Source organism: Lycorma delicatula, chromosome 12 (genome assembly GCF_047948215.1).
Source record: "Lycorma delicatula isolate Av1 chromosome 12, ASM4794821v1, whole genome shotgun sequence".
Taxonomy (NCBI): Eukaryota; Metazoa; Arthropoda; class Insecta; order Hemiptera; family Fulgoridae; genus Lycorma; species Lycorma delicatula.
Window position 1 is genome coordinate 25616267 of NC_134466.1, and position 132195 is coordinate 25748461.

General features: G+C 30.5%; 3 protein-coding genes across 3 annotated transcripts; all 3 read right to left on the bottom strand.

The window, feature by feature from the left end:
• Positions 1-11548: 11548 nt before the first annotated feature.
• LOC142333373 (uncharacterized) lies at positions 11549-11899 on the bottom strand. The gene has a single exon (XM_075380394.1). The coding sequence runs from the start codon at positions 11897-11899 to the stop codon at positions 11549-11551; it is 351 nt and encodes a 116-aa protein (XP_075236509.1).
• A 188-nt stretch (positions 11900-12087) lies between these two features.
• Positions 12088-12408, bottom strand: LOC142333374 (uncharacterized). The gene has a single exon (XM_075380395.1). The coding sequence runs from the start codon at positions 12406-12408 to the stop codon at positions 12088-12090; it is 321 nt and encodes a 106-aa protein (XP_075236510.1).
• Positions 12409-15590: 3182 nt separating this feature from the next.
• Ctl1 (choline transporter-like protein 1) lies at positions 15591-97129 on the bottom strand. The gene is made up of 15 exons (XM_075380104.1): positions 96949-97129; positions 95350-95464; positions 87832-87977; positions 77359-77493; positions 74535-74648; positions 63234-63400; positions 60051-60140; positions 55455-55594; positions 45263-45449; positions 34608-34751; positions 30554-30701; positions 26378-26518; positions 20123-20282; positions 16935-17156; positions 15591-15911 (listed from the first exon to the last, which is right to left on the bottom strand). Exons 2-15 carry the CDS (start codon positions 95461-95463, stop codon positions 15753-15755), a joined length of 2067 nt encoding a protein of 688 aa, XP_075236219.1. The 5' UTR covers position 95464; positions 96949-97129; the 3' UTR covers positions 15591-15752.
• Positions 97130-132195: the final 35066 nt, after the last annotated feature.

Below are 132195 nucleotides of genomic sequence, written 5' to 3' on the forward strand. Positions count from 1 at the left end.
ACTCTACATGGATGTTTAAACACCGAAATTACAGGTCAATCACACAAACTTAACAACACACATACATTTTTCAACACATTTACCATAATGTCGTGGTATCCACAACCAAAACTACGAATTACACATACTTTGCCTGCCATAACTAACATACATTATTATAGAGTGGGTTCATCTTTAAATAGTGTTCGTGAAGGTGGAGGTATATTTGGAAAAATGCAAAAAGCCAAAGAAGATGAATACTTCTATAAAAAAACAAAAGATGATATAGAAAGAATGGCAGAGCATAAAGAAGATCAAATACAACTTGTTAAGGAACACATTTCAAAACACGCAGACGATATTGAACATTACAAAAAAATGCTTGAAGATTTGAAAGCAGAATTAAAAAAGACTAAAAAAAAGTGAACAAAATCATTATGGACAAACGTGAAAGGATTTTTGAATTTAGTTTGTTGATGTTATTTGTTAAACAGATCATTCAATAATTATTAAATATTTAATGAAAATGTCATGTTTTTGTATTTTTTCCAGAAAATTCTTCATAAAAGTGACAATATTTGTAACCAGTACATTGTATAAACAATACAAATACAATTTAGTAAAATACATATTTTATTTTTTTTCCTTATATTCTTACATCTTTTATGGAACATTAAGATAACCAGAATCAAAAATGTAAATAAATAAAACCAACTGGTAAATTACATTGCTGCATTATCTTTGGAAAAAATGATTAAAGAGGTTTTATTAAGTAAGGTTTTATCAGAATAATTCACTTACCTCTGAAATATTGTCAGGTAACTAATATATTCAAATTTCTCCTTTAGGATAGTGTTATAGGAATAATACAAAAAATGTTTTTTCTGATGAAAAAATGAATTAAGAGAAAAAAATAATTGTTAAAACCCATATTTAAAATATAAACAAATGAAATAGTTCAAATTTAGAAGGCTTCAATGAAAATGATTTGACATAAATATACATGTTGAACAAAATGTAGAAAGTAGGGCTTTTTTTAAATTACTATTAATAGATGACTGCTACACTATTTGCACCTGACACATACATTTTCTTAAATTCTGTGCATTGTAATAAAACGCACATAAATTTGAGCAGATAAACTTAGAAAATGAGATACAAGTGAAGTCTTATAGTTATAAAACTGTTTTATTTACAACCATGAACTAAGGAAAAAGCTAAATCTGTCAAAATTTACATTGCTCAACTTTTTTTCTGTTGCTTTGTAGTAACAAAGCAACTTTGTCACATCAAAGTGACATTGATGTGGAAAAAATCTTTAAAATTACTTTGATCTAATAGATTTAGAAAAAACAGTCCATTTATATAGTACATCACTATCTAAAACTTGTTTACCTTCCTGAAGTTCAAAATTATTTGCAAAGATTATGCGTATTCAAAATTCAATCTTGAGATGTTATTTTCACAGTGCTGATGTAATTATACAAAGTGTTGCTTTAGTTTTTGACTAATTTATTTTGTAAATATCAGTTGTTAATAACAATATAAAATTATTGTATTGGGAAGTAGCATAATAATCTATTTTAATGTTTTAGAGCCTTAGCATTTGGAAATCACTATTATGACAGATGTCAAAACTGACCTAAAGGCCAGTCTGTTAAGTCAGTCAATACATTGACATAATATTGCTAAAAGAAAAATCTTTTTATTTAAAATTGTGAAAAAATGTTTTAAATCGATTATTTTTAGAATAAGTGACCATTCTATTTAGCAAAGATTGTGCATTCTGAAATATTAACACAAGATAAAACTTATTTAATTCTCTAGATATGGATCTACATGTATTCATATTTAAAGACGTCAATGATTTTGTTTTTTTTGAGGGGATCCTCAAGAGATGATTTTATGCTTTAGATTTATAATAGATTTATTTATAATAATGGTTTACGACTGAATGAGAAAAAATTTAATTCTGTTTGAATTGTTATCAATGTTAAGAATGTTATGAATCTGAGTAGAGCAAGTAAATTGTTCTAAATTTAGGTATAGTCTACATTAACATATGTAATATACATATATAATGTAATTAACATGTATAATAGCTTTGTATCAGTATAGTCCAATGCACATTTATAATGGCTTACCTACAAGCTATGTAATTCTGCAAACAAAACAAGTTGGGACATGTCAACTATATTATACCCAATTCTTTTATCTTTGTAATGTTAATATTTTGTATTCTGGAACTTCTTTTTTTTTAAATGTATGTAAAAAATTCATTAGATTTAATGTTGTCTGAAAGAATAACAATTACAATTCAAGGAGAAAAATTAAAAGCTTTTGACTATGACCTTGTTGTGTTAGTGCGATTTCTGCTATGAGGGCTTGTCATACCCCTCATGTAAAAGTGCTGCTACTGCTGTGAGAGTTATATAAAACCTCACATCAGCTAATATAAACAGATTGGGTATGTATAGAGATATATCAAAATGCGTAAAAACCTCCAAAGAATCTAAAAATGGCCTTAGCTGTAGGAAAGCATGATATTGGTAAACTTTACAACCAACTAAATCAGAGATAATCTTACTTATTCCCTATGAACAGCTTATTTATTCAATAATGTTCTCATGCAGTTAAAAAGTAGGGTTATAAACAATGTTTTCAAAATTTATTTTGTTGATGAAAGAGACAACATAATTTTAGTTTATAACATTTGTAATAGGTCAAAATGTATGTTTTCTGTGCGGTTGAGTTATTGGTAAAGTAAATACAAAATATTATGATGATCATAGGCTTATATAAATGGTATACTGAATTTTGTTTATTTTTTAAATATCAATTGTTTTGTTAACTACATTGCTACAAGTTTGTTTTCATATTGCTTACTAATATGTTTTAGATTACTTTTATCTATTTTTTGTTGTTGTTGAACTGTGATCGAGCCAGATTGGGACATGTCCCCACCGGTTGGAGGGGATTTTGATGCTTATTGGGTTTTGGTGAGCGAGGTCCCCTCAGACAGCAGCGGGACCGATAGTGCAGCAGAAATTGATGGAAAGACGCAGAGAAACTGAGACGAAAGGCTTGGCGGCAGGGACAGGCTGTCACTTCACCAGCTTTAGTTGCTGCGGGTTTTGCAGGTGGTAGCATGGCCTTGAGGAGGACTTCCCGCATCTCCCAGTATGGTCTGATGATATGGAAGTGGGGCAGGGGTTCTCGAAGATAACTGGGAAATGGAGATTGCACCTTTCTCCATCGGTTGTAGAGGAAAGAAGTCCAAGGTTGCTGGTAGGTGTGGGGTGTCATTCCAGGATGTCTCTGACAGTGGGAGATGGAGGGGAAAAGGAGTGTAGATGGTGCAAAGAGCCTTACACTCCAGAAGAGATGTTTTATTAATAACATGACTTTTTTGTTTAACCACGTTAGAAAGTTCAGCTTGCTTGTGCGGCAGCATACGAACAAAAAAATAGAAATCAAAGAGTGTTCCGAATGTATGAATGCCTCTGTTTGTTTAATGAAGATGTTCTTGATGAAGATAATCATAGAGCCTCAGAAGGAATAATCAACTAAGCCTGGTATGGTGGAAGAGGCCACCCAGACATATTCCATTGTCACTGACATGGCTCCACAGACTCCAACTGCGAAGACATAGTTTCACAGACTCCAGCCGCGGGTCTTGACCGGACTGCGCCCTGGTCAGGTGTGCATCTCTATCGAATAATTGATGTTGCTGAAGAGGACCTTCCTTTGGAGCTGGCCTGAGAATGTTTTCCAATCTTCAGTCCTGGTGGAAAACACTGCTGGGGTAGAAGAGGTAATGGATTTGAATGGATAATTGATCTAGCGGATGAAGTCGACCACCCAAATCACACTTTGGTATTTAGTAAAGCACCATGGATTGGGAGCTAAATCATTCAGGTAAATTGATGGCGAACCAAGCCCTTGTTGTACAGTCATCTGTTCGAGAACTGTAAGCTCGGCTCGGATGTAAGCTAGGCTCAGATGTAAGCTATTTGAAGCATAGGTCATGGAGTTTTGCATTAACAACCTGAGATGTATATGCATTATTGTGGTAAAATAGCACTTTCCTTTTGGCTAGATGTAGAAGTACAGCCTGAATAGCACACTTCAATTGATTCATTCAGTAATACTCCCTGATGGCAATGTTTGCTTGAGATATGGAATTTTGTAGCATATGAAAAATGCTACTGCTGACCAGGAACCCCAGATGGAAGGCTGAGATGCTACCACTGTGTTGTGGAGATCAATTTTTCCCAGTTGTCTACTAGAACCACCACATCAAGAGAATCCCAAATAAAACACACCCAAGACTTTCCTGCAAGTGGAACACCATTTTTGCTTTCTTTGGTACACTTTCACCTGTGTTCCCATCCACTATTTTGTTTGGTCTCTGGCACATAATTTCATCTACTGTTGTAAATCATCAGAGAAACTGAGCGAACAAAAATTTAAATAAGTCTAAACATCCTTGAAAAATACTGATTAGACTAATAACAATTACACCACCCAAGAATTTTCTTTGGATGCAAATATTGGGTCACCCAATATTTTCAAAATACCTTCTGTCAGTGATCATTTAATATATCCTGAGTGTTCATTTTAAATGGATTTATGACATTAAAATCAACTTAAACCTTTAAAATAAGTACTCTTTCTATCAGCTTTTTACCCATTTTTCAGCAAATATCATATTTGCTCATTAGATCGCCATGAACAGGCGATAATCAATCAGACAGGCGATATCCAATTACACACACTTGTCTAAAACTTTGCGGCATGTCATTTACAAGATGATCATACTATCATATTTATTTGGTTATACTTATGACATCTCTGTCTGGCCCAGAACTTTCTGAACAACCTGGTAAAATGTTTCAATGAGGTAATTCATTTCAAACATTCTGTTTAGTTGATAATCCAGAATCAGTTTTCTTGATTTGTAGGCAGCTGCATTCCATGATCTGTGAAATTACACCAAGATCCTGGGCAACTTAGATAAACTATCCATGATCAAGACGTCTACTCTGTAAATAAATCATCTATTTTTTATGATTGTTCTTTATTATTTGTATTATTGGATAAAGATATGATTTTGGTAGATTTTTGATGCTCCATAACCATTCTTGGTTATCTGGTAAGAGGTTGTCAATGAATTGATTTAGGAATTCTGCTTCTTGTTTGAAGCAGAGTGACAGCTAGCATAGTGACTGGAGAACCTATCATGTAAAACTGCCCCTCCTAATCCTTCTCTAATTGTAGCTTATATTGATGGCTTGATGCCAAAAAAATCAGATTAGTATAGAGAATCAGTGTTAAAATGTAATGGATTTGGCTGGAATATTAACTTCCTGGAGAGTAAGTCTAATGCTAGCCATCTTGTTACACCCAACACCTTTTGAAAGGTTGAGTGGGTTGTGTTATAAGGTGAATGTAAGGTCAATCAGTATACCCAACATAATATGCTCTGATACCAAACTAATGCAGGATGCATCAGTGAAAATGACATTCTCAAAATTACTCTTAATTTCACTAATACAAATTTATGAATATATTCAAAACTAACTCAAAAATATTTATATTAATAAAATGATATATTTTTATAACAAACATATTTGAATAATAAAATCTGGATACATGACAGTGTTCTATTTATTAAATATTTGGTGCTATATTATAATACAGGGTTTGATAGAATATACTGTGCAAAAATTATTTTGACAAAAAAACAAAGATAAAACTGACAGTTATACAAAGATATTTTATAATGTGACTTCCAAATAAAATTTAATTATGATTGAACAGTTTATTTAAAACACCTTTTTCCAAAGTTTTGATTGCAGTATCAGTATAATGCCAATTTTTGTAAATTGCTTCATAACATATAGTATAACCTTGTTCAGAAGGAACCAGATGTGATCCAGATAAATGTAAGTTTGCATAATCCAGGAAATTGTTATAACCTACAAAGATCATAAAGTGCGATGCGATGCATAAAATATAAAAACTTATTTCAAATACTGCTCCCATACTATTTACTCTTTACATAGCCAATACGCCAGTGATGTACAACAATAATTTTGGTATGCTGGTGACTGGGGCATATCTACCAGACATGAATCTTTTGACACCACAGAGGATCTCATATCTGACCTGTCAAAATTAACAAAAGGTACTTTGAAAATGGTGAAAAGTACGTAATGACTTTCTTTTGCTTCAACAATAGGCTAGCAGGTAGAGAGCATGGGATATTTTTTCACGGAAGGAGAGTTACTCATGACAGACAACCAATATTCCTGGATATAAATTTTGATTGATTTTTAAAGCACAATTTACAAAAACTACTGAAAAAATAAGAACAAGAAACAGAATAATACAAAAGCTGTTTGGTTGTACTCAACAAAAAAATGTAGCAACTCTCATTAATCTTAGGAGAATATTTAGCTGGTTATATAGTGTCATTATTAGCCTTATTTCTGAAGTAATTAGAACAACCACATTATGGTTGTCAGTGTTGACTGATATACCGAAATCTAGATCTACTAGTCCACTCACGACATTCCTGACCAGAACACCATATAGTTATAGATTGTGAGAGAAGATCAGGAAAAGAGTTTTGTGTCACAAAAAAGTACTCTGCCACAAAAAAGTGATACCTGGAAGCTGATATGATGTGGGTGGCTTTGAACAAACTGAGGATGGAGCATAGTATTGTGAAGCTTCAAGGCAGACTATAAAACACAAAAGAAGACTTACAATTTTATCTTTTAGATTTTTCATATTAGTATATGAGTGTATTTCTTTGTGTAATATGTAATTTGTTATATTTAATGACCTACTTAATCAAACTTTACCGAATGTATATATTGACAAAACCATACATTAAACATAAAAAAAATAGGGATCTGGTCTACAACACAAGCTCTGTCACATTTTTTTGAATGGAGATATGTGAATTCAATACTATGTGGTTTTACAGCTTATAGTTGTATAATATAAACATTACACATGCATCTAACTTATGGGTCAATAATGAACAGTATTTAATTTTCTGATAAATAAATGTGAAAAATTTTAACTTCCCAATTTGAAAAAAAAAATTAAGTTTATTTTACAGCATGGGGAATATTGTAAAAACTTGATGAACAAAACATGATGAAATAAAGGTAACATGAAGTGCGGTAAAAAAGTAAGTAATGTTATTACAAAAAATATTCTGATGCTGAATCATTTTGGCTAATCAGATGTACGCAGAATGTACATCTGCATACATCAAACCAAACAAATTAAAATTGTATGCATCTTTCATATTCCGTGTGTTTGCCATATTGTTTTTTCAATAAAAATTTATATCTTGTGAACAAATTGAGATATTTTATGATATACAAGGGGTATGTATACCTTGTAGAATTTTCATGACAGTATGATGGTTATGCTGACAATCTTTTAGGAGTATCAGGTTTTGATGAGTATGCTCCTCAAGGACAAACTGTCAACAGTATTACATAATTGTATACTAATGACGTCATTTCATTCACAATAAAACATGTAACATTTTATATAATATAATACAATTAAATAAAACTAATATATATAAGCTATTAATGATTAAAAAACTTACTTACTTCATAGATGACATTTTGGAATTTTCAAAGGTAAAATTTATTGTACATTTTTATTAAAAATCACAAAACAATAGAGAGGGAAAAAGAAGCAAGATAGGGTATTTGTCACATGAATTTTTTTTTAGTTTGATGCTCTGAATCAGTTTCTTAAATTTGATAAACACTCCCTGGATCCCAGCATATGAACAGTGTTTCACCATATTCAATAAATAGTGTTATAATGTAAATTTTTTTTTGACATGAATTTTATGAGCTAACTTCAAACAAGTAAATAATTTAAATTTATAAATATTATTAAATTATAACAAAGAATGATAGACAATTTGTTTAACTAAGATCTAAAATAACTTTTTTATAAAAATTACTATTCATTAATCAACTGAGAAATCAGCTTCATCAAGAAGGCTGAAAGTAGATACTTGGCACTTGAGAAAATTTTCTATGTTTTTTTGAAGAAATTTTAGCCTTCTGTCAAGTTGCCAACAAGATAAATGATTATTTATTTAATCCCTCTTAGGTAAATAAAAGTCTACACCCAATAACATAACTATAAATATATGTAAGTTTTTTGGAGTGTGTGAAAAAATGTGTTAAGCCTGACCATGATTAGAACCTGTGGAGGAACAAAGAGAAATGTTTGGTTCAATTTTTCAACAACTTTTATACTTTTAGCTTTATCTTCAGTAGTAGAAGAATAACTTGTAATATTAGGGACAGTCCTGAATTTTCCTGGCTTCATCGGCAAAGTTACTCAACCAATTTGAGTACAGGGATGACAAAAAATAAAAAATGCATTTTTTCCCCCACTCCTTGATGGGGTTTGAATAACACTAATCATCAGAAACTATCTTAGGAACTTAATTATTACATAATATCCAGTTTACCATAAGAGCTGCATCTCCCTGCCTTCTAGTGACCAAAATTAAAAGTTATCAATGTACTGTGCCAAATTTCATTCAAATCAGTCCATCCAGATAGCGATATCATGCAAAAAAAATAGGCTTAACATGCATGCATATATTTTCCAGTATTTTTCAATGCTTCCAATTGTGTTTTTCTGTTAGAGGGGATCATAAAATTTCAAGATTTCCAAAAACCCTGATGTGTAAAATTTGATCAGATCAAAATATTTCTTTTACATAACCGATATCCTAAATGAACCAATTATTTACAAGGTGTACCAATGTTTATAAACATTTAATCTATAATATTTTAAAATAACAATTCCAGAAACAGGAATAATACTTTATTACAATGAACACTGACTCCAGACATGCCTGAACACATTTTAACATGTTTGAAAATAAACACTGAAGCATCAAAAGGAGTAATCACATTTATCAATTCAGTTACATCATTTTCCAGTTTATCTAGAGTTCTTATAAACAGATCCTTTCATTGATCCCCTATAAATAAAATCTGTAGGTGTAAGATATGAGGATATCTGCAAAAAACTTTTAATATTGTCATAGCACTGTTGTCTTTAAATTTAATGACAATAACGGATAGTACACTAAGAATTCCTTTTTCATCTAATTGGCCAATGAAAGGATAACTGATTTCATTACAATAATGCGACATTTCACTGACAATATAAAAAAAGTTAAATCATAAGTTTTTGATTGAGATCCAGATGTTTTTGTTTAGGTGCATAGTTACAATTGGGGCATCCAAATTGTATCGCTTTTACATTACAACTATATATAGTTGAGAAAGTAAAAAATTTAACTTTTACATCTTTTCATACAAAAAAAAAAGGATTTACTAAATTAGTGGGAAAATTAAATAGTAAATAGGCAGATTTTTTAAATAAAAATCTTCCATGACATTATATCAAATGCCATTTTGGAAGTAAGTTGGTTCATATTAATATCATATAATTACTGAATAAAATACAATCAATTATAAAATTAGTTCTGTTGTAATTTACTTCTAAACTGACAATAAATGTAACAAACAGGCAAACAAACAAAGAAACATTTCTTTAAAATATATATATATATATTATCATTTTGGCACAGACATGAAAAAAGAAAAACTAAACAAAACATATTAATAACTAACTGATAATAAAAACATTCAAAATATAAGTATAAACTGTATACCCATTTCCAAATACTACATCTACTAACTATGAAATAATTAATACTATTATTATTATTACTTACAGACTAAACACATTAAATAGCTTGATAAAAAAGTATATAATATATTGAATGATATTTGTTCTTCGACTGGCAATAAAATATAGTACATAATTTTGAAAGAACGTTATGATGTAAATATTTTAATTTGAAAATTTATTGGCTCTCCCTCAATATTGCACCAAAGTATTTTTTGAGGTCATTTGCACTACTACTATGCCTAGGAAGACATAAAAAAAAAAAATAAGTTAAAAATATGCAATAAATAGATATAGTTTTTTCAGGTTTTAGGGAAGGAGGAATTTGAAGCAAAATTAAAAAAAAAAAAAATGGTAAAATAAGCAAGTACTGCATAGTCAATATGTATGCAGTATGTACACATATACTAAGCATTAATATAAAGTAAGGTTATGTTTACAAAATGTTGAGAAAATTGATCCCAAAAAACTATCTACCCCATTCCCTGAAGATACTGACCTCAAAATTTTAGCAAAAAATTGCCCCATATACAAACATATTCAAACAAACCAACACAAATACATACATACATAATTACCACTTTTTTTTTGTTTTTCAGCGTAGGTCCAGAGCTGCGATGTCAGGAAAGTAAAAATTAGTAATATTAGATCTTTCAGAGAATTTAATTGTTAGAAAAAAGTCAGTAAAGAATTAGAAAACTTTATCCAGTATTGTACCCCATTACATTAAAAAAAAAATTAAACCAAATTAAGTAAAATTTATTTAATTTTAAATTAAAACTGTAAATATTACTACTATTTGGCTTTAACAAATAAATCAAACAATATTTAGTACCAGGAAGCTAATAAAATGAAATAAAATATTAAATATAAATTATTAATGATTATAATCATTATTATTATAATGATTAATAGTCGTGAAAATAGTTTAATTTTGCTGACTGAGTACAGAAAACAAATTTGACCCGCAATAGTGAAAAACATCAAAATGTTTAGTAAATGAATTTTGATCAAATTTGACACCTTGATCAAATGAAGTTTTTAAATTAAACATTATGTAGTATGATAAGTATAACTGCTGAAAAGAAATCAAAATTTTTAGTAAAAAAAAAAAAAATATGTTCCATTATGAACTGATTCCTTATATAATATCATTACATAATCATATATCAATCATATATTTATATAATATTACATTTTAGATTTAAAAAACTTTTTAAATTCTTAAGTTAGATCTCAGAGGACCCCTTTTTTAAAAAAAATGTTATGTTGTTAGTAAATAGGCAATATGGAATAAGATCCACAGTTTAAGTTCCTTATTAATTTATTTAAGCTTGAGATAACATAAAACGTTTAATTACAGTTTAAAATACATATGTTAAGTTTAATCACAATCCATTTAGGTTACGTTTAAAATACATTCGTTTAAGTATAAGTATTAATACTACGTTTACAGTTACACATCTGTGTTGAGCCGCTGTCATTAGTTGACTGACTGATAATGAGAGGGAGACTCTCCCCACTATTTAATACACAAGACTTTAACTAAACTATATTATTTGACTAAAACTACAGAAATTACATTTTATTAAATATTGCATTCAAAACGTTAACATGCCCCCCTGTTGAAGGTGCAGGCTTTAAGATACAACAGTAAGTTGGCAAAGTTTAACTAGGGGTTGTTTTATTAATCCTCTAGAAGTTTTCACTGTGGCTATGCGAGCCTTGCAATCAGCTCCCTCATGCAAATTAATGCGGCCCAACTCCCAATGAAGAGGTGGCCTAAAGTCTTCTTTAATGAGTACTAACGCACCTGGCTTTGGTGATGGATATCTTTGGCACATTTATGGCATTGTTGAAGGGTAGACAAATACTCATTTGACCAATGTTTCCAAAGATTTTGATACATTTGGTTGGTACGCTGCCAGTTTGTTAATCTATTAATATAGAGTGGAGTATAATCTGGTACTGGAAAAGAGCATAGGGGTTTACCAACAAGGAAATGAGCAGGTGTTAACAAACTTAGATCATTAGAATCGCTGGAAAGAGGAATAAGAGGTCTAGAGTTAACACATGCTTCTACCGTAACTAATAAAGTTTTTAATTCATCGTACAGCAAAATATGGTTTTCCAGCACTTGTTTAAGATGTCCCATGACTGATTTTAATCCTGCCTCCCACAGCCCTCCAAAATGGGGTGCACAGGGTGGAATGAAATGCCAGTTGATACACAAAATGAATTCAACTGATGTATTTGATGCGAATAGATGTTGCAATTCTTTCAGTTCATTTTTCACTCCAACCAAATTGGTTCCATTGTCACAATAAAGGTTTAAAGGAGATGTCACAATAAAGGAGAACGAGAAATGGGATCAGCTGGATTATCCTGTGATTTTACGTGTTTCCATGTACAGTTAGGTGTCAATTCTTGAATTTTAGACACTTGATTACCGACATATATTTGCCAAGTTTTAGGAGGAGTATTTAACCAGTGACATACTGTAGTAGAATCAGTCCACAGAGTGATGTTGTTAATATTGAGTAAATCTAAAGCTTTAAGTGTATTTTGAAGTAGTTGAGCCAATATTAGTGCTCCACAGAGTTCTAGACAACATAACGAAGTTAATTTTAGTGGAGCTACACGCGATTTGGAGCATATCAACATCACGTCTACTTCACCATTTTCTGCTACAGTTCTCGTATACAGGCAGGCTCCATAAGCTCTTTCTGATGCATCAGAAAATCCATGTATTTCGAAGGCTTGATCAGTTTCCAATCGATATTCATCTATTGACGATCAGTTGATTTAGGATCTGCAGTGATTCCCTGTATTCATTCCATTTTAGCTCCAAAGCACCAGGAACTTGTTGATCCCATCCTAAGTCTATTATGAGCCACATTTCTTGCATTAGAAGCTTAGCAGTAATTACTATTGGTGTTATTATGCCAAGTGGATCAAATAGTCGAGATATATCTGACAAAATAACATGCTTAGTGACAACATTTGGAGGATCCCGTAGGTTTACTTTAAATCAAAACATATCTGTTGATGGTTGCCAATATATTCCCAGAGTCATAATTGCTTTGTAATGTAGGTAAATCCTTTCCTAGTTTAAATTGGCCGTCTCTCAGAATATTGAAAAACATGCTTGCACCCAGAAGTACGTCAATTCATTTAGATTGAAAGAACCCGTCATTAGTTATGTTTAAGTTTAAGTTGAAGGAGGAAGTCGGCAAATCGTTAACAATTTTTCTTAAAACCAACAGAGATATATCTTCCTCGTAATCGTTTAATCTTGATTTAATTGTAGCGTTTACAAAGGCATTTGTTGACATTCCCGTATATCTGATTCCGGTGACTGATGCAAGGGTTTTTTATTTTTTTTTTTTCATTGTTTGAGACCTAAAGTTGAAACTAGTGATTGACTACCGCTGTCTAAAGTGCATGACAAGGGTAAGCAATGCCTTGAGAGTCCTTAATAAGGATAATGGTGGTAGCAAGAATAACTTCATCAAAACCATTGGAAAAAGGCGGATACAGACTGTTGCGGAGTGGAAGACTCTTTAACATCAACGTCTTAGGTAACTAATTTGTTGAAGCTTGAGAAGTTTTTTCAATGTGAAGAATACTGTGATGACGCTTATTGCAAAGTTTGCTACAATGAGGACTCTTACATTGCAGAGTCTTGTGTCCTGACTTTAGACAATTTATACGTAGCTTGAGTTTGCGAATCTTTAAATATCTTTGAGACGAGTTAAGATTAGTGAGCTGTTTACAGGTAAAAGTTGTATGATTGTCATTACAGATTGCACATTTAGATTTGGAAATGTCGGTATTGCTAACATGACATGATATATTATTTACATTTCGATTAAGATGCGGTTTAGACTGGGAATTTTTATAGGACAGGCCTTTGGTGTTTATTGTTCAATTTTCTTTCCGGACTTTTGGGATCATTATTTGTTTATATAGGAATTGCATTAAATTTTCCAAAGAATACGGTTCGGATTCACAGTCAGAAGACTTATTATCTTCGTCATCATTATCGCTTAGTATATTCTTAGCATGAGACGTTCCAGCAATCTCTAGTTTCAGGGTATAATTTATTTGTAATTAAAAATACTAAAAGCATACTCCATTGATTGGTTGGTTTAACTGAATTTTTTAAGGCAGTCAAATGTTCTTTTTTTTACAAACGTTCAGTCTATACAAAAATCTTGAATTCTGTTAGAGTAAAATGATTTTTATTGTATAGTGTTCATAAAAGACTATCCTGAATAAAATCTATATTTTTTCAGCATAATTGTATGTAATATTTTTATTTTATTGTTGCCTATATTTGTTTGTTCTATTCATACTAGTAAAAATTTACAAAAGTAAATTTACCCATATAACCATTAGGAAGAAGATTGCATTGTTTATTTATTCAAAAAGCTTCTGCATAAAAGAAAGCCACTGTGTTGTGTAGTTAAATAAAGTTTCCAGTTACTGTCCAGGGAATGTTTTTGGAGGCAAATATAGAACAAACCTTCCAGATGTGAAACTTTTAATATCAAGGATGGAAAATTTTAGAATCTTACTCAGTAGAGAAGGGTAAAACAGTGCAAGACAACTGATTAGTGAATAATCAATTGAAGCAATTCACAATGTGTTTATTTGATCGTCAGGTAAATCAGTGTGACAAGTTTCATGGCAGTTACCAGTGATGAAGTGTTATGGAAACACCCAAAGCTTCATGCATACAAAGCTCAAGTTTTACATCAAATAAAATCTAATGATCATAGTAAACACGATAATTTCACTGATTTCTTTTTTAACAAAATCTATAAGAATAACTAGTGTTTTTATTGTATAATTTTACTGATGAGGCAAAATTTCACATAACGGGAAGTCAATAAACATAATATGCATACTTGGGGATCAGAAAAATCACATACAATTAGGGAGCATACCAGGGAAAACTCTAAACTTAATGTTTGATGTGGTTTATTGTATGATGAGATAATTGGAACTTTTTCTTTAATAAAACAATAAATATAAAGGGTTTTTAGATATGCTAATTAATTTATAAATTTCCCCAGTGAGAAGAGAAAGAGAGCCAAATGTCGTCAAACAGAATAAGTGTCACCGATTTTCTTTGTAGCAGAATGTTGATGAAAGTTTTGACTTTGGTTTGCAAAATCACTTTAATGATGTTATTGCAAGGATAAAAAAATAAAAATGTGTGTAATTTTGCTGAAATTTGTCAGTGCATCAGTGCAAGCATCAGCACTGACCATTCCATATACATGATAATGGAACTATTCTTTATTACTCGAATAAAAAAGTTCAGCAAGTTGTGACCAGTGCCCAGTAGCTGGGGATTATGTTGATAAGTAGTGTAAGTATATTAAGATTTAATAAATAATTTTTCTAGTCATTTGTCTCTTGAATTATTGAACAACCCTTGCATATAAACATTAACAAACCAATAAACATTCTCAATGAGTAACCATGGCAGGATAATACAAGCAAATGTAGATGCTACAACTTTATGTTATTGTGCTATTTAAAGTATTGTAGAACTTTTTGAATTGCTTTTATAAATGCAGTTACACTTACATATTATTTTAAGACATGATAACTATTATTCTTAGTAATTAAGCTCTAATTATTATAACTATATCTAGTTGCCGTAGTCGAACATTTACAAAGATCAATCAATAATTACTCAAAATCTTAAAATACTATATAATAATTAATTATGGAATAACAGCAAACCATATAATAGCAGCTTTTAATATAATAATAATTCGTAAAACTCAAAAAAAAAATATATAAAATAAAAATATATAAATAGGAACAAATACAAAATCAGTCGTCATATATAAAATGATGTAATTTGACAAATGATTAAATTAATCATAGACTGGAATGGCAGTAAACATATAAGCTATGTTTAAAAAATAAATAAGTAAAAAAAGTTAAATACTTGAATGCTATTAATTCACTAATTACTAAAATCTAAATTAAGTATTCATAGGCGAAAGTTCTGGAGCATTTTGATTTGTTGAAACATTACTGTTATTTGATCTAATATTGGCAAATATATTTTGTCTCCAACAATTACCATCAGAGTTCATATTTCGATCCTCACAAATACATAAAAATAATGTATCGATGACAATCTGCAATTAAACAAAATAAAACATTAATTTAAATAATATACATACATGTTCACTATGACACTTAATAAAACAAATTCTTAAAGGAATGCATATATATATATATATATATATATATATATATAGTATTATTAAAATATGGGAACCCATAAATAACTTTTCACACATTATAAAAAAAAAATGCAACTTCATCAAAGAAATCTATTTTTCAGTATTAGACCACTACAACTCAAGCTCAGGGAGGGAAACTTAAAAATGAGATGAACCCTAATCGCTTCTATTAGCTAAACTAATGAAATAGATCAACTATTTTTCAAAATGATCGAACTTTTTAAAAATTTTTCTTTTCATTGTTTACAGCAAATATTTAAAGAGATTCTATTTTTCAGATTTTAAAACACAGGTTATTCGTAACTGTATAGAGAAAAAAAATTTGAAGATATTAAGAAATGAAGGGAGAAAGCTTGTTGACGTGTGCCACTGATTGTTTAAACCAGATTGTTCTAACTGTACATCTACACTTAGAGGTTTTTTATTTAATTTCTGTACCTTACATAATAAAAAATCTCATTTAATTTTAAGAAAAAAAAACATGAAGAGATAAGAGGGAAAAATGATACAAATCTACCGACAAATGTGTAATTAACAGTATTAAATGGGGAATTCTACATATTTATGACTGCACATAGTAGTCAATGACGATAAAGTTTTTATACCTAACTGGCACTGGTTATTTATTCTTACATAGTAGGAAATTTAATGATACGTGAAAAAAAAGATCAACTACTATGCCCTAAGACATAAAAAAGAATTTGGTTAGATATGCAATAAATAAAGATAGTTTTTCAATTTTTGTGGTAGGGGGAAAATTTGGGTGCAAATTTTTTTTCTAAATGGTATGCACAGCTCTAGAATTATGGCGCCAGGAAAGTAAAATGAATGCTCCTTTAATAATGCATAAATATCTGCTATAACAATAAGAAATCAATTATGAAAGAAAAACATTTAATAATACATAATACTTACATCATATAAAGATATAACAGAATGAGCTATAAAGTAAGCAAAAATACATATGACAAGTGTCGGTGCTGAATAAAAATGTAGATCGGTATTGTTTTTCAGAAGTAATAATCCAACAGAACCTGTTATAGCTGTAACGATAACTTTACCGAGAAACAATACAAAGTCACCAACACTATTGATTGTTGCTAATTGTAGAGCATTCGTTGCCAATATGTGGAATGCCTAAAACAAAAAATAAAAATTTTAATAATTTATAATAAATATAATATTATATTAGACAGATGATATGGCACTATTTGCTTCATCTCCAGAAATATTATACGAATTGGAAAAATAAGGCTGGGCACCTGGTTTCGTAATTAATGAAAAAAAAACTGTCCTCAACAGTGAAGTTAAGGAATGAATAAAACTAGATTGGGCAAATGAAACAATCTATTTATGACAACTGGTGAGCTTTATGGCCAGAACAAGAAAGGAGACCTAAAGAATAGCAACTGCTAGGGAAAAATGGAAGGAGCTCTTTTGTACACTTCTTTATGTGGCCATTGTTTTGTACAATGTTATATATGAGGCAGAAATGTATATTTTTATAGTAGCTGTTGACAAGGGTTAAGCTGAAAAGGAAGGAACTCTTTTTCAAAATGGGACTCCAATAACTTTAAAAAAAATGACAGCATCGATAAATAAAGCTGGAGAAAAAGATGAAAATTGGTGATGTACAAAATCTTCTGTTGATCTGTGTTTACTGGATTATATTGATTTATATTATATTAAAGCAAATTTTATGTAACCTAAATTAAAAAAAAAAAAAAAATCTGATGTGGACACCACATGACTTCCTTGTACACCTATTAAATTTACATATACACATATTTTGCTGCACGTCATTTAAACTTATTTCATTTGAAAGTGAGATACGATCCTCCAATTCTTTAATAAAATGGATAGTTACACAACTGCATTATGGCATCACATATTTTTATGGTGTCCGTATCAAAATTCTATATTAGTTTATATATTAATTTTGTTTCACGTTGCTCAAGTAGTTATATGGTGTTGTGAGAATGTGTTGGATCCATAATCATGCACACATGGGTTCGAATCTGACTTCATATACATATATATTTTTTAACTATTTTTTTTTTAATTTAAATATATTGATTTATTAATAATTATTAACCTCTGCAAAAATTATTGAATTAAAATGAAAAGTACGTAAAATGTTATTTCACTAACTTCTGATTTTTTCATATTTTTTTTTTATTGTTATTAAATTATTTATTGTAATTTTTTTACAATCAGAGGTTAATAAATCAATATATTTAAATTAAAAAAAAAAAAATGAAGTCAGATTCAAATTGATGTGTCTTCCTCTTGTAAGATCCAAATATTTTGTTAATTAAAATTTTACTTGGCTATAATTCTGGAACCAATGAAAATAAGTATCATTTATGATAATGTCATTGAAAAGCTCTCAATGAGGGCTTATTACTGCAGTTAAGAAAAAGTCCAAAATCCAAATTGTTTTGGAATTGGGCTTTTTTGGACACTTTTGATCCAGTCGATTGCAATCAAACGGGAAGATGCACAACTAGATGTTACAACAGTACTAAATCCAAAATTTCAACATCCTACGGCTAATCGTTTTTGAGTTATGCGAGATGCATATGTATGTATAGACGTCATGCCTAAACTAGTCAAAATGGATTCAGGCATGGTGAAAATGGATATTCTGTTGAAAACTGAAATTTTTCGCAGTCAAAATACTATCTTTTCTTCATACAAGGAAATAAAAATATAAATTTTTTAAAATTTTAGATGTAAATCCTGGAATAGCATAATTATTTATTACTAATAACTTGTATTGCTGGATTATAAAATTTGAAAGAACATATAGTTTTCTAATTGGATACATTTTTCTACAGTTGTTTTATAATAAATAATATTGATTCAATTTTCTTATTCTAAGTAAGATACCGAATCCATGGTAACCATATCTTCTCACTCCCTTGACTGACTGAAATCAAAATTAAATATTAATCATCTAATTATATAAGAATGTGATTTTGAGTCTAGAAAAAACAAAAAAGAAAAAAAATGGGTTTTTTGCTTCATTAGACCAAACACCATTAGAAAGTAACTTAATTACTTAAATTAAATTACATGAAAATATTTACTGCCCCTTTCAGTAAAGTTTAGAGATATGGGACCTACAACTTCCTATACAACCTGCTCACTGGGTGATTGTGACTAAATTTAAGTCACATAAAAGCCCCATATACATAATCACTATTCAAAATTTCATTCAAATCAATCCATACATAACCTTTCTAATTGTGAAAATAATGGAAATAGTTTGCATAAACATATGTACTAAAATGCTTTATTTGCGAGTTACAGCTAGTGAAAGAATTTGCTCAGATTTCAGCTACCCTTGTGAAATGAGATCATACTGAAATTTTTTGACATTAATGACGAATTTCTTAACAGAAACTAAATGTCAGACTTAATGATTTTTTTATGGTTGTTGACTTGAAAAACTGAAAAAAATAGATCCCAGAAACATATCTGCAGAAGTTTTTTTGATATCTGTGGTAAAAACAATAAGGTTTGACATACATTGTTAAATGTAATGAGTTAAACTGTGTGGTGCGAGAGGTAGCGTCTCAGCCTTTCATCTGGAAGTCCTGGGTTCGAATCCTTGTAGGCATGACATTTTTCATTTCGTACCCCACGCACGAATTTCTTGTGGCAATAAGAAAAAAAAAATTCCATAATAAATTTATGTTTGACATACTTTGTTAAATGGGTAATAAACACATAATTACTTTTAAACAAAACTTATACAGAATTTAATTCTGAACAAAATGGTTGTAAGATAAGTTGAATAAAACAAAGAAAGTTAGAAAAATTTGAATTTTATCCAGAAAATTACATTACTACATTTGTTAGAAAAGTACTTATTTTAATGTAAACAAAAATCAAATTCTTTTTGGAATGTGAAAAATTTGTAAAAACAAAATTTACTGTTAAAAATTAAAAAAAAACCTCAAAATTACACAATTGCAAAATAAAAATTACTTAAATAATAATCTTTTTATTAATGACAGAAATACAATAATTATTTGAAAAACTACTATTTCAAAGTTGGCAATATTAAAAAGAGAAAAAAAATATATATTACATACCCTTCCAGCTGCTGGACAAAAATTCATTCCTTGCAGAGCAACGATTGTATATGCGTTATGATTAATATATCGAATAAATCTTTCTAAACACCAAAAACAACAGATACAATACTTTAAACCACACCTAGCACATGTGGAAAACTCTTCGTACTTCTTCAATCTAATAATAAAATTTAAAAAATGTACAATAAATAATTATATAATAAATCCAATTATAAAGCAACATTTAACCCTAGTTATTCATTTTTATTATTCAATGAATTTTTTTTTACTTTAAACTTACATAGATTGCAACATAAAAAAAAGTTAATCATTCCGATAACCTACTTACTCAAAAAGGTATTTTTTCAAATGCTTCTTTTCCCATCAATTTGCTGCAACATCTCTTCATTTGTCACTTTATCCACCCATCTGATTTTTAACATTCACCTACTGCACTACATTTTAACAGCTTCTAATCTTTTCTTCTTAGGTACTCTGATCATTCAAGTTTCACTTCCATATAAAGCTATGAGCTCCAAACAAATACTTTCAAAAATGCTTTCCTGATGTTTAAATTAATTTTTGATGTACGGAAATTCTATTTCTGACCAAAAGCTCGTTTCACTGTGCTATTTGGCATTTTATATCAATTCTGCTTCGTTTATCTTTAGTAATTCTACTTCCCAAATAACAAAATCCCTCTACCTCTATAGTCTTTTCTCATCCTATTTTTATATTCAGTGGTCCACCTACTTTATTTCTACTACATTACATTACTTCTGTTTTGTTCTTGTTTATTTTCATGTGGTACTGCATAGGAATTTTTCTATGCCATTCATTGTTTCTTCTAAATCTTTTTTACTCTCAACTAGAATTACAATAAATTGTAGCATCTTAATCTTTTTACCTTGCACTGTTACTCTGGATTTAAACTGTTCTTTACCATCATTAACTGCTAGTTGTAAAGATTAAAAAGTTACGGGGATAGGAATCATCCTTGTCAGACTCCCTTTTTTATTACTGTTTCATTTTTATGCTCTTCCGATTATTACTACTGTAGTTTGGTTCGTGTAAATGTTAGCAATTGTTCTTTTATCTCTATACTTGAACCCTAAATTCATTAAAATGCTGAATATTTTATTCCAGTCTATGATATCAAATGCCTTTTTAAATCTATAAATGCCATGTATGTTGGTTTGTTTTTCTTTAATCTTCCTTCTACTATTAATCTGAGCACTAAATTTGCTTCACTTGTCCCTATACTTTTCCTGAAACCAAATTGGTTTCTCCTAACACTTCTTCCACTCTCTTCTCAATTCTTCTGTACAGAATTCTAGTTAAGATTTTTGATGCATGACTAGTTAAACTAATTGTTCTGTATTCTTCACATTCATCTGCCCCTACTTTCTTTGGTATCATGACTATAACACTTTTTTTGAAGTCTGATGGAACTTCCCCTTTTTCATAAATATTACACACCAGTTTGTATAATCTATCTATCGCTTCCTCACCTGCACTGCGCAGTAATTCTGCAGATATCCCATCTATCCCAGGAGAGTCTCTCCTATTCAAATTCTTTAATGCTCTATTAAATTCACATCTCAGTACTGTATCTCCCTTTTCATCCTCTTCAACCTCCTCTTCTTCCTCTATAACACCAATTTCTAATTCATTTCCTTTGTATAACTCTTCAATATATTCCACCCAGCTATCGACCTTTTCTTTCGTATTATAAATTGGTGTACCATCTTTATTTAACATATTATTAATTTTTAACTTATATACCACAAAATTCTCCTTAACTTTCCTGTATGCTCCATCTATTTTACGAGTTCATTTCTTTTTCCACTTCTGAACACTTTTCTTTATCCACTCTTCTTTCCTAATTTCCACTTCCTTTTTACAGTATTTCTTAATTGTACAGATCCTTTTTTACCTTCTTTATCACTAGCATTCTTATATGCATTTTTTTATATGCATTTCTATGCTCATCCATCAGCTACAATACATCCTCTGCATTCCAGGTTTTATTACTAGTTCTCTTTGATCTACCTAAGTTCACTTCTGCTGATTTAAAAATTTCCTTTTTAACATCTTCCCATTCTTCTTCTATATTTTCTACTTTATATTTTTTACTCAGAACTATTGCGATATCCTCTCAAAAATCTTCTTTACCTCCTCTTACTCAAGCTTCTATAAATTTCACCAATTCATCTGGCACCTTTTCTTCAGGTTTTTAAACCCCAATCTACATTTCATTATCACTAAATTATGGTTGCTATCAATGTCTGCTCCTGGATATAGTTTGCAGTCGATGAGTTGATTTCTAAATCTTTGCTTAATCATGATATAATCTACCTGATACCTTGCAGTATCACCCGGCTTATTCCATACGTATATATTCTATGTAATTTTCAAATGGTGTTGGCAGTTACTACATTATACTTCATGAAAAACTCAATAAGTCATTCTCCTCTTTCATTTCTTTTGCCCAGCGCATATTTACCCACAATATTTCCTTCCTTGCCTTTTCCAATGGTTATATTCCAATTTTCAACTATTATTAAATTTCCATCCCCTTTTATGTGTTTTAACTGCTTTGTCAATTTCTTTGTATACACACTCCACTTCGTAATCATCTTGGGCACTAGTAGGCATATAGACGTTAAAAATCGTTGTTGGTTTACGCTTTGATTTTATCCTGATTATAATGATGCTATCGCTACGCTTTTTGAAATTCTTCCCTATCTTCTTGTTTATTACAAAACCTAATCCTGCCTGCCCTTTATTTGATGCTGAGTTAATTATTCTAAACTCACATGACCAAAGGTTGTTTTCCTTTTCCCACCTAACCTCACTAATTCCTACTACATCTACATTTAACCTACCAATTTCTCTCTTTAAATTTTCTAATCTACCAACCTGTTTTAGACTTCTAACATTCCATGCTCAGACTCGTACAATGTTATTTTTTAATTTTCTGATGATCCCTTCCTTAGCAGTCCTCTCTCTTTTTTCCATTTAGCCTACAGAACTATCATAAGGTACTACTTCAGAGGATGAATGGGTTTGATATGTATGAATGTAAATGAAGTGTAGTCTTGTAGTCTCAGGTCGACCATTCCTGAGATGTGTGGTTAATTGAAACCCAACTACCAAAGAACATCGGTATCCAAACTCTACTATTCAAGTATATATAAAAGTAACTGCCTTTACCAGGACTTGAACCTCAGAACTCTTGACTTCAAAATCAGCTGATTTGCAATGATGAGTTAACCACTAGACCAGTCTGGTGGGTTTCCTTAGCAGCCCTGACCTGGAGATCTGAACAGGGGACTAGTTTACCTCTGGAATATTTTATCCAGGAGGTAGCTACATCTTTGTTACATATTTTCTTGGAAAAAAAAACAGCTGTAATTTTCCATTACTTTCAGCTGCACAATACTCAGAAGAGTGAATGATGTTGATATGTCCATTTAAATTTAAGTCTTCCTGACCTATGCCCTTAACAGCTATTGAAACAACTGCTGCCCTCTTTCAGGAATCAATCCTTAGTCTGACTCTCAATAGATACCACTCCAATGTGGTTGCACCTATTCTGTATCACTGAGCACTCAAGCCCCCTCACCATCAGCAAGGTCTCATGATTTACAGAAGGGGGATCAAAACATAAGTCATATTATTTCTGTCTAATTATAAAGGTTGTCCTGAGAGATGTTGGCATTAGGGAATGACTCAAAATATAAACAAAAAATTTCATTGCACAACTGCCCTATCTTGCTTTGTATTTTTCTTTTCAATAAAAATTTATATTTCAAGAACAGATGAGATATTTTAATGAAATTTGGTGTACATGTACTCAACATGTTCTAAAAAAATAAATAAGTTTGAAAAATTTATTATTTTTTGATGACCATTTCAATTTGTGGTACCAGATAGCAAATAAGTGAATTATTACAAATTAAACAAACTCGCACCATTACAGGGATAAAAAAACTGCATAATAATGACATCCAGACTTTATATGAGCAAGTCATAAAGTGAAATTTAGAAAAATCAATATATTTATTTGAACTTACATAAATGATATATACATTATTTTTTAACATAATCCTCTCCTAGTTCTACACACTTAGTTCATATTTTAACAAGCTTGTGAATTCATTCCTGGAAGAAAGTCTTCGGTCTGGTGTGAGAAAATTTTTCACTGCTTCTATGGCCTCTTCATCAGATTGATAATGATTCCCTTGCAATTCTTCTTTTAATGGGCTGACAAGATGAAAATCGCTTGGAGCCAGGTCTGGACTGTGTGGAGGGTGGTCCAGCAGCTCAAAACCGAGATCTTGAAGGCAAAGGACTGTTTTATTGGCCGAATGAGGTCGAGTGTTATACTGAAGCAAAATCGTGCTGAGAAAGAGTTTGCCACATCTTTTGGATTTGATATTTTTCTTCAGAAAATGCAGCAGTTGTCATTGTTTACTGATTGACTTTTAGGTGTGAAGTAAACCAAAAGTGAACCTTCCATATCCCAAAATATTGTCATCATCACCTTTCCTGCAGACATCTGAGTTTTTAACTTTTTTCTGGAAGATAACTTTTTGCTGGATAGAAGACTTTTTTGTGGGAGATGAAATACGTTATCAAATTAAACTTTGTTGCTCAGTTTCAAAGTGATGGACCCATGTCTCATCAACGGTTATTATTCGCTTAAGGAATGATTTTCCTTCATCTTCGTAATATTTCAAAAGCTTCTGGAAAATTTTCAAATGATTTTTTCCTTTGTGGATGCTGGTCAATTGACATGGAACCCAGCGAGCACAGACTTTTGGAAAGTTTAAAAAATCATGGATGATTGAAAATGCTGAGCCACGGCTTATATTCAACTTACTTGCACTGTCATCAACTGTAATTTGTTGATTACCAAGAATGATTTATTTAACCGCTTCAATATTGCTGTTAGTCTTTGAAGTGGAAGGCCTACCTTGCCACTGTTCATCTCAGGGAGAAATCCTACCATTTCTAAAGCAATCAATCCATTTGTAGATCTTGTTTCCACTCAAACAACTCTCCATATTGTTGCTGCATTCAACGAATAATCTCTGCTGGTTTCACCCCTTCTGAACTGAGGAAAACATAACACTGCTTGCATTTCTTCCTTGGTGCAATCAGACAAAGGAGCACTCACTTCAAACAGACTTTTAAACACAATCACAAATAGCTGACAATGAAACAATACTTTCAATGAACAGCTGAAAGCAGTTATGAGTTATAGTAGAACAATTATTGCTGCCAAACATGTGATTGGGAGGGAAATCAAAATTTCCCTTTACTTTTTGATTTACCCTTGCAATTCATCATTAGTTCATATTATGAATATAGCAGATTATGATGATGCTTATAAAGCTATGGTAAAAGAAATTTTTAAATCATAAATTTCCAAAATGTTAAAACTATAGTAGAAGAGATTTTTTAATTGTAAATTTCAAAAGTATTAATTATGTTTTGATTTGACTTAATATTCATAGAAGTCACTATTATTTTAATGAAAAATAAATTTTATTTTAAACAGATCACGTTTTTCTACTTTATCATATTTATTTTGATTTATAAAAATTACAATTTTTAAACATTTTTTCTTTTTGCAATTCCTCCACCTCTACACTTTTATTTTCCTGTAGAAGAAGAAGGACAATTTAATTATGTATATTTATTATTATCCATATTGTATAATAGTATTTTATTAATTATATGTTTATAATTGTACTTTATGTCTAATAAAAAAAAGAAAAACCCTGAAAATGACACATTTAAAAATTTAACTGGACGATGGGCAATATAACATTATAAGAGAAAAGCTGAATTTTGAAAATTGGTCTACGAGTTCAAAAGTTAAAAACGTTTAAAAACTTTAATAGTAGCAGACCAATCTGACCTAATTAAGTTGAATAATTTTTATTGAATAAAAGAACACGGACCTAAACTAAATTTATAAGGTTGCTAAACCTAGTGAAATCTGGAACTAAGTCTAGAATGTGTACCTGGTATTGATTTTTTTTTTTTTGTGTATTCATCCTGGTAATACACAATCCCCATTTGAAATTACTATGAGAAGATCTGTTTTAAGTTTGAAAAATCATCTGATGAAACGGTGATAACTACAAAAGCATTTATAAGATAAAAAAATTAAATAACAGTAATGCGTATAAAAATATATAATAATAAATCATATCTACATAAAAATAAAAGTTTAACTTTTAGTAAATGAATACTTACTTGTAGTATGTATATGTGAGTATTAAACGTGGTAGTTTGAATATAGTAATTAATAATGAGCCAAGAGCTGCGGAACCCAAATGATAACATAATAAATGACGAAATGAAGTAAACACTGGTGATTTTATAGTTTTCTTCCAGCTAAATTAAATTAAAAAAAGAATAAAATAATCTAAAACAAATCAACAGAACAATTTATGTGATAAAAGATAATGATGCTTATTAATACAATTATGAAAACTATGGTGAGAAGTAAGCTTAGCTTATAAATACATAAAATATTTAGAAAAAAGGATAGCCTATAATTTTCCTGGTGAAGTCAAGAAAGTTGCGATCTGGGTACCAAGACCTTTGTCCTGAACAGGCTACTACTTAGGAGGAAAATTAAGTAGAATATTAAAGGATGTAATTATGTGAGTAAAGAATTATGTTAAAAATTATTCTCTCGAGTAAAATTTTGAGATACAAGATCCATGGTGATTACATCTCCACATTTTAACCCAAGTCAAATGGCATCAATGATCTGTATTCAGAAGCAATCTTATAAAATTTCATAAAATTCAGTTAATCCCATCAAAGATATAAGCAAAACAATAACCTGTAAAAAAAAGCAAAAAGTTTAAAGCTTGATATCCTCCACCTCTGAATGAAATCACCCGAATACATAACCAAAGTGATATACTAATGTAATAAAATCATCTAATATACAAGATTGATTTTGAGTCCAGAAACAATAAAAAAAACAAAAAAGGGTGTTGATTGTTTTGTCCCCATCCTTTTAGAAGGGTCTGAATAAGATTAAATATCAGAAAACATGTTAGCTACCTAATGAGCATTATTAAATTATGTGAAAAAATGTATATACTCTTTGAATAAAATGTTGACGTATGGGTCCATAACTCCCTGTCCCCTTGATTAAAATTAAATCACATCAATGACATCCCCAAACACAGAAATCATTGTGCCAAATTTCATCCAAATCAGTCCATCCAGTCTGAAGATATCAAGCAACAAAACAACCCAACATACATACATTCTTCCAGAATTTTTCAATGGTAAAATTGTGCTTTTTGTAGACAGAGGATCATGAAACATCCAGATGTGCAAAAACACCAACATGTAAAGTTTGACCCATTACTCTAATGCTCCTTACACAGCATAGCTATCATACAGTATTACTACTATATAGCCAGCTGAAAAATTATTACGATTGCTTTGCAAACAATTTGCTTGTATTTAATGTGAAAAAACATGTTTCATGATATACGATTCTCATGCTGATAATATTTGCAGCAAATAAAGTAGTTTTTCCTTATATTGGGCTATATTTTATTTTATTAAATCATCAAATAAAGAAAGTAATAAAATAAAATTTTTAATATTGTAATTGTAAATAAAGACTGGGACATCAATGACTAATTACTTACAGATAAACTATATTTTATTGATCTGGAAAATGTTATTTAAAGTAAGAAATATCAGATTTCTATTGTACAAGGGTAAATCAAATATAAATGGGATTTTTGTTCCTGAGCACCTACGGTTGGTGGGACTGGGCCCACGCTTCTAGTATGCTGGGGGGGGGGGTCATTAGGAGTGGGGAGAGCTGGCCATTTGACAGTCCCAACCAATTTGTCAGTAATGCTTACAGTGTCAGAGCAACATGTGCACTCTTTCACTGTGTAACACGTAATTATAAAATTTCTTGCTTGTGACAGAGTTCAAGCAATGGAGATTTTCCGGAGATTGACTGCACAGTTTGGGGACCAAACATTGTCAAGGATTCATGTGTTTGCCTGGCATAAAGAGTTCAAAGAAGGGCGAGAACAAGTGGAAAATCAGGAACACGATCGCCGTCCTCAAACCAGCATTACAGATGAAAATATTTGCACGGTTTGAAACATTCTTGAAGACGATCGACAAGTGAGAGTTCTGAAATTGCAGTAAAAGTTGGAATAAGTTATGGGAGCTGTCAAGCAATCATCACAAATGACCTACAGTTCTGTAAAGTATGTGTTAGACAGGTCCCTCGCCTTTTGACCACAGATCAGAAGTTGAGATGTTTGGAGGACTGTCAGAGGCTTATAGCAAGGTTTGTGACAGAAGGTGATGCATTTTTGAGTTGGATTGTTACCTGCGATGAAATGCAGGTCCACCACTACACTTCCCAGTTGAAACAAGTCAGTATGAAGTGGTGGAGGAAAGGGGAGGCAACCCCAGTGAAAGCCAATACTTGACAGTCAGCTGGAAAGGTTCTTTCGACCGGTTTTTCTGACTGGCGAGGCATTTTGCTCATTGATTTTTTCATGAGCACGCACAATCAATGCTGTTTACTACTGCGAGTTGTTGAATGGGGTGAGGGCTGCATATTGCAGCAAAAGATGAGATCAGCTGATTTGAGAGGCCATCCTCCTCCATGACAATGCCAGGCCCCATACTGCAGCTCTAGAAGAAATGCACTGGACTCAACTTGATCATCCTCCCTACAGCCCAGACCTATCACCCTGCAATTTTCATTTGTTTTGGGTGCTTAAAGAAGCTCTATGAGGCAACGATTTGAAGATGATGAGAGTGTGGAGGGATTCATGCACAATTGGCTTCTGAAGCAACCAGCTTAATTCTACAATGCTGCGATAAAAAACCTTCCTTCCCACTGCGAAAAATGCATTTCTAAAGCAGGAAACTATGTAGAGAAATAAATAATATTTGCCTTTTATTTTTCAATAAATAAATTTTTAAAAAAATCCTGTTTAAAATTGATTTACCCTCGTATATGATATACACTATTATATATATGAGGGGTAGATAAAATGTAATGCACACTGGAATATAACAGGAGAACAAATGTAACACAAAGAGCAGTCGATGCTGCCATATTATAGCTACATTCCCTTACATTCCAAACACATAGACAACATCCTTTCATTTCCTGTCAGTTGTCACTGTTATCAAGTCGAGTACGCCTGTTAATTAACCTGTCTACAGCAGTATATATTGATTGAATTTTTAACAGTGGAAAAAGTAAATGCTAGAGACACATCATCATCATCTAAACACTGTTTATGGTGATGAAACTGATGATTGAAGTACTGTAAGCGGATGGACAATAAAACTTTGTACATTAAAAGATGGTAAACTGAATACTGAGGATAAATCTAACAGCTTCTCATTTTCACAGTTTCTGTGACCAATGAGAAGCAACAAAAGGAGGTAATGAGTCTATTCAAAATGGTCGTCGCGTCATACAACACACTGATACCCAGGGAGACATATCGGAAGAACAAGTAGGACACATTAATACACAACTGGGCTACTGTAAAATCTGTTCACGGTGGGGACCACACAAACTTATAGAAAAGAACAAACAACAAGAAAAGAAATGTTAACAGCTTTTGAAATGTTATCGTGACAGGAGATGAAACTTGGATGCATCATTACAATCAGAAAAAAAATGGCAGAGGATAGAATACTAGCACTATGGTTCGCCACAATCAGAAATATTTAAAACATAATCCTCTGAAAAAAAAGATTCTTTTGACAGAGTTTTGGGATTCCATACACATATACATGACTGACTACCTGGAAGCCAGGTCGATTGTAAATTCTGGATCATATATAGACATTAGATACTTCAGGAGACATATGTTGTGTTGAAAATCCACTGAGCTGATAATTCTGTAACATGATAATGCTCGGCTACAAACATCATGTGCAACCACCTAGCTTTTGAGAAGTTGAAATTTCAATCTATTTCATACCCTTCATAATCACCAGATTTGGTGTCCTGCAATTTTCATTACTTATTTTTGTAATTAAAGAGGGTTATTGAAGAAAATCATTTCACCAAGGATGACGAACTGGATGAAGAGTGATGTTATGGATTAAGGAAAGACCACCAGCATTTTTAGTGATGGAATGAGAAAACTAGTTCACCAATGGGAGAAGTGTGTATTTGTAAACGTGGAAAAATAAATGAAAATTTTTGTAGCGAATACAATGTACTTTTATACCACATTTATTTCATTGAAAAGCTCTTTTCATTCGCAAGTTAAGAGTGATTATGCACTACATTTTAACCATCCCTTATATAATAAATATTTCAAAATAGAAAAAATACTACGCATTAAGTATTAAGAATTTAATACTAATAAACTTTCATACGCAAGAAAAACTTACCCTCTAAAGTACCAATGAGCAACAGCACCAGATATAACCATCTGTTGACAGGATAGAGTAAATTCAGATGTCCATACCAGACTGATCAGATACACCCACCACATATAACGAACCCATGTAGCATCAGCGTATATAACAAATGTGAATGCTAAAAAAAAAAAAATTATTTTTATAAAAAGAACCAAGATCGGTATTATTTTTTATTTTTTTAATAAGTTGGCTGCAGTATTTTTTGTGTTACAAATTGCTACCATGTGGTATTTGAGTATAACTCCTGTATCCTGTATGACTCCTGTATCTTGTAAGCTTTTACCTCTTCTAACATTATGTCATTCATGGATAGAACTATATTACTTAACAGAGTTAAGAAATATTTGAAATGTCTATCTCATTTAGCGTCCAATTATATCAATCATATGTATAAGGTATAGCATCAAAGTGACTGGTGATCCTTCAGTAACCTCGCTAAGGAATTTTTATTCTAATTTTCACCGATACTAGGAGACAATGCTGTACTTAAAAAAAAATGAATATATAAGTTACAATATAATAAGTTATAATATATAAGTAATAATATATAAGTTAAAATGAATTTTATAAGTTACTTCTACTTCGAGTAATTGCTCTGAAAATTAAAATAAAGAATTAACCCCTTTTATAGATAATTTGAAAAAAAGAATGAATAATAAATGTTGTATATAAAAATATAATTAAGAATTTAAAAAAAATTTATGAAAGAAAAATTTATTTAAAAACGATTGTGCAAATATAAAAATATTTTTAAAAATGTTAACTTAAAAAAAGAAATCAACTGCTTAAGACTACAAATACTAAAATATTTTATAATTTTATATGAAAATCTATTTTGAAATTATTGTATATGTACTGTTAAAAAAAAAAATGATGATTATTTTTTTTAATAAAACAAAGTTGCAAAAATATGTAATCCTTAAATTATTAAATTTGTAACAAAAAATTACAATAATATAGAAAATAAACCTATGAAATTGGCAATGCACTGTTTTATGAAATACTTAATACTTAAGATAAGAGTAACCAAATTTTTTTAGCATACAAAAATAATAACATTGATAAACATAATTTCTGTTTCCTAACATGTGATACATGATTTTAATGTTTTTTGATGCTGATAATGAATATGAACTTAGAATTTTGCTATCACCCACAATTTTTGAAAAAAATTACAATTTTAATTAAAGGACCTTATTTTTTAATTTTTCCAACATATAGTTAGCATTTTAAGCTTATATATTGCATTTTGTTAGCTCATTTTTTATTGTTTAACTTTGTTAACACAATTTAAAAACTATAAATAAACAATACTGGACAAAGAATTAAATCATATCACAGTTACATATGGTATATGTACCTATGGTTTGGCGTGAACCAAAGGACCATGTACTGATTGTTACTTTTGTTTAATAAGTGTGTCTGGCATTTCTAAAAAAATCTAAACATACTGTAAAATATCCTTCATTGCAATCTGCAATCAGGCCTTTACCTCACAGTGAAATTATTCTAGTTCCTGAGCCACCTGTGAATGTATATTTCAAAAGCAGCGATGAAGAATCAGACAGTACTGAAGAAGACAACAATGATTTTCATTTTGAATTATCTTCCAATAAGCAACTTCTTATATCACAAGATGAATTAAATGACTTGGTTACGGATTTAAATTTATCAAAAAATCAAGTTGAATTGTTTGGATCAAGACTGCAAGGTTGGAATTTACTTTAAAAAAATACAAAAATTTCAGGCTTTCGAAGCCGACAAAAAGAACTTTCTTAGTACTTTATTGATGAAAATAATATGGTTTATTTTACAAATATTGATAAGCTTATGTTACACAGGATGAGTTCATAAACCTGAGGACTGGTGCCTTTTCATAGATTCGTCCAAGTATAGTTTAAAAGTGGTTCTGTTACACATGGTAACAATCGCTTATGATATTAATTTGAAAGAGACAAATGATGTGATGAAAGACGTTCTTGAAAATATAAATGATAAAAAACATAGCTGGAACACATGTCGTGATTTGAAAGTTACAGCTATTTTGTTAGGTATGCAGTTTGGCTATACTAAGTACAAGTGTTTTCTTTGCGAATGGGACAGCAGCGCTAGGGATAAACATTATGTTACCAAAGAGTAGAAGAAAAAAGACAACAACTCCAAATGGGAAAAATATTATTTATGAGCCCTTAGTTAAACCCCAAAAAATATTTTTACCCTCTCTCCATATCAAGCTAGGACTAATAAAAAATTTTGTAAAAGCAATGAAGAAGGATAATCCTAGATTTTTATACATCAGGCAGAAATTTCCGAATGTAAGTGAAGGAAAAATTAAAGAAGGAATATTTATTGATACTCAAATAAGAGAGTTGATCAAAGATGTATTTAACTCGATGTTAAATAATGTAGAAAGTAGAGCTTCGGCTCTTGCATTTAAAGACACTTGCAAAAATGTTCTTGGCAAACAAAAATCCGACAATTATCACAATACTATTAATCAACTTCTTACTTTATATAAAGCTATGGGATGTAAAGTTTCTTTGAAAATACATTTCTTCCACTCACAACTATTTTTTTTCCCAGACAACCTAGAAGACATAAGTGACGAACATGGTGAACGCTTCCTGCAAGGCATTTCGGTGACGGAAAGCCACTATCAAGGGAAATGGAATACTAACAAGCTAGCTGATTACTGTTGGACATTAATTCAGGATGTGCCTGAGGCTATTAAAGAAAAACATCAGTTAAATTATTCTAACACAGGTATGGCCATGAAAAATTATAAATTTTACAGATTTTAACTATATTTTCCCCTTAATTTTTTTTGAAGCTAATTTATTTAAAACTAAGGGTAATAGAAAAATTGTATTTACAGATATGTAATGTACGCAAAAAAGCAATTCAGGAAATGGTATCACACTTACAGAAACATTAAAAATTTTTTTTGTCTATCAGTGCAATTTGAAAGTTTTTAATCTATGAAAATCATACAAATATTTTAATACAAAAATTAGTAAATTGTTAAAATAAATTTTAAGAATTCAAGACATTTATGAGAAAATAAATTATATTTTGTGTGATAGTGACTGAAACAAAATAAGCAATATCCTGGTTGTCTAGCACATTTTTGGAGTATGTGTCATACGAGTATGTATATATTTTAATTTTGTGAAATGACTAATAATGCGTAAAATTTATTATCAAAAGTTGTACAGAATTTAATTCTCTTTGTAATTTAATCACTCTGTACATCATCCCAAAAATTACAATCACAAAACTAAATAAAGTTATTCCTTATGTTACCTATGTGAAGTATAATTAATTATATGATCAATTAAAATATTTACTTATATAGTGGACATAAGGACCCTGTACTGCACACTATGAATTTTATATTCAAATGATGTGGTACTGGCCACCCGGGTCCAGTAACACTTAATCCTTTTAATATCAGAGTTTAATCTTTACAACTACTCAGTATAACAAAAATAAATAAAGAGTATAGAAAAAAATACATCTGCCACACTGAAGGGAAATCAAGGGAAGAATAGGATGCCTCACTATAAATGCTCATACAGGACAAATGTAACTGGTCAGATTTCATATAAAACCAATAAATTTACCCCTTAATTTGGATCCCAATAATTTCAGTCTGGCTTAATTTTACCGACATGCAGAAATCATTATGAAATCTTTCAGCAATTGATACTTGCTACCGAAGCGTTTCTAAACCTAACATTATATAAAATTTCTTCTTTATTTCCACCAGTAGAGTATGTCCTGAAAGTTCATCATTATATTCTTTATGAATGATTCTGTAAATTATTTCAACAGAAAAAAATAATTGTCAACTGATTATGTTTTTTAAACAATAAAAATGGTGATCTACTTTAATGTTTTAAGTAATAAACTTTTTTTAAATGGGTTTTGAGTTTTTCTTATTTTCCAATATATTTTCAAAACCACATAACATAGTTTTGTAGTTGTAATTATGAATGAATGAATAAATAAATAAAATACTTACTTTTATGGTGTGAAACAGATACATTAGACAACAGATTATATTCATATGAACCATATGTACTATTTACATGATGGCTAGGAACAGTTGATAGTATTTCAACAGGACTTGAAGAATATGGAAAAATCAACTTTGTACCAGGATAATCTAAACAGGTATAAAAAAACACTAGTTTAATTTACTATATTCAAGTATATATTGATAGAAATAATACTATAATACATTTTCATTTACAGAATACGCCCAATATGGCAACCATTTGCCTCCGGGTGTGCCTGAACACATTTTGACATGTTTGAAAATATACACCGAAGCACTAAAGAAATAGTCGTATAAATTATGATACTTTTCATTTCATCCACGTTATGAAGTTCATTTTTGTAAACAGCTCCTTTCAATGGTTCCAATAAATAAAAATCTATAGGATCTGGTAATCTTGGAAGCTGGAGGTACTTAAAATTAGTTTATCCCTGAAAACTTCACACAGCAAATTTAGAAAAAACACTGGCAGTGTGCACTGTTGCTCCACTTTGTTGAAAATATGCTCCGGCAATTTTTTCCTTACTTAGTCATAGCCAATGAAAGGACAAACAATCTCATTCCAATAGTGTTCTGGAAAACTTAATGATTATCCACTTATGTGATAGTACACAAAACTCCAAATTTATTCATTGTGTAATGGTTGTTCCAAGATCTAATGATAATTATTCACAACCACATCACAGTGTTTTGGATGATGACATGGACTGATAAATGAAACCACTTTTCATTTAAAAATATATTATAAAAATGTCTTCTTTTTTATTTATAAAATCTAGAAATGAATGGCAATATTCAAAACATTCAGGAAAAATCAATATTGTGCAACTGATGCAGTTACACTTCTAGCAACTATTAGGTAAAAAAAATAAATGACTGAAATTTAGGTTTTAACCATGACAAAGATAGTTTACTACTAAATGCTACATATATTATTTTTATAATATATGTTGCTTAGTGTGTTGCAATTAACAATTACAAACAAAACCATTCTTATAAATACACCAAATTAATAACAAGCTCAATTTAAACACACTAATCCACATAAGTACTTTTAAAATCTATTAATTCATCATCAGTTACTTAAATAATATCTCAGGTAATGCATTACCTTTGTCATTAGTTAAAACTGATAATAGTCATGATGATTACAACTAAACCAACAATCGATACAAGTATTCAATTTAAACAATTTATCATTTTTAGAGGCTCATTTATAAAAAAGTGATTAAATTTATATCTTTTTGTTTGTAAATTTAATTTTTTTCTATATCATTTTATATACTCGTATTTTTTATTGTATGTTCATGAATAATGAGAGGATCAGCAACATTTAAAAAATTCTTTTTTTTTATTTTTATATGTTCTTAAATGTTGTAAAGTCTCTCCATTAGTTTTACCGTATATGTGTATTTCTTTACCATTCATAAAAATTTATTTTATACATGGCAACATCATTAAATTTATCTTGAGATGTAATTTTAGTGCGATTCAAACATTTTGTAAAAAATTGACTAGTATAGAAGATATGGCATAATTTTCACTTTTGTAAATTATAACTATTTTATTTGTATTTTTATTAATATTGTTTTAAGTATGTACAAGACATGTATTGTTTTGATATAAAAAATAAAAACAATTTCTTTTGAAAAATTTTATATTTACCTGAAAACCTGAATTTTAATCTACAATTCTAGATAGTTTCCGTTTATATTAAGGCACTTGACATATCGTGTGATCAGCTTCTGCATTCCAGCTTCATAGAAATCTACTGCCCGAGAAATAACCCCCTTGCTAAATTGCTGTTTCGACATCATTTTTGTGGTGCTGGCTGAGGTGCTGTTTTATAAGCAGGAACAAGTGGTAGTCACTGGGTGCCAGGGCAGAACTGTAGGTGGGTGATTAATTTGTTCTCAGCCAAATGACACAATGAGATCTTGAATGAAATAAGCTGCATGCGGCTGAGAATTGTTGTGAAGCAGCATGATTCCGGTACTGAGCATGCCACCCATATATTCTGTTTTGGACTGCACAAAGCAGTTTAGTCAAGGCCTCACAATGTCATTTCACCCTGAGGGAAAAAGCAATGGCCCCTATTTATCCCAAAACACAGTGCACATGATTTTGTGAGCCGATTTGTTTGCTTGAATTTCACTTTCTTGGGAAATGTTGAATGTCTTCATTCCACTGACTGTTGTTTTGAGACAACAGTCTCAAAACTGGTGTAACGTGAGACACTGTCTTGACATCAGTAACAATTTGGCTTGAAAACGGATGGCCTTCATTGCTGTACCATGGAGGAAATTCAAATCACTGTCTGATGTTTTTGTGAACTTCCCATTTTTAGTACCCGGCATGAGCACAACTTCTGATAGTTTAAGCATTCTAACACAATTTCATACAAAATACTTAGTGAAAGTAAAGGAAATTCATTAAATGGTGATGAAATCATAAATCGTCTATTCTCACAAACTTTTCCATTAACTCTCTGCACCAGGTCATTAATAATGACTGACGGTTGCCCACTCCATAATTCATGTACGTTTGTATCACCGACTTTAAATGCCCTAACCCATTTTCTCACCATTGCATTGGACACAGCATTATCCCTGTACACTTCACAAATCTGTTGATGAATTTCAGCCCAGCTTTTGTATCTCTTGTTTTTAAGAAATGAATTACAGCATGTATTTCACAACTGGCAGCACTGTCTACAGCCTTAGGCATTTTAAACAGGCAGAGGAAACTGTAAACAAAGAATAACAATCACGTAATGGCGTCTGCAGCAAGCCAATAGATTTAGTTACTCAGTGAACATTCGTGAAACAGCGACAGCCATGTTGCCAAGGACATACATCAAAACGGTACTTACTTAAAAACCATACCTCATATTTCAAGAATTTATGTTTCTTGATTTCTTTTCATATGATATTAATTACGTACTTATTATTTTTTTCCTTTAAATATATTTTTTAATGTTTTGTTATTAACTAATATTTTCTAAATAAAATTATTAAATCCATTTTTTATAGGTTCAAATTTTTTTTTTGCATCTGCTTTGGATTTCAAAGGTGTCACCTCAAAAGTCACACCATATTAGAAGTGTATATATTGTCTTCCAAACAAATAAATGTAATGAAGAAATTAGTCTGAATTTTAATAACTGGTCTGCAATTGTATTTTTTTATATTTTTGTTTATAATTAATGTTATTAGCAAATATTATTTTCTGAACATTATTTGACGAATAACTGTAACTTCGCATTGTGATTTAGTATGTTTTTACTTGTGAGAAAAGTAATGTACTGCATGTTGGTAAAATAACACTTTATTTTTGAAAAAAATTTGTTAATATAATACTGGGGTATATAAAAGAGAATTTCAAGGTTTTAATTTGCTATAATATGTTGGATGAGATTGTCCAATGTTGATTTAAGACTAGTTTTAGTTTTAGTTTTAGTTTTAGTTGTGTGCATGGTCATAAACTGATTCACTATCTTCCTGCATGACAGCACCACTAGCAAAGATGGTGACTACTGAGTTTTGTACTTTGCTACATGTGAATCTGAAGTTAGAGTTCAACCTTTCTTCTGTAGAAAGTTTAATTGTGATCCTCTTGATTAACTACATTCATTGATGGCTCAATCAATCTGAAATAACTGGATGTCTGTGTAAAGGGAAGATATGCAATGACCGAGTGTCTGAAGAAGATGTAGAACATCTCAGGGAGTCTTTCCTGAGCAGTCTTAAAAAAAACTGATAGGAAGACTAGTCATGAACTAGTGATGCCAATGATGACATTATGAAATGTTTTAAGGAAACACTTACATATGCATCCATACAGTTTACAGAAATTACAGGCATTGGAGTTTAACAATTACAATGTTTCTGCAGACTTGGCGATTAAAATGTTGTAGTATGAAGATCTCACTTCATGCCACAACATGATATCAATCATAATAAGTGATTGTGACTTTCTTGATCTCACTGCATTTAATAATGAGTCAACATTTCATCTTAGTGGAAAAGATTACACCAATAATGTCCATATTGGGAGTCAGAAAATCTACATGAACTCTTACAATGAGAAAGGGGCACCCTGAACTTAAACATCTTCTGTGTGACATCTTGATATCAAGTTTACCAGACGTTCTTTTTTGCTGAAGCAAGCATAACTGGAGTTGCTTATTTGGATATGAAGCATACATGGCTCTTTACTCAACTGTAATCAAATTTTATTTAACAACCAGATGGTGTATCTCCTCATTGGCATAACTACATATGGAATCGGTTGAATGACTTTTTCCCCAACCACTGCTGTCAGTTTAACAGACAGTTTATTATATATTACTTTGGCTTTCAAGGTCACCCAATCTGACCCTGTGTGATTTTTTCCTTTGGGGTTTTATAAAGGATTTGTGTATGCGGTTTTAATACCTACTGAGCAACCCAATTTGAGGCACAGGATTGAAGCAGCTGTTGCTTTCATTACTTCAGACATGAAGGTTAAAGTATGGGATGAACTCTCCTATCGGTTAGATGTGTGGTGTGTGAAAAAAGGTGCTCACATTGAACAATTGCAGTAAAAAACTGTAAGAATTACTCTTACAGTCAAGTCAAAGTTAAGAGATATTAAGTAGCTTTAAAATCCTGATATTCTTTTTTGTATACCCTGTGTACTGGCAAATTATTGCAATTAAAAACCTATTTAATTTATATTATTAAAATAGGTAATCATTAAGTAATAATAATTAGATGGGTAAGGTTTCTGATTTTTCCTCTTTATCAATAAATATGTTTCATGTGGCTAAATAAATCTTTAATTATTAATTACACCAAAATAATCAAAATACCAACATTTAGGTTAAAAAAAACTTATTCAAATATAATACACAGTCTTACTAATATGAGTTAATTTGGATTAAATACTGCTCAGAGTAATAAAAAAAGAAAAAATTGTATTATTAAAAAGTAATAAAGGTAAAATTATATTAAGCTGTGCAACAGAAAGAAATATCTTGTTATTCAATTTTTAACAAAACTGCATTTCAAGCCGCTCTATGTAACCACACTTTGTTGGCTACATTAGAAAAAGTGCCACCTTAATCATGTCAACCCCGTAGGGGAAGACACACGCCTAGTGACGTTCTGGTTGCCACACCACCCCCTCCCCTGTTGGGCTTTAATGGGAGTCGTCTATCGTCCTCTGACCTTTTTACATCTCATAGTAATAAGCCTGGCCTCGTTGGGATGCCACCGATGCAAATGCCTCAGTGATTTAATAACTCAGCTTATTGCCTTTGCTGTAGGCCTCATTGTCACCTTAATCAATACAATTGAGAGCAACTAATTTAGCATGACTGGTGCTTGAAATGCATTGCACAGATGCCCATAACTCAAAAATTAAAAGAGAGCCAAATGAAAAAAAGCCATAAAAGTTAATTTTATTCTCTATAAAACTTTAAAATTTTTTTTCATATATTCACACACTTCACAGCTACACATTTCTCCTAATGGTTAACCAGTTTTCTCATTCCCATTTATAAAAACTTTTAATGCCACCTATATTAATATAAAATACAGTTGGATTTTCAATCACAAACATTAAAGATTAAAAAAATTGGTATTTTAAGTATGGGTCACAATCAGCCTCCTTATATTTGGGATTTAAAATTTTATTTATTGAAGCAGTTAATTATTTTAACAAGTTGGTTTGACTTGGTGTAATGTTATTAAACAAGACTAAAAAAATTTATAGTTCACTAAAGAAAAAGATATATTGGTACTATGATGCCGTTATGATGGGGTTGAAAATCAGGCTGAAGCAAGGATAAATAGACAAATTTCAATTTTTTTAGTAGGTAGTTTTTTGAAATATTAGACAAAAAGTGTTTAAAAATGATGTTCAATATTCCCTTGGCAAAAAAAATTTGACCATGTTAATAAGACCATAATAATTTGACCATTATACTTCATTGTATAAAAGCTCGATTTTCTATAACAACAAAAGTTAAAAAATTAAAAATGGTTAAAACTACACCCTTTACTTATGTAATTTTTCTCCAAAATTTAATGCCATCAATGTTCTTCCATGTATAGAAATTTTTGGAATCATTTTTGAAAAGTTTATGTCGAGTCAATTTGAAGATATTAATCAAAATACAAATAAACACACTTATGTATACACATCTGTAAATCTCTACAACTTTTATTTTTTGCTTTCTGGATTAACAGTCTTGGGGCATTAACATTGGCAAAAATCCAGATATTTAAAATTTTGATAGATTGCAATACTTTTCCTTACATATGCTTCTGCAGGACCAAGAAATAAAAAATAAATTCTCTCTGAAAAAAAAAAACTTCACTATCACAGTAATTAAATAAAACTGCACTAAGAAAGAATACTTTTACATCTAAGCAGGTTAATGATTTATAATCTGAATTCTAGTTTCTTGCAAATTTATTACTACTTAATTATTAATGATGTCAAGAATGATGACAATGCATTTTGTTACTCAAGTAATCGTGACAATGCTAATTAAATGGATAGAATTCCCATTAATGGTAAAAATAATATTCACACTACCCTCAGAGCAAAATTTATAGATGTTTTATTAGATGACAAATTCTGCTGGGATAATTGAATTTAATAAATCTGCAAGAAAATCAAACCATATTGTTTTGTTTAGAAGCAGCTTAATCAAAACACAATGTTTATCATCAGTTTATTCCTGTCTCAAAAAGTCAGAATGAATCAAAAATATAAAAATGGGTTGTAGAATTGTTTGATAATCACAGATATAAATCATATAGTTTGATATTTAAAAAATTAAAAATCATAAATTATCATCTATCTGTATGTTTATATTTATGAATGTGCAATTTTTGCTAAAAAATGTAACATTTAATTTAACAGTTTTCATGTAACTCAACATAAAATGTTGACTTACAAAAAAAATACCTTACTATACTTCTATTGTCATTTTTAATAAATTACTGAATCATTTAAAGATGTACCAAATAATTTACTTAACATAATACAAATTAAAAAACCAATCCTGAATCTTCAGCATCCAATTAAAATTGTACATAAATATGTGCTTAAAATATGTCATTAACACCTTCTGAATTGCGAATTTTTTTGTAGTTATTTTTTATAATCAATATCTCCATTAACATTATTTATGTGCTTACACTTTAAATAATTATTATGTACGTTTAATCAAATCTTTTTTTTAATTTTATAATTAATTGGGTATTCTGTGAAACTGGTCTGGTCAAATATTTACTATAACTTGCATCTACCCAATCAGGTAAATGTTGGACATGCTCCTTTTTATTTTTATACATAGAATAGTATTATATACTTATCCTTCACATAATATGTTCATTTGTTTATAAATTTTTAGAAAATTACAAGATTGAGTAAGAAGCAAACAGTTAAAAAATAAACTTAACACACACACACACACACAAACACAAACACATATATATAACTAATGAAGTAAAGTAATAATAGTTTCTATGTTTAATACTGCCTACCTTTATTAGTTTCATTTTTTATCACTTTTTGACACATTTCAGAACCACTCCATAATCAAAACTTATTGTAATGGTATTTTTAAATATCTGGTCATTTTTTATAAAGCGTTTAGTCAATGCCCCTCTCTATATTTGATGTCATGCTTTATCTGGCCTTCTTATTTATTTGTTATTAACGGTTGTAATTATCTGTTAATTTTATTTATCTATTTCCAGTTTTCAGTAAATTGAGGTTTTTTATAAGGACATCTGCTTGATTATTGACCTGTTCATTTATGATTGTTTTGTTTTTCAAATACCAGAAAATAACGGGTATAAAAAAAATCATAAAAATTAATAAAAAAAAAATAATAATAATAAAATGAAATTAAAACAACAAATGATAAAGAAACCTTTAAATGGAGTAAATTAACATTTACTGGGAAAGAAATTTACCCAATTAAACCATTCTTTAGTAAATCTTCTATACATATAAAAATGAATGTTTGTTTGTTTACCACTTATATATTCCTGTACCATTCATCTGACTGCAATGAAACTTTGGTGAGTTGTTCTGTGCACACCCGTGAAGGTTTCTGAATTTGTTTGGACCTGCTAGATGGTGCTGGGGGTCGAGATATTTCAAAAAATTCTATTTATAGTCTGATTTGGCACATATTTAGAATATATATTAGCTTATGTGAAAAGAAATATTTTTTGTAAAAAATTGACCTGCTAGGTGACACTGGGATCAAGATACTTTGAAAAATTGAATTTATGGTCCGATTTGGTTAGTGAAAAGATTAGTTATGTGAAAAGAAAATCCTTTGCAAGAACTATACCCAGTAGGTGGCACCAGTGTCGAGATATTTACAAAACAAACAAATATACAAGGTGTGTTCAAAAAGTAACGGGAATTTTGTTTATTGGTCTAAATTAATGTCATCCCCTTTAAAACAGTCCCCATTAGATATTAAACACTTATACCAGCACTTTTTCCACTCCCTGAAACACTTCTGGAACTCAATCTTTGGAATAGTGTTTAGCTCTTTCAGCTATTTGTTTTTAATCTCATTTATGCTTGCAAAATGACAGCCCTTTAAGGTTCTCTTTATTTTTGGGAACAGAAAAAAGTCACATGGGATCATGTCTGGCGAATATGGTGGCTGGGGTATCATTACAGTGTTGTTTTTGGCTAAAAATTGACGAACAAGCAATGAAATGTGAACATTTTTTCAGATTGCTTCACACAAATGTCGTTGAACTTGTAGGTAATACTCCTTATTGATTGTTTGACCTTGGGGCAAAAATTTATGATACACTATGCCATTAAAATCAAAGAACATGGTGAGTATAACCTTCATGTTCGACCATACTTGTTAAGCATTTTCGGTCTAGGTGATCCAGAATGCCTCCACTGGGATGACTGAGACTTAGTTTCAACATTATATCCGTAAACCCATGTTTCATCACCTGTTATGACAAGTTTGAGTAGTTCTGCATTGTTGTTGACTTCATTTAGCAATTCCTGAGCAACTTCCATTCTCCACTGTTTTTGTTCGAAATTCAACGATTTTGCAGCCACATGTTTCATACCCAAAAGATCCGAAAAAATTTCATGGCATGAGCCAATGATGATGATCCCAACATCATCATCGTCTTCTCTGATTGTGATTAGGTAATCATTTATAATAATTTGTTTACTTTTTTCCACGTTTTCATCAGTTGTTGATGTACTGGGGCATCCGGGGTGCTCGTCATCTTCAATGTCTTTACGACCTTCTTAGAAACGCTTATACCAGTCGTAAACCCTTGCTTTACTCATAGCAGACTCACCAAAAGCATTATTTAATATTTTTAAAAAACTGCTACACTTTATTCCATTCTTATAGCAAAATTTAATACAAATTCTTTGATCCATTATTTATAAAAATAAAAAATCACTGATAGTACCAAAACACATGTTATCTACTTTTGACACCTGACAACAGACTAAACATCCAATATGGTTAAAAATAAACAGATACTTTCCAGACATGTTTACCAATATAACAAAAAAAATCCTGAGAATCGGACTAATACAACCCACAAAATTTCAAAATTCTCGTTACTTTTTGAACACACCTTATAAAACAGACCTTCTTCTTCTATATATATAAAAGACAATGTTCATATGTGTGTTCGCTATAGACTAAAAATGTGTTTGGAGTGGTGTGTGTATGTGTTTGGAGAGTGGTTTGAATTAAATCCGATAGGTAGTGCTGTTGCTTTGCTAGTTGGATTTATTTATATTCTAACTTTTATAAAGTGAAAGGTTAAATTTTGTGAAGTTCCTTAATGTTCAGTATTTAATGTTTTATCATACTTTCAACTGTGTTCATTTAATCTATATATATATATATATATATATATATATATACTCAAATCTAGCAATAGCGAAGCATTGCCAGGTCTGCTAGTATAATGTAAAAATGGCTCTAAATATAAATAATACACTAAAAAAGATTTTTAATGGTAACATAGAAGGAAAAGATATATACAACAGTAATGATATACAAAATAATATGTAAATGCAATGCAACATGGGACAAACGGGAAGTTATGCACCGCATTTAATAAAAGAAGGGTATACTCCAATGAAATGGAAAATGTGTTAAAGAAAAAACAATTTTTTTTAAAAATCTAGAAATCTTTAAATTAAAAAGTAACAATAAAACAATTAGGTCAACAATAAAGCAGATGTCCTTTTCATGAACCTCAATTTATTGAAAACAGGAAATAGGTAAATAAAATTAAAAGGTAAGTATAACCATTAATAACAAATAAACAAGAAAAAAGCCAAATAAGGCATGACATCAAATATAGGGACAGGCACTGACTAAAAGCTATTTAAAAATTAACAGAGATTTGAAAATACCAGTACAATAAGTTTTGACAATGGAGTTCCGAAATGCATCAACAACCAATATAAAAAATGAAGCTAAGAAAGGTAGGCAGTATTAAACATAGAAACTATAGTGATCTTAGCAGAAAAGATATTGTAAATATTATCTTAACAACAACTATTTTAAAGTAATAATAATAGTTTAGATATCATACTGGCTGTAGCAAGGCAAACAACAACAATAACCCAGAAGATATAGAAGGCTAATAACTCAATAAAACAGATGACTGGTAGCAAATAAAGGCTGGGTACTTCACTAAGACAATCAGCTACCTCTTTAAAAAGAGCCGAAAGAAAATCAACACGTCTCCTCATTGAATGAACCAAGAGTAAAATGATTAACTAAAAATAATAAAAATAGAACAAAAAATAATAAATAAACATAAAATAAAATCATATTTAAAATAAATAAAAAATAAATAACAGAAAATTTTTTTTAAATAGAAAGGAATATAATTAATCCTTAAAATGCCCGTTTTAATGAGATCATATATAAGAGACTGCAATAAATTGCCATGTCTAATTACAATGAATCATTGAAAACAATTTCATTCTCTGTTGTTATTTGTTAACATTTCCTAAATTTTCATGTACGGGTCAACAATCCATTTGAACTGTCCCAAAAAAACATAAGCTGGTTGCTTGACCAATAAAAAAAATTGAAACTTACCCAGTTTGTTTCCTACATGTTTCAGGATCTTAAAACTATTTTTTTTTTTAATTTTTTATGTAAGATGTTTACCTGTGACAGCCATTTTTGTTAGATGCACACACCTACTTTTGTGATTGTAAGGGTTTACAGAAAAAATCATAACTAAAAAACTATTGGTCCTGGAAGGATGAAACAAAAAGCAATTTAATCACATTTTCTAAAGGTAAAATATTGGTCCAGTGCTTTATTTATCTATCTCTCTTCTTTTTATGAGAAAATTACCAATTAAGTTGAACATAAAAACAGTAAAATCACTTTTGGTAATTTTTTTCAAGAGGCAGGGATGGAATACACAGTTTGAATTTTTTTTATATGTAGTTTTACCATAAGTAATATTAATGATGATATATTTACCCATAAATTTTTATGAATTTTTGAAAATTAATTTTTTTTTTAAATTCAAATATTGTTTTCAAATAATTCTGGTGGGGCTGGTGATAAAAATCTCAAATTGGCACAACTTAAAGCATTTTTGTAAATGTTTATGGCAAATAAGAGTGTTTCTTGTTTACTGCAGTAATAAAAAAGTTATAAACTCTCAAATATCACGAGAAACCTGTAAAAGTGATACCATTTTGACTCAGTAAATAAGTGCTCCAAGGGGGTTTCTTGTCTTCCTTGTACTTTACATTTTTTTTAATTCAGTCCCTATGTTTTTGAAGTTGATGTTTTCAATATTTTTAAAATTATTAATGATAGGTTGTAATTTATGATAACTTAACCAATACCAGTAACCTAATACAATTTTGATTCAAAAATGTTTGTAAAACTTACTCAAACTGAGATTTCAATGAGTAGCCTACATCTTTTCTCAAAATTTCATTTTGATTTTTATACTGGTTTTTTTTGTACGCACACCAAAGAAAAAAATTTGTACGCATACCAATGGCAAAATTTTAATTATTCTTCAATGAAATAGCCTGTTTTTGTAACAATGAAAGTTTATTATTTAGTGTGGTTAACCAAAAGCTGTGATATGATATATTTTCTGATAATTCTCTTGAAATTGCGTGAGAATGACCCTGTCACTGTAGTTAGTTTAAGTGGTGTCAACTTTCTCAGGTCTTTAAAGATTGGTACCTACACTTTGTCTTGTTGAGACTATTGAAATGAAATGATATATGTGGTCCAGCTGGGTGGAAAAATGAACCTGCACATCGTCATTTTTGAGGCTAATATTTACCACTTCTCCTATCCACCACTGATCGTCATACACACAAGCAATAGAGTCTTTTTCCTAAAGTGAAAGTGGTACAATAGTTGACTTCACAGTCCTTGGAGTCTGAAGTAAAGTAACATCTTACAATGCCTTCTGACACAAGAAGATACATGCAGTAGCTTCTAGTATCTTAATTTTTAATAAATTTTGATGAAGGTGATGCACTCAAAATGCCACAAGCATCATCCAATTGTTCAATATTGTGATGTAGGGCAATATATTGCTCTTGGTCTCCGCATTCATATAGTTCTTTGCTTTGCCGAGAAAAAATAATTTTGAACAGTTAACACAAAGAGACTTTCCGGGAACTAAATTTAAATTTGGAAAAATGTGTTCTTCAAGAGCTTACTCTAATGTTATTTGTCTTAAGTTTTTCTTAACTGTTTTTTTATGAGTTCTTAAAGGGTCACAACAGAACTGTCCATACAGGTGATGGCTGAATTTTAACAAAACCTTTTTATTCATGATATTACAAACACTACTGACAACTGAATAATAACACATAAAAAAATAAGTTGTTGGTTTGCATCACTGTATTCACAAATTTTAGTGAGTTTTTTTGGCACTGTGTCATACACTGTTTTATGGCATTCACATAAATTCCTATGGAACAATGTTCTTCCATTGTTTTATGTGAAAGTACTTGAAAATAATGTAAAAATTTAACTGATTTTAAAATTTGCAAATATAATATTATTAAGTAAAAATTTTTAATTTAATAAACAGTTCCAAACACAGGATGAAATTTGAGACACTCTGTAAAGATGTGAACAGGTCACTGACTAATGTCAGACTGACCAGTCTGTAACTGCAAAGCTAAATGATGCAACAAGGATAAATGAATATGTTGCAACATGAATTTTCCTGATAACTGGAAATGACTTCAAGCGCCTGTTATAACATGAACACTGCAGTTGAATGGTTCATACAAATTTATTTCAACTATAGTAATAAGTACAAGATATAGTAATAAGTGCCAAGAAGACAAGAAACCCCCTTGGAGCACTTATTTAGTGAGTCAAAATGGTATCGCTTTTAACTGGTTTTTCATGATTTTTGAGAGGTTATAACTTTTTTACTAGTACAATACACAAGAGACTTTTTTATTTGTCCTACAAAAAAAAGGTGTAAAAATAGGTGTGCGCACCGTAATAAAAATGGCCACCACAGGTAAATTGCTTAAATAAAAAATAAAAATAGTTTTACGGTCCTGAGACATGTAGGAAACAAGTGGGTAAGTTTCAATTTTTTTTTAATTGGTCAAGCAACCATCCTTGGGTCACTTCAAATGGACTGACCTTTATAGGTGTTTTAGGAAGTGTTAGCCAAACTTAAGTAACCGATTCAGGACATAAAAATAAACAAAAAACTATATGTAGAAAAATGCCTTATCTTGCTTCACTTTCCCAACTATTATCTGCTATTTTATATTTCTCCAATAAAAATTTATATCTTAAGAACAGATTGAGATTTTAATGAAATTTAGTGTACACGAGTACCTAATATCTTTTACAGAATAAATAACTTTGAAACACCTTAGAAAAATTCCAAATGGCAGCAATTAAAAAATGTTTTAATCATTAATACCTTCATAAATGTTTGTTTTATTAGATAAAAGATTAAACCTTTTAAGGCTGTGAACAAAATTAGACCTCATTTGTTCAAATAGGTTGATAAACAGGTGAGATATGGCTGAAATAATGGTTAAAGTGGATCATAAGGAATTACGTGAAAACAGGCACAAAATTGTGAAGACTGCATCATTTTTGCAAGCCATTTTAACAACTTTGCAAGCCATTTTTAAGAACTAAATCCCAGCTGTTTATCAACAGGCTTAACAACTGAAAAGTCATTTAGATCACAATAAAATGCTTAACATTTTACCCTTTACAACATAATTTGCTAAAACTTATATGCACTGGATATTAATGGTTAAAAAATTTTAACCAACAAACGTAAAAGTTTCATGCTAATTTTTTTTGTAGATATTATAGATGCATGTACATTAGATTTCATTCAAATAAATTGTCTGTTGTTAAGGTGAAAATCTTTACTGAATAACAAAAAATGGTAGATAAGAGGGAAAATAAAGGGATAGGACATTTGTTTACAGAAACATTTTTGTTTAATTTATTGTCCTGAATCAGTTCCTTAAGTCCAACGGCTCCCGAAATACCTGTTTATACAGCACATTCACGTATTTTTCACAAATTTCACTGTTTTTGTTTTATTCTATTAGAGTAACTAAGTTAATGTATTTGGTGTATACTTTGTACACAATAGAAATAGACTCAAAAAACATGTTATTGGCAGTATTGAACACCACAAATTTACGATTTATATACCAATTTGTTAAAAAAATAACAGCTTTAAAAAAGCTTCTTTCTCCAAAATATAATTTTTACTACCTGAAGTGGAGAACTAAGAAAAACAGCTTTAATATCACAGTTTATTAAGCATATTTAATTTTTATAACAATTCACCTCATAAGTTATTTATCAATAAATAATTCTATTATGTGATATTCTTTGAATTAAAAATTGTTAAAATCAATGATATGTTTAGTTTTTTGAAAAATAAATTAAAAATTATTGGTGTAAAATGTGCATTTTAACTTGGCACCATTAACAAAATTCTCACTTAGATATGGCAATCAAAGAGTTAAAACAATTTTACGATACAGTTAACTGAAAGTTTACTATCCTTTTTAATAATCTGTAACAAAAATAAAACCAGTTCATCTTTTTTTTTTAGACAGTTACATTAGTTTCATATTTATTGCTACATAGTTTTTAATCTACATAATCCTGTGTTGAATAAAACAATTTTTTTATATTTTATAGCCCAGATAACTTGATAATATAGGATGGGCATCTAATGTTACCTATTTTGAATAAGCAACAATGCTTGCGTTGATGGTGAGAGGGGTTGCTGATATAAGCAGTTTTGTTCTATGTGGCTCTGAATTCATTGAACAATGGAACATTTTTCTATACAGCAGAGCATATTTTGAATGGAAAAGTTTGTTTTAAGCAAGTCAATCATATCCATGTAGTGATAGTTTCATCGGATATTGGGTGAAGATTGGCAACATTGCACTGCACCTTCAAAACAAATAATCAATCAATAGGTGTATCAACTACATGAAACTGGATGATACAGGATAAAATCTCTACTTGCTGAAAAACTATCTGGTCATCTGAAAGTGTACAACATGCGAGAACAGCCTTGGAGAGTTCACATCAATTAGTGTGACAGCATTACCAATACCTAAATTTGTTAAAAATGTGCAACAAATTTTACATTTTTTTTGCTTGATGAATTAATACACCACAGAAGGTAACAGAGAAGCTTGTAGCTGGAAATGGAATCTTGTAGCAAATTAAAAATGTCATACCTGACCAGGTCCCTGGATGAAAAGTCAAGACTTACCCCTCCGCCATGAAAATTGGCATTTTCATATCAATTAACTACTTCACATAAAGCAAATGCAATATTTTCACACAATGGCTTTGTAGACAAAACAACTGATATTAGATGACAATAAATCCACACAATCTCCATAAGTGGCCACCATAAAATATTCGGTCCTACTTTTTTGGGGCGATTATGTATGAGAATGAATGCAGAATGTTATAACCACAAGCTGGAAACTTTCATGTGGTTTCAGCAGGATAATGGTCACCATGGGTTTAGCAAGATAGGTCGCAGTCCATACAGCAATACTCTCAACAACCTGCATTTCCTGGATAACATCTCACATAGTCTGCTGACATTTAACAGCCCTACCATTCACTAGATCTTATTACAGCAAAAGTTTTAATGGGGCTATCTGAAAGCTCAAAGTTTTCAGTCATTAACAGCCTTAAAAACTTGACTTATCAGGAAATTGTGAATGTTTTGTGGACAATCTGCATTGTGTAATGGAAAACGTACTTTGGAGATGGTAGCAATGCCTTGAATGTCATGGAGGACATTTCCAAAATATTGTATTTATTGTAGTTTAAAATAAATGCGTTAACCTACTTTCAAAAGGAGTAATGTTTAATGCCGCAACTGTATATACATAATTATATTAGTTATGAATAAATAAATTTATTTAGACTATTTCTAAATGTCAACCTTCCACAGTAGCCCAAAGCAGTTAAAATTGGTTTCAGATAACCAATTAAACTGTAAAATGAAAATTTAATAAAAAAACCGATTTGTTCCAATTAATTTGCACTTCTATTGTAAAATGTGCGTTTTCAACATTACTTGTTTAAAATTAAACACATAGAGTTTAATTTTAATGATTAAAGTAATTATGTATAAACAAAATAAAATAAAATAAATAAATGATGATAAAACTGAAAAACTAAAACATGGAAAGCAACTATACAATAACTTAAGACAACTTAACCTTCTAATGTCTAAATTAATGTTTCATGATAAAATAAGACAATTACACTAATAAAATAATTGAATACATTGGCAGATTGAATAATTTTTAAACAGTTATGTACAGAGTGGATTAAAGAAATGGGAATTTTTCTTTTGCAATATTAACAGGACTGCAGTTAGTGAAAGCATATTTGAATATATGACCGTTGGACAACCAGATTATTGCCACTGACATGGAGCATTGGAGTGACACAAGGTTAGGCATTTACTATAAATTTGTATTACAAAAATGGTAACTGTGACAAAGTTATTTGTAGGGAGTTTCATAGACACTTTAATCTTTGTCATGATCTTATCCCATCTGCTCATAATATACATACCTGGGTTAGAAATATGATCTGCACAAAAGAAAAAAGCACCAGTAAGCAGCAAGAACAGTTTATATACCTGCAAAAATTGAAGCTATTAAGAGTTTCTGTTTTATCGATTTTGAAATAATTGGCCAGAAGACATTTGAAATCATGTACAAGTTTATGAAGATTTAAAAGATTTGAATTTTCATTCGTATAAATGTGCAGATTCATCAAGAATTGAAGCATTTAAAATTTTACTGCACTTGATATGTCAATACGAATTAAACATTTTTAATTAATCAATTAAAACAACTTGAAATTTAAGATTTGGTGGTTGAACTGGGTTTCAAATAGGGGTTCAACAGTACACTCTACTGCGTCTCTACAACTGCAGCCAACAGTAGTTTGAGAACCAGTCATCCCTTGAAATGGAGACATTTCATGGCTTTCACAATCTCATAATTAAAGTAGAAGACTATATTTTTTTAGGATTTTTTTAAAAAAGTAGAACCGTAAACTCAAGGTATTAATGAATTTAAAAAGAGCATTAGTGAACAGATTGCAAACATTACTTGCAGAAAGTTTATCAGAAACTTCAGCAAGAGGCTCGAAGAAAGTAGTATACTTGCAATAGGATGATGTTTAAAGGATATTTTTAAGACGTAATGGTTATAAAGTAATTTGTAAATGACATATTTATTCTTAAATCTAATCTAGATATAAAATTAATTAAATGTGGTTTTAGGTTTTCATTTTTCCTAATTGAATTTTTCAATTTTTTAGCTAATCTTGTAAAAAGAACTGATTACTCAATTAATAATTCAGATAAATGAACAGTTAACATATACCAATCACAATTGGTACTTCCAATCACAATGAGAATTGTCACTATCATTACACACCATATTACAAACCTATGATGAAGGTTTACAAAAACATGTTTTCTTAAACATTAATTAAAAGAAAAAGAAAAAAAAAAAATATATATATATATATATATATATATATACTTTGGAAACAAAAATAAATAATTATTTTTCTTTAAAAAAAAGGGGCTTATCTCAGTGGAATTACAGAATGCTATAATGTGAATGAGTCACCGGAATAGAAAGCATCATTGGTTTATCTCTTGGCCCTACACAAATTTAGAATCGTGAAGTTAATGTACATTTCAGTTAGTTGATCGATGTCTTTCATCACATTGGCGCACCGGTTTGGAGTTATTTCATTTGTCTATTATTTGTTGAGTTTTAATGTACAGTATTGTTGTTTCGTGCATCTGTTTTGGGTATCTGTGTTGCAGTTTTATAAACTGTCTAACTTCTTCTATCGAAAATTAAGTAAATTGAAAATTTACTTTAATTGCAATCAGAATTCAGTTTAAATTAAGATGGAAAAAAATCAGATAAAAGATGTCAGTTTAGAGTCAAAGAAAAATTAGAAATGATAAAGAATGTTGATTCAGGCAGGAATAAAATTGTAGTAGCAAAAGATTTCGAAATAGCTCCATTGACTTTATAATATTAAAAGACTGCAAAAAAATAGAAGCTGCATGTTCTACCATAGCCTTAACTCCTGAAAGAAAAGAAATGTGTACAGCTTTACATGATGATTTGGACAAAGCTGTTTATACGTGATTTGTTGAGGTTAGGTCCTGAAACATGGTCATAAATGGAAATATAATCCGTGAAAAAGCTTTAGGTTTTACAAAACTCTTTGGTTATGATGAATTTCAGGCCAGTGTGGAATGACTGAATCGATTTCAAGATACATACGGGATTGCTTGCACAGCGGTCTGTGGCGAGGAAATGGGCATTCCTACATCCAATGTAAACAAATGGAAAGAGAAATAAAAGAAATCATAAAGCTATACAATCCAGAGAATATTTTTAATGCGGATAAGGTGGGTATATTTTTTAGTTACTTCTACATTGTACAGTAATGGTCAAAGGAGAAAATGTAAAAGAGGGAAAACATTTAAGCAACATATATCACATCATTTTTCTGCCGCAATGCTACTGGCAGTGAGAAATTGAAACTGTTAGTAATTGGTAAATTTTAAAACCCTGCTGATGTAAAAACGTCCAGTCACTACCATGCAATTACCGTACCAATAAACATGCATGAATGACCCAGTCCATTTTTAACAACTGACTAGTAGTGTTGGATTAAGATGAAACAAGAAAAATCCTCCTTTTTGTAGACAATTGCTCTGCTCATAATGTTGCAAGACAGTTAGAAAATGTTCATGTTGAATTTTTTCTTGCAAACTGCACTCTTGTTTTACAACCAACCACTTTATCTGGGTATAATAAGAACTTTAAAAGTACAGTACAGATCAAAATTAGTTAAGAAAATACTACTTTGTATAGATTCAAATTAAAAAATGAACATCAAACACGCTTGCGAAATGATTTCAGATTCTTGGTTGTTGGTAAAAGAATCAACCATTAAAATGTTGGGGAAAATTAAAATTATTTGACTATACAAATAGCAGCCTTGATGAACCTGATGTTGAAGGTAATAATGCTGAAAATGAAGGGAGGGCCTTGTGGGATTCAGCAGTGAATTCATTAGCTCTTATTTCAAAATCAGTGACATTCCAGGACTATGTTAGTGTGGATGACGATCTACTGGTTGCGAATGAAATGAGTAACAAATTGTGGAGAACGTAAAGACTTCTTCTGCTTCGTCCGTTTCAACTTTAGTAGCTTGTGATTCAGAAAACAGTGAGAGTGAAAATGAAGATGACAAAAGTTAAGACAAAATAAAGTTGTCTCTGAGTGATGTAAACAAATGCTTAACAAATATTCAATCATATCTCACTATGTTACCAGACATTCCAGAACATATTTTTCAAAATGTTAATCCGTTCAAAATTTCATTTTAAATGCTGCAACTAGAAAGGCACTGCAATAAAAAATTACAAATTTTTTATAAGTGGACAATAATTCACTAATTATTGTTTTGTTCTGGTAATCAATTTTCCTTAATGCTGTACTGTTATGATTTAAATTTTGCATGGTTACTTTATAAAATTCGCTATAATGAAATTTCAGTACAATGAAAGAATCATAGCAGCCCCAATGATTTTGTTATAACAAAATTCAACCGTATAAGAATTTGCTGCTTTTCTAAAACCAATCCAAATGTACAATCTTACTTTTCTGATGTCTAACAATGTTTTTTTAGTTTAACTAAGAAATATATTAAGGAATCATTTTAGGACAAGTATGATTTTTTATCTAGCATGAAAAGTTTCTGTTCAGTACCAATGATAATAAAATTGCTATCTTCTTTTCATACTTAAATTATTGTACGTTTTTACTTGATATAATAATTTTAAGATAACTTAAATAAAACAAAGCACAATTGCTTAAAATTGCTTAAAATTGGTAATATAAGTCAGATGTTACATACTTCTTTGATGTTCCTTCTATCTCTAGATATTCCATTCTTATCTGAGCTTAAATCAAGTCTGGTTAAAATTAATGTTACCTCTTTAATAAATAATAACATTTATAAAGTTAATGACAATTTATTTGTAATCTACATCTTCCTATTTGCAACAATTCTTACAATAATATGATTAAATATAAAAAATCAACAAAAAAAAAATAAAATAAAAATACTAAAGTATATATAGTATGATAATAATAAAAATCACAGTAAAAAATTACCGTAAAAACAGTAGTAATTAAAGCGTAGATTAGAAAAGCTCGTTCATTTTGTACCGATTCTTCTAATAACTCTGATTCAGGAGTGTTATCCAACTCTTTTTTTATATCTAGAAATGTCCACCAAAGGGCAAGAGTTCCAACTGAAATTTTAAAACATACTGAGACATAGTAAAAAGATATCATTATAGCATGATAAAAATAATAAGTAGATCCAGAAATACTGATTGTGAAAACAGAATTTGAGGCAAAGTGATCAAATGAAACTGCATCATACAGGGTGTCTGTAAAAAATTATCCCAATTAAGATCTCTTATTCTTCAGTTGTAACTCATAATATTTTAATCTTACTGTTGCATATTTATGTATGTTAAAGATTTAAACAAATAAATTACATTCAAGTGCAGCGATTAGGAATGCTGTATTATTAATTTAAAAATGGGTTCTGTACAAAAAAAAACCTGTGTTATATGGTTAGCTGAAACAAAGCTTACTGTTACCATTCAGGGAATGTTTTGAAACCAAAGACAGTAATCCTCAATATATATAATTTATTAATCATGGATGAAAAAGTTTAAGAGACCATTTCAGTAGAGAAGATTAAAACACTGAAAGGCTACCAATTAGTGAAAATTTAGTCGAGGTGATTCAAGATGTATTTAGTCAATCGCTGGGTAAGTTGGTGAGACAAACTACATGGGAGTTACACATATCAAATTCTATAGTGGAAAAAGTGTTATAGAAACATCTAAGTTTTACGCATATAAAGTTCAAATTTTCCATAAAACAAAACCTAATCATCATCGTGAATGCAGGGACTTTCCTGATCTCATTTTGAAGAAAATTGACAAGGTTTTTTCCTCACATCTATTTTACTGATGAGGCAACATTTTATGTTATTGGAATAAGCAATAGATATAAGTAAAAATTTGGTTATCAAAAATCCACATGCAGTTAGGGTGCATACAATGAATAGTTCTACATCAATGTTGTGTGGTTAATTAAATGATGAAATAATTGAATCTTCCTTATTCTACAGAAAAATTGTGTGTCTTGAGATTAATAATTAGTTATATATATCTACAGTCACAAGACAGGGAACCAATTACCTCATGAGTACCTGTTTACTGGGCTTATATCATTCATGATACTTACACGATAACATTTCTAGATCACTGGATCACAGGACAACCAAGTCACTGGCTTTTTAGATTACTGAAAATAATTCTGATGAATTCCTTTTTCTGGGATTACATTAATGCTATTGTTTATGTAACTACTGTAAAATTAATGGAGGGAGTATGAGTATGACTCATACTATGACGATATTATCTGTCCCACGTGAATAAGCATTGTAGAAAAAACTAGATTTTACGTTATATGTCTGTAAAAATTAAGTTAACTATTTTTATTAATAAAAATTGTACAACACATTATACAGTAATTTTTTATGAATACATAGTAGAATAAAAAATCAAAATGTATGGCAAATTCAATTGGAATTAAGTTACTCATGGCAAAATTCAATCATAAATCAGGTTGAACATAAATCATCATTACACCAATTGGATGGGAATAAATGAATCACTTCTACATGATTCATTCTCAGTCACCATTCAGATAGTGTCAATATTAAGAAAGAGTAGCAGCAACTTTGTTTTGTTTCAATAAATATAGAAATTGGTATCCTTTTAAGTTAATTATTTAAAAAATGATGATTATGACTGACTTAATGAAAAATGAGCAAGGTCTATTACTTGGGTAAAAACATAATTCCTAAACAAATGTTTTTCTTTCTTCTAAAAAACTTTCCAATACTTAATTTCAGAATTGTAACATTAATTTAAATAATAATTCATTTTTGTAAGTTTTATTTTTAAACAGCTTGAAAGAGTAATTCATTAATATTTGTAATTAAATACTGTACCATCAAAGTTTTTAAAAAACATAACAGTATTAACTTTGGCTAGCTCTCTCTCCCTTCATTATTTTTGAATAATTTTGCTTTTCTTTTGATTTCATTTCAATAATATTTTAACCTTCAATGAAAAAAATATATGGTTAATGTATTTTAATCAATTACAAGGTTTCAAATCATCTTTTATTTGTATTAAAATGTTTAAAACTTATAACTACCAAACCAATAAAATGATTTCAAAATTCAGATCTGCTGCTTACAAGTAGTGTACTTGGTCATTATATAACTAAATTTTCAAATTTGTCATTTTTTTAATGTTTTCAATTTATATATATGAGGGATGAGAGAGGGGGGGGGACTGGTCTAGTGGTTAACTCATCATTGCAAATCAGCTGATTTTGAAGTCGACAGTACTAAGGTTCTAAGGTACTAAGGTACTAAGGTTGTGGATACTGAAGTTCTTTGGTGGTTGGGTTTCAATTACCTACACTTCTCAGGAATGGTTGACCTGAGACTGTACAAGAGTTCACTTTATTCACATTAATACATATCATCCTCTGAAGTAATACCTTATGGTGGTTCCAGAGGCTAAACAGAAGACAGCAAGAGAGGGGCAAGAGGGAGAGAGTGCAAGTGTGTGTATAGCATTCATTTGGCTGCTACCTTCTCATTCTATAAACACATTTCTAAATATTATTTTTATCATTACCTCTTCAAATATGCTATCAATTACAATTAAGATTCTATTTAAACATAATTCTAATTTTTACATTTTCAAACCTAAATATTTCAATAAATACTGGGCAGAATTTTTCATTCAAATTTTATTGATTTTAGAATTTCTGTCTTATAGATTTGGTCTTTTTTTACATGTTATTTAAGTTCAATTTTAAAATTTTGTATGATAAAGAAAATAGTCTCTTACTAGATAAAATTATTATTTACATACAATATATAATGCAAAAGTTTGTGACAGGTCTGGCTGTTTGCAACAACGTCATGCAAGAACCAATTGACCGATTGCTTTCAAATTTTCATTTGAAAGCAATCCATTTGAAATGTGTTACCTGGGGTAACACAATGTGTTACCTCAGGGAAGGTTTTAAGCCATACCCTTAAAATGATAAGGTCTTAGCCCTCCACGACTGAGGCCTTAGTCCGCTTGGGATTAAATTGTGAATTTTTCCTCTTGGATGACAATCTAATACCATTTTTCATTTTGTTTTTCAATGTAAAAATAATAGACTATCCATTTTATGATATATTTGATTATCAACTTTCTACCTTGATCCCTTCCCAAGATGTGGGGTATTCTAGAGTAATAGAAAGAATGGAAAGGGGAACCAAGAAGGATATGTTCGTCCACAGCAGGAGCATACCAGAGAATGAGAAAAACAGTGGAGGAAATAAAGCTTTACAGGATTTAATAATTATTTATTAGTATTATTCTCACAAAATGAAAATAACGAACACAGCGAGAGTCCAGGCTAAACTGGCTAATTCACTAATAAAATCATAGTACTTAATATTTAATAATGATTATTGATTAGATGGGAAGGTGAGTGAAACGAGCCCTGATCGGCTAGTACATTTATACTCTCATATCAATGTTTAGGTCATTATCACAACCATAGGAGCCTGTAGTCTGAATTTCTGATTCTTTATAAGTCTTACATTTTATACTTATTATTATTAAGCCTTATCGTGGTCTACCAAGAGAATTATCCAAAAAAGTAATTTTTCTTTGTATTTACTAAATTTATTTCTCTCCTAATCCTACGTAAATTTTATTTCAAATATGATAATTTTATATTCTTATTTTCAATAGTCATCCTAACTGGACCTTTGTCCAGTCAGTTGAATTTCAGCCATTATGTAGTAAGTTAGTTGAATTTCAGTTATTATGCTGAGAAGTCACAAGTTGTGTAAAAGCCAACAGAGTTCTCTGGTCTGATCTACAAACTTGCAGTAATAAGATAAATTATTTTACATAATATATATATATATATATAAAAATTTTGTTCACAATAAAAAGGTTAACGTTTTATTCTAATAAAACACAATTCAATGAAACTATTATTTATGGAATTATTAATGATTAAAACATTTAAATGGATGCCAACAAAGGTAAAAGTTTCAGAATTATTTATTTTTTAGAAGATGTTGGAAGCAAATATATCAAATTTCAATAAAATATAAATTTTTATTGAAAAAACATAAAATGGTAGAGGAGAAAATTAACTAAGCAGGAAATTTGTTCACATCAACCTTTGGTTCTTTTCTGTTATATGCCCTGCACTATATTCCTGTTAATGAATTCTTGTTGTTTTTTCCAAATATTTGTATAGTTTGGAACCTATGATCATCCATCATCAGACTAGTATTTTTCCACTTGGACACTACAAATTTACAATAAAACAGAAAATCTTTTAACATATATCCCATAACAACATGTAAACTATAACAATGCTTTTCTAAAGCAGTTTTATAGCATACTGTTATACAGCAACTAATGGAACATCGCCTAAACTTCAAGAAGAAATATATAGTAGCAGAATATTTAAAAAGTACAAACTTTCACTTAGAATTTTATAATGTATAAAGAGTAGACTCTGTATTTTATTTAAAAAAAACACATGATAAAATTATTTTTAAAAACAACTATAAATAAATTTACTTACCTAATGAAGATACACATACTAGAATCATGATAACATAAGCAACAATACTTGCTATTAAATAAAATAGAGATACCATCACTAGGGATAAAACTGAAAAAGAAAACCACAAATTACTGCAAAATATATGTGTATATATATATTACATACATGTAGTATAGCGAGTGCACCCACACCCACATATGCACGCGCGCACACACCCAATAAGAAATCTACTGCAAGCTAGTAGTTCAATATTTAAATAAATGAATCTTTTATACAAATAGTGCATAAATACGAGGTGCACAATAAAGAATATCAAGAGTTTTAATTTGTTATATCTCTTGGATGAGATGTACAATGTTGATTTAAGGCTAGAATTAAACAGCAAAAACGACAGTTTTAGTTACGTGCTGGCTATAGTTTGATTCCCTATCATTCCACTTTGAAGTACCTTGAGCAAAGATGACTCCTGAACAAAAAGCCTTCTGTGTTTTGCAGTTTGCTAAATGTGAATCTGTAGCTGATCATTTTACATGCATTCCACAGAAAGTTTGATCCTCCTAATGACAATAACATTCATCAATGGCGTAATCAGTTTGAAACAACCAGATATCTATGTAAAGAGAAGAATACAGGACTACCAAGTGTGTTTAAAGAAAATGTTGACTGTATCAGGGAGTCTTTCTTGCTTAGCTCTAATCTGTATGTTAGGAAGTCTGGCTGAAAACTAGTGATGCCAATGTGGAATGTTTTAAGGATGTTTCCTTATACAACATATGCATCTGTATCATTTACAGCTGTTGTAGGCTTTGAAGCCTACAGACTATTCTGTGATGAAATGTTGCAGCATGAAAATGAAGACTTTCTTGATCGTATTATGTTTAGTGAAGAGTTGACAATGTATCTTAGTGGAAAAGTTAAATGCATATAATGTCCATAATTGGAGGTCAGAAAATCTCGATGTATTCTTATAATGCAAAAGGGACTTTCCAAAATTAAATGTTTTTTGTGTAATATTCCAATGGCCATTTTATGACCCAATCTTTTTCACCAAAGAAAGTGTAACAAGAGTTGCTTTTTTTGATATCCTGTGTACATGACTCTTACATTACTCTTAATCCTATGTAGAGGTGGTCTCTTACATTAGTGAACTTCCACTAAGGAACGTTTTTTCTTCTCACTCCTGCATAAGGAAGCGAAAACTGAATGACTCTAACTCCAGTTGAAAAACAACAGAAAAATATGTGAACAATTTCTCTAACAATAATGAATCTTAGTATTTTCTTTAAGTTTAGGAAATGCCCTAAAATTATTGTTTGAGTCTTCTTATATCTAATGAACCTGTTAAGAGAACACATGTTAAATTAGGCAAATACAACAATAATACTTAATATAAACAAAACTGTAGTTTTCCTTCCACCTCTGAAACAATGATGAGAATTAAATGGATTCCATCATTCCAGTTACATATATTTTACATAATGTTTTTAAGTATCCTTAAAAGGATGAAATGGAATAAGTATGGATTCCCTAAAACCTGTAGGAAATAAAGAATCCTAATCTAGACTACCATTTTCCAGAGATTAAAAGTTAAAAATGTCTTCCATTGATGCTATAAAACAAAATTATTTTAGGATTTCCCTTTAACATCCAGTAAAACTGAAAAATGGAGTTTCACACTCCCAGTTAATATTCTGAAAGTGCTGTAAATTTTGTTAATCTTTACTGCAGAATCCTTCCACCCCTACCTTAAGAAGGTTCTACTTTTAGGCTGTGTTTTCATGCTACAAAAATTATCCTTCTCCACAAAAATAAATTACAGTAATTTGTAACTGATATTTACTTGATAATAAAAGATAATAAAGAAGGGAACTTAAATTCAGAACTTGCTCACAAAGCAAATATAACATTTTAAAGTAAATAAAGAATTTCACAATTAAAATGAATCTTTATAATTTCAAATACAAACTGCTACCCAAAATTTGTATATTATGAATCAGTGCTAGTACAACCAAACACCGCTAGTAGCAAAATAATACATCTTTCAGAGACAGTACACCGGCACATTTTGATCTAAGCGGTTGTATTTATTGATGGCAAACAGTTCAACATTTTCACATTTGCTTGTAATTTTGATTTTGCAATGACCGATTTTAGAGAACAATGTGTCTTGTATCAAATTCCAATTTAAACTTGGTAAAAAAGCTTCATAAATACACAAAATATTAGTTCAAACATTTGGTAATGATGATTTAGACAAGACACAAAAGTATGACTGGTTTAAATGTTTTAAAAATAGCCAAGCATGGTGATGAAGATGAATGTTTGGGATCATCTACTAACATTATTTGAGAAAATGTCACTGATGTTTGGAATACGATTATGGAAGATTGTAGGCAGTTAACGATATCTGTAAATCTTGGAATTATTGTACGGAACATCTCAGTGAATTTTGTAAAAAGAAATGAACACAAGAAGGATTCCTGCAAAAATTTCATGTCATGACTACTGAATAACGAAAAAAAAGAGGATTACATAAATGTTTGCAATGAACTAAAAGAACTGATCCAGATTTCCTTTCTAAGATCATCATGGGTGAAAAAGGCTAGGTTTACAGATAAGATCCTGAAACTAAGAAGCAGATGGAAGAAACCATCTTTCTGGTAGCTAATGAAAGCCCAACAAGTCAAGATCAAGTCCTTAATGATCTGTTTCTTCAATACTAATGGGATTATCTATAAAGAGTTCATATCTCCCGATCAGAAGATTAATGGAAAATTTTATTGTAGTCTTATGGAACTAAAGGAGGCCATAAGAAGGAAATATCCAAAGTGGCGCAGGAATGAACGGGTCCTTAATAAATAAAAAAATGCAAAGTTACATACTGCTTTCATCAAGCAGCAGTTTTTAGCAAAAAATAAATAAAAAATAAAACATGGTGGTTGTTCCACATTTACCACATTCATCTGACAAAACTCTATCCTTCTTTCTCACTCCCAAATTGAAGGGGAGAAGCTCTGACATGATACAGGAAATCCAAGCAGAATCACAGTGCTTAACTCACTAAAAATGACTTTTTGGATTTATTTTATTAATGATAGAAGTGCTTGAACTGGTTCTGAGCTCCTGAAGGGACTATTTTGAATATTTCAGTAACTTTTGGGTAGCATCTCAGATATATACGTAAAGCACAAAAATACTTACACAAAGCAAAAAATGTTGAAGCAAGAATATAGTGCCATGTTGCATATAAATCACCAAGAACTTGTTCAACAAAATCCCAGCTGTTAAGCATTGCAAATACATTACCGACAATTTGTTTTGATAATGAACCAGCCAGTACTGGTACACAACGATTTAAAACTGGTTCACTGAAACGAAAAATTATCACAAATCACTTTCAAGAAAAACTTAATACAACCAATCTGTAACATTACTTATATCAATACAAAAAATAGTTAAATCAATTAAAATGAGAGGGAGTTAAATCAATTAAAACTAAAATTATTGGTTGCATCAACTGATTAATACTTAAAGATCACCTCTTTTGACAGTTGTTTCAAGGATCCAGGTTCAGATTCAATTAAATACAAACTAATTTAAATTATATAATAATTCCTGTTGACAAATCAAATAAGGAATATGACTGGATTCAAAAGTACGTATACCAATCAAATTAGAGAATAAAATCCTGCAGTTAGCAATCTAAACATTAATATTTGTTTCTTTTCTCTAACCAGTTTTTTAGTTACTGCCAAGTCTGGGTGTGTGTGTATAGGCAAATGCAATTACCGCTACTGACTTGTCAGGCCTGACATAGCTGCAATGTAAGTGTAAATGTACAGGTACACATGTAGTCTGGAATAGACTCATGTAAACCACTCCTGAGACATGTGGTTAATTGAAATCCAGTCACCAAAGAACACTGGTATTCACAGTCTAGCATTTAAATCCATATAAACGCGAGCCTTCACAATGACTCACACCTTAGTAACCTTAACTTTGGAAATCAGCTGATTTGGCTATGATGTCTTAACCACTAGACTATTACTGGCATTAATAGTTATTAGTTAGGTTCATGTATATTTTGTACATTTATTCAAAACTTAATTAGTTTTAATCTATAAGAAAATTTCTTAATGGATTTTACAAATTAATTTTTTTGGGGGGTTAGATAAAAGAAGTGCTATTTTCTGATAATAATGACATAAGCTTCCAATCTAAAATCAACAAATTTTTAAATTTGTATCAAATATTAATTAAACAAAAATTAAATATTTCCATAAGTCCATGTATAATTTAAAATTTATATTTTATTTTTAAGAATTCTTCTTAAACCAGAGTTCTTAAAACCAGTTTTTTCTTTTGATTGCTTCCCAATACTTGATCATTCTGTCAGCTCTTGTTTTTTTGAGTTCTTCTGAACAAACGCTCGTTGTTGTTTTCTTTTCTTTAATTTTAATTCTGGAGTTTGCTTCTTTTAGTATTTTTATATTGTCAGTTTTTGTTTCGTAAATCTTCAATTGTATTTCCTAGTTCTTTCATTTATAAGATATTATTATTAATTTCCTATATATTTGTTAATTGCTTTCTATTTTCAATCAAAGTCTACGAAATATGCATGTTATGTTAATTATCATTGTCTTGATACATCTATAGTAGTGTATTTTGTTATTCACCTAATTTACTGTCCTGCATTTAGGAAATTATTTTGAATTTTCATTTTGTACATTTTTATATTAAAGTAAAAAACAAAAGAATTTTTATGAATCTATTCAATACAGTATTAAACTGTTAATGACTAACAGAAGATGATACTGTATTGTTAATTTTTTGTTAAACTTTAGGAAATGTTTTTAATATGTTTTATTTATTGTTTAAAAAAAATTATGTGTTTATAAGATATTCTAAATCAGTTATATAAGGTGTAGTTTTTATTGTTTCCTTCTAGCATACCAAAATAAAAATGACAAAAGACTACACATGATATTTTATAGGATGTATGCATAAAATATAAATACAAATATTTTTTGATATTACAGCCTGATACAGTACAGAAAGTTCTTGGTTACAGCTGAATATTTGGTAAATAACTTACTTCAGATGGATTTCTATATCTCTGGTCTAAGAAAAAGCTAGCAAAGTACTGCATATCTTCCCTGGCTCTGCTGATCAAGCCATGGTTACCAAAATAAGCTTTTAACCATCAAAATCCACAAATTTAGAATACATTTTTATTTTTTTAAATTTAATTTTGATTGATTTTAGAGAAGCTTCCTTATTTAATCGGAAAATTTTTAGGAAAAACTTATTTATAAAGAAGTGATGCCTAACAAAAAACTAAATTTAAAAGAGAACTGCTTAAATACTGAAAAAGTAAAGCATAAATTTTAAGAAAGCAATGAAAAAAATTGCTTCTCATTTTGGGTCTGGAATATATGTGCTAAAGCTACTTTAATTTCAACAGCTCTAAGTGGTAAAGAAAAATATTAAAAAATTTATTTAATAAATAAAAGTTAGAGCTACAAAAACAAAATATATATTCTTTAGAGGTGGGGAATAATTTTTTTAAAAGATTCTCTAAAAATAGTCATAAAATAGGCTAAGCTTAATAGATTTGCTTTTGTTTTCTCTAAATCTACCACCCCCTTCGATAAAGGCTACAATTAGAAAATAAAGTTTTCAAAAAACTTTTCTGCATTTTAGGTCGGGGATCTATAATTTTAAACAATTATAGACATTTCTTGATAACTCTATGTATACAAATGTAATATTTTTAAAAAAAATTTTAAATATAGATAAAGCAGAAGAAAAAAAGCCCATATATTTCAGTTTTACAAGGTGGGACTTCATTTTTTTTTAAAGTTTTATTTTTTTTATTTTTTATATATCATTTTAAATAACAAATGCCTCTTAGGAAAGTTTTTTCAATCAAAAAATCAGTTTTTTATCAATTATTATTATTATTAATAAAAGTACCTAATTAAGAATTTCTTATTTTCATAAGATATTGATTTTTTAAATTAAAATAAAAGTAAATTTAAGATGTAGAATTTTACATTTTCAAACTTTTATAGAAAATGGATAATTAAATGAGTCTAAATAATCAGTGAATGTTTTTAATTTTCCCATTTTCCATGAAACTATGTTTTTATTTAATTTATTTTAATTTTTTCTTCAAATAATAGTTAAATATTTATTTTTGTGAACATTTTATAATTTATTTTCTATCTTGATATAGTGATTCAATACAGGAATTATACCTCTGACTTATTATCTACCTGCATGTAAGTTAAAGTTTATGAACAGTTAATATCAGAATGTGCCAGATAAACACAGGTGTCCTTTATGTAGAGGTTGTTCCATTAAAATTCTATACTTTGGTCAGAGAATTTTGAAATTGTTTTTTAAACAGTGGTATCCATTAAACAGGCTTCACTGCAAATTCATAACAGTTTTTCTATTGTTTTGTTGTATATTAACTTGGTTTTTGTTCTCAACGCTCTGTTTAAAGCTATTTGACTTGAAGGTATCAACGCGATTTAAAAGAATTATTTATTATAATTTTCTTCCTCCCACAAATGAGTGAAATTTTAAAAAAGTTTCACTGAAATTTTGATGCGAAATTTAAATTACAAGTAATAACTGAAGTCAAAAAGTCAAATAACTATAATGGAGCCAGAAAATATGGTATAATGAAAAAAAACTTATGTTGTTGGAGGAAGCAGAAAGACTTCTTACTGACCACATATCTTCGCGGAAATCTTGCAGAGGACCATGGGTAGTTTAGTTGTCAAATTCATTAAAGAAAATAGAAGTAAAGGTTTTTGTATTACAAAACACAATCAAAATAAAGGCTGGGAAATTGCTGAAGAAAAAATTTTGGGAAATTTTAAGGGAAGTTTAGGTTGGTGTAGGTGTATGACGAAAAGGAATTGGCTAACCTTAAGACGTTGCACAACGTTAGCTCAACGATTACCAGCAGGTTACCAGGAAAAACTTACTGCTTTCCAAAATCACACTGTTAATTTAAGAAAAACACACAATTACTCACTACATAGAATTGGTAATGCTGATCAAACTCCTGCTTTTTTTTCATGCCCACAAACACAAGAGACAACGCAAAAGGTGAAAAATCTGTGTTAAAAGAAATGGAAATGAAAAAGCACAGATAATCGTTACGCTGTATGTGTTGGCTGATAGATCAAAATTGCCATTGTTTGTGATTTTAAAGAAAAAAAACATTGCCAAAATAAACACTACCAAAAAACAATATTGTATGAGTAAATGGAAAAAGGTGGATGGATGGATAGGACCTTGGTCAAAGATTGGCTTAAAACAGTCTGGTTTAGAAACGTAGGTCTTAGAAGACACTGGTTCATGTTAATATTAGATACTTTCTAGCAACTTTTTTACCTGAAAATTAAATTCAAAAATAGGGAGGGGTCAACCTATATTCAAGCAAGCATGGTATAAAGTTTTAAGAAAATATGTGTCTTGTTTACATTTTATAGAATAAAATTATACTTTATTAAAATCAAAAGTTTATATAAAATCTGATTTTGCATAATTATAAAAATTATTTTTTATTAAATAAAAGGTGATGTTAATTAATGAAAAAAAAAAAAATGTAAATGTTAATAAATATAAAAAGCAATTTGTTTGCTAACTACAAATACGCACATTTACATAGTTCTATACATAGATTTAAATCAAGTATCTTAGTCATGAAAAAATATTAAAAATATGTATTAAAAAATAAAATAAAATAATAGCAGAAACACAGTTATGAATGAAATTTTTATCAATTCTGATAACAAAAAAAATTATCATATTACTAATGAACTAATGAAAAAAAAAGATTTTTAAAAACTTGCTTTATACTTTTTAGTTATACATTAATCAAATTATTATAATACATTGCATGAGTTTAATTAGCAGGTTAATTTGGATTTAAAAATCCCCCCACAGCCGTTTTGCAAATTTTGCAATTTTTTACATCCGCAATCTTAATTTACCCCTGAACAAGGGGGATGATTCAAAATTTCATCAATCGACAATGTCAGGAAGTATGTTAAATTAAGGATGCAAGATTTAAGGACAAACATGAAAAAATTATAAAAAACATGAGTCAAAATAAAGCAAGTAAAAATAAGAAATAGTAATAATCTTTTTCTTTTAGTTCATTCTCCTTCACCATCCTTTCTAGTGAACACTTGCCACCACAGATTGAGGATAAAATGCCTTAGGAAATCACTATGGGACATAAAAACACAGCTATAGCTATATCCTGTGTGAGCACAAAGACTTATAAGATGAGATCGCATGAATGATTTATAAAAAAAATTAATATGATCAGTGCCCCATATGTAGAAATATTTTACTCAAATTTGAAGAAAATTGGTTCGGTCAATCCTGAGATATAAGGCCAAAAGTAGTGGAACAAATATGTACGTATACACTTACATATGGTTTTTTGCTGTAGATGAACTAGTTGGACCCTAAAACGCACAGATTTACCAAAAAAACCTGATACCCAATTTTTTATATGATCACCACACATTACCCTTTAATATAGGGTATTCTAGCTATATTCGATAGGAAAATAAAAGGAATGTACAACCATCTATTACTTTTCTGAGATATTTTTAGTATTTGAGTTAAATATTACATTATTTAGATGTCTTTTATGTAATTGTAACAGTTTTTTTTCTAGTAATTTGTAACTGATAATAATAATGTTGTCCAGATTCAAAGAAATAAACAGATTTAGAATTTAATTTTAAAGATATAGCTAAATTCCATTTTGCTTTTGACTATTTTGGATATCTTATTTGTTCTGATGAAACAAAACAGGTGAGAATAAGTAAGTGAGAAACTTACATTCTGGTTCCAAACTTTGCCTTTGTTAGTAGGCATCTTTACTTTAATCATGAGGTATGAACTTAATAACGACCAACATCTGACTAAATAGTCAGGCAGTTGCCTTTTTAAATAAATAAATTTGCTAATTTTATTGTAAGCCTAAATTCATATAGAGAATATTGTAAATAAATTTGATTTGTAATAAGACTGAAATCTAATTTATTAGTTTGAATGAAAGATCTTAAAATTATTAAAATATGATGACATTACATTTTTATTTGTTACAAAAAGAAGTGATGATAGTATATTATGTTTTATGACATTTATTATTAAACAATCTTAATATATTTTACTGTATATATACATAAATAAATATATATTAGCTTGTCTACAAAGTAGTGAGCTAGGAGACCAAAATTGAGAATACATTTATTGTTACTGGAAAATAACATTATAGGACCACATATATTATAATCTTTTTTTGATGATCTTCGGCCACTTTTCTGGCAACACCATCATCCTGTTGCTATACAACTTCTGTGGTTTCTGGCCCAAAAATTTGTGACATATGGCTTTCACAGGCATTTTCAAAACTAACTCAACACCATTCAGAAAGTTCTGCAGAGACCGAAACAAGTGATAGTTTGACAGTGACAGGTCTGGGCTATACAATGGATGCATTAAAACCTCTCAGTCATGTTCTCTCAATTTCTGGTGGGTAGTTAAAATGTATGTGGTGTGGCATAGTCAGTGTGATATACAACACACTTATTGTTGACCAATTCATACCGTTTCTTTAGAAATGCTAGGTGCAATTGCAATAATTGTTTGACTATACAGGTCTGAGGTCTATCATTCTGCCTGGCGACAGCAGCTCATGATGCATGAAGCCCTTCCAATTCCACCAAATGCATAGTACAGCATAATCTTGCTGGGCATCAGTGTAGGCTTTGCCACAGACTGTGGAGCTTCTACTTGCTTCGACCACAATATTTTTTGCATATCGTGTCGTAGGTTATCCACCTTTCATCACTCGTGACCAACTGCTTCAGAAATGGCTCAATATTGTTACGTTTCAGTAGAGATTCGCAGATAGAAATTTGATTGAGCAACTTTTTGTAGTCAGCTTTCTTCAAATAGTTTAACGCTGTTCAGTGATGGATGTTTAGATCATTGGCGATGTCATGAATGCTTACATGTTGGTCTTCCTCGACTATAGACAGAATATCATTCAGTTTTTTTGTGATTGGTTGCCCACTGCAAGGGCAAACAAAATCAACTTGGACATCAAAATTTCCAGAATGAAAGTAACTGAACCAATTATTTATTGGCTGTTGCTATGATAATGTATCTTACCCATAAACAGCACAAATTTCTTTGAAGACCTGTGGCAGCATTTGCACTTTATCAAAATAAAATAGTAAAATGTACTGAAGTATTGTGGAAAGTTCACTCATCTTCATGATGTAATACAGTACGTCTCAGTTTAAGAATTTAAATAATCTTTGCACACCATTTACTATTTTTCTCAGAATGAGAAAAATAATAATTGGATTAAAAATGCAGACAATTTGATTTTTTTTTTTTTTTTTTTTTGTCTTCAGTCATTTAACTGGTTTGATGCAGCTCTCCAAGATTCCCTATCTAGTGCTAGTCGTTTCATTTCAGTATACCCTCTACATCCTACATCCCCAACAATTTGTTTTACATACTCCAAACGTGGCCTGCCTACACAATTTTTCCCTTCTACCTGTCCTTCCAATATTAAGGCGACTATTCCAGGATGCCTTAGTATGTGGCCTATAAGTCTGTCTCTTCTTTTAACTATATTTTTCCAAATGCTTCTTTCTTCATCTATTTGCCGCAATACCTCTTCATTTGTCACTTTATCCACCCATCTGATTTTTAACATTCTCCTATAGCACCACATTTCAAAAGCTTCTAATCTTTTCTTCTCAGATACTCCGATTGTCCAAGTTTCACTTCCATATAAAGCGACACTCCAAACATACACTTTCAAAAATCTTTTCCTGACATTTAAATTCATTTTTGATGTAAACAAATTATATTTCTTACTGAAGGCTCGTTTAGCTTGTGCTATTCGGCATTTTATATCGCTCCTGCTTCGTCCATCTTTAGTAATTACTTCCCAAATAACAAAATTCTTCTACCTCCATAATCTTTTCTCCTCCTATTTTCACATTCAGCGGTCCATCTTTGTTATTTCTACTACATTTCATTACTTTTGTTTTGTTCTTGTTTATTTTCATGTGATAGTTCTTGCGTAGGACTTCATCTATGCCGTTCATTGTTTCTTCTAAATCCTTTTTACTCTCGGCTAGAATTACTATATCATCAGCAAATCGTAGCATCTTTATCTTTTCACCTTGTACTGTTACTCCGAATCTAAATTGTTCTTTAACATCATTAACTGCTAGTTCCATGTAAAGATTAAAAAGTAACGGAGATAGGGAACATCCTTGTCGGACTCCCTTTCTTATTAGGGCTTCTTTCTTATGTTCTTCAATTGTTATTGTTGCTGTTTGGTTCCTGTACATGTTAGCAATTGTTCTTCTATCTCTGTATTTGAACCCTAATTTTTTTAAAATGCTGAACATTTTATTCCAGTCTACGTTATCAAAAGCCTTTTCTAGGTCTATAAACGCCAAGTATGTTGGTTTGTTTTTCTTTAATCTTCCTTCTACTATTAATCTGAGGCCTAAAATTGCTTCCCTTGTCCCTATACTTTTCCTGAAACCAAATTGGTCTTCTCCTAACACTTCTTCCACTCTCCTCTCAATTCTTCTGTATAAAATTCTAGTTAAGATTTTTGATGCATGACTAGTTAAACTAATTGTTCTATATTCTTCATATTTATCTGCCCCTGCTTTCTTTGGTATCATAACTATAACACTTTTTTTGAAGTCTGACGGAAATTCCCCTTTTTCATAAATATTACACACCAGTTTGTATAATCTATCAATCGCTTCCTCACCTGCACTGCGCAGTAATTCTACAGGTATTCCGTCTATTCCAGGAGCCTTTCTGCCATTTAAATCTTTTAATGCTCTCTTAAATTCAGATCTCAGTATTGTTTCTCCCATTTCATCCTCCTCAACTTCCTCTTCTTCCTCTATAAAACCATTTTCTAATTCATTTCCTCCGTATAACTCTTCAATATATTCCACCCATCTATCGACTTTACCTTTCGTATTATATATTGGTGTACCATCTTTGTTTAACACATTATTAGATTTTAATTTATGTACCCCAAAATTTTCCTTAACTTTCCTATATGCTCCGTCTATTTTACCAATGTTCATTTCTCTTTCCACTTCTGAACACTTTTCTTTAATCCACTCTTCTTTCACCAGTTTGCACTTCCTGTTTATAGCATTTCTTAATTTCCGATAGTTCCTTTTACTTTCTTCATCACTAGCATTCTTATATTTTCTACGTTCATCCATCAGCTGCAATATATCGTCTGAAACCCAAGGTTTTCTACCGGTTCTCTTTATTCCGCCTAAGTTTGCTTCTGCTGATTTAAGAATTTCCTTTTTAACATTCTCCCATTCTTCTTCTACATTTTCTACCTTATCTTTTTTACTCAGACCTCTTGCGATGTCCTCCTCAAAAATCTTCTTTACCTCCTCTTCCTCAAGCTTCTCTAAATTCCACCGATTCATCTGACACCTTTTCTTCAGGTTTTTAAACCCCAATCTACATTTCATTATCACCAAATTATGGTCGCTATCAATGTCTGCTCCAGGGTAAGTTTTGCAGTCAACGAGTTGATTTCTAAATCTTTGCTTAACCATGATATAATCTATCTGATACCTTCCAGTATCGCCTGGCTTTTTCCAAGTGTATATTCTTCTATTATGATTTTTAAATTGGGTGTTGGCAATTACTAAATTATACTTCGTGCAAAATTCTATAAGTCGGTCCCCTCTTTCATTCCTTTTGCCCAGCCCGTATTCACCCACTATATTTCCTTCCTTGCCTTTTCCAATGCTTGCATTCCAATCTCCAACTATTATTAAATTTTCATCTCCTTTTACGTGTTTAATTGCTTCATCAATCTCTTCGTATACACACTCTACCTCATCATCATCATGGGCGCATGTAGGCATATAGACGTTAACAATCGTTGTCGGTTTAGGTTTTGATTTTATCCTTATTACAATGATTCTATCGCTATGCGTTTTGAAATACTCCACTCTCCTCCCTATCTGCTTGTTCATCACGAAACCTACTCCTGCCTGCCCATTATTTGACGCTGAGTTAATTACTCTAAAATCACCTGACCAAAAGTCGCCTTCCTCTTCCCACCGAACCTCACTAATTCCTACTATATCCACATTTGTCCTACCCATTTCCCTTTTTAAATTTTCTAGCCTACCAACCTTTTTCAAGCTTCTAACATTCCACGCTCCGACTCGTAGAATGTTATTTTTTAATTTTCTGGTGACCCCTTCCTTAGTAGTCCCCACCCGGAGATCCGAACGGGGGACTATTTTACCTCCGGAATATTTTACCAAGGAAGGCGCCTCCATTATTGCTATGTGAAAATGCAGAGAGCCACATTTTCTTGAAAAAAAAGCAGCTGTAGTTTTCCATTGCTTTCAGCTGCGCAGTACTCAGAGGACTGAGTGATGTTGATACGGCCGTTTAAGTCATTGTGACTCACGCCCCTAACAACTACTGAAAGAGCTGCTGCCCTCTTTCAGCAATCATTCCTTAGTCTGGCTCTCAACAGATACCTCTCCGATATGGTTGCACCTTCGGTCCAGCTACTCTGTATCCCTGAGCACTCAAGCCCCCTCACCAACGGCAAGGTCTCATGATTCATAGAGGAGGACAATTTGATTATCACCTACATATTTGATCCTAGCCCATTTGAATAAGTTGAAATTGTATTTTAAGCAACAGTGTACATTTTATATCATAAAGGGCCAGAAAATCAATTATGGCTTTTGGAATACTGATGGCATTGGATGATGAAATGGCATTTTGAATACTGTTAACAATACAAAAATCTGATAGTTTCATAATTCAATCAGAAAATAACAGGAAAAATATTATGTTTTCAGATTTTCCAAACAGTAGCATGTTACTTCCACTTATAACTTAAGCCTACAACTTTCACATTGTATCAATAAACCTTATCTTTAAAAGAAAATTATTTTTATTTCATTTAAATCTGCATAAAAATCCATTTTGGCTGCAAAAAGAGTATGAAACATATATTTTCTTTTTTCTTCAGTTTCATTACTTTAAAAAAAAATTATTTTATCTCATATATTTAATGAGTGATTGTAAATAGAAGGATGATGGCTAAAATCAAATATTTAATTAATATGAATATTACTTTAATAAGTGAAATAAATTACAAAATTCTATTTTTGTCAAAATGAATGACTGACGAAATAAATTATATTGAATGGGTTGATAATTCTAGGATTTCAATAATACTGTAAATTATCCAGTTTCTGTAAATTTATTCTATAAGGTTCTCATAATCACTAATATTAAAATAATTAGATTTGTTGGACTGAAAAAACATTTTTAGAAGGTTAAAAATTTCAATACCATGTACAAATTCTGATTAAGGGAGACAGACAACTTATGATAAAATACCTTTTATATACTTGAAGAGGAGGACAAGGGCCCAACGGTGAGGTCACTGTTAATTCTTCATCCATTCCATGAAGTGAATCTGATTTACTATCTTTACTTAAATTATAATCATATCTAAAAAAAAAAAAAAAACAAAAAAAAAATTAAAAGCATTCTAAGACAAGGTGATGATGTATTATTTATAAAAATTCAGTTTAACTAATATCTTGGTACTAGAAGGTGACCAAGTTAGTCTGGACTGCAATGTATTATTATAAATAAAGAATAGCAAATTTACTTGTGGGGTTTTTCAACAGTTCAAATTTACATATTAAAATAAAAATTCTGTAAGCTTTAAAAAAAAAAATTGGAAGAAACAGCCCATAAAAAACAATTATTTTCACCAAAAAAATCTAGCTGATTTTTGTGAAAAAATATTTTTCATGGAAAATGCTTTCTTATTTATTTCATAAATTTTGTTTTGTCTAAGGAAGCAAAAAAAACGAAGAGCATCGAACTTAGTGAGCCGGAGAAGAACATCTGTACTTAGTTTAGTCCTAAGAGCTTTGGACCAACTCCAAAGGATCTGGTGATAAAGAAGAAAGAAGGGGATTGTCTAAATTAAGTCCTTTCATGGTTGCGTGTAGGAACACAGAAGCTGGAGGAGGACCAGTAAAAGAAACTATGATGACTGTTATGGGTTTGTTGTGGAGACGGTCAATGACCTACAACCATCATGGCTACTGCAATCTACGAAGACAGAACACATCGATGTTGAGACTGTACTGCATGGTACACTAAATACCACCAAGGGAGTTGTCTACAGGGACCTTTTAAACTGCACAGAAGAAAAGATTGTCGAGGAGCTTCTGGAACAAGAAGTTGCTGCATGCTGATGATTGAACACCCAACATAATGAAGAAGTTGTACCCACCACATCACTGTGTTAAAAATTTAACAAACACAAATGTCCTGAGAATATTAAGGCTGGCTTTCATAAACTTAATGTCTATCCATTCATTCCGACTCCACTGCGGTGCTTTGGATATCAGAAATTCGGACATTCAATGATGAGAAGCAATAGGAAACATTGCTACTGCAGTACAGGAGGTAAAAACCATTCAAAAAAACAGCTACTTTGAAACCAGAAAGAGTGTGCTCAGCAGATCACTGAAGCTTGTCCTATGCTCAGGCTGCTGCACCACCTGCAATTTTTTTTAAACCAAAGGATGTATTTTCTGAACTGGCACCAGCATTAGCAAGCACGGTCAAACACACGCAAACATGCATCAATGACAAATTGAAAAGTCAACCAATTAGAGAAACTAATCGAAAGCTGATGAAGAAGAAGCAGATGTCTCTACACCAAAGACTCTACAACACAACCGAGGAATGAACCTTCGACTAGTCAAAAGTCAAGGAAAGTTAAACCAAAATGAAGAAGACTGAAGCTAAAGTACAGATTGAAAAATTCTCTCTCAGGGACTTGCAAAACCAGAAGAATAGATTTTGGAAAAGGAAGATTTCAAACTACTGATAATGGAGTCTTTGAAGGCATGAAGGCCTTCAGGTGAGAAGACAAGCACTAAAGCTGCCCCTCATGCTTTAGCGGGGAGTGCATTGAATCTTGACTCAAGTCAAGACTCATTGAGTCTTGATGCACTGCTGACCTATTGATTGTGCACTCTCAACGCAAGATGTCAATAAGTAAAACTCCTTTTTTATCCCACAGCACATGATCTTCTGGATGGAAAACATAGGGATGCTTATAATGTCTTTCTGGACAAAGAAGTGTATCTTACCACTCCACAGATTGTTGTTTTGTTTAACATGTTACATGTGGCATGCATGTCTTTTCTCTAATGACTACAGTATGCACTCTAAAAGTTATCACCTTATTCTCAGTACTAAATCAAAAGTTCCATGCTACCAAACTCTTTCAATTTCATTTTCCATAAGCATCTTAAAAATAAATTTGGACACAATGTCCAATTTCTCAGATACTGTTTCATGTAGTAATGAACATGAATTTTTTGGAAAGTGCATGGAAGAAGAGGTGAAGATGAATTATCTGTTCTTTTAAATCTTAAAAAACTGCATGCATCAAGTCACTGATAATCAAAGATAGTAGCTGCCTGCTACAGGTGACCAAATCGAACAGAGCAGTAATCATCATGCATGTTATTGTGCCCTTGATTAAACAACTGTACCCAACTCCATACCAATCACTCATTGATATTTCTTCATAAACTTTGCAAATATAGAGGTGAATTTCAACCAGTTTAATGTTTGTTGCATTCTAGAAAAGTATCACAAAAAAAATTTGACAGATAAAAATTGAGTGTCAATTTTATTAAACATTATAAACACACACTAAAAAGGGTAGAGACTCAGAAAGAATGGTATCAATTCTTTCCTAACATATCATGTGAGTCACCATACATGCAGAAAATTGTGATTCTGACATAGCAGTAACATTATTTAGAAACGAAGCTTACTTACTGGATATTCCTAGTATGAATATGGGTAGAATAGCAACATACAAACCACTTTACAGCAATGATCGGAGAATTAAAATAGAACAAAAATTAAAATGAATATTACCAGAGCTGAAAAAATACACTTGAGTGATGCCCTGTGCATATTTTACTGTATGACACATATGAAGCAATACATTTTAATTAGGTACAGCTCAATAATTTGTAATCAATGAAATATATATGCATAATTTACTAATAAAATATTGTAATACTACAAAGACATCATCTTAAATAAATGTACTATCCATATTTTCTTAATAATTAATTATCTAGGCATATTTATTTGTTAGTATAATAATAGTTACCTGCATAAACTTGAACCAGTTTCTTCATAAAAATTCCGAATATCATTAAGCGTATGTAAATCTCTGTCAGGACACTTTTCGACACATATTTGTAATGACTGTCGAATATTCTTTACATCCATAAAAAATAAATACCTAAAAGTTAAAAACAATACAATAATAAGTATATATTTTAACTAAATACTAATGTTGGTCCATTCTTTGCCTGAAATTTCTAGAGATTTAGAAATCCAGTTGACACGAATAACAATATTAAGACACATAATAACCATACATAAATAACAAATTATGAGGTATATTGAATACATATACACAGTGCATATAATAAATTAAGTGAATCTCATTATACAATAATAATAAGAGTATATCTGTGAATGACAATACTCAAAATGTTTAGTAAATTGCAATACAAGTACTCAGGAACTTGAAAATGAACTTTAAATGAAAAACAAACACTATTTTAAGAGATGTAGGAGTAAATCCAGTATTTATTTTAAAATCTGTATAATATGAAACTAATTTGCTTGGATCTATTAGTAAACATCACAACATCTAGGTTTAAACTGTGTAAAAAGTTACCAACTTTCCATCACAATTTCAGTGTTGATTAGTCTTGAAAAATTTTTTTAAATAAAACTGAATTGATGGAGAAAAAATGCTTTGATATACAGGGTTTCTGACTTAAGCACATCTATGTAAATAAAAAATTCACATGGACAAATATCTTGCTTCATTTTCAATTTTTTCACAAATTTGTGTTTTTTCATTAAAAATTTACACCATAAGAACAGATTGAAATATTTTAATGAAATTTCATATACACATAACCAATAGCATAGTCTATTAAATAAACCTTGAAATTTTCACCTTTGTTGATTTAATTTTTCTTTAAAATAATCAATGGATGAAGCCTTTATCAGTACATAATAAAGTGCATAAATACCATAAACATAAATCTTTTGTATTTCATGTTGAGAACAACGGTTTGAAACTGAGGTTTTTAGTAGTATTGAAAATTAATACGCTTAAAAATTCTAATTTATTTTTAAATGATCAATTAGACTTAAATAGTTCATTATTATTAAACTTATAAATGTGAGGTGGATTTAATATCTTATTGTAAATACCACCCCCTTTTTCTGAATTGACCAATACTGTTAAATTGATATATTACTGATAACATATGTACAATCCCTATTATTGCTCTTTATTTTAAGTATCTTATCTCTTTTGGTTTTAAGCATTTACCTTTTTCTTTATGTCGTACTTTTAAGCTTTTGTATTTTGTACATAAAATCGAAGGAAGGTACTCTGTGTTTTGAAACAGTCATTTTTAAATAGATTTGAGAAAATCAAAAAAAATTCATTTTCTTTTTGTTAATTTTTTCAATCATTAATACCTCTCATATATATTAGTTTTAGAGAATTATATTTTATTAGGTATTATGTTAAGAATTTTATTCTGAATAAAGTGACACCGTATTTGTTCAAATTGGTTAACAAACAGCTGAGATATGGCAACTGTTAAAATGGATTGTAAAAATTATGCTTGAAAACGGAACAAAATAATTGCTGGACTGCATAATTTTTGCGACCCACTTTAACAATTTCAGCCATATGTCAGCTATTTATCAACTGATTTGAACAAATAAGATATTGTTTTGTTCACAAAACAAAGGCTTAACTTTTTATTTAATAAAAATTATTTTATAAAACAAATACTTAAAGAGCTGTAGTTGATTAAAAACTTTTTGGAATTTTCTATCTTATTTATTTTATAAATGTTGTTGGGTAGATCCTTAAGATATAAATTTTTATTAAAAAAACAAAAATTGGTGGGCAAACAGAAATGAAGCGAGTTAAGGCATTTATTCACAAGAATTTTATTGTTTATATGTCCTGAATCAATCCCTTCAGTTAAGCCAATACTTCCTGGGACCCTTATATGTAAGGAAATCTAGCAGTACATTAACAAATTAAAACAGAGAAATTGGTAACAATGATCTAACATAATTGGACAAGACATTTTAGTACAATCTGTTATATATGAACTCATTAGAATTGGCATTTTAAAGATTAATCATATTCCTTTCTATTTAAGAAAAATATCCATTTCTTTATTCTTTTATTTATTAATAGTAATTATGATTTAATTTTTTATTTATTTTTTTCTATCTTTATTAATCATTTTATACCTCTCAATGACGAGATGCATTGATTTTTTTTTTTACTTTTTAAATAGGCAGCTGATTGTCTTTGTGAAGTACCCAACCTTCATTTACTACTGGCTATCTGATTTCTTGAGTTATTAGCCTCCTACATCTTCTGGGTTACTGTTGTTTGCCTTGCTACAGCCAGTATGATATCTATATTATTATTATTAATCTATTTCATTAGTTACATATATATGTATTTATAGATTAAGTTTATTTTTCAACACTGTTTCTTATTTGGTTTGCAGTTTAAAAAAAAAATATATATATAAATAATTTCATATTTTATGACAGGAATGAGTAGATATTGCTAATCAATGTATAAAAATAAAATGTCCCAACATTTACCTGGCTGAGTAGAGACAAGTTATAGTAAATCCTTGATCAGAGCAGCATCACAAAATAAACAATTAATTGTAAAATAAAAAAATAGATGTGATTAGAGTAAATATTAGATATAAGAAATAACTAAATAATTCACAATTCAGGAGTTAATGGAAGTTATTTAAGCACATACTTAAGTACAAATTAAATGGGATGTAGAAAATGTCAGGGTTGTTTTATTTATTTTTTTAATTAGTATTATTTAAAAACCCAATGACCAAGTAATATTGTTTTTATGAAAGAAAATATATTATTTTAAAAAAATTGTAATTTTAATTTTAATTCCATTTTGATTTGAACTGATTTTAAAGTTTATATCCAAAGTTTTAACAAATTTTGTTTTATTGTGTTTATCAAGATTTTATTTTGTTAATTTTGCGTATTTGTAAAATGTGATTTTAAGTGAACAATTAAAAGATAGGATCAACTAGATGCGAGAAAATCGTGAAAGTACTCTTGTGTATGTATAATGATATCAGGTAAGTGTCATCCTACCTCCTTTCTTTTTTCCTGTTTAGCCTGTGGGAATTATCGTTCAGGTATTACTTCAGATGATGAATGAGGATGGTATCAGTGTAAATGAAGTGTAGACTTGTGCTGTCTCAGCACAAGTCTACACTTCGTCAGCACAAGTCTACACTACGTCAGCACAAGTCTACAGTGGATTTTCTATCCACAGAACTGGATAGAAAAAATGGATAAATACTCGGAAAATGACAAAAATTTACAACTAGAACACAGAAGATTTTAACTTTAACCAAAAAGATTGATAAAATAGTTGACATAATGGAAGAAAGGAAAACAAAAATCTTGGATCAAAACAAAATGATTAAGATAGAGAGGAGAGAGAGGTCGTAGAGGGTTATAAACATTTTTGGAGTGGGAATACAAGGACAACAATGAATGGAAAGGTAGTTGTTATTAACAGGAGGGTAAAAGACATACTTGAAAAAGTAACTAGTATATCTCACAGGGAAGTAATGCTTATATTGGAAGACAAACAGAGCAAAACAAGAATTTTACAGGCATATGTGTCACAAAAAGGAAGTTTAGATGAGGAAAAGGAATCCTTTTAAACAAACATAGATAGGGGTAAATAAAATTAAGAGAGATTTTAATGCTTAGGGTCAAACAAAAAGAAGTGAGAATAAAGAGGTTTTGGGTGCATTACCTAAGAGGGAGGAATGAGGGGGGAAGGAAATGGTAAGGCTTGTGTGAGGGATGGTCTAAGAATTGTAAATGGTAGTTTTATGAAAAAGAAAAGTTGCAGCTGCAGTTGGAACAGGATATATATGTCAGTAAGAGATTACGTTATTATAGACACGATTTAGGGAGAGAAATTACTTGACTCAAAAGTTATTTCTATAGTAAACCTAGATGATAATCACTGACTATTGACTGGTGATTTTAAAATTGAGTTTTAAAAACAATAAGAATGAAGGAATTAAGAGGATAAGAGATTGTAAATTACAAGGCCATGAGGTGAGGGAAAAGTTTAAGGAAATAATACTGCAGAAGCTACCCACAACTGTGACCCAAGAAGTGGGAACATTTTAAAACTTCCTTTGTGGAGGTCACAGGAAAAACATATGGAATAATGACGGGAAGGAGGAGGGAAAGACAGAATAGCTGATGGAATGAAAGAGGTGTAGAAGCAAAAAAGGAGAAAAATAAGACTCTGAGAAAGCGGTTTATGAGTAAGAATGAAAAGGATAGGAAACTGAACAGAAAAAAGAGGGTATGCAAGAAATAATTGCTATGGAAGAGAAAATCAGAGAAGGAGTTTACCCAAAGATTAGAAATGGGTGTGAATGGCAATAAAATGATGTTTTATAGTATGATGAAGGCAAAGAAAACAGCAATGTAAGGAACAAAACTCGAGTGGAGTTTGATGATGGAAAAATGACAGAAAACCCAGAGGACATAAAACGAGTGGCAAGTCTACTCTGAAAATTTATTAAATAAGGATTTTATGAATGAGACTAGAAAGAGATAGGTTACAGCAACAGGAAAGATGAGCACCTTAAATTAAGGAAGTGGAAGAGGCAATAATTAATATGAAAACTGGAAAAGCAGCTGAACCAGATGGGGTGAGTATGTAAATTATAAAAGCAGCAAGTGCTGTTGATATGCAGTGGATAAACTAAGAGTCTTCAAAAGCATTTGGGACACTCAATGGATACCAGAATGGGAAAATGGTGAGAATGTACCACTTTTTAAAAAAGGAAATAGGAAGAAACATAAAAATTATGTTAACTTTGATGTCCAAAATGTCCATATCCGGCAAATATGCTCCACAGTTGCTGGATATGGCCCCCTGTGACTTCTTCCTATTCCCCAAGTCAAATGCCATCACTGACATTTTGGGAATGAGTATTTTAAGAAATGAGAAGCAGAAAAATCTCTTCCAGAACTGTTGAAGTTTTAACAAAAGTAACATCGCAGAACAATATTGTAAGCTGATATCACAGATGACTCAAAATTACTCAAACGTGTCATAACAGAGTGACCACTTGTGAGAGTGTAGGGTTATGATATTGAAATGAAGATATGATCATCCTCATGGAAGTTTTCTGAAGACCCAAGACCAAAAAAAGTATTCCAAATCTGATCAAATGTTAAAAATTTTAAATGCCAAAAGTACTGTTTTTTTACTTCCTTGTACAAAGTAAAGGAAATATTGTAATTGTGAAACATTTCAGTTTTCAGATTTCAATGGAAATAACCATTTTTCTAGTTTTGGCATGATGTCTGTACATACATATATATATATATCACATAACTCAAAACCGATTAGCCATAGGATGTTGAAATGTTGGATTTAGGGCTGTTGTAACATCTAGTTGTGCACCTTCCCTTTTGATTGCAATCTACTGAACCACCAAAGCCCAAAATAAAAAAAAAATCTGGATTTTGGATTTTTTCTTAACTGCAGTAATAAGCCCTCATTTAAAGCTTTTCAACAATATATCATAAGTGGTATTTATTTTAATTGGTTCCATAATAACAGCCAAATAGAAATTTAGTTAATGAAATATTTGGATCTTAGGGGAAGGCACATAGGTTTGAATCAGACTTCTTCTACTTTTTTTAATTTAAATATATTGATTTTATTAATAATTATTAACCTTTGATTGTAAAAATTTTTTACAATAAATAATTCAATAATAATAAAAAAAAATCAGAAGTTATCAGTGAAATAAAATTTTATGTACTTTTCATTTAAAAAAAAAATGTGTATATGTAGTTTAATAAGTGTACAAGTAAGTCATGTGGCGTCCACATCAATTTTTTTATCACAGTGGCATCATTCCAACTCCATAGGGGAAGACACCTGCCTAGTGATGTTCCGGTTGCCACCCCCCCATTCCTTGCCCTCTTGGGCGTTAACAGGAGTCGTCTATCGCCCTTTGACTTATAATAATAAGCCTGACCTCATTGTGATGCTCATTTGTGATGCAAATGCCTTGGTAGACATTTGCATCAATGATTTAATAACTCAGCTTATTGCCTTAACTATAGGCCTCGTCCGGGCATCTTGAATGTCCTACATCATCTCCCTCTGAACTAGCTAACCAGGCTCGCTCGTGGAAGTGCGAACCCTGCGCCTAGTTCTACTTATTATGAGCCAATTTAGTGAATGCCTCATAATTCGAGGCAAATAAACACAACATACTACCAAACATGCTGATCACAAAAATAAAATTTGGTCCTAGTTCCCTTAGTGAAACTCAGCTTACGCTTAATAAACCCCTGACTTAGGTTAATTATGGACTCTGGTCTGGTCCACCAGGGAAAGGTGGATTGATCGCTTACTCCCACTCAGCTCCATCGCAGAGTCCCGCATGACATTCACCACAATAAACTGTTGTCGAGATGCCGCTACACCTCACGGCTGCATGGCATTCCATGCCCATCAGCAGTGCAGTCGTCGTTCCACTGACAGCTCAACAATTGACACCTTAACTAACTAACCGTGGCTCGCTGCTAAAGCGCCTACCTTCGGCAAATCAACTGTCCAAGCGGACCCTAGCCACCCAGGTTCCTACTCTACTATCTACTAGGGCCCTTCAACCCTCCGGACACAAGCCGGAGTCAACCAACCTAAACTAGCCAAACTATCCCTAAAAGCACCATGTCCCGAAAGAAACTGAGTAATGTGCCGATTCAGGGAAACCCAGCTAATCGCTTGCAACTCTTTAACATTGGGAAAAATAGCATGCGCATATCAACCAGTAGAAGAATCGTTCCACCTAGCTTGCCAAACATTGGTCTTCAACCTTTCCCGCATACACCCTGAAGTAAGAAGGCCTCCCTTCTTAGCAATATACCACTGGCTACATTCTGTAGCTGAAATTTCCATTGGTTTTATGCCAGTGATCAAAGTGACTGCCTCTTGTGAGACAGTCCTGTAGCCGCCAACAACAGCTTACTCTAGAAGACACTGGGCTAGCAAATGAATGTCCCTATAGCATTGGAATTGTAAACGATGAGCCCAGATGGGTGCAGCGTACAACATTATGGCCTCGCAGACACCTTTATAAAGAATGCGCATGGTACGATAGTTCTACCCTCAATCGAGATGAATGACTCTACGAACACTGAAGAAAGCATCGATGGCCTTCCTTGCTACAAACGAAAGGTGTTCCTTGAAGAGAAGGCTCTCATCAAGGATAACACCCAGATACTTCTGAACGGTAACATACCTAATTGGAAGGCTGTTCATCAAAACCCGCAGATAACGGGTTGCAGCCAGATGACCCTTCAAGAACATCATAGTGGTTTTCTCCGCACTGAAAACCATCTTATGCTGAAGACTACCTGCGTCGCTCTGAGCTCAACCTCGGCACACGAATTGCCCTCAACCAGCAGCAGCCCATCGTCGGCATAAGCCATGATGCGATAGCCACTTGACATATGCAATCGCATGAGAGAATCGAACTCAACGACCCAGACGACTAGACCTAGAACACTGTCTTGTGGATAACCTTTAGACAGGGTCTTCCCTACCTCCGAACTGCTGTCACGGAGAACAATTCTGTTGCTGAAATAACTCAAGAGTGTTCTGATCTCATTTAACGTGCAACCACACTGCTGCAGTTGAAACAAGGCAGAGAGCCACCGCAAGTTATTGAAAGCCCCAGATATATCCAAAAACATACTTGCACTCGCTGGCTGAAGCCAAATCCATAATCCTAAGAAGTGCGTCCTCTGTGCCGTTGCCAGGGCAGAAACCATACTGGTCATCCATCAGCATTTGATTAGAAGTTAGCCTGCTGTTAATGCGGAGCTATAAAACCTACTCGAAAATCTTACCTAATACAGGCAAGAGCATCAGAGGGCAGTAAGAGGAACTTACAGTGGGACCTTGTCACCATCCTTGAAGAGCAATTTCAAAACACCATGTTTCCAACATGCTGGGAAGTGCCCAGCAAACAACCTATTTAAAACCCTAGTCAATGGACCAAGAATCACAGGCAAGGTTCAAACAAGGACTACAACCAAATCCAAACCATTCACGGCAAGCTTAACAATGACGTGATGCGTGTCAGAGGCCTGCCGTAAGAAGACGCTATCTAACGACTTCCTGCTTGGCGGATTTGCTATCACCAATGAAAAACTTATTCCATCCAGCCTGAAAAACCTGGCAGATCACCCTTAACCAAATATGGCTGCTGTAGAAGGAGAACATTGAGGCTCCGTTTCTCAACAACCACACCTAGCTCAACTTGGACTGCATACGCTCCCTGGGCGTTAAGTTTACCGAAACTAACCATCAAGAGAGTTGAAGTACATCTCAACCACTCTCAAGTAACAACCACACTCCTTGCTATTGACAGAGTGCCTATGACTTTTGCGCAACCTTTTACAGTTGACGCAAGACGGAGCCTCTTTTTTCTGCAGACAATCATCATGCTTGTGGCCCTCCTCACGACAATGCGTGCAGACTGACGCATACTTACAGAACTTGGCCCTGTGGCCAAATCTACAACATTTGAAGCAGCTCTGCACGTCAAGGTATCCCTTGACGGGACAGGATGCAAAATCAACGAAGATTCGTCCCTCCGACACGAACTTCTGATGGAGACCAGCTCCTAACTCAAATACGCCGTGATACCGTGGGGCATCACGCTTACCAGTCTTGAAGATAAGCCTACACTGCTTTTTGAATGAGGCCTCATCCAAATCAGTGTTCTGCTCTTGGATGAGAGGCAGAACCTCGTCATCGGAGAGGCTCCGCTCTATGTCATAAACTATGACAAGGGGCCTTCTCAACCGCTTGGGGACTTTTTTGACCTCAAGCTTCTTGACCGCTGGAGAGTCCTTGATGATTTGGATCGCCTACTTGTTTTGTGCCAGAACTACCAGCCCTTTGCTAGTTTCCTTGATGTCCCTTATCTTCAGGTGATTCCGGTCACCACAAAGGGCTGCTCGGAAATCATGCTTAAGGTCTTGGCTCGTGGTCTTCGAGACCTCTGCCTTGATGAATAGGACCTCCGGCTTCTTAGCCACCTTGCTGGCCTCACGTTTGGTCTTCAGCACATCAGCGTAGCACCTGGGCTGCGCTGGGGCTTGGACCACCTTGGGAACAACTTTAACCTCCTTGGGCTTGGAGCCCAAAGCTTTAAAACCCTCACACATCACCATAAAACCTTTCCTAATCTTAGCAAGGCGGGGAAGAATAGTCTTTCTCGCTCCTGCACTAACTCCGCCGGGAAGTGTAACGAACTCTAACAACTAGTCCAGATTCTCCTGGACTACTTTAGCCAGTGGGGCAGAACTGCCAGGTCTGCCCTTCACTTTTTTAAAAGCCTCCACTACTGGGGAGGATTGCACCCGGGTGGGTGGCCCCGTGTCCATTGTGTTGCTTACCTCGTCGACGGCACTGGCTCAGGCTTCCTCTTCCACCTGGACACGGTGGCATCAACCATTATGAAATCTTACCATAAAGTTGTACAGTCAACACAGAATTTACTTAGTATTAATTTTAATGTGAGGCAAGCCAAAGAAAATGACCAGAAATATAGGCAAACAATTGGATTTTTCACCACAATAACGCTCCAGGTCATATTTCAATACAAATTCATGATTATTTTAGAAAAAATAGCACAATACTGATGCTGCAGCCTTCTTATTTTCCAGATATGGCATCCTGTGACTTCTTGTTCTTACTTATTAAGTGAAGTTTAAAATGACAACAATTTGCAAAAATCTTTATTTTTTTCAAGTTCTTTCTTTATAAGAATCACTAAGTGAATTTAAGTACAAAACAAAATTATTTCATAAAGCTTTTCACAAATATTTTGAGAACTGGAATAATAATTGGGCAGCTGTTACATCTCCATGGGACTAATTTGAATATAGAAGGATAAGTAAATTCTTTTTGACAAAAATTAAAGTTTTCATTACATTGTGATCACTTCTTATACAAATCAAATCAAAATATCCCTTAACCTTTATCTAAACACTTACATCATACAGATGATAACGTAGATACAATTTTACTCAAATACATTTAAAACTTCAAGATCACAATCAGCAAAAAGATTTCTACAATAAAATTTCTCCATTATATACTAAATGTAGTATATGGAATCACCTAAATATCTGATGATTCTAGTAATTTATCCAATATGAAATAATGACATCAGGGCTTGATTTAAAAGTATGTGAAGCATGAAGATGAAATATTTTATGGAAGGAGAGAAACAAGTTTATTAATCAAAAAGCTTGTAAAATTCAAATTTTCTTAGCTGTTTAATTTTAAAACAAAACTTTGTTTCAGGTAAAAAGTTTCATTACTATTAACTTTTAATAATAGATAATAAACAATAAAACCTTTAATACAAATAGTGTATGGATTAATGAAGCTTACTTTTTTGATGTCATATCAAGTCCAGAAAGGCTGAAATTGCCGATTCTTTCATTACAACTTGAACCACAAGTGTTTCCAAAACTATCATATCCATTTACAAGTCGTCTTGGATTACCATAAACAAGAGCAAAACCAGCGATTAATATCTGTAACAATTAATATTATAAAAATTGTAATATAAATAATAAATTAAAATACTTGCAGAAATTAAAGGTTCTATATCTCTATGAAGGAAAGTATGTGATAAAGCAGATAACAGACAACTGTTTTGACTAAAGTATTTACTGAGTTGTTTTTTTAATAGCAGTACCATATTTACTGTTAATAATTACATTTAACACATCACATTACAATGCAAGTCTGGTTATGGAAGGAAAGGTGTGTTCAAGTTAAGAAAAAATAAAAAAAAAGCTGGCAAAGATTCCATAACTTATTCAGCTTTGCACTTGACAAATTTTTATTTCAAATAACGCCATATGGTTTTTAGAAATATTAATGACTTAATTACTTAGAGTACAATCAGAAAAAAGATTAAAGTGTTCAGTATAAAAAAATTTGGGTCCTATTTGACCTGCTTACTAAATAATAATTTTACCTTAAAAATTATAAAAATGCATTATTTAAATGCAGCATTAGAAAAAAAGGCAAAATTCTAAGTGTAAAAATTTGGGTCCCATTTGACCCAACTGCTAGGTAGCATTTTTAATAACAGCTATGACATGAAAGAAAAACAAATAAAGTAACAGAAATTATAAAAATTCAAAACATTTTTAAAATTCTAAGTTTAGTCCTATGGAACCCTCTGTTTATAAAAAGGTAATCTATGTCATCTACATACGTACCAGAAACAGCTTCATTCTCAATCTAAGTAAGTAAGGTTTGAAGAAATTCATAATTTACGTACGGGTACTATTCAGCCCCCTTAGTTTTTAAAAGTTTATTTATTGGAATAATTACTTACAACAATCAGGCTTAATAAGTCAACCTGATTCACTTTAAAGTTATTCAACAAGGTTAAGAAAAGTTAGCTTATTAAAAAATAAAATTAGTGGTATCATGATCCCTCCTTGTCTGATGGGGTCAAAAATCGGGTCAAGCTGGGATACAAGTAGTTCATTATGTGTGTCAAATTTCAGCCTCTTTGGTCAATGAGTTTTTGAGATATGAGGCAAAAATCATTTAGAAATAATGCTGATATCCCTCCCAACACTTTTTTTTCCTGTTTAGCCTCCAGGAATTACATGTCAAGTATTACTTCAGAGGATGATATATATGAGTGCAAGTGAAGTGAAATGTAGTCTTGTACAGTCTCAGGTCGACCATTTCTGAGATGTGTGGTTAATTGAAATCCAACCACCAAAGAACACTGGTATCCATGATCTAGTATTCAAATCCGTACAAAAATAACTATCAAATCCATATAACCTTTACTAGGATTTGAACATTGGAACTCTCGACTTCGAAATCAGCTAATTTGCAAAGACGCGTTTCACCACTAGACCAACTCGGCAGGTATCCCTCCCAACCCAAAATTCAATCTATAAAACTTTGGAATTTTAAATAACTTAGTACTATCTTCAAAGTAAACCTCATTTTTTTGTATCTATTGTACAAAATGTAAAAATTTAAAATGGTGAAAATTACCCATCCACCATTTTTTTAATTTTGTCCAAATTTTAATTATATTAATGACATATATAAAACTTTTTTGAGCCATTTTTGAAAAATCTATGTCAAGCCAGTCCGGAGGTAGTAATCAAAATACAGACAAACACATGTACATACATTCATATATCTTTTTGAAATCTCTAAGTTTTTATGTAATTTTTGAACTAAGGGGATTTTGAAATGTTGACACTTTTGATCCACGCCTTGGTCTTTCCCTTTATAGCTATTTCAAGAAATAGCTGTATTTCCCAAAAACCTGTATTTAATACCTATATTTCAAGAAAGTTAAAATAACTAAAAAAAATAATTTATAATTCCAAAGGCATTAATAAAAATTATTTGAGTACATATGTAAACACTAAATGTGATGTCGAAAAAATTCAAATTATTTTAATTTTTAATTAGTGTTACTTAAAAATTCATTAACAATATTGTTTTAGAAAAAGAAAGTCTTTTAACTATCCTACCCTACTAAATGACATTAGTATGTGAATCTGTGTGTACATCCCCCTTAGCTTAAAACTGGAACATCACTGGCGGAAAATCCCGATTCGTTAGTACATGTCTTGTGGTGGTCAGGTGTAAACTTGTTGTATTATATATTGATATACCGTATATATATGTAAAATATATATTAAAATTTTGGGAAAATTTAGTACTTTTAATCGGCTCTGAATTTTCGGGCGAAAATCCGTAATATTTCGAAAACGGTCGGTCCTAGCGCTCTGAAAATTTTTTTCGAACGATATCTCGTTTTTTATCGATATATCGATAAAGGTTTCTTTGACGATATCTCATGTGGTACCCGACGGATGATAATATCTTCAAATGCCCAGGGACGCCGTTCGGAAATTGGGGAAGGGGTGCCACCGCAATATCTCGGCAACCGCTCGTCCTATTTTCACGATTCAAACGGAGTATGTAACAGCAGGTCGAGCGCTAACTGTTTAACGCATCGGGTACACCCTTGATCGATTGGATTTTGGTTATGCGGAAATTAAATCGTTTAGCCCTACGTTTTCATTGCACTCACACGCCGTAAAACGTACCGATCCGATCCTTCGCTAAATACGCTCAAACCTTTGCGCTAGCGCAGCTGTAAAGTATTAAAGACAAAAATTTAGAAAATAAAAAAATATATTAAAAAAAAATTTAAAAACCACTCTTATATTAATCGCACTAAAAAGTAGAAAATAAAATTTTTTTTAAATCCACTGTTAAATTAAACGCACTAAAATGTAAAAAATATTTTTAAGGCAGTATCTTACAATGGATTTGACAAAAAGCTTTGATGGTGATATGTAAGATTATGTGAAAGTCTTAGCTTCAAATTAAAAATTTTATATTCTTGCCAATTTTTTCTTATGCATGATGAATGGCCTAAAGGGTGGGGTGCAAACACGGATAAGAAAAAAATTGGCAAAAACATCAAATTTTTTAATTTAAATCTATGACTTCTCATAATTTTACATATCACCATCAAAGCTTGTTGTCAAATCCATTCTGAGATAATGTCCTAAAATTATTTTTTACCTTTTAGCGCATTTAATTTAAGAGTAGTGTTTTAAAAGTTTTTCATATAAATATATATTTTTTTTTATTTATATGATTGTTTTTTCATAAAATAATGAACAATAATCAAAAAGTAGGCATCGAAATGTATCTATCACTAGTGGAATATACTGATTCGTTAATATCAATTTCTAATTTAACTTTTGTTATACCGTTTTTCATCATCCAGAAAAAAATATTTTTACATAAGAGGTAATCAATTTTGGATACCTAATTATCCCATTCTGAGATGCTACCCACCAGGGCAACCTGCCTGGAGTGCCTAACTGCGTAGGCATGGGCGTAGGCAGAGGGCCTAGCTGCATGCCACAGGTATTCCCCTCCAGCTAGTATTTAAAATAAATTAGTGGGAAGATTTTTTAAAAATGGTTTGGTAAGTTATTACAAACATGCCAAAGGAAGCAAAAAGGCATCTTTTTTCAAAAGCCGAAGTATTGTGTCGAGTTACACAAGTTCACAACAGTTCTGAATGATTCTTTTAGTAATGAATTTTTTTGAGGATGTTTTTTAGGCATAGATATATTAATATAATTCAATTAGATATGCAGTAATCCTTAAACAAACAACATCTCAATTTTTAAATATATTTTATATGTCTAACATGTCTAATTTATTAGTTAATACATGTAAAATTACATAATTATTATTAACAATATATAGTTAATAGTAATTGAATAATATATTATAAGAAATAGTTGAATGAATTAAATAAATAAAAATATTTAATTTTGTTTTAGTATTTCACATATAAAAAACAAATTTACTGATATTGAGATATCAATTATTTAACAGAAAATTTTACTGAAGCTCAAAACTTAAAGTAGACAAGGGCTATTTGTATATAACATGCACATAGGTGATTCACAAAGAATGTAACAAACTTTCAAGACATGTTCTACTGGTGAAAATAAAGAAGAAAGTTCACATAAACAAAGGTTTGGAAGCGCACTTCATTAACAAGTGTTGGCTGGTGAAAGATTTTGCGTTGATTTCTACGTCTTTGGTAAAATTGTATTCTTAGACCCAAATTACAGCGTAAATTTACTTGTTTTGTATGAAATCTAACTGAAAAAACTGAGGAAAAAAATAGATCCCAGGACTGCATTTTCAGTGGTTCTTGAAAAATTTGGTGTAAAAGGCAAAAGACTGGGGTCAAAAAACACATCATAAAAAACCCCAAAAAAAAGATCTGGTAATTTTTTATTGGTTATACATTTTTAAATAGAATTTTTTAAAAGTTTTTTCTATTTAACATAGTAAATGTAGACAAAAATAAATTAAAAAAACAAATCAAAAAGTTTCTTGGAAGATGATCTTGGGGGTGGAGAACAGAAAAACCCACAAGATGTTCAGTGGAAATAACTTATTACAAAACTGATAAGATAACATATTTAGGAAAAACAGAATAAACGGAAATGTTACAAACTTTATTATTAAAAAATCATCAGTATAATTAAAGGTGTGATAGCAATTTCAAAGAATAATCAGTACAAGATATAAAAGGCATCAGTGCATGATAAAGCTACAAGAGATAACAAGTTGAATAGAAATAATTTATGAATAACTCTGTACTCATTCACCTACATAAGATAACAATAATTAGAATTAAATAGTAATTTTTATTTTAAGTATAGGTTAACCGCACAATTCCTTATGAAATATGAATTTAGTGTTGTAACACTACTGAGACTAACAGGGAATAAAATACAAAACTTTTCAAATGAAAGACAGAGATGCTACCACTCCACCACATAGACTGCATAATAACAACAATAATACATTTAAACTTTCAAATTCAAGACACATCTGTAAATAAGACCAGTAAAATTATTTAATGTTACTATTTACATCCATTCATATATTTAAACTGAATCTTTTCCAATTATTTTTTGGAAAAATCTTTCTTTTTCTAAAAATAATTAAAAAAAGGTTACTTTTTATCAGTATCAGAAAAACCACACTTACTAATTTCTCAGAACAAAAATCTATCAACAGTACAAATCAAGTTATTCAAAACTAAAAAAAAATGTGAATAGATTTAAAAAAAAATTTAATTTTTATACCCCCGTTTGTTATTTCTAAGTATGAATGCTATTAATTATAGACATACATATCATCACTGAGATTGAAAGACTGCTAATGCCATCCCTGAGATTGGATTAGAAAAAAATCTGAAATACGTAAAAATACATTGACAAAATTATTATACAAAATTATTATTATTTTCAATATATATTTTTATTAATGGGCACCATATAAAATATATTTTAGAAAAAACAAAAAAAGCTGGCAAACTACTGCAGGACTTTCCCGGCTGTGCTGGTATACAGTACCTTTAAAAGTCAGAAAGGTAACCTTTCTGGCTTTGCCAAAAAGTCTTTGCAATTCTATCATTAAAGGTCTTATTTTTTATTTTCATAAACGTTTAAATAAAAAATTTCCCAAATTTTTTTTATAATGATTATCAAAACAAAATACCAAAATTTTCAAATTTCAAATAAAACTTTTCTTGATTTAGGGCTCCATTACTCTGACAGAACAATTTGGTAAAATTTTTTTGTTATAGAGAAGTGATCCTTAAAAAAAAGGAATTGTTTAAAAACATAGAAAAAATGGAATATAACTTTATAGTAATGAAAAAAAAGTGCTTCTTATTTTTGTCCACGGTATATTACAGGGGTGAAAACTACTTAAATTATAATTATCCTTAAAAAAGAAAAAAACCTTTTTTAATAATAAAAATTAAGAGTTGCTGCCAAAAAACAAAAATGAGCAGAACATTTTTTTTATAGGTGGAGAATTAGAAAAAAAAAATTCTACAAATATTCATGTATATAGAATACATGCCAAAATGGTTCAGATAATGGTAGAAATAATTCACTAACTGACATGATACTTCAAGAAAAATAAACTATTTATTAATGCGCAATATAAATTGTAATGGACTGTAAAACAGACAAGCAGACAGCAGAACCATCTCGTCTAAGCACAATGGAGTCTACTATAATTGACTGACTAATATTAAATGTTTCCATATACAGATCATATATATAATATATAAGTTAAGCTTAAACATTTTTTCAGCCCACTAGTCTAGTCGCAAATCAGTTATTTAAACAGCTGATTTTTGAAGTCCAAAGGTTTTCAGGTTCAAATCCTAGTAAAATTTAGTTGCTTTTACTAAGGCTTGAATAATAAAAAATGGATACAGTCTACTTTGGTGGTTAAGGTAATTAATTAAACCACACATCTCAGGAATGGTTGGCCTAAATCTATAAAATACTACACCTCATTTACATGTTATACCTCTAATTCTCATCTCATTGGGCCAAGGAGGATGGCTTACAGTTCACTAATTGAACAAATTGCAACACACACGTTAGGAAAAAGCAAATTTTACTCTAAATCTAACACAATCTCCAATAAAGGTTAAAATAACATAAAAATTTTCAAAAAGGCCTTTTCTGTTTTTAAGGTCAAGATTTTATAATTTTTGAAAATTGTAGACATCTTCTGATAGACCTATATATGTGTAAAATACCAAAAATTAAACTAAAGGGAGACAGAGAAGAAAAAAACCAATATGTATTTCAAATTTAAAAACAGTGGTGGGGGTTGATTTTTTTAAAAAATTCTTTTGAATTATTTATATATGCAATGTAGGTACAATATTCCAAAGAAAAGTTTTTTCTAAAGTTCCTCTGAAGAAAATCAAAATTTATTTTTATCTGATATCGCTAAACCCCCCAAACTAATTTAAAAAAATTACTATGATCAATACACAGAAATAGTTGTGCCAAATTTTTTTGAAGAAAACGGTTAGGTCAAACCTGAGATATAAGACCAAAAGTAGAGCAACACACATACATGTTTTTTTGATATAGATGAACTAGTTGGATCCTAAAAAATAAAACTTAAAACCAGATACCTCATTTTTGACATGATCACCATACTTTCCTCTTAATATAATTATTCTAGCTACATTCTCAAGTAATAGAATAAAACTATGAATGAAATAAGTCATCTTTTAATAAACATTTTATGGAAGGGAAATCTAACAATTTTTATATGATCCATTTTAATTTATAATAAGAATTTATAAAAATGATGCTTATCAATTTTGATTAAAAGATATTTAATGAGAATAATATTTATAGTTTCTGTTAAAAAGTGAAGGTAATATATGACAACACAAATTAGATTTAGGTTCTGCTTCTATTATTAAATTAAAAAATTATCAGAATAAGACAAAAACTTACAAACTATTACAATATTTACCATTAAAAACCATAATAAAATATACATAATCAACCATGGAACATCAGTACAACTGCGGATTTTAACACCACCTTCATGAACTGTCTCCTTTTCTGTAGTGTCACAACAACCCATACTGAAAAATATAAAATCCTCATTACTGAGTGAATAAAAACAGATACCTATAAGCAAAATATCACTCAAGCAATTATCTCAATATTTCTTAACCTGAAATTGAAATTTTTTAGGGTTTCACTCCAGTTATTCTACAAAATAATTATAAAATTTCAATTGGAATAAAAGGAAAAGGGACGACTGGCTGAATAATTTATGTACTTATCTTCATCAATTGTAATTATTTTTAATGATTGGATAATAATAGGAGTTAAAAATAGTCCCCTAAAAATACAATTTTTACATAGTAAACTGATTTTATAATACTGAAATTCAGCATAGTTGTTATTCAAAATGTACAAAATAAAACTTGGTCATAGCTTTTGAATGAGCTTGACTACAAATCTCTCTTTACATAAGACTAACAAATGTTTGGCTATAATGAATTTAAAAAAAATAATTAATAAAGTACATATTTATTTGGTATGTACACATAAAGTTTATATATTTTCTAAACAATAACTTCTACAATATAAACACTTTTCACATCAAGCTATTAATGTTTTAATTTCATAATTATATAAATCTGCTACTAGTTTAATTAACCCTTCACTGTCTACTTTTTCACATCAACATTTTTAAAAACTGATTGCTATCTATAAATTATTTTTATTTAGGAAACAAATGAAGATTAGCTGCACCTGCAGCTCCTAAATGAACTAGTACCTGCTCCTACCTGAACTAGTTTTTATATAAAGCTAAATTAAAAAATATAATTTTTTTTTTAGTCAAAAAGCTTAACATTATTGCTTAAAACAAAGACAAGAGTTATGTAAAATTATATATTAATGTACAAAAGAAATAAAATTCTTTTCAATAGTTGCTCCACCTCAGTAACTGAAAATCACAAATATAGTAAAATCTATTGAACTGGATGAAAAATTATTGATAATATTTTACTTAAATATGTCCTAGCAGCAGAACAGACATTTAAAACTACAAAGAACTGAAAATTGTACACAAGTAAATCATCCATTCAAATTTTCTACTCTAAATTAAAAATATGTGCAAAAAGAAAATCACATTAACCACAATAAACCTGAATTAAGGTTATGTACAAAGCTTCATTAAAAAATTCGTTTATGGGTAATTTAACATCAATTTTTAAAAAATTGACAGAATAATTTGAATATTATGATAATTAGAATTTTATTTCCATTATTACAGAAGCTTACATTTATGAAAATACAAAACTTGACAAAAAACCATAAAATAATTCATAACGCTCAAAGAATAAGTTCATACGCCAAATAATGTATTATATAAGTCATACAATCTAATATCACATTGCAATTTTACCTAATATTCAAACCAAACTTTTCTGATTAATAATAAATTACAAGACCTAACCCAAACTAGTTAAAAGGTCTAACAGTCCTATTTAGTGTTGGTAAACGTCAATAGAATAAAATAATTCTCTTCAAAAACAACTTAATTCTTGCATACCTGATATTAATATCGCACCTATTTCTTACATCAAGAAAATAATCACAAAATAAAAATCATTTAAAATAAAACTGTAACAACCTCACAAAACACGGGCGTTGTTTATAAACAATCAACTGTACCAACTGTACAACATAACCGGACCGCGATTCAGTGCTAATATGAATTTTTGAAGTACTTCAGCGTCTTATCTACAGTCATTGAATAAAAAATTAAAACAGCATTAATTTTTATCTGTAGAAATATTGTTTCCTGTTAAAAATTGCTTCCTCCTTTAGAGACTTCTTCAATGTATTAATAGAGTCCATGGCAAAGTGAATATAAAAAAAGTTAGTAGTAGTTTAGATTAATACTACAATTATCTATGTTAATACAAATTATGATAATAATTTGTCATGTAGACAAATAATATTTCATGTAGAGTAGCTTTTACAATTTTTTTACTGACGACTAACGCTGGTATTCTAGTAAATTCCGCGATTGTGGATAAGGCAGTATATTTGTATGAATTATGAGATTGGTGTGAACTAGTTAAAATATTTTAACATATCTTCATGAATAATAAAAAATTTTAAATAATATTTTTAACATGTTAAATTAAAATAATGAAAAAGTCCCCTATAAAAACAATATCCAAAGTATTCATACAAGAACTCAGAAGAATTCAGAATTAAAAAAGGAATAACACAAGGGGGTAGTTTATCACTAAATCTTTTTAAATGTTTCCAAGAGAAAGATAAAAGAAGATGAAAGAACTTAGAACACACACAAAATAAAATCGGGTCCAAATTTGAAAAGAACTGGAAGTAACTGCCTGGTCATTGTTGACAATATTGCAAATTTTTTTTAATAATCTCAAAATTTCTGTAGAACAAATAAATCGCATAAAAGAAATTCTACAGAAAGTAGCATTACAATTTTCTTTCAAAAAACAGAATTTGGGACAACATCAAATATTTGTTTAAGTCTCTAAATATGAAATTTGAAAGATCAATAGTAAAATTTAAATATCTGAGAAAAATAATCCAAATTAATGGTTTAGGTAAAGAAGTCAATAAAAAACCCCAATAAAAATGGAATTAACCTACTAATAAAACATATTAAAATATCTAAAGAAATAATACAAGATAGAGCAATTTTCAGAAAAGTTTTGTACAAGATTTCAGGGGTTTCCAAGGGAAGGAGAAAAAACCAACATCTGGTCAGAAGAGAGAAAGAAACAAACAGTGAAAGAATACAAGAAGAAAAAGAAATGAGTGCAAAATGTTGCTCTATGTGCAGTCAACCAAACTAAAATAAAAAAATAAATTTATTTTGATAAATGGTTGAATATGTTTTAATATCTAAATTATCACACACAAAGACACTCACATATAAACAAACTCATAAACATTGTTATATCAAAAGAGTTTTTACTTACAGCGAGTATCATGTGCTTTCCAATTGTAAAGAAACCATCTGCATCAAAGACTGCTGGGCTAACTGAAATCTGATGGATAAAATGATCTACCTATACAAGAATTAAAAACAAAAATTACAAAGTAGATGGCGATAGTTAATTATTAATATTGTTTTTAATATTACTATATTCTTCTACTTACAAATCTGTTAGACCAAAATCCATAAACATTATCTATTATATCTTGATAAGTCTAATTCCCTCACCATGAATTTACAAATAACTACCTTTTATTACTTACCTTACCTTTTTTTTATTAACCTACCTTTTATTATAAATAACTATCAAGATCTACTAAAACAGGAATTCATTAACTGGTTGGAATAAATGATTAATTAATGATATTTAAAATGAATTTTCATTTTAAAAATATTTAGTACTCTTTGCAAGTTGTTTTATTAATTTCTTTCCTTCATAATATTATCTTTTACAATAATTCTAAATGATATTTCCAAGCGAACATTAACCTTTTCCCTTGGATTATGAACATGGATACCTTCAATTTTTTAAGAATAAAATTTTTTAATTAATACCATTTAAAAGAAAAATTTAAAAAATTCTAAAAAATAAATAAAACTTAGGAGCAAATCAAAAAATTCATTTATTTAGGGAGTGTCATAATACAAGATGGTGGTAAAAGCAAGAAACTTAAAAATAAGAATAGACCTCAATGAAAAGAAAGAGCTATTAAGTACCATTAACATTAGTTTAGAAATATGGAAACAGTTTTTTAAAAGGTACATTTGAAGTGTAGCACTGGTACAAGAGAAAGTGTAGCCCTTGGACTGTTGGAACTGCAGAGAAAAAAATTTAGAAGCATTCAAGACATGATGCTATAGGTAAATGTTTAAAAAATGTTATGGACAAATAAAATCACTCAGGGTAGGAGAGTATGTAATATAGATCATGAATGATATGAATTTCCCAAGCCAAGAAGAACTAAAAATGATCGGCTCAGGAGAGAAGGCTTTGGAAACTAATTGCAAACAAATCTGAGGATTGATAACAATAAAAAAAAAAAAACAGCAGTTGACACATATACAATACAATATCAAACTTGTATCTAGTGATTCAAAATCTATCAATATAAATAAATTGTTTCCATATTTATCTTGTGACAGACAGCTACTATGAGTTTAAATTATGACTACTATTTATATGTAACTACAATTCCGTCTACAGCTGACCAGAATAAAAATCTGGTTGAACTGGAAAACTATTTCCTTAAATTTTCTAAAACTTTCTTTGACTTGGACTTCGATTTACCATGATTCTCCCTAGATATTAATCATGAAAGGAAGAGTAATTGATTTTTCAATATTTTTTATTTGCAAAGTAAATGTTATATTTAACTATCCTCCTTATTTTCTTCATTCAAGTATTCCTATCTTTCAGTATCTCTGGATAATTTAACATATCTATAAAATACTAGAGCTTATTTCTCTTAAAAATTGTAACTGCCTCTGTCTTAGTATATAGCCATCTGAATGCATACACATTGTGAACCTAATCTTTCCTATTAATCTTAAGCAATTGTTGATAGATCTACATTTCAAAGGCCTAAAATATCTTCAACAATACATTTGATTGTCTAAAACTCATCCCTATACATAGAAGATGTAGCATTTAATCACTTTTTTCTTCAAACTTAATGATAACAGTTGTATCTATTAACTTTTCAGTTAAGTATTGTAAATTAAAGGTAAAGTAGGATCTAAGAGTATTCTCTATGGTACATTTACCTGATACTGTAAGTTGGTATACAAATTGCGTTCTGAAAATTCAAATAGTGTATTCAGCATCAATTTATTCTGAAACAAATTTTATGAGATTAAAAATAATAGGAATAACTAGTTCTTACAACTTGTATTTAAAATGTATTAATGATCCTTAATGTAAATATTAGAATTGTTAGAAGATGCATTTGAAATCAGTGATAACGGTACACAATCTTTATCGTATTGTACATAATATGTCAATAATCTTCTAAGTTTAATTATAATTGGTAAAAGAATATCATGCTGAAATAGAAGATACAGACATTAAATAATATGGTTTAATTTTTTTTTTAATGATAGTGATCTCTACAGGACTATGATAAAATTGATTTTCTTATTGGTTTTTTTTTTTACCCATTACCATTATCATTTAGAGTTAGTGTTCTTTTCGCCATTGCTGGTTTCATTCTACTCTTGTTCTATCCTTCTAGAACTCTTCACGTGTTTTGAGTTTTTTCTAAAATTTGATTTTGTGTGTTCCTATCTTTATTTCTTTTAGATCTTCTTTGACTTGTTTAAACCACTTAGTACGTTCTATTATTTCCTTGATGAACAATTTCCATGGTTGGTCTGTTTTCATCATTCATAAGTATCCATAATAGGCAGTTTCCTAATTGCATCTGACAGTTTGTTTACCTGTAGGTAAAGTTCATTGTTTTTTAGTAGTTTCTGATCATCTTATACTTTTACTGATCCTAGTATTTTTCTCAGCATTTTCCTTTCTATGTATTTAAGTTTGTTTCTCATTGGACTAAGGAAATGCATTCAGCTGCATGTTGTACCTGCAGCTGAATGCATTTATTTCATTGTTTTGTAATATTTTTAAATCGATAAATTTAATTAAATGATGAGTTAAGTCTATCATAAAAATTAATGTAAAAAAATTATTTTTATGTATGTTGATTATACGTTTATGCATTCTAGTTTCATACGATGATATTTAAAAATAGGTTTAGATTTTACAGTTATTTGTCGAGTAGGCTCAATTATTTTAAAGTGTGTGATTAGATAAAGAAATTGGTAGAATTAAAAGGCACTCAAGTTGTACAGTTTGCCTTTAAATATCAAACCACTATAGTTATTTTATTACTAATAATAATGGGATGATGTTACAAATGGAAGATCATTTCTCCCTTCTTGTACAGTACATTGTTGTGGACACACACATATACATATTTATATAATATTTTTTAAACATGAAAAATATTATGTGGTAAGGAAGCAAGGTATAGAAGAATACATATAAATAGTAGAGTATGAAAGAAACATTAAGTAATTTTGAAATTAGTCTTGCTGATCTCTATGTAACTGTACTATCTTCTTACTTGTTTATACTGAAGGTCCTATAATTGAATCTAATTCAGGTTTTTGTTTGCTAAAAAAAAATGTTCCTTATATTGTAACATACTAATGTTGAGATTGTATGCTTTTTTATTATAAAAATAAAATATGTAAATTGCAAGTTACAATATACACAAAATCATTAAGGAGCAATTTAAAAATTGCATGGAGTCGAGGAGGTTAGGATTTTCTGTAAATGTCATCTATTTCTTGTTAGACAGTGGGGTGTTTAATATACTCGTATTATCACATGATATTTATATAACAATTTTGCAAAAAACCTTTTTTCATGAGTACTAAACTTGGTATATATTTTAAAATAAAATAATTCTTGTCCTATTATATAAATATTTATATACAATCTGTCCCCCCACAAAAGTATATGCTTTAGATTTAGTATAACTTGCCCATTCCCCCACCGATTTCATTGAAACTTTACACACCTGTTAATGAAGGTTCAAAAATGTTCTGTGAAAATTTCAACCGTCAAGAATTTATAGAAATAAAATGGTGGCTTTCAAATAAAAACATCAATTTCAGATAAACCACATTTTTATATATATATATATATATATACACACACGTATAAATGATGTATCACGAAATTCTTCAGGACATTCATAACCTATTCTACTCGTAAAATAATAGAAAAAGCACATGTAAACATAGTACTTAAAATGCTTCGTTTGCGAGAGTTGTGGATAATGAAATATTTCGAATGTATTTCAACAACCCTGGTGAAATGAAGTCTTACTGAAATTTTTAGGACATTAATTAAGGGGTCAAATGAGTGATTTCTTATATAATTGACCTGAAAACTCGAATAAAATAGGTCACAGAACCGTATAAGCAGAAGTTTATGAAAAATCTGGGGTGAAAACCAAAAATTAAGAGTAAAATACCCAATTTATTATGTTTGACATATAATAAAAAAAGTAAAAACACATAAAAAAAATAAACAAATAAAGCTTGTAAACAAACCTTGAAGAGAATTTATTTCTGAACAAAATGGTCTATGATAAGTTACATAAAACAAAAAAAGATTAGAAAAATTCAAATTTTCTCTAGAAACAGTACAATAGTACATTTGTCAGAAAAGTACTAATACTTGTTTTTATAAAAAATTGTTACAAAAACAAAATTTACAGTTAAAAACTGCTGTTAAAAAATGAAAAAATTGGATATTACAAAAAAAATTCTTGAATAAATAAAAATTACTTAGACAGGAATTTTTTTATGAATGGCAGAAATACAATAAATTATTTGAAAAATTATTGTTTCAATGTTGACAATAAAGTAATAACAGATGATCAATAATGCGCAATACTGTATTAGTGTCTAAATCATTCTCTAAGGTAGATTAAGGTCGAGTGGTAGCGTCTCGGCTTTTCATCCGAAGGTCCCGGGTTCGAATCCCGGTCATGTATGGCATTTTCACACACGCTACAAATCGTTCATCTCATCCTCTGAAGCAATACCTAACGGAAGTTAAAAAAAGGTAGATTAAGGATATCGGGTACTAAGAACTGTGTTGTCGTTACGAAGTTTTTCTCTGAATTTTATTTCGAACTTGATGGGTTTAACATTTAAGTAATGCCGTACTTACAAAGAAGAATACGCTGATATGGTATTAATTTTTTGGTTTGTGTAATGGCAATTCTACTGCTGCTGCAGTAGAATATGAAGTACGTTTTCCGAATCGCAGGATTCCAGATCCCAAAACAATTAGCGTGACTTTTCGCAATCTTTGGGAAACAGGTTCACTACCTAGTATTCGTACCAGTCACGAATGAACTGTCCAACACGACGTTGATGAAATTATCAACGATGCAGTTTAGTACAATTTAGACATCGGTACACGCCTGACCTCTTTCTAACCGGATCGGAATTTCGCTTTCGATGTTTTGGAGGACACAAACGAAACAAGTTTTATTTTTATCATAAACAGCTAGATCAATACTACAACCAGAAGATGGTCCGATTCGCTTAGAGATCTGCAACTGGTGGATTACAAATCGACAACTCTACAAGTATGTTTTGCATACCGACGAGGCTAATTTCAGTCGGTAATCAACAACTTACGAGCATACATGGGCAGAAGTAAATCCTCATGAAACGGTGGAAAGAAATTTTTAACACTGATTTAGCGTCAATGTATGGTGCGGCCCTCATCACAATAAGCTGTTTGGATCGTTCATATACCTGGCCGCTTGTACGCTGAGGTGTACCTGCACTTTCTTGAAGACGAATTGCTGCAGCTTCTTGAAGATGTTCCTCTAGTGCTGAGACGCAAAGCATACTTCCTGTACGATGGCGTGCATCCTCACTTCTTTTGGGTCGATTCTATTCACTTAAATCATAATTTCTCTAAGAAATGACATCAATCATGGTGGTCTACATTCCTAGTCATCAAAATCACCTGATCTAAGATCTTTAGATTTTTACGTCTGGGGATGCATTAATTTGAAGATAAAATACCAGTAATTTCTATCATTATCAGTAATATCATTCATTAAAAAATGAGTTTTTGTGAAAGCTAGTAAATTTACCATTTTACTAAAATTAACTCTTGTAGATAACATATTAACAGCATAACATAAATTAAGAGAAACACTCAAAATAAGTAGTGAGAAAAATCTATACAGTCCTGGTCTAATAAATAAAATCCTAACAACTACTTTTTTTTCTGTCTTCAGTCATTTGACTGACTTTATGCAGCTCTCCAAGATTTTCTATCTAGTGCTAGTAATTTCATTTCGGTATACTCCTACATCCTACATCCCTAACAATTTGTTTTACATATTCCAAACGTGGCCTGCCTACACAATTTTTTCCTTCTACCTGTCCTTCCAATATTAAAGCGACTATTCCAGGATGCCTTAGTATGTGGCCTATAAGTCTGTCTCTTCTTTTAACTATATTTTTCCAAATGCTTCTTTCTTCATCTATTTGCCGCAATACCTCTTCATTTGTCACTTTATCCACCCATCTGATTTTTAACATTCTCTAAAAGCACCACATTTCAAAAGCTTCTAATCTTTTCTTCTCACATACTTCGATTGTCCAAGTTTCACTTCCATATAAAGCGACACTCCAAAAATATACTTTCAAAAACCTTTTCCTGACATTTAAATTAATTTTTGATGTAAACAAATTATATTTCTTACTGAAGGCTCGTTTCGCTTGTGCTATTTGGCATTTTATATCGCTCCTGCTTCGTGCATCTTTAGTAATTCTACTACCCAAATAACAAAATTCTTCTACCTCCATAATCTTTTCTCCTCCTATTTTCACATTCAGTGGTCCATCTTTGTTATTTCTACTACATTTCATTACTTTTGTTTTGTTTTTGCTTATTTTCATGCAATAGTTCTTGCGTAGGACTTCATCTATGCCGTTCATGGTTTCTTCTAAATCCTTTTTACTCTCGGCTAGAATTACTATATCATCAGCAAATCGTAGCATCTTTATCTTTTAACCTTGTACTGTTACTCCGAATCTAAATTGTTCTTTAACATCATTAACTGCTAGTTCCATGTAAAGATTAAAAAGTAACGGGGATAGGGAACATCCTTGTCGGACACCCTTTCTTATTATGGTTTCTTTCTTATGTTCTTCAATTATTACTGTTTCTGTTTGGTTCCTGTAAATGTTAGGAATTGTTCTTCTATCTCTGTATTTGAATTCTAATTTTTTTTAAATGCTGAACATTTTATTCCATTCTACGTTATCGAATGCCTTTTCTAGGTCTATAAATGCCAAGTATGTCGATTTGTTTTTCTTTAATCTTCCTTCTACTATTAATCTGAGGCCTAAAATTGCTTCCCTTGTCCCTATACTTTTCCTGAAATCAAATTGGTCTTTTCCTAACACTTCTTCCACTCTTAAAAAATAAGAAAAAAAAAAGAAATAATTTGAAGTATTCCAGATGAGTGTAAAAACATTAAACATATTTATAAAAATAGGCAGGTTTCCATCTGCTTGTGTTTTATCAATTGAAATTATATTCTACGTATAAATTACATTTTTGAATAAATTTTGTGTACTGGTTCTGATTGTTCAATTCTCTGTAAGTTAGTTGTAGACAGTTCTTGTAAACTTTCTATAAGATGAGATAATCTTATTTTTCTGTTAAATTTTCAACCTTTTAGAGTGGATTCTATGTAACACAAAATATATATGCAGTCTGGCATTATCAGAAGCATTGTTATGTATTTAGATGTTTAGTTAATTGCTTATTTGTTCTGAAATCTTCATCTGAAAAATCTGTAATGTGTTTATTAATGGTTGAGAATAGTGTATTGGTTTGCTTGGCATTTCTCCTGCCTCCAATCCATTCGGTCACCCTAAAGCATAAGACCAAATGTTCGTGCCACAAACGGTTACTGAGCCTCGAAACAGTTTTCTAACTAGCTCCTAGAGCTAATTTAAAAGTGTGAGCGGAATAACTGTGGTGCCATACACCACTCGCTTGTGTGGCCCACCACCCACTTGTCATATATCACTAAAATAAGTTGGTGCACCCTATCAACTACTAAAAGACTGTCAATAATTAAATTTACCTCATCAAACTCAGCAATTTTTCAGCGATTGTATCTTTTTAGGTAATAAAAATCAATGACCTCTACTGCTATTGCCTACTAATGTATATATTTTTGAGATTTAGAAATCAGCGTTCCTTCAGTTATGCAATAAAGTTTTGGTCTTCATGTGGTGTTATTATAATTATATATGTGTTATTATAAAGATATATTATTTTTCTAGGAAGCCCTTCCCATACACAATCGACACAGGTAGGTTGTTTGGAACATGCTCTGATCCATAACATGTTTTGACTGCTTTGACATTATATTTAGATCCAAGCTATTAACTTAATCAAACGTTACATTTCAGTAACATTTTGTTAACTACATATATTTTAAGTTGCACTAATATAATAAAATTTTTTTTTTACTTTACATTTTTTGCAGAGTATGGACGGAAAAACTGGGAATTCACTTTTGGAAGAAGATCCATTGTCCTTGTCTATTAAAAAAGATAACATTCATGAAACAGAGCAAACAGAATATTTGTTTGTACCTCTTGCCAAGACAGATAATGAACTGACAATATTTAAACAAGTAAGCTTTTTTTCTATTTTAACTTTGTTGAAGATAAAATTGTAAAACCTACTTATTGTAAGAATTCTCATTGTTTTTATTCTTCATGATACCTTTATATACTGTTATGGCTTATATAATTTTTGCATTCATGTTTAACATGAGATATTTTGATTTATATTATAAAAAAAAGAAGCTATTAGTGGAGTTTGGAGAGGTAAATAGCTTTGATTATCTCTACCATTTTACAGTACAATATTTTTTACTAGAATATGGAGCAAAGGAAATACAGTGAGCTGATGCCTCATCCTATACACAAAGCTGGCTGGCTATACAAGATTCACTCTATACCCAGGTTCAACGTTGTTTACAAAGCTAGTATTAAAACAGTACAATAATATCCTTGCTTTTATGAAGCATATTCAGTTACGAGAATTTTTATTATAGTTTTCAATAATCCTCGTTCTAGATCACTGAAGTTTTCAAACAAGATTGATGTGTTTCTATGTTTCCATCGGTTAACTGTGTGTCTGTTACCAAACCATTTAGGTTGTGCTGAGGCGCAAACATTTTTCTGTGATCTATTAATTAATGTTAATGCCTACTATTTTTCTCTGTTCTTTTGCTATCATGTCTGCTTATATACTGAACGATTTCAGTTGAATACTATTATAGAAGCATTCACACAGATGGGTTATTTCTGTGAAAATCAGTTTATTTTATGATAGAAAAATAGTTTTTCAGGTGCTATAAAGGTAATTTATTATTATTAATACATTGTAGTTTGTTGCAGAGTATGGAAGCACAAATTGGTAATTCATTTTTGGATGAAGATCTATTATCCTCCAGTATTAAAAAAGAAATCAAACATGAAACAGAGCAAGGAGAATTACCTCTTGCCATGATAGATGATAAACGGATAACATATAGACAAGTAAGATATTTTTATTTACTCTTTAATGGCTTACCTAATATTTTGCATTCTTGTTTAACACTAGATATTGTGATTAAAAGCATAAAAACAATAACAAACAGTATGTACAATGATAAAACAGTATGTGGATTGTAGTTGACTTAACACGATCCACAAGTCACTCCTGAAAACTCATGACTTTTGAAAAAATAATCATTTTGTGCCAAGTTTTATAAAAGGTTTCTTGTTTCCTTCTTCATAATGCCAAACTATACTGTTGCTCAATCACACAATAAACGTAGCGTACTGTAGTGCAGCTGATAGATTCTTGCAAGTGAATTTACAATTTATTCACAGAAACCAGCTTTATAATGAACATTGTTGTCCTCAGAGAAAACTACTTCAATGTGTCTCTTATGGTTCTGTTTGTCTTACAGCCATAACAAATTCTGTAACATAACAAACTGTTTATCGCCCAAGAGACAGTGTGTTGTATTATTGCTGTTGAAATATCCATAAAACACAGAAACATTATATTTCTTAATACCTTTGTTATTGGTTTTTGATAAGACCCATGAGGGGCTACATTTCCAGGATCTATACTTCACATATAGTTGTTATTGTGGTATTTATGAGGTTTCTGAGGGTTGTTAAGGAATTTTAATGTGGTTTTATGCCATTTCTGTAGGGTTTTTTTAGTACTTATTGATTAGAATCTTTTTCTCATATATATTAAATTATAATTGGTAATTATAATAAAATGATTATAAAGTAGTAATATGAGTATTGCATAATATAAATCTGAAAATTAGTTGAATATATTGAAATGACAATATCTTCCAAAACAAAACTTGCCTTTTTGAAGCCATTAGAGCACATCACTTTTTCAAAACAAGAGAAAATTCTTAGTTTCCATTCACAGAGAATTTAATTCGTATTTAAATGGCAGTTTAAATTAAATTTGTGCTTAAATTGTTAGCAGTTCATAAACATCCACTAGAAACAGTTGAAACCATTCCCATTCAGTACTGAATTCACTTTTCAATCTCTGGCCAATAACGTTAGATTCACTTTATATGAGACGAGACGGAGCTTCTTACAAATTACCTTGTCGCAGTTGTTTTTTCTGTTGAGGAAACTTTAGCACAGATTTGTTTAGACTGCATCACGTAGTAGTTGATATGTTTTAGTTTTTTCTTCATCAAATACTGATGGTCTTCCACTTCACTCACTCATATTGCTTTACTGATCCAATCTCCCCAAAGTCTTAGATTACTGTTCTTGCATTATATCGATTAGGAACCGGTGTACCTGGAAATCTAATAGAATAGTAGTATTTCACTGTTTGTGTATACTCTTTACACTCATGAAGATGTATTAAATGTGAAATATTCACTGTTCTGTGTGCACATGAAAAGAGAGCCTCAGCCATTCAAAAATGGTGAACAAACAGTGACAGCAAAGAATCACATCTTCTTGTGTTGAGACACATTTTCTTGTCTCTACTTTTACTATTTTTACTAAACATTCTGGAATTATCGGAAGTATACTTTTCTTATATGTAGATTCTATTATATAAATTTTTAACTTAACAGTTACATTAATTTTTTTAGGATGTTGGTGAAGAAGCTATTAATGATGTGGAGGAACAAAGTACTGAAAGTAGTTTACGGACATCAAAATGTGTGGTTTGCAGTAAATTAAAATATAACTGTATATGTGATAATGTCAACAGTAAAGAATATGATTTCAACAGTTTTTCTTATAAAGAAAAGTGCTTGCAAATTACAGAAAAAAACAGTAACAGAAAGGAACCTCATATGTTCTCATCTTCCTATTCACACATGTTTTTTGTCAGGAGTCTTTCACACAGAGATCTACTTTAGAGTCCCATTTATCTATTCATGTTGTTAAAAAAAACTTAACAAGAAATTTTTGTAAAAAAATGTATAGTCTACGCAGTAATTTAAAAACCATTCGCTCTAATCATACTGGTGAGAAAAAGTTCAGTTGTAATTTTTGTAAAAAAAAGTTTAATCAAAGGAGTATTTTAAAAACACATCTCTCTATTCATACTGGTGAGAAGAAATTCACTTGTAATTTTTGTAAAAAAACTTTTAATCAAAGATGTAATTTAAAAACTCATCTCTGTATTAGTACTGTTGTACTATTGTATATATATATATATATATATATATATATATATATGTATGTAAAAATGAATTATTTTCCAACTTGTACCTTTTTTCATCAGACAATAAAGTATCTGTACATATATTGGTTTTTTCTTGTTGATTATAATAAAAAATAATTCACATTCAATTCATTCATTCATTCATTTCAAATTAATCGGATAAGAGTTTAATTTTGATTTGATTTTATAAGACTTTATTTATTTGTAAAAATAGTTCACATAGACATATTTTCAATAGCAAAAAATAAATCTAAAGCCTTCTTTACTAAAAATCAAATTAAAACTTTGGCCAATTTGTTTAAAAAGCTGTATAATAATTCTAATAAAACATATGTAATAAAAAACATTGATTGGAGTTAGAGCTGTGTTAAAAACTCAACTCAAAAAACAGCTAAAAATGTATAGAATTTTAAAGGTTTTCGTTGTAAAAGGTTTTGTTGTTAGTATGCTAAATTCATGAACGATAATTAGTTACAAATTCCAAAAACATTTAACAAAATCCTGTGTGATGAAACATAAACCAGTAACGTATTCAATTTTTTTCTAGTTAATAAGTTTTTTTTATTTTCATGGAATTTATTACATCAATTTCTCAGAATTAAAGCACAATTTTTTATAAAAACCGTGTGCATATTTGTCATTTAACAAAGTTGTTGAATTATAAACCTAAAATAGCCTGTCTTTCGTCACAGAATTATGTTAGATATCATGAAAACTTCGAGAGATACAGTTCTTGAATCTGTTTTATTCGATTTTTCAGATCAAAAAACATAAAAAAACCATCAAGTTTAAACTTAAAAATTTCAGTATGACCTCATTTCACCAGTTGATCTGAAATGTAGACGAAACTTTTCGCTAGCCATACGAACGTTTTACTTAATTCAAGGTTTCGAATCTGTTCCCATATTATTTTCCTTTCTTTCTGAATTACTCTGTAAAATTATTATAAACAGAAAAGTATATAGAGTATTAATCATATCACATTTTGGTAGGTGTTAACGTTTCCAAAGCAACTTTAATTGGCAAAGTCTCTGCAGTGCAATTATTAAAAGTATTATTTTCATTTCTTTAATAAACGTTTAAACGTAACAAAAAAGTCCGAAATTTTTGCAATTTTTGGCTCTCCATGTCAGTGAAGCTTTTTTTATTAATTATAATGATTACCACAATAAGATTGAAGCATCAAAATTTTCAAATAAAAAATTCTTTCATTTTGGGAGCTCCTTTACTCTGTGAAGAACAATATAATAAAAACTTTTTTATAAAGAAGTGATGCTTAAAAATTTATTTAAAAAAAAAATTAATTGAAAAAGAGAATTGTTTAAAAACATTAAAAAAAAAGTATAACTTTTATGAAAATAATGGAAAAAATTGCTTCTCATTTCGGATAGTGTTTTGCCATTAGGGCAGGTCCTGCCGCTGTTGCTCTCCACCTTATTCTATACTTTGTTAACCTCTTCAGCATATTTTTCCTTTTTCATAATCCCATCCATCTCTTGACATCTCTTCCTTTCCTTCCATTCACTATGCCTTCTATCGCATCCATTTACTGGATGCGATAGAAGGATGCTATCGCAACCTTTTCTCATACATTGTTCAACCCGGTTCCTTTTCCTATATTCAGTCACATTTAGCATTTTCCTGTTCTCTCACATTCTCCTTAATACTAATTAATTTGTTACATGGTCTTGCCATCTGACATTTATCATTCTCCACCATACCCATATTTGAAAAGCCTCAATTCTTTTTCTGTTTGCCTTGTCATCGTCCACATTTCAGCTCCATAGAGCATCACCTGCTCTAAAACTTAATATCCTTTAATCTCAATCCTCTCCTTGTTTCCACCAAATACCGAACAGTTTGTCTTCTTTTTATAATCCTTTACCCTGATTATCACATGCTTCATTTAGTCATTGAGGATTTCATTTTGTTTACTTGATCTCTTCACCAGCACCGCCATATCATGAGCAAAACGAATACATTCTATTCTTCTTCCCCTGATGTTTATCTATTTTCCCATTCAGGAAGTATTTAATTATTTCTTTCAAATAAATACTAAACCATGTTGGTAACCTGCAGCACCCCTATATCATTCCCTTTCCAATCCCTACTCCTGTCATTTGGCCCCCCTCATCACTTTTATTCTCTGGCTATATTACAGCTCTTTTATTAGGTTCCTCTCTTTCCAGTCAAATCCCTTTTTTTTAGTGTTAACAGTAATTTATCCCATCTAACTCTGTAAAACCCCATTTTTAGGTTGTCAAATGGAACATACACTATCCGCCTCCTTTCCGTGTACCTGTCACCTACTACTCTAAGCAGCCCTATAGCGTCCCTTATTCCATCACCTCTTCTAAACCCATAGTGTTCTTCCTTAATACTACCACCCAGTTTATTGTATATCCTTGTATTTAGAACCCTTAATGGTGGTAACTTTGCATGTGATATTAGGCTAATCATTCTATGTTCTTCACGCTTCTTTGTATCTCTTTTCTTTTCTACCGGTACCATTGTTGTACCCCAGAAGTCATCCAGCCACTTTCCTTCTTCAAGTATTTATTGCATAGATCTAGTAATAACTATAACAATATAGGTGCTAAAGTTACTTAAATTTTAATTGCGCTTAAAATTACAAATAAAAATAAAAATTAAGACTGAGAAACAAAAAACAGAATTTTTATTTTTTAGAGGTGGGAATAGATTTTAAGAAAACTTTTCTAAAAATATTCGTTAATAAATTAAACTTAACTTTCTGCAAATTAGCTTTAGGGTTTATAATTTTAGAAAATTGTAGGGGTTTTCCATAGCCCAGTATATGATGTATGAAGTATAAAAATAAATGTAATATTAAAACCGCAGGGAGAGTGTAAAAAATATACGTTTCACTTTTAAGAGATGAGGATTCATTACTTGAAAAAAATTGTTTGGATTATTCATATATGCATTGTACAGATAATATATATATATATATATATATGCATTTTATGTATGTGTTTGTATATATTGTAAGTATATAGTTTACTTTGATAACGTTTTCTATAAAATGCCTGTAAAGAAAACTGTGATATCTCCCACTCCTTTAACATATTTTGAAAAAAAATTGATTGTTGCCAGAAGTAGAGAAATATGTGAAAAAAGTCGGTCGTGTCAACCCTGAGATATAAGGCCAAAAGTAGTGCTGTACACTACGTACATATGTTGAAAACAAGCCCCAGCACTGAATATGTAATATGTAAAACGTTTCAAAGATCTGTTATAAACACAAACAAACGGTTGTCCCAAAATGGAATAATTTAAATCCGAGTAAAAAAATTGTTAAATTGACTGTAACAATATTTGTGTAAATTCATTTCTAATGAATTCTGTTCAATTGTGATTTGATAAATCATGAATTTATTCAGAAACCAAACACAATTAATTTTGACAGGAGAATATTGTACTTCGCAAAAATTCGGAGCTATTTGAAATTTGCCTAGTATTAATTTTTTTATTTCTAAAAAATAAAATTTTGTTTCTTAATTTGTTTTAACGAAACAAAGTGATAACTAATGCTATTAAACAGTATGATCTAGCTTTCCTTTTTACTTTTTTTAATAAAACTGATTCTGTTTACTGAAATTTTTTCAATATATATGATGCACTATTTAGTTTATTACAAAACATAGATTTTATACTTTTAAATTCCCTACAATTTTTTGAAAGTTACTCTTAGTTTAATACAAATAGTCATATACAAAGTATTTTTTTGTCATAAAATAAAAAAAAAATTGAAAACTTCATAAAAATTTAATTGAATTCATAAATAAATACCGTAACTTGACCGGCATGACTTTGCCAGCTTTTTTTCAGGTTGCTGTCTACAGTAGTATATTTCTACATTTTGAGTTTTTTTTATTTTATTGTTTCAAAGCTTGTTTACAATCTGTTACATTTACATAAACTTATAGTAAACTTGATCATATTGCAAATCACATGGTAAGGAATCCTCGGTGAAACTACAAAAATTACACACTAGCATAATAAAAACTTTTATGCCAACCGTGTACAATTAGCAATTATGAATTTCACTCAACATCATTAGAACAATTAAAGTATAATTTAAATATATACATATATATATATATATATATATATATATATATATATATATATATATTTAAAAAAAAAGTTTATTTTATATATAAAATATCTAGCTGTGTCTGTGATTCTCTTACTCTTTCAAGAAAAAACTACTCGACCGATTGAGCTGAAATTTTGCATGCGCATTCTTTTTATCTTGAAATAACAAATAACTATTGCCGTTACATAATGTTTCTCTGTTTCAAGATGGTGACCATTTTAATCAGCTGCAGTAACAACCTTTGAATATTAGATCGTGGATAACTGTGTTCTTTGGTGGTTGGGTTTCAATTAACCGCACATCTCAGGAGTGGTCGACTGATCATTCCTGAGAGTGTGGTTAATAAAGATAAATTTTTTTAATACTTTTGGCTCTGTCGATTGCAGTCAAAAAGAGAGGTGTACAACTAGATGTTATAACAGTCCTAAATCCAAAATTTTAACATTCTACGGCTAATAGTTTTTGAATTCAGGGATGGTCAAAATGGATATTTCCGTTGAAATCTGAAAACCGAAATTTTATGAGATCACACAATACTTTCTTCACTTTTACAAGGAAGTAAAAAGGAAAATTTAATAAAGATGAATTTAATTTCTCAGTACATCAGAATTTTTTATTTTTTACAGTAATTATAAAGAAATAGTAATTTAATAGCACTAATGCAAACTCTTTTTTTATAGTTCATTGAATAACAGTGATGCCTAAATGATTTTAGTGTAATCAATATTAATTTTATATATTAAATATTTCCGTTAAATTTATATATTTACTGGTACAATTTTTAGCAACATGTTTATAATTTTATACAATAGTTAGAATTGTATATTCTGTATATTAAAACACATTGTGATTATATATATATATATATATAAAATTAATTAATTAACAAATAACAAAATTGTAGTGCTACACTAAAGGTTGTTGTGTAAAAGATACTTAGTGTCCATAAGCTAATGAATTCCTTATTCAATGAATTATAGCAATCCTCTTCCAAACTTCAAACCATTTTACATTAAATTAACAGTGAATACAAGCTGTCAGATATATATTTAATATGAAACACAAATTCACACATTCATGCACACACACATGCACGTATGCACACACGTGCAAGCGAGTAGGAAAAAAGGTGTAAAAAGTGACAGTCTCCTGCTGCACCCACTTAATAGTTACATTATAAAAATATTTAATATTTATTTATTTAACACCTCCCACTTTTATAATTTCTGTTTTGTGCTTCCAGTACCGTCTAGGCCATTCCATTTCTCCGTTGTGTAGAAATTGTTTGCAAACGAACATACTTCTGAAGAAAATTATTCTTAGATAGCCTTAAATTATCTCTTTTTCATAGAGCCAAACATTTTCACTGACTCTGCTGGATATTGGCGACAATATATATATTTATAATGTTTCATATCAGTATTCTTAATTTTGCCCAGTCTGGTCTTATGAAAAAATATCGATTTCTGTTAAAACTTTTGATCTTACCTTTTGTTTACATCCCATGCTTTTGCTTCATAAAGCAATGATCTATGAACCACAGTTCGGTAGATCCTTCTTTTGCCCTTTTTACCTTCCTCCTCCCCAAATAAAATTGAGGGTTGTTAACAATTATTCTATTCTTTATTATTATTCTATACTTTGTTATTCTATTCACTATATTATGTTGATTGTTCCTTCTTTTATTTAACAGTACTCTCAAATTACTCAGGGGGCCCCAAATTAATAGCACTGGGTTAAGTTATACTTGAATGGATATATTTATCACTTTCTAGCAGTAAAACTTGGACAAAAGTACTGCCAGAAAAAAATTAGCAATGACTTTTGAAATATGGTATTATAATGTTGCAAACTACATCGGAAGAATATGAAATGTAGATTTCAAAATTAATTGGTGAAGAAAGAAGTTACGGTAGAGTCTTGGAAAAGGAAAGACAAGGTGAGCACGTTACTGATTAAGACACCTAGGTTTAGTGAATTTTATTCCAGAAATGTACAGCGTAAAATGATAAAATTTAAATCCTAAGTTGTATCTATGCTGTAAAATAAACTCAGATATTCAAGATTACTATTTGTACAATGATAATGCAGTAAAATAACAATGCGATTACAAAAGTACACACAAAATGTTCAATAAATTAAGCTACAAGAAAAACGTATAAATTATAATTAAATTAAAAGACTTAACATGTTAATTTACTTTTCTTTTTTTTTGTCTTTTGTTCTACGTATGTTTTAACATCAGTTTTTGTATACTACTTTTACAACTCATATTCCAAAAATTTTTAAGCCTTTTCTTAATATTAAAATATTAAAAAAATGTTGAGAAATAATATTAGCAAGCTTAATAAAAAAATAAAAAACATTAATTTAAAAAAATGTTTAATCAGACAGATCATAGACAGCAAGATTTATGTTTAATTGTTTTTCGACTTGAATTTAGTAAGGAGAGCTTTTGAATGTTATTTGAATTTTTGTTTCAACTAAATTCCTTAGAATAAATCCTTCTCTACCTGCATTGCCAACAGGATATATGTGGTTAAATTATCCAAGGACTGTAACATGAAAACAAAAACAAAAATATATATAGTTACTGTATTACACAATTGTAAATAACTACAAGGGAATTTCTCTCTTACCTGTGTCAAAAAAAAATCCTCTCAAAATCACTTAAAATTGAACCGATCGTAGACAAAAAACTGGGAGAATATCTAGAGGGATTCAGAAAAAGAAACGTAATATGAAGAACAAATTGAGAACTTTAAAGTAATAAGAAGGAATTGAATGACAAGGGATAAAAATATGTAACCGTCTTTGTAGATTTCAAAAAGGCATGCGATTCAGTTCATAGAATTTCCTTATTTGTTATCCTAAAAGAATTTAATGTGATCTAAAAACAAGTAAAACTATATAGTCATTTACAAAGACAAGATCCAAAATAAAATTTATGCGAGAACTGTCAGAAGAATTCAGAATTTAAACAAGAGTAGAGCAAGGGGTAGTTTATCACCAACTATTTTTAAATCTTTCCCAGAGAAAAAATAAGAGAATGAGAAAAGAAGATGAAAGAAATTGGAACACATGAAATAAGATTGAATCCAAATATGAAAGGAATTGAAATTAACTGCCTGGCCTTTGTTTTCTCGGATAATCTCAAAATGCCAGTAGAACAAGTAAATTGCAAAGAAAGTAGGTTAAAAAATTTCCTTCAAAAAGAAAGAATTAACATCAAAGATTTCCCCAAGCCTCTTATGATATCTGGAAAGATCAATAGTAAATAAATATCTTAAATTAATAGTAAATCCAAATTAATGGTTTAGATTAAGTTGGCATCAAAGCAGAATAATAAAATTAGGTTACTAACAAAATATATGTACAACACAAAGAACTTCACAATAAAAGTCGAAATCAAACAATACAACACAATAATGAAAATGGCTTCTGGATAGTTATTTCAGTACGTGAAATGAACTCATCAAAATGTATCTTCAGTTTGAAATCGCATTGAATAAATGGAATAGAAAAAAAAGGAAGAAACATCATAAATATCCTAGGACCAATAAAAATTTTTTATTAATACAATGTAACTGAGAAAATGTACAATTCCATTAGCAAAATTAAAGCCTAATTCTTCGACCTTCTTATGAGAATGAATGATAACAGGCTGACAAAACAAATCATCAGCCATATTTACGATAAAATAAAAAAAATCAATGGACCTCAGAGGTTCTAAAAGACATAAAAGAAATTAAAATATCTAAAGAAATAATACGAGATAGAAAAATGTTTAGAAAAATTTGGTACAAGATTTGAATGGTTTCCAAGAGAAGAAAAAACCAACAACGTCTAGCCAGAAAAATGTAAAAAAAAAACAGTGAATGAATACCAGAAGAAAGAAAAATGAATGAACAGAATAATTCTGGCCCCCAGTCAACCAAACTAAAAAAAAAATATTATGACAAAAGGCTGAATATGTTCTAAATTGTTACACAAAATGCACACACACACACATACACTCAAAAAAATGCTATCAAAAGATTTTTTACTTACAGCTGGTATCATTTGCTTTCCAATTGTACAAAAACCATCTGCATCAAATACTGCTGGAATAACTGAAATCTGATGGATAAAATGATCTACCTACACAAGAATTAATATAAAAATTAGAAAGTAGATGGTGATAGTTAATTATTACATTTTGTTTTTAATATTATTATGTTTTATAAAAAAGCCATTTGGCCAAATCCATAAATATTATCCATTATATGTCGATAAGTCTAATCCATCCCCCCATTAAAGATCCTTCTCTATTATTATACAAAACTACCAAGATATAATAAAACAGAGATTCATTAAATGGTTAGAATAAATTATTAATTAAAGATATTTAAAATGAATTTTCATTTTAAAAATATTTAACACTTTTTGAAAGTTGTTTTATTTACCTTTTTGTCTTTTATAATATTATCTTTTAAAATAATTTTGAATTATATTTCAATGTGACTAATCCTTGTTCCTTTATTATGAACACAGATTTTAAGTGATTTTTGATTAATAACATTTTAAAAAATATTAACATACAATTTTTACCTACTACTACATACAAATGAAACAAGTTAAAAAATAAAAGTAAAGAGCAAATCAACAAATTTAAATGTTAAGGGGGGTTGTCATAATGCTAGGGAGTAGAAGCAAAAGAGATATAAAAAAGAGAAAAGACTTCATCATAAAGAAAGAGCTACTAACTACCTATAACATTACTCTAGAAATTTGGAGACAGTTTTAAGAACTGTTTCTTAACACTGTGGACTGTAATATTGTAGAGAAGCAAGAGTTTGACTGTTAGAACTCCAAAGAAAAAGAATTTAGAAGCATTCAAGACATAGTTCTATAGGGAAATGGTAAAAATCTTATGGACAAATAAAATCAAACATCCGAATGAGAGTAGAACCCTTTGGAAGACTATTATAAAAATAAGAGGCACACTTACTGGCTTTATACTGTGATGTAGAGGACTGTGAAGATAATTATTGAAGAGGATGATTGAAGGTAAAACTGCAGAGGAATGAGTAGGTTAGAGGACATAATATAATCACGAATGATATGAATTGCCCTAACAAAGAACAATTAAAGTGAGTGGCTCAAGAGAGAAGGCTTTGGAAATTCAGTGCAAACAAATTTGCAGATTGATAACAACAAAATACAGATTGATACATATACAATTCATGTTGATACATATCAGTTTGTATCAAATAAATTTTATCAACACAAATACATTTTTTCCATATTTATCTTATGAAAGACAGCAGCTCTATTTTTAGTTTAAAATGTGACTGTTATTATTATTTGTAACTACAGTTTTGTCTTCAGCTGATCAAATAAAAATCTGCTCTAACTGGAAAACTACTGTTGTTTCCTTAAATTTTCCAAAACTCTCCTTTGACTTGGACATTGGTTTACCATGAATTTTCCTCAAGACATGAAACATGAAAGGCGTATTTCTGGATATTTTAATATTTGTGTAAATTAGTCTATTTTATGCTTCTTAAAAATTTTAACTATCTCTGGACTGGTATACAGAATCCTGAATTCATACTTGTTATGGACCTAACCTTTCCAATTAATCATAAGGAATCATTGATAGAACTACATTTCATAGGCCTCAAATTTCTTCAATAATACATTTGAGAAGTCTAAGTTTCAACCCTATATAGAGAAGATGTAGCATTTAATCATTTTCTTCTTCAAACTTATAGATAACAGTTATATCTAATAACTTTTAAATTAAAGGTAAAGTAGGATCTAAGAGTACTGTCTATCGTATATTTACCTGATACTGTAAGTTGGTATCCAAATTGCGTTCTGAAAATTCAAATAGCGCATTCAACATCAGTTTATTCTGAAACAAATTTTATGAGATTAAAAAAAAAATAGGAATAACCAGTTTTTACATCTTATATTTTAAATGTATTAATGATCCTAAAAGTAAATATTAGATCTGGTAGAAGATTCTATTGAAATCAGTGATAGAAGATTTTTAATGAATCAAATATCTTATGTCAATAATCTTTTAAGTTTATTATAACTGGTAAAAGAATATCATATGTTGACATAGGAGTTTCAGTTGTTAAATAACAAAGCTAATTTTCTTTTTCTTTTTAATTGATACTGGTATCTATAGGACCATGTCCTATAGATAGAGTGTCATCTCTTTTCTTTTGTACCCATTACTTTTCGTCATTGCTGGTTTAATTCTATTCTTGTTCTTTTATTCTTGAACCCTTAATGTATTTTAATTTTTTGTCTAAATTTGTGATTTGTGTTTCTCTCTTCTTTTTTTTAGATTTTCTTTGATGTGTTTAAACCACTTTGTTGTTTCCTTAGTCAACAATTTCCATGATTACTCTGTTTTCATCATTTATAAGCGTCCATAAAAGGCAAGTATATGTTTTCTAATCATATCTGATAGTTTGTTATCCTTCCAGTAAAATTCATCATTTTTTCTTAGTTTCTGACCATCTTATGCTTTTGCTGATCGTAGTATTTCCCTTTATATGTTTTCAAGTTTGTTTAGTTTTCCTTGGATTAAGAATTTGTATTCAGCCGCATGGATTACCTTGCATCCTATTTCTGTTGTGTAATATTTTGATATTGATAACTTATAAATTTAAATAAATAATTAAATTCTGAGTCAAGTTTATTGTAAAAATTAATTTAAAAAATCATTTTTGTTAATGAGTAGTCGAATGTACATTTACATATTCTAGTTTTGTATGATGATATTTAAAAACAGTTTTAGGTTTTACAGTCATCTATCGAGTAGGTTCAATTATTTTAGAGAATGTGCATTAAAATAAAGAAATTATTAGAATTAGAAGATATTCAAGTTGTATGGTATGCCTTTAGATATTAAACCACTATAAGAACTTTACAATTAATTATAATGGTTTGATGTTAAAAATGGAAGATGATTTCTCCTTTGTCGTATAGTACATCATTGTAATACATATATATATTTTCATGTACAATTTTTCTAAAAATATGAAATATAATATGTGATAGGGAAGCAAGGCAGAGAAGAATACATATAAATAGTTGAGTATGAATGAAATCAACAATAGTGTTGACTTTAATCTTGTATGAAGTTGCAGTAACTTCTCAGTTGTTTGTACAGAAGGTCCTATAATTAAATCTAGGTCAGGTTTTTTGTTTGCTAAAAAAACTTTTCCTGATATTGTAATGTACTAAAGTTGAGATTATATGCGTCTTTATAAAAAATAATCAATCAATTAATTTTAATTTTTAATTAATTTTTAATTTTAATTAAAAATTAATTAAATTAATTAATTAATTTTCATTTTTTTAATTAAAAAATAATTTATTATTGCACATTGCAATTTATGATATACACAAAATCATTTAGGAGCAATTTAAAAATTGCCCGGAGTCGAAGAGATTAGGATTTTCTGTAAATGTCATTTATTTATTTTTTAAACACAGTGTTGTTTTTAATATTTTCATAAACTTTTTGCAGTTAAATTTTGTATATGAGTACCAAAGCTATACAAAACAATGAAACAATTTTGGCCCTACATATATATTTTATTTCTCTAACTTTTAATTGTTGTATTGAAATTATCTTACACCATTTTGTCCAAAATTAAATTTTGTACATAGTTTTTTAAAATTTTTGTGTGTTTCTTACCTATTTAACAACGTTAATGTATATCAAACAAAAATAAAAAAGAAATGTTTACCCCAATTTACTGGTTTTCACTCCAAATTTTTCAAAACCTACTGCAGATACGGTTCTGGGTCCTATTTTATTCAATTTTTCAGATCAAAAACATAAGAAATTGCAAATTCTGTCCCTTAGTTAACGTCTTAAAAATTTCATAACGATCTCATTTCAACGGGGTAGTTGAAATCCGATAAAATCTTTCACTAGCCGTAACTCGCAAACGAAGTATTTTACGATATTTAATTCCCAGGAGAACTTCGTTATATTTATTTATTTATTTTTAGTATTGCACCAAAACACAACACCAATTACAGTAAAAAATTACAAATATTTAACAAATTAATATATGCCACAGATTCTGGAGTCGCCATCAGGAAATCTTCAGGATTCCCTTTATAAGCTGTCTTAGGGCAAACTTCTGTGATGTTTCTAACAGTTTGATTTTCACCACACTCACAAAGGGGCGTCGGTGTTTTACCCCATTTATACAGGAAATAGCGCACCTACCGTGCTGAGTTTGTATTCTGTTTAGCGTTGACCATGTCTTACGTGGCAAGTCAAAACCCGGCGGCCTTTGAGCAATATATGGGATTTGGTTATTCTGCTTTGTAGTCCATTCTTGACGCCAGGCGTCAGTCAGATTAAATCCTTCCTCTGTGGCAGCAATTGCTGTTTTGATAGGTGGCTTTCTAGATCGAAAGCGACCACGATTGGCATCCTCAATGTCCTCATGAATCGGTAATGTCCATAATCTTCTTGTACTCTCTTACAAGAGCGTTCATACGGCGCAGGTTTGGGGGTGGTATGCGGCTCAATACCGGGAGCCATTCCACTGCAGTAGACATGATAACCCTGGCAATTATTCTCATAGTGTTATTAAGTTGATCATCAATTCTACGCACATAAGGGCTGTTAAGCCACACTGGCGCACAATATTCAACAGCCGAGAAGACCAGGTTCAGAGCCGATATGCGCAATGCTTCCCACGTCGTTCCACAGAGCTTATGTATAATGTTGTTTCTCGCTTTCAATTTCTCTGCAGTTTTCATTAGGTGTTCCTTAAATGAAAGCGTTCTATCAAGTGTCACGCCTCGGTATTTTGGTGTCTTATTGTGAAAGAGCCATGTATCCTCAAATAGAATTTTAAGCTCCCTATTAGCGAACTTGTTACTCAGATGAAAGCACGACACCTCTGTTTTACTAGCATTTGGTGGAGGCGCCATCTCCGGAAGTACCTTCCCAGTTTCTCCAGGTCAGCCATCAAGATCTCCTCCGACTCTTCAAATGATCTACATTTTATTGTTAGCACCCAGTCAACGGCGTAGCCATGCTTTTTAGATATTGTGTCTGGCATGTCCGCAACATAGAGGCTGAAAAGGAGAGGCGCAAGTTCCGACCCTTGTGGGAGGCCATTTTTGAGTTTCCTCGGTGAGCTTATATCGGATCCCGTGATAACTTTGAACATTCTGTCATTCAACATGTTATTAAGGTGGCGAGCTGTTAGTTTGCATGGGATTACACGGAGGACCTTATAAATCATGCCTTCTCTCCAGACAGTGTCGTAAGCGGCCGATAAATCAACGAATGCAGCAAAGGTTTTAAGATTTCTTTGGAACCCTGCTTCAATGTACGTTGTGAGCGAGAGAACTTGGTCGGTGCAACTTTGTTTTGGCCTAAAGCCTGCTTGTTCAATTGATATAACGTCATATATCCTCTGACAGATTCTGTTGTAGATAAGCCTTGACTCTATATGTACAGAATTTAAAACTTCGTTATAAATTCTTTATATATAGAGTCAAAATTGTTTAGAAATAATGCTAAATATTCCCCCGTATCTAAATCCGATTGACATTAAATTTTGGTATTTAAAATAAATTAACAAGAATTTTCACTGTACTGTAACTAAATTATCTATTACCGCTATAATAAAAGCAAAACTTCAAAATTGTGAAAATTACCCCCCCCCCCCCCCCGCCACTTTGAAATTTGTCCATAATTTAATGGCATCATTATTCTACTATTCTACATATGTAGAATTTTTTTTTTAGCCATTTTCCAAGAATGTATGTTGAAAAGTTCGGATATATTAATCAAAATACAGACCAATACATGTACACATTGCACGCAAAAATTTCTATTTTTTTAAAATGAATTTTAGGCTCTGAGATCATGAAATATCGACGTTCGCAAAAACCCGAAGTCGAAATGTTGGTCTCTATATGCTTTCCCTTTATACCTACAGCCGGTAAACAACAACAATAAACCAAATTTTTTAATGCTGAAAATAGATTTTTAACTTTAATTTATTTTTCCGCGGCGTGTGATTTTCGTTAATTTGAGCAATAAAAAAGATTTAATTTCTCTCATTCTTGATGAACTTCTACGATCGAAATTATTTTAAAGAAATTAAGTTAGGTTTCTGAAATTTAATACACGTTCCTCTAAACGATTACTGAATTTTTGAGCGAAACAGGAGGCAATTTATGTATAAAACTTAATTACGATTGTGAATAAAAATGTGTAAACATGCCATTATATGTATTTTTTATTAAGAAGAACAGCTTCTTAAAATATATCTAATCAGTGAGTGATTGTTTTTGTTTTTTGTTTTTTTTTGTATAATTTAAGTACTTACATTTTTAAGTAATTTCTGTGATATGTATATAAGCGACAAAAATATACCGCCGGTGACCAGATAATAGCAAATAAAATTGAAGATTAACCAAAAAGATGAATCAAATTTAAAAACTGAAGTGTTGTAAAATATACCAATTAATGAAAATATTATAAAGAAATTTATATGCGTTCCGACAGTCGTACATATTAGATTTCCACTTTTCACAAGTCGAACGTGTGCGCTACGATATTTTTCCAAACATTTAAACTTATTAATAGGAAGATTAGTGACGTCCGATTTCGCACAAAATTCTACGAGATGACTGGCAATGATTTTTCCTCTAATATTTAACTGATAAGCCAAAATTACATTATATGCAGGTGGCAACCATAGATACATCAACCAAACAAAGTCTTTTAATATTCCGATAAAATACATGAACGACCATATTTTTTGGCCTTGCGTCATTTTATAAAGCGTAGTAGCGAATGGTTGTAACCAAATAAATGTCGTAAACAGCACCCAAAGTTCGTTTCTAATTTTCATGATCGGTTTTTTCTTTCCTTTAAATATCATCGGAAAACCTTTAATAAATAAATCGATCGATTCTATCGATTCGATTACTGACGTGCATCTTTTTTCTGTGTTTCCAATTAAACTTATAACGTTCAATATAAATAATATGTAAAAACATAAAAACGTAATAATGTAAATAATTCTCTTCGGAGCTTCGATTTGGTTTTGTTCGTTGAAGAAACACCACATAAGCATGATTAGTGTAGATATCAATAAAATCTTTGAAATTTTATTTGTTTTGTATATTATTTCTTTTGAGTTTTTAATTATTTTTTCAGTTGGAAATGCTCCAAATAATTTAAAAATTACATTTGATTTTAAATCATCGTAAAACGAATTTTTATGTTCGACAAAAACAAGTTTTTTAATTTTAGTCGTTAACGTTTTGTATAAATCCATTTCATTAACTCGTTTTGATAAAGTATCTTTAGTAAGAAAATACTTTATGAATTCCAACTGCTCTATTACAAATACAATTTAAATGTGACTTCTTCAATAGATTGATTGAATTGGAAAATAATTTTTATTAAAATATGATAATAGTCTAAGTAAATAATACTTTACATTAACTTATTGAAACAGATGTTCTCATTTATTTAATGGAAACGCTTCTTTCAAACGATTTAAATTGTGAGAAATTTAAATGTGTGTAAATTGTAAGTTAATTAATACATAAATAAGCCGTTTAAAAAAAAATTATTGTAGAACTTTAGTCAAAATTTATTTATGAAGGTGTAATAAAAGGGAACGGCCATAAACTAAACGGAAAACAAAGAAAAAAAAATTATCTTGAAATATTTATGAGATTTCGTCCTTCTTAAAGATTTTTGATTTTATAAACTCGCTGAACGTACACTGTACAAAAAAAATTAACGCGCAATTTATTTATTATGAATTGCATTCTTATGAAACAATTTCCAGAATTTTATTTTGAAATTTACGGTTTACTAACAGATTTAGACATAACAATGACCTTTCTCACTGTGAACCGAGAGAAAGTGCTAGCCGCTCTCTTAGTTTTGTCCTCGTCTTTCAGTTTATTTCGATAGGTTTTATTCTATTTAGAAAATAGACTGAATTTGTAAAAAGGCAATTTACAGTATCTGAAAACTTTTTCTTCGTAAAATTCGTATAATTCCTTTTTAAAGTATATCATTTCCGTTTTGAAACACGCGACTCGTATCCATTATCTTTTCTTACTGCTTATTTTGTCTTCTTCATCAAGTATTTCGGGTATGATTGCCAGTTCATCGTTCGAAAATTGAGAAAATTTTTAACGATTTCATTTATTAGTTTACTGCTAATATAATAATATTTGCACGAATATTGACAAACTTATCGCTTTCATTTCACGGGCGTTGTTGTGTTCGAATAGATCTTTCCCCTTTTTCGAGTGCCGATCACTAATACCTGATAAAAACGAAAAGGTTATACAAATTACCTAGTAAAACAGAAAGGATGTAGTCTTAAAAGTTCAAAAAAGAATTGTCCTATTGCTCATAAAATGTAGTCGGTTCTAGGGTCAGTCGTAAAACACTAATTACAATTTACATAAATACTTTTTATCAGGTTTACAGTTTGTTATTGATCTGTTTTAGAAAAAAACGAAGTAACTATAATTTTTTTATGTTTGTAACTGTTATTATGAATGAATAAATAAATATTACGGAATATTTATACGTAAACAAATATAATGCCGATTAAGCGGTTGCCCCATTTACCAAATTATAATTAAGAAGACGCGAGTCTCTCCGTAGGTTAAATATTTCTCATTTGTTAAAAATATTGTTCGTTTACATTTATATGAAATGGAAAAAAAAAACTCAAAAAAACAGTTTACATAAATAAATTATATGACAGGGTCTGTAACTGTCATAGTATACATGTATACATAAAATGTCATGTCATGTATACATAAAATAACATATCGTAAGTGATTCATAATCAACGCCCAGCAAAAACTGCTGAAGGTAAATTGAAAAAAAATTGTATACAAGTTCATGTTATGGTGTAAGTGGACATTAAGAAAGGATTTTTTTTTGAAATTCCGAGTTTAATATGTGAAAATCGTGTACAATAAAATTTATTTATATTTTTTTAATTTTTCAGAAACAAATGTAGATATTAACTTTACTTTTGATGTGTTAAATTTTCATGTGAATATCTAAAATCAGAAATTCTAGATTGTTTTTGAAATTCCGAGTTTTGAATTTTGCTTGAAACCCACATATTTTTTTTTATTTTTTGGTAACAAATGTAGATATCAGCTTGTTTTTTTGGCGCATTTAATCTTCGTGTGAATATCTAAAAACCAATTTTTAGATCTTTTTGAGATTCCAAGTTTAAAGGGCTAAAATGGATTTTTGAATTTTGTTTGAAAAAATTTCTAGATTTTCTGAAATTCGACTTTTAAAGAGATGAAAAAATGTAAAAAATTTTTAAAAATGATTATAAAATTTCCCCATTTCCGTCTATACTAAACGAGGTATTTAGCCGATTTGTGCTTGCAAGTACTCTTTTCAGATAAATATCTAAAAACCATTTTTTGAGTTTTTTGAATTTTTTTTAGGAGTACGCCGGTGTACGGAGCGGTGGCTCAATCAATGCAGCTATTGCCACTGTTACTGTATTTTATGTGCGATACGACTGCCTGCACCTACATCTTGACTGAAAAACAAAAAATAAAAACGAATTTGACAGCGGTGGCAGATGTAATTACATGTATGTAATATATACACAGGTCTGGAAACGCTTTGTTTTCGAGTTACAACTAGCGAAAAATTTCGCGCGGATTGCAGTTTCCCTGGTGAGATTTTATTAAATTAGGGATAAACTAGAACCCACCGGATTGGTCTAGTGGTTAACGCGTCTTCCCAAATCAGCTGATTTGGAAGTCGAGAATTACAGCGTTCAAGTCCTAGTAAAGCCAGTTATTTTTAGACGGATTTGAATACTAGATCGTGGATACCGGTGTTCTTCGGTGGTTGCGTTTTCAATTAACCACACATCTCAGGAACGGTCGAACTGAGAATATACAAGACTACACTTCATTTACACTCATACATATCATCCTCATTCATCCTCTGAAATATTATCTAAACGGTAGTTACCGGAGGCTAAACAGGAAAAAGAGAGAGGGGTAAACTGGATAGTTATGTGTTTTGATCTGAAAAACGAATAAAATAGATCCCAGAACTTTATTTCCGTAGTTTTTATGATGTCCAACGTAAAACAGAAAAATTTGGTAACGAAAAACTTTTCTTACGTTTCAGGTACAATTACTATGTTGAATGATGAATAAGCCTAAAAGCGTAAATTTTATTATCAAAATTTATATAACATTTTATTCTGAGAAAGTTGATTGAATAGTCTACGAAAAACAAAAAAATAATTTTTTATTAATAACAAAATTAACAAAAAAACTTATGAATTTGTAAAAATTAAAAACAGCTGTTTTTTTGTTTGTCTTCAGTCATTTGACTGGTTTGATGCAGCTCTCCAAGATTCCCTATCTAGTACCAGTCGTTTCGTTTCGGTATACCCCCTACATCCTACATCCCTAACAATTTGTTTTACATATTGCAAACGTGGCCTGCCTACACAATCTTTTCCTTCTACCTGTTCTTCCAATATTACGCATAGTTTATTTGTAACACTGTATCCAAAATTACGGGAATACGAAACGAAATTCTTCGATAACTTCCGAATGTCTACAAAAACCTTTGATGCTTTATTAAAGTCGATAGAAGACGATATTTCACCGAGTATGAATTATGTGAGACATGCGATTGGAGCTGAAGAAAAACTCGTAGTAACTTTGAGGTAAGTCATTTACTTTATTAATATTTAATATATTATTTTAATTAATATTGTACAAAACTGATACGATTCTGAATATAAATAACAAGAGTACAATTAATATAAAAATTATGAAAATACAAAAAAAAATTTAATATACCTGATCACGCCCGAATGAAAACAAACATTCTTGTAGTCGTGGATAAAATGAAAGAGGAATAAGACAATTTGAAATAGAAAAAATGTTATCTAGAAATACGAAATAAACTTACAGTAATAACTAGTAACTAACACTAAAACAATAAATTCTCATTATTCTAATGAGAGTTGAGTTAATTATACAGATGTATTAATTGTATAGATCTATGATTAGAAATTAGGCTTTCTTCTGGTGACGGTATTGGTGAAACAGCAACCGGGATAGTACTTGTAACGTCGATAATTATTTGACTATATTGTAGTGCGTACTATGTAGATGAGTTGGAAAAATTGGATGGAAATGTTGTATACCCTTGACTGTACGGATGATTGGGATTTTGATTGGAAGTGTTTGAGTAGAATAGATGAACGATGGGTGACTGATTGGGGGGCGGATTATAGAAATCCTGCGCTCGTTGTAAGACTTCCATTAGCTGTATTTTCGTCCTCATTCGGGCACGATCAGGAACCTTTTTAAGTTCTTTAAACAAAGACATACAAAATAGCTTACCATCATCCACATTATTCGGTTGTTCTTCCCGTAATGAGACATTCCTCGCCAAAATATCTGCGAAGTGCTAGTCCACAGGGTTCATTTTAATTTTCTTATATTTTGGAACAGGAAAAACGCCTGAGTTACAATCTTCAATTACATGATGTTCAGTGTCGGTCGGAAGAATTTCAGCTGAGTCGTCGTCTAGATTAGTAATTGTTTCCTTATTGTTAACAGAGTTTTCAAGAAAACGTAAACGAGTAAAGTAAACGTAAGGATTTCCATTACTAGCTGCGGACCATGTCTTGGATTTTTTTTGTTTTTCAACTCCCTGGCAAAACAGTCTCTAATATTTTTCCATTTTTTTTTTTTTGTAAATGAGAACCTGAAAATAATAAATGCATATAGAAAAATAACTTTACTAATATTCAGTAATCAGAAAGACATCTATTTAAGAGACAAATTTGAACGTTCTGAAACAATTGAAAATTGAAGCGTGAAAATAATGAAAACGTTTTTTATAGCCTACACAACAGAGATTTTTTTCCAAACAAAAAATTTATGCGTAAATTTTTATTAATTTAAATATATTTTCCAATAATTTCGACCGATTCTAATCTCACTTGTTTGTCTGTTTTTTCCAGTTACTTAGTTACCGAATGCTCATTCGGTCATCTACAATATTGCTACCGTATTGGCAAGTCTACATTCGCAAAATTGGTACGGCAAGTATGTTCAGCAATTTGGAAAAGATTAAAATACATTTATATATCTGAACCTACAAAAGAGAAGTGGGAAGAAGTTTCAGAGGGTTTCTGCAAATACGCTAATTTTCCAAATTGCATCGGGACTGTCGACGGTAAGCACATACGAAATGTACAACCTACAGATACTGGCTCCCTATACTATAACTACAAAAAGTATTTCTCAGTTTTGCTATTGGCAGTATGCGATGCTAATTACAGTTACCTCTTCGTAGATATCGGGGCATATGGGAAAAGTAGCGACTCGTCAGTGTTTCAAGAATCATTACTGTACCAAAAATTAATTAACGGTTCGTTAAATATTCCTGATCCAAAACCGATATGTAGAAGTGACGTAGCAGGTTTACCCCACGTATTCGTAGGAGATGACGCCTTCGGGATCACTAACAACATCATGCGACCCTACGTTGGTAAATTACTGACAAACAAAAAGAAAATTTTAATTACAGGTTAACAAGAGCTAGACGATTTATTGAATGCACTTTTGGCATGACGAAAAGTGGTGCATATTCCACAGACCGTTAAATGTTAACGTACATTTCGCGGAAGAAATAATTCAGGCTTGTTGTGTTTTACACAATTTTGTCAGAAAGAGGGATGGTTACAAATTTGAAGATACACTTCACGGGTCTTCATTAACTAGCGTGAAAAAAATTAATGTTCCACGAGGAAGTTTATCTGCTAATCAAGTTACAGATAAGTATGCTGAGCATTTTGTTACAGATGGAAAATTACCATGGTAGGACGAGAAAATATAAATATCAGTGATCATAAAATAGAAACATGTAGGCCAAGTTCTATCATGTAAATAAAAAAAAATGTAATCCATGATAATAAAGTGTGTTTATAATAACAGCTTGAAGTTATTCAATTTATTACTTCTTTCTTTTCCTGTTTAGCCTCCAGTAACTACCGTTTTTAGATAATTCTTCAGAGGATGAATGAGGATGATATATATATATATATATATATATATATATATATATATATATATATATGTATGAGTGTAAATGAAGTTGTAGTCTTGTACATTCTCAGTTCGACCATTCCTGAGATGTGTGGTTAATTGAAAATTGAAACCCAACCACCAAAGAACACCGGTATCCACGATCTAGTATTCAAATCCGTGTAAAAATATCTGGCTTTACTAGGACTTGAACGCTGTAACTCTCGACTACCAAATCAGCTGATTTGGGAAGACGCGTTAACCACTAGACCAATCCGGTGGGTTATTCAATTTATTCCTAACCTTACATAATTTCACATAAATAGGAATATTCATAGGAATAATTAATTACTTTTAAATTAAAATTTATTACATAATTATACATAAAGATTTCATAGAAGTTATTCACTTACCGATAACTTTCTTGTGTTCTATAGAATCACCATCTTCACTGAACAATTCCACCATTTCTTCCCAAAATTTACTTTTTTTTTCTCTGTTTTTATATTCCGCACTTTGTACGTCCCAGAGATCTGGCCTTTTCTCCATTTCGTCTATGAAACGTTTTGTATCAAATTGCTCATTGTCCATTTCGTATTGCAACAATGAAATAAAACAATATAAATGGATGACAAAAAGTAAAAACTACTACCGTACCTTCAAAACGCGCGATCACATGTACAAGCAATATACCACAGTGTACTTGAGAACGCGCGGCAACAGCTAGAACTTCGAGTCGCGCAACAGAACGGGCGATCGGCAAAAACGAGCGATTGAATGTGTACACCTCATGCAATTCCATGTACCTCACTACCGCGCTACTGCAATCGCTTTCATGTGTACGTAGCCTTAGTAATGGGAAAAATCGAATGATTTTAATAATCGAGATATTAGTAGTAGAATTATATACATAATCGAACGATTTATTTGAAATATGAATATTACTAATAGTTTTTCACAAGTACAAACGTTGAATAATTATTAGTTTGATTAATACACTTAATAGCTGTTACTAATGGATCATTTCATAAGTTATGACTGTCTACTGGTTACTGGCGCCGTAATTCATCTCTCCCAAAAAATTATATTCTACAATGCAGTGGTTTTATTTGAATTATTATCTCATTCTAAAACAATCGCTAATATTTTGATTTTTTTTTTGTTTATAAATCTTGTGCTAATTCGTGTGGTATTATTTGTTACTTCCTTC

Coding starts and splice junctions, on each gene's coding strand:
- LOC142333374 (XM_075380395.1), bottom strand. CDS start 12,408: ATGTTGATATGCTCCAAATCGCGTGTAGCTCCACTAAAATTAACTTCG.
- Ctl1 (XM_075380104.1), bottom strand. CDS start 95,463: ATGGGTTGTTGTGACACTACAGAAAAGGAGACAGTTCATGAAGGTGGT. Junction 55,595..60,050: donor AGTATGTGTATCTTCATTAG/GTAAGTAAATTT, acceptor TTAAAATTTCAG/TTGGAACTCTTGCCCTTTGG. Junction 20,283..26,377: donor CTCACATATACATACTACAA/GTAAGTATTCAT, acceptor TTTTATTATTAG/ATTGAAGAAGTACGAAGAGT.
- LOC142333373 (XM_075380394.1), bottom strand. CDS start 11,899: ATGGGACATCTTAAACAAGTGCTGGAAAACCATATTTTGCTGTACGAT.